This window comes from Barbatula barbatula (genome assembly GCF_947034865.1).
Source record: "Barbatula barbatula genome assembly, chromosome: 21".
Taxonomy (NCBI): domain Eukaryota; kingdom Metazoa; phylum Chordata; class Actinopteri; order Cypriniformes; family Nemacheilidae; genus Barbatula; species Barbatula barbatula.
Window position 1 is genome coordinate 895,652 of NC_136784.1, and position 142,107 is coordinate 1,037,758.

General features: G+C 40.6%; 12 protein-coding genes across 16 annotated transcripts in view; 6 read left to right on the forward strand and 6 right to left on the reverse strand.

Moving 5' to 3' along the window:
* The first annotated feature begins 17,647 nt into the window (after positions 1–17,647).
* Positions 17,648–23,491, forward strand: eomesa (eomesodermin homolog a). Its single transcript, XM_079484495.1, has 7 exons — positions 17,648–18,607; positions 19,223–20,056; positions 20,248–20,402; positions 21,115–21,236; positions 21,606–21,764; positions 21,853–21,914; positions 22,237–23,491. The coding sequence occupies exons 2-7, from the start codon at positions 19,359–19,361 to the stop codon at positions 23,012–23,014; spliced, it is 1,974 nt and encodes a 657-aa protein (XP_079340621.1). The 5' UTR covers positions 17,648–18,607; positions 19,223–19,358; the 3' UTR covers positions 23,015–23,491.
* Positions 23,492–33,174: 9,683 nt separating this feature from the next.
* rplp1 (ribosomal protein lateral stalk subunit P1) lies at positions 33,175–35,412 on the reverse strand. Its single transcript, XM_079485695.1, has 4 exons — positions 35,209–35,412; positions 34,587–34,661; positions 33,401–33,512; positions 33,175–33,291 (listed from the first exon to the last, which is right to left on the reverse strand). The coding sequence occupies exons 1-4, from the start codon at positions 35,278–35,280 to the stop codon at positions 33,209–33,211; spliced, it is 342 nt and encodes a 113-aa protein (XP_079341821.1). The 5' UTR covers positions 35,281–35,412; the 3' UTR covers positions 33,175–33,208.
* A 313-nt stretch (positions 35,413–35,725) lies between these two features.
* clptm1l (CLPTM1 like) lies at positions 35,726–41,297 on the reverse strand. Its single transcript, XM_079484322.1, has 16 exons — positions 40,767–41,297; positions 40,246–40,530; positions 40,017–40,165; positions 39,858–39,936; positions 39,604–39,721; positions 39,072–39,166; positions 38,893–38,977; positions 38,646–38,749; positions 38,206–38,271; positions 38,052–38,102; positions 37,877–37,959; positions 37,726–37,760; positions 37,582–37,637; positions 37,449–37,493; positions 36,755–36,870; positions 35,726–36,668 (listed from the first exon to the last, which is right to left on the reverse strand). The coding sequence occupies exons 1-16, from the start codon at positions 40,929–40,931 to the stop codon at positions 36,584–36,586; spliced, it is 1,617 nt and encodes a 538-aa protein (XP_079340448.1). The 5' UTR covers positions 40,932–41,297; the 3' UTR covers positions 35,726–36,583.
* A 348-nt stretch (positions 41,298–41,645) lies between these two features.
* snrpd1 (small nuclear ribonucleoprotein D1 polypeptide) lies at positions 41,646–44,483 on the forward strand. The gene is made up of 4 exons (XM_079484326.1): positions 41,646–41,916; positions 42,358–42,434; positions 43,691–43,882; positions 44,123–44,483. The coding sequence occupies exons 1-4, from the start codon at positions 41,903–41,905 to the stop codon at positions 44,200–44,202; spliced, it is 363 nt and encodes a 120-aa protein (XP_079340452.1). The 5' UTR covers positions 41,646–41,902; the 3' UTR covers positions 44,203–44,483.
* Positions 44,484–44,928: 445 nt separating this feature from the next.
* On the forward strand, positions 44,929–47,574 carry ggcta (gamma-glutamylcyclotransferase a). Its single transcript, XM_079484324.1, has 4 exons — positions 44,929–45,648; positions 46,069–46,214; positions 46,282–46,414; positions 46,575–47,574. The coding sequence occupies exons 1-4, from the start codon at positions 45,538–45,540 to the stop codon at positions 46,698–46,700; spliced, it is 516 nt and encodes a 171-aa protein (XP_079340450.1). The 5' UTR covers positions 44,929–45,537; the 3' UTR covers positions 46,701–47,574.
* A 1,224-nt stretch (positions 47,575–48,798) lies between these two features.
* Positions 48,799–54,690, reverse strand: znrf2a (zinc and ring finger 2a). Its single transcript, XM_079484323.1, has 5 exons — positions 54,246–54,690; positions 52,297–52,392; positions 51,007–51,112; positions 50,850–50,929; positions 48,799–50,650 (listed from the first exon to the last, which is right to left on the reverse strand). Exons 1-4 carry the CDS (start codon positions 54,505–54,507, stop codon positions 50,872–50,874), a joined length of 522 nt encoding a protein of 173 aa, XP_079340449.1. The 5' UTR covers positions 54,508–54,690; the 3' UTR covers positions 48,799–50,650; positions 50,850–50,871.
* Positions 54,691–54,816: 126 nt separating this feature from the next.
* mturn (maturin, neural progenitor differentiation regulator homolog (Xenopus)) lies at positions 54,817–59,427 on the reverse strand. Its single transcript, XM_079484325.1, has 3 exons — positions 58,927–59,427; positions 57,557–57,679; positions 54,817–56,831 (listed from the first exon to the last, which is right to left on the reverse strand). The coding sequence occupies exons 1-3, from the start codon at positions 59,095–59,097 to the stop codon at positions 56,724–56,726; spliced, it is 402 nt and encodes a 133-aa protein (XP_079340451.1). The 5' UTR covers positions 59,098–59,427; the 3' UTR covers positions 54,817–56,723.
* A 2,347-nt stretch (positions 59,428–61,774) lies between these two features.
* Positions 61,775–75,038, forward strand: sh3bp5a (SH3-domain binding protein 5a (BTK-associated)). The gene is made up of 9 exons (XM_079484174.1): positions 61,775–62,121; positions 63,285–63,347; positions 65,044–65,172; positions 71,411–71,575; positions 71,784–71,914; positions 72,655–72,697; positions 72,828–73,047; positions 73,134–73,430; positions 73,550–75,038. The coding sequence occupies exons 1-9, from the start codon at positions 62,041–62,043 to the stop codon at positions 73,693–73,695; spliced, it is 1,275 nt and encodes a 424-aa protein (XP_079340300.1). The 5' UTR covers positions 61,775–62,040; the 3' UTR covers positions 73,696–75,038.
* On the forward strand, positions 74,553–77,603 carry btd (biotinidase). The gene is made up of 3 exons (XM_079484173.1): positions 74,553–74,899; positions 75,337–75,486; positions 75,590–77,603. Exons 1-3 carry the CDS (start codon positions 74,687–74,689, stop codon positions 76,814–76,816), a joined length of 1,590 nt encoding a protein of 529 aa, XP_079340299.1. The 5' UTR covers positions 74,553–74,686; the 3' UTR covers positions 76,817–77,603.
* Positions 77,584–94,624, reverse strand: ankrd28a (ankyrin repeat domain 28a; the record flags this gene model as incomplete). The annotated part of the gene is given in 29 exon segments (XM_079484172.1): positions 77,584–78,189; positions 78,397–78,488; positions 78,565–78,647; positions 78,933–79,015; positions 79,137–79,282; positions 79,364–79,447; positions 80,054–80,141; positions 80,248–80,467; positions 80,588–80,705; positions 80,815–80,899; positions 82,521–82,722; positions 82,901–82,975; positions 83,739–83,765; positions 85,887–85,998; positions 86,130–86,270; positions 86,439–86,507; positions 86,817–86,880; positions 87,227–87,309; positions 88,119–88,233; positions 88,313–88,391; positions 88,478–88,690; positions 88,760–88,902; positions 89,133–89,220; positions 89,765–89,965; positions 90,052–90,122; positions 90,924–91,002; positions 92,644–92,727; positions 94,494–94,544; positions 94,547–94,624. Coding segments are annotated over 29 exon segments (3,258 nt in total). The 3' UTR covers positions 77,584–77,905.
* Positions 94,625–102,518: 7,894 nt separating this feature from the next.
* snx13 (sorting nexin 13) lies at positions 102,519–118,215 on the reverse strand. 2 transcript variants are annotated; one of them, XM_079484811.1, is made up of 26 exons: positions 118,021–118,215; positions 113,448–113,560; positions 112,866–112,968; positions 112,511–112,600; positions 111,778–111,899; positions 111,408–111,529; positions 111,211–111,315; positions 110,534–110,622; positions 110,335–110,418; positions 110,025–110,163; positions 109,778–109,866; positions 108,895–108,994; positions 108,629–108,825; positions 108,406–108,510; positions 108,195–108,327; positions 108,073–108,110; positions 107,926–107,995; positions 107,491–107,633; positions 107,302–107,409; positions 107,107–107,217; positions 106,085–106,246; positions 105,807–105,878; positions 105,547–105,692; positions 105,391–105,459; positions 105,200–105,312; positions 102,519–105,106 (listed from the first exon to the last, which is right to left on the reverse strand). In XM_079484811.1, exons 1-26 carry the CDS (start codon positions 118,030–118,032, stop codon positions 104,874–104,876), a joined length of 2,868 nt encoding a protein of 955 aa, XP_079340937.1. In that variant the 5' UTR covers positions 118,033–118,215; the 3' UTR covers positions 102,519–104,873. The 2 variants fall into 2 exon arrangements, with proteins under 2 accessions (XP_079340937.1, XP_079340938.1); XM_079484812.1 differs by lacking the exon at positions 106,085–106,246.
* Positions 118,216–124,670: 6,455 nt separating this feature from the next.
* LOC306910728 (histone deacetylase 9-B) overlaps positions 124,671–142,107 on the forward strand; it is a 19,591-nt gene continuing 2,154 nt past the window's right edge. The window contains exons 1-11 of one of the 4 annotated variants that reach the window (XM_079485511.1): positions 124,671–125,021; positions 128,116–128,327; positions 129,392–129,557; positions 130,436–130,556; positions 130,634–130,755; positions 136,209–136,340; positions 136,425–136,528; positions 137,592–137,714; positions 138,934–139,084; positions 139,828–140,048; positions 140,358–142,107. The exon at positions 140,358–142,107 is cut by the window's right edge and continues 281 nt beyond it. In XM_079485511.1, coding sequence (XP_079341637.1) covers positions 124,931–125,021; positions 128,116–128,327; positions 129,392–129,557; positions 130,436–130,556; positions 130,634–130,755; positions 136,209–136,340; positions 136,425–136,528; positions 137,592–137,714; positions 138,934–139,084; positions 139,828–140,048; positions 140,358–140,639 — 1,725 coding nt within the window. In that variant the 5' untranslated portion in view covers positions 124,671–124,930 and the 3' untranslated portion in view covers positions 140,640–142,107. Of the gene's footprint in view, positions 125,031–128,115; positions 128,328–129,391; positions 129,558–130,435; positions 130,557–130,633; positions 130,756–136,208; positions 136,341–136,424; positions 136,529–137,591; positions 137,715–138,933; positions 139,085–139,827; positions 140,049–140,357 lie in introns of all 4 variants that reach the window. The other 3 variants (XM_079485513.1, XM_079485512.1, XM_079485510.1) reach the window with 3 other exon arrangements.

Here is a 142,107-nt window from a genome sequence, read left to right on the forward strand (position 1 = left end):
GGCGATTTCATGCAAGTGCTTGTAAGTGATAACTGATGAATCTTTGATAATTATATATTTCATGAGTGATAAACTGTATAAACGTCCTTTCATTTTTTATATTATATAGTGTCAGTGCTGGTGTCACAAGTTTGAATGCGCACACAGTGATAAATGTATAACTAGAATGCATGAATGCAAACACAATATGACATGAGTCAAGAAACTTTAACTCAAAGTTTGTTTCCATCGTTCACACAAACTTAAGTCACTTTATAGATACAGTAGAAAAGAATCATTTGAGATCTGTTAAGCATATAATTGTGAATTTCTCTCTCTCAAGTGCACATAAAAAAATCGGCGCTCATTATGGACTCTGGAGATGTGTCTATTCATTAGCTTCAAAAGGGTGTCATGCACATGAATTATGCTAACAGGATCTAATTAGCAGATGCAAATGAGGTTAGTCAAAATTGTAGAGAAAAGACAGAAGAAAAGCTCCATGGGATAGTTGGAGCGCCATGGCTCACGACCGCCCCCACGCTGGGCACCAAATGTGATGGTTCGCCCCTGCTGCTCTCCCTTACAGGAGACAGGACCGAACCATAAACATGGACGGAGGGGAGCGAGCGCAAACTCTTGGAAAGTCCACACGGGGAAACTCTGCGCGAGGCCGGCGGTGGACGTTTTCCTGTCCCGAAGCCGCCGCGCCTCCTGGAACATTTCGCAGCGGCTGATGGAACTCCGGAATCCGGATGCGAGAGAACTCACCAATGGCAGCCGCCCACCAGCGCCTGCCATTATGACATCAGTGGGCCCGGCTCCAGGCTGCTGGCACCGGCCCGGAGAGCTGCTTGCCTTCTGGCCTGCCCAGGATGGGTGCGGGCTGGCGACGGGGCCAGGGTCAAAGCCCTCTCCGGCCGAGAGTGAAGTTACGCTGACATGGAGGTCGGGGGACCGGAGGGGGGGTTCATTTGACCCCCTGTTGGGAACGTTGCGGAACGGAACGAGCGCGGTGACCGTAGATAAACGCACGCGGCGAGGAGAGCGCGACCGTGGCTACCCTTCCTGTGACCGACAGGGCTGAGAAAGCATGCCAGGGTGTGTGCGCGCGCGTGTGTGGCCGTCATCGTTGAGTGAGCGCGGCGTGTGTGTGCTGTGCCAGGTTACCACATGAAGGTGAAATCAGTAAAGCAGCACTCACACACACACACACTGGACAAATAACCTCAGTGAGAGCTCAGGTCGGTTATGGATGATTAAAATCTGCAACTTTAGCACAATGACATCATTACGTCAACACAAAAAATAAACTCCATCGAATGACACCACAAACCACATGACATGACAATACAAATAAAACAAAACGCTATCCAGCCCTAATCCGTTCAAACCCCAACAAACATATTCGAACCTTTACATCAATATTTCCATCCCCACATCCAACTATTTCCAACATAAAAAGACTCATTGCATCATCATAATTCTTTCCACAATTGTTTATGTTTATATATATACATATTAAAAGTGAACCAACAGCTCTGATAAGTCCATAGCTTGTGCTTTTTATCACTTGTTTGGTCATGAAAAACTAAAATTACTGTTTTACATTTTATGCAATTTTATAATTCTTACATGTTCCATTGTTGAACTATTTTGTGGATTTGATGCAATGCACAACATTAATTTTAGTCTAATTCACCTATTTTTTTTCCACCTGTGTGTGTATGAGTTTCAATCTCCTTGCCCTTGAAGGTAACTGCAGGAAGGGTACAACACGAAAAGGGTTTTCTCAGATAAGGGAAAAACTGTGTTGTTTTTATTACTGTATTAATTATGTTTGATTTAAACGGCTAAATTGACAAAAAACTTATTTTTATGTCCCTCCAGATCTTACACTACAAAGTATATCTACCCTTCTTAGTGCTCGGGGCACATGACTTCGATTGATTTCACCCGAGGATGAGATAATGGCGTTCAGTTTTTTGCACAGATCAATTTTATTTTTGGGTAAACTTATGTATCAAGGAATATAAAATTAACTTTAAAAGACAATGTCCCTTTTAACTAAATATGCAATATCCGATTGCATGTTTTAATATGTGACCTATAACATTAGTTTATGTCTAAGGAATCACCAGCATAAACATCAGGCTTTAGTTTGATCTTGTTGTATAGTTTATAACAGCAGAGTTTTAAAACCACAAAAGATCATCAAAAAGTGAACATGTCACTCGTTGGGTGGTTATTTCTGGTCACCCACATTCCTCCAGATTAATTCATTTAACCAGAACTCACCACCACAGGTGAACACACCCACACATCACTTGACATAAATGTCATCTAACCATGGGCGCTTACCCTGCACCGCTATACCTGCTGAAGCAAACACACACACAACATGACACACGCATGCACCTTCATTGCCTTTTTCATTTCTCTATTCAAACTGAGATGCGGTGAATGTAAATACTAAAACAACACTTAAACAGAGTAATAATGTGTGCACCCTCTAGTGTACAAGCAGCACTATGCTCGTACACCATCACTTGTGGTGATGTTACATCATACCTCCATCATTTATAAATCACTCAATGCACGGCATGTTTTACTGTTCACAATGCCAGAGCGAGGCCATCAATCCCACAATCCACCACAAGAAAGAGCTCGATGCTCACAACATGTAAAAATAAAAAAAATTGTAGCTCTGTTGCGTGAAGCAGATAAATGTAAGATTTTCAATTTCCTCAAACCGCTGTTAGCACTTTCACTGCAGTCCCACGATCCAGCGTGAGAGCATATCACGGCCTCCATAGAAGTGGATTTTCACTCAAACACGTTAGAGGAAATGCGCTGGTATTGCATGCAGAAAATCGTCCCTTAATAACACTCAAACATTCTCAAACATAAACACAGGCCGCAAAGTCATTTTCATGTCATGTCAAACCTGTATGAGTTTCTTTCTTCTGCCGAACACAAAAGAAGATATTTTGAAAAACGTTGATAACCAAACCCCCATTGACCTTCATTGTATGAACACAACACCACTGAGACATTTCTCAAAATATCTTCTTTTGTGTTCCACTGAGGTACAGTCGCCTACACGTTTTGAACAAAATGAGGACGAATAAATGACGTTTTATCACTTTAAGAAGAGGGCTGTTTGCTGGACCTAAAAATCAGCAAAACATCATCACAGGGCTTTTATTTTTATAAGAGGTGTGTGGGTGTGTTTGGGTACTTGAGAGAAGCCTTTGTGATTCTGATGGTTGGCGTCTGGGACGGGCCCTCTTGGCAAAACATGGCACGCCTTGATGCATCTGTGATGAATAAGAATCAGTCCTGTGCAGCAGAAGCATCAATCAGCTCAGAATCACACCTTCAGGCCTCCGCCTGCGCGAGGGGGAGTCCTCCATGAGGTCAGCAAGCGTCTAAACCTGAGAGTGGGAGGTGTAAAGACAAACGGGCAACAAAAAGAAAGAGAAAGAGAGACGCAGAGAGAGAGAGATATGAGACATGGGGTGGGTGGGTTACTGTGGGCTGCACTGAACACCACAAATCTGTGCTTTCGTTTTGGCTGTCAGTGTTCACAAACACACAAACACACACACTTATAACTTCTGATGCACGTACACGAACATATAAACACACACATGCTACTTTTTACAGAATGGTATTTGCCCACTGCCGTTAATGCAAAGAAATGTTCCTTTCGGAAACGGGTAACACTTTACATTAAGGTACCGCATTTATAAATGTGTTCATTGATGATTAATAAGTCAATTACAAATGCATAATGAAGCAGTTATAACTGCATGAATAAAAAGGGGGATTCTAACAAAAAACCTGCAATATAGTGAGCACGGAAACGTTATGATGTCATCAGGTTCCTACATACTTTTGTACTGTAGAATACTTTTGTATGTAAACTTCCTAGATACTATAGTGTTTTTGAGTCTTACCTTAATAAAAATGAACAAGGAACATTGTAGCATACATTAACAACGTGTAGTATTGACTTCAATATTTACTGTAGTATATTAAAGTATACTAGGGTACAGTTTATCAACTTACTATAATAATACTACAGTAAACATTCACAAAGTGCAGTATTTACTTAGAATTTACCACAGCATAGTACAGTAAATATGAAAGTATACTACAGTATTTACTACAGTTTATGGACTTACTATAGTAATACTACAGAATGCTATAGTACACATTCACAAACTGTAGTATTTAATTCAATACACCACACCATACTGCAGTTTACTAAAGTAAATATTTAAAGATTTTTCTTTTCTAACTTTTTTTTTATTTACTATAGTACATTTTAAAGGGGTTATTAATGAACGAAATAAATAAATAGGAATAAAGTCAAAACATTGAACAGTCGTACTAGGTCTAGTTGTCTACTTATCATATTTACGATTTGTAAAGAAAGAAAAGAAAACCTACATTATAATGTTTTGGATAATCCCAGTGTCTCTCGAATACTCTTGGCTGTTGGTACATGTGTGTATAAATACCTGTTAGCCTCTCTCTCCCGATGTGCACGGGAGAACACACATGTTCAGTCTGTCTATTGCTGTGCGTTTAAAAACACGTGCGGTTTGTGGATAAAGGAGAATCTGGGGGTTGCTACACAACAGATTTGTATTGGAGGAAAAAAAGAATATTAACACCAGGTCTGAGTCCAAACTGGGCCGGCTGTTTCTAGACTGAGAGGTCCAAATTCCTCCAAGCCAAGACCTCTCTCTCTCTCTCTCTCTCAGGCAGAATGTTCAGGGGGATCTGGACTCCCGTCATGGCTAACCTAGAAGCACAGAAGGAAATACAAACACCCAACAGACGATCCACAGAAACACACTGCTGTCATGTGCTGATGGAATTTCCCCGCAGCAGCTGATCTGAGAACAGTTTGGAGGTTTCTTGTGCTTGTGGGGCGACGATGACTTAAGAGGCCTTTTTAAATTCTTCTGAAACAATCTGGGAAATCTGAAGCGGACTGTGTCAAGTTTTTATGAGGTTTCTATTTAAGATTACTCTAAAAGTGAGGTCTTATTTCAAGAGTTTAATGATCGTGATGTCGAATGACTTTAAACATTAAGCAGCATCACACACGGATGAGAATCTCAGGGATGCAGGTGATGCCTCCGTGTGCTGTGTGTGTTGTATTGTGTTGTTTTGAAGGGGGGGTCTGTTTATCAGGAGAGCCTGCTGTCATCAGGCCTGTTGGGTGTGTAAAACTGGCTGCTGGAGACCCATCTGATGAGCGTCTGATACTGATCTGAGTCCAGTCGACAGGCGGCCCGTCCAGACTGTTTTACACCATTTCCGATAAATACTCAGACCTCTTCTGGCCTGCACCTTCAATATTGAGACTCCTCATCAGAGATCAATACTCTGCCAAGTAAAACAGGCCTGCAACAAAGAGCTGGAGAAATGAACGTGATGCTGAAGCGATGCACAATGTAAACATTCACAAAGATAGATAATCCGTAACTACTTTTATTTTATGTCCATAGCAAATGTAGTACATGTTACATATTTTGCACGTAAAATCGCAGAATGCAGCAAGTGTCTTAAATTCAACTATTCAAATGACCATCTTTCAACGGTTTAATTATGAAATGGTGAGACGTTGATTTTGTATCTAGAGAATGAAAGTGGATGACAGAGAGACAGACAGACAGGGTCGTGAGATTTCTCTTGCTCTCTCTGTGGGGTCAGATTTAAAGCACTAAACATGTCAACATAAGCAGCGTATGCCTGAGTAAACTGAAAGTGTGTGTGTTGTGTGTCTTGCGTAGAGAAAGGTGTAAAAACCTCTGACTCACAGAGACGTCTGCACACGGCTGCTCCTGCGCTGAACTGCAGCGGAAAACTGCGTCTGCTCGCCGTCCTGAAGAAACAGAGAAACCAAATGCAGTTTGTGAGTCAGAGTAGAAGAAGTGATAAAAGCCCTGCTTGTTCCAGAGTAACACACTCGCCCCGCGCGCACGAGTCACCGCGTGAACCCTCTAAAGTGCACAGGTGACCCGTCCACCACACACACACACACACACACAGGGAAAACATTGAATACACTGCCAATTAGCACATTATTCTCAAAGAAACACACACATTTTAGTCTTGACAATATTTTAAGAATAAGCTTCCGTTACGGCTTGATTACCAACACCACTCACAGAAGCGTGAAGAATACCACCAGAGCACACTGCACGCTTTACTGTATCCCACAATGCAATGCACCAGACTTGACCTTTCATTTTCAGTGTGACACATGATATATTAAAGGTGTCGTTCGTTGTTATTTATTTATTCTGTTGTCTACTTTTGCTCGCTTGGTTTTTACATTCGAAAACATCTAAATCTAAAAGTAATAGGCCTATTTTCTACCCGGACTTTGAGGCGGGCTCGACAAACGCTCGCTTTTATGGGCGTGCCGCATTGAAGGCGTGGAAGTAAACGCCCACTGCTACGACTGAATAGCAGTTTGCATAGCAAACTTAGTTGGAGCCTTCTTTCAATCTGGTTAGACATGTAATGTTAGGTTACACATTATCAGGACAAAACAAGAGTGACGCATAGTGCAGATATGTTTTACTCAAATAAGATTGCTGTGCCATTCCTGTCGGATCAAATATTGAACATTTTATTTTATTCTCTCCGCAGATACAGAGCTGGAACGTAAAGTTTAAAAATAAACTTTAACCACACATTCCTAATGTCCTAATCTGCTTCCGGGCCACCTCTGTTACTTCAGTAGAGGGCCGGAGCGGAGGGGTGGCTTTTGGGGCTCAAGCCACGAATGCTTTTTCAAAACCCCCGAATCTATCTCAGGTTTCTAATATGAATTCAGCTCTAAACTCAGTCCAACACTCCAGTAAATTTGACCGAATTAAAAGAAAGTTAAATTACATGTGTGCAAATTTAAATGATAAACACGCTTTTCAAATGGGTCAGTATTACAGTGGCATCATTATTATTGTGAAAGTGTCTATGTGATGTGAAAACTGTTAGCTGATGCAGAGATTACCGGTTAATGGCTAATGTCAACACAAGGTCAGCTTGTGCTCATCAAATAAGAAAGACAGAGTTTACGCAATTCCAGCCAATGAAATTAAAGAGGCTAAGCAGAATGTCAGCTAATCAGACTGAAGAAGACCAAACTTCCGCCAATCGGCAGGCGGGCACGTAACAGAAACCGTGCATGAATTCCAGTGCGAAGATGACTGTAGTAAAACGTAAGAAAACAGACATAGAAAATGGTAAGAGAGATGAAAACTACTCAACATGATTCAAGATTCGATATTAGTGATGCTCCAAACTCCTAGTCAACCTTTCTGATGTCACTTCATAGTTACAGGCTTACAGCAGACTGTATTTTGTCTGTTAAGAGAAGAGAAAACGTCATTGTGAACGTTTGTATTGTTATGGTTTCAAGATGATGATACAAAGAACAATTACATGAAAAAATAGTAATAAAGCAGCCATAAATGGGGAGAAAATATTCTCCTTGGGGGACCGTGCCCCAAATTATTTGGGATAAGCCCCCAATGTCTACAACGTCAGGCTCATCCCCTGCTTCGGTACTGTCATTCGCAAACCAGTGGGCGGGGCTAGAGAAGATTCTTTTCCGTGGAAGAATCTATGTCATCGATAGGTGCATTCCAGGACCTGGTGTTCGCTGGGCCTGGTGTCAATAACAGTTTTCATTTCAGTAACAAGGGCGTTCTCAGTTCTGACACTTAAAGGATGTTCGCTTGAACACGACTACCTCTTATATGACAAAAGCTCGGGTTAAAATTGATGTCTTAATTCATCGCCCCTTTAATGTGGCTGAACAAAATGCAACATTTTAGTGTTTGCTACTCAAAAATGTGTAATAATGATGCTGAATAACCAATCATAAACAAGGCCCTTGAATCTCTCGTTTTGAGTCTCGAGGTTCTAATCTCACACGTGTCTCCTCTAGAGATCTCAAGCACTGTCAGTATGAACTTAAACAATTCTCAACACATTCATCAGAGTTGACAGCTCTGTCATTTTCTTTTATATCAGCCATTTAATTTCTCCCAAGGAATTAAACATCTGAGACAACGTTTATACTTAAAAAAGTAAGTGAAAATCTATTTTAACGTATGATTTTCAAGCAACAGCACTAGAAAAATATTGCGTAGACAACGTAATGTTCGTTACACCGTAAGCTTTCAATTTCATATTCACACACACATCTTCCCGGCTCTTCTTACCAAACATGTATCTCTGGTCCAGGCTGTCAAACTTTTAGCACCTGCCATTGTACAGCCCCGGTCGATGCTTTCGCCATTCTGCGAGGAGATATCGGAGGTGAGAAATGGGTCACCGGCAGGCCGTGATCAGACCCTGGCCGGGGTCAGTCAAAGGTCAGGAACTAACCAGAATCAGATAAAGATCAGTCAAGCATCTTCACAAAGCTAGAAACATCACACATACACTGCTCATGTTTGGGGTTATTTACGAGTATTATGCAGAAAGATTCACCCGTGTGTTTCGTCATGTTATTATATGTGGTGCGAGGGTCCGGTTCCCTTGACTGAGTACAGCACACACATCTGATTGAAGTCACTGCATCGACACGTTCAAACCCACAGAATGTTCAATCCGCAATCTGCATTTGTGCATACGGCTGCTGCCGCGCATGTCTAATCCACCCGCTTTATTGTTTTCCTTCAAAAACACAATCCGTATTAAATCAAATGTGGTTTGGATTGAACACTATACCTCTAATGCTGTTTTAGTTGAAATGAAAATTCAAAAGAATCTACCGTCATGTCGTCCGAAGCATGAGTGTCTTTGTTCGGTGGAAAACACACAAACAAAAACAGATTCCTTTCTGCTGAATGGGTCTTGAACATACAATAAAAACAGACATGTTTCAATAACCAACAACATCAAAGTTGTACAAATCTTGAACTGTTATTTATAAACATTCATTTGTTTTGAGTTAATGTAAGTGAGAAAACATTCAGGGGTCACTTGACATTAAAGATTATTTATAGAAAAGAACAGCCCCTCTGAAGGGCACTTGATACTCAATGACTGCAGAAGTGAAGTACACACATCCATCTCTTTAAAGAGCAACTGTGAGGAGGAAAAGAGAAAAGATGAGAGCGCACAAGACCAAGAGGAGCGCAGACAAAGTGCAGATAAGAGCAGTCGATGCAAGACAGAACAGACCGGAGTACAAACAGAGCAGACGAGAGTGCAGTCGAACATGCAGACAGAGCAGACGAACATGCAGACAGAGCAGACGAGAGTGTAATCGAACATGCAGACAGAGCAGACGAGAGTGCAGTCGAACATGCAGACAGAGCAGACGAACATGCAGACAGAGCAGACGAGAGTGTAATCGAACATGCAGACAGAGCAGACGAGAGTGCAGTCGAACATGCAGACAGAGCAGACGAACATGCAGACAGAGCAGACGAGAGTGTAATCGAACATGCAGACAGAGCAGACGAAACATGCAGACAGAGCAGACGAGAGTGTAGTCGAACATGCAGACAGAGCAGATGAGAGTGTAGTCGAACATGCACACAGAGCAGATGAACATGCAGACAGAGCAGACGAGAGTGTAGTCGAACATGCAGACAGAGCAGATGAGAGTGTAGTCGAACATGCAGACAGAGCAGAGGAACATGCAGACAGAGCAGACGAGAGTGTAGTCGAACATGCAGACAGAGCAGAGGAACATGCAGACAGAGCAGAGGAACATGCAGACAGAGCAGAGGAACATGCAGACAGAGCAGACGAGAGTGTAGTCGAACATGCAGACAGAGCAGATGAGAGTGCAGTCGAACATGCAGACAGAGCAGAGGAACATGCAGACAGAGCAGAGGAACATGCAGACAGAGCAGAGGAACATGCAGACAGAGCAGACGAGAGTGTAGTCGAACATGCAGACAGAGCAGACGAGAGTGTAGTCGAACATGCAGACAGAGCAGAGGAACATGCAGACAGAGCAGAAGAGAGTGTAGTCGAACATGCAGACAGAGCAGAGGAACATGCAGACAGAGCAGACGAGAGTGTAGTCGAACATGCAGACAGAGCAGACGAGAGTGCAGTCGAACATGCAGACAGAGCAGAGGAACATGCAGACAGAGCAGACGAGAGTGCAGTCGAACATGCAGACAGAGCAGAGGAACATGCAGACAGAGCAGACGAGAGTGTAGTCGAACATGCAGACAGAGCAGACGAGAGTGTAGTCGAACATGCAGACAGAGCAGACGAGAGTGTAGTCGAACATGCACACAGAGCAGACGAACATGCAGACAGAGCAGACGAGAGTGTAGTCGAACATGCAGACAGAGCAGACGAACATGCAGACAGAGCAGACGAGAGTGTAGTCGAACATGCAGACAGAGCAGACGAGAGTGTAGTCGAACATGCAGACAGAGCAGACGAGAGTGCAGTCGAACATGCAGACAGAGCAGACGAGAGTGTAGTCGAACATGCAGACAGAGCAGACGAGAGTGCAGTCGAACATGCAGACATAGCAGAGGAACATGCAGACAGAGCAGCTGAGAGTGTAGTCGAACATGCACACAGAGCAGACGAACATGCAGACAGAGCAGACGAGAGTGTAGTCGAACATGCAGACAGAGCAGACGAGAGTGCAGTCGAACATGCAGACAGAGCAGACGAGAGTGTAGTCGAACATGCAGACAGAGCAGAGGAACATGCAGACAGAGCAGACGAGAGTGCAGTCGAGAGAGAGTAGACGAGTGTGCAGACAAAAGTGCAGACAGGGCAAGAGAGAGCAGACAAGAGTACAGACTGAGCAGACGAGCACGCAGGCAGAGCTGACCAGAGTGCAGACAGGGGAAGAAAGAATAGGTGAGCTTGCAAAGAGAGCAGACGGAGGGAGAAAGAGAAGATGAGAGTGCAGACGAAATTGCAGAGAGTAGACGAGTGTGCAGAAGGCGTACAGACAAGAGCACAGACAACAGCGCAGACAGGGCAAGAGAGAGCAGACGAGCACGCAGGCAGAGCAGACAAGAGTGCAGACAAAGAAAGAAAGAGACGAGAGTGCAGACGAGAGTATAGTCAAAGCAGGAGAGAAAATTTGTTTATTTACACATATTTACCATATTTTATCCTGTACGTAACACCTTACTTTAATTTCACTTTAATGTTGGTACTTATTGTATATCTTTTGTTATATGTTCAATGCTTTGGCAATATTGTAAGAACACGCAATCATGCCAATAAAGTACCTCGAAAATGAACAGATGAGAGTGCAGACAAAGAATTAAAGGGAGCAGACAATAGTGCAGACAGAGCAGGTGAGAACGCAGACAGAGTCAGAGAGAGCAGACGAGAGTACAGACAGTAAAAGAGTGCAGGAGAGAGCAGGTGAGAACGCAGACAGAGTCAGAGAGAGCAGACGAGAGTACAGACAGTAAAAGAGTGCAGGAGAGAGCAGGTGAGAACGCAGACAGAGAAAGAGAGAGCAGACGAGAGTACAGACAGTAAAAGAGTGCAGGAGAGAGCAGGTGAGAACGCAGACAGAGTCAGAGAGAGCAGACGAGAGTACAGACAGTAAAAGAGTGCAGGAGAGAGCAGGTGAGAACGCAGACAGAGTCAGAGAGAGCAGACGAGAGTACAGACAGTAAAAGAGTGCAGGAGAGAGCAGGTGAGAACGCAGACAGAGTCAGAGAGAGCAGACGAGAGTACAGACAGTAAAAGAGTGCAGGAGAGAGCAGGTGAGAACGCAGACAGAGAAAGAGAGAGCAGACGAGAGTACAGACAGTAAAAGAGTGCAGGAGAGAGCAGGTGAGAACGCAGACAGAGTCAGAGAGAGCAGACGAGAGTACAGACAGTAAAAGAGTGCAGGAGAGAGCAGGTGAGAACGCAGACAGAGTCAGAGAGAGCAGACGAGAGTACAGACAGTAAAAGAGTGCAGGAGAGAGCAGGTGAGAACGCAGACAGAGTCAGAGAGAGCAGACGAGAGTACAGACAGTAAAAGAGTGCAGGAGAGAGCAGGTGAGAACGCAGACAGAGTCAGAGAGAGCAGACGAGAGTACAGACAGTAAAAGAGTGCAGGAGAGAGCAGGTGAGAACGCAGACAGAGTCAGAGAGAGCAGACGAGAGTACAGACAGTAAAAGAGTGCAGGAGAGAGCAGGTGAGAACGCAGACAGAGAAAGAGAGAGCAGACGAGAGTACAGACAGTAAAAGAGTGCAGGAGAGAGCAGGTGAGAACGCAGACAGAGTCAGAGAGAGCAGACGAGAGTACAGACAGTAAAAGAGTGCAGGAGAGAGCAGGTGAGAACGCAGACAGAGTCAGAGAGAGCAGACGAGAGTACAGACAGTAAAAGAGTGCAGGAGAGAGCAGGTGAGAACGCAGACAGAGTCAGAGAGAGCAGACGAGAGTACAGACAGTAAAAGAGTGCAGGAGAGAGCAGGTGAGAACGCAGACAGAGTCAGAGAGAGCAGACGAGAGTACAGACAGTAAAAGAGTGCAGGAGAGAGCAGGTGAGAACGCAGACAGAGTCAGAGAGAGCAGACGAGAGTACAGACAGTAAAAGAGTGCAGGAGAGAGCAGGTGAGAACGCAGACAGAGTCAGAGAGAGCAGACGAGAGTACAGACAGTAAAAGAGTGCAGGAGAGAGCAGGTGAGAACGCAGACAGAGTCAGAGAGAGCAGACGAGAGTACAGACAGTAAAAGAGTGCAGGAGAGAGCAGGTGAGAACGCAGACAGAGTCAGAGAGAGCAGACGAGAGTACAGACAGTAAAAGAGTGCAGGAGAGAGCAGGTGAGAACGCAGACAGAGTCAGAGAGAGCAGACGAGAGTACAGACAGTAAAAGAGTGCAGGAGAGAGCAGGTGAGAACGCAGACAGAGTCAGAGAGAGCAGACGAGAGTACAGACAGTAAAAGAGTGCAGGAGAGAGCAGGTGAGAACGCAGACAGAGTCAGAGAGAGCAGACGAGAGTACAGACAGTAAAAGAGTGCAGGAGAGAGCAGGTGAGAACGCAGACAGAGTCAGAGAGAGCAGACGAGAGTACAGACAGTAAAAGAGTGCAGGAGAGAGCAGGTGAGAACGCAGACAGAGTCAGAGAGAGCAGACGAGAGTACAGACAGTAAAAGAGTGCAGGAGAGAGCAGGTGAGAACGCAGACAGAGTCAGAGAGAGCAGACGAGAGTACAGACAGTAAAAGAGTGCAGGAGAGAGCAGGTGAGAACGCAGACAGAGTCAGAGAGAGCAGACGAGAGTACAGACAGTAAAAGAGTGCAGGAGAGAGCAGGTGAGAACGCAGACAGAGAAAGAGAGAGCAGACGAGAGTACAGACAGTAAAAGAGTGCAGGAGAGAGCAGGTGAGAACGCAGACAGAGTCAGAGAGAGCAGACGAGAGTACAGACAGTAAAAGAGTGCAGGAGAGAGCAGGTGAGAACGCAGACAGAGTCAGAGAGAGCAGACGAGAGTACAGACAGTAAAAGAGTGCAGGAGAGAGCAGGTGAGAACGCAGACAGAGTCAGAGAGAGCAGACGAGAGTACAGACAGTAAAAGAGTGCAGGAGAGAGCAGGTGAGAACGCAGACAGAGTCAGAGAGAGCAGACGAGAGTACAGACAGTAAAAGAGTGCAGGAGAGAGCAGGTGAGAACGCAGACAGAGTCAGAGAGAGCAGACGAGAGTACAGACAGTAAAAGAGTGCAGGAGAGAGCAGGTGAGAACGCAGACAGAGAAAGAGAGAGCAGACGAGAGTACAGACAGTAAAAGAGTGCAGGAGAGAGCAGGTGAGAACGCAGACAGAGTCAGAGAGAGCAGACGAGAGTACAGACAGTAAAAGAGTGCAGGAGAGAGCAGGTGAGAACGCAGACAGAGAAAGAGAGAGCAGACGAGAGTACAGACAGTAAAAGAGTGCAGGAGAGAGCAGGTGAGAACGCAGACAGAGTCAGAGAGAGCAGACGAGAGTACAGACAGTAAAAGAGTGCAGGAGAGAGCAGGTGAGAACGCAGACAGAGTCAGAGAGAGCAGACGAGAGTACAGACAGTAAAAGAGTGCAGGAGAGAGCAGGTGAGAACGCAGACAGAGTCAGAGAGAGCAGACGAGAGTACAGACAGTAAAAGAGTGCAGGAGAGAGCAGGTGAGAACGCAGACAGAGTCAGAGAGAGCAGACGAGAGTACAGACAGTAAAAGAGTGCAGGAGAGAGCAGGTGAGAACGCAGACAGAGTCAGAGAGAGCAGACGAGAGTACAGACAGTAAAAGAGTGCAGGAGAGAGCAGGTGAGAACGCAGACAGAGTCAGAGAGAGCAGACGAGAGTACAGACAGTAAAAGAGTGCAGGAGAGAGCAGGTGAGAACGCAGACAGAGTCAGAGAGAGCAGACGAGAGTACAGACAGTAAAAGAGTGCAGGAGAGAGCAGGTGAGAACGCAGACAGAGAAAGAGAGGAACAAAAAGAGAGCACAGACGAAGCAGACTACAGAGCCGACAAGTGCAGGAGATATCAGAGGAGCATGCAGATGAGCGCAGGAGCCTGTACTGCACGTCTTCTAATGGCTCGGTTTCTCAGCTCGCCTCCTGTGGCGGGTCCCAGCGCCGGTATTCTCTAATGAGACGTAGGCTATTAATCCTGTCAACGGCCTTCATGAATCTAGAACCCAGCAAAGTCTACAGCGGCCAGATCGCATCATAAAGCAGGAATGCATCTCTTTCATGTGTTTCTGCTGCTTATGGACTCTGACAACAATATGGTAAGACTTCCTCCCCCCCGTCGGGCAGCCCCTGACCTCTGGCCACCAGGGGTCACCCTGATCGTTCTCCAGCTTTTATGGGTGGTCACAGAACACGGCGGACGGGTCAGGACGGGAGCGGGTTTACGAGGAAACGTAAACTTCAGCCTCACTTGGAATTAATCTGTGCGTTGGTGCTGTAAATCAACTTTATTTCACCTTGAGGTTTTCTGAAGTCAAGAGAGATAAAGACACACCGGTGAAGACTTCAAATAATGCAAGAATATCTCTCGTGACCAAAAGCGCTGCGCTTTTACTGTTTGTTTTATGGAGTTTTTATGCAGTCATCTGTGAAAACAGCTGTAAAACATAATGGTGCGATGTGAAATTATTCAAATGATGTCGTTTTTATTTAATAAGCGATCATGTCTTATTAAAGCGTCAGCCAGAGATGTTTTCTTAGAAGAACACATTAGGAGTCATTTATCGATGTGTTTTGTTAGGTCAGCCTAACAAGGTGTTGACATCTGTTTGGGGGTAAAAATATTTCTGTGGCCTGACCTCTGGTATGATACACGCCTAGTACATTTAGCGTGTGTGACGGACAGTACCACCTCAAGGCACACGCTGAATTCTACTGTCGAGTCAGGTGAACTCGCAGCTTCGTGACGTGACAGGACAAAGTGCCTGGCCCTGGACGTCTACCCATCGTGAGTGACCAGGAAAACTGTTTTTAATATTAATAACAGGAGTTTTAATTTAAAAGACCTGATTAACTGTCCCAAAGCAAACATGCTCACCTCTAATCTTCTGCTCTCTAGATGTGGTTCGGGTCCCTTCTTCAGTGTTTTATCATACAGCAAACAAATCTTCTGGGAAAAACATGATCAAAAACACACGTTATGTTAAAAATGACATTTTTCAAGGTAGCACAAATTAAAAGTAATTTGTAAAGCGATTGGAGGTTTGTTCAATGTGAGCAATAACCACTTACACTTGATTTTAAACATTATAGTTTAGGGTGTTTGTATGAGCCCTGAAATGTGCAGTATTGCTGTCATGTGATGCATAAAATATGGCAGACATTTATTTGAAAGATAAGCATTAGGATCTTCAGACACTGTCTCTTTTTTGAGTTTCAGATTGTCTAATTAACAGATCGAAACCACTGTGTGTTAACTACATTTTCATTTCCATGAATCAAAACGAACGAAATGCTCACGCTTTGTAAATAAAAGACGTGCGAGAGCACGAGTCTGTGTGAGCATCACGAAGAATCTCAACTCATCCGTCATGTCTCTCAAAGCCTCTGAGAGTTACTAAAGAACATTTAAGACTTTAACTGTCCCCTATGTATCTGCCCCATCTAAAAGCACCGTATTGATTTTGAGTGACCCTCATCCACACGGTTCTCTCCAGAAGACGAGGGAGGGAAATATTTCGTTAAAAGACTGGGTGGTATTTTGAGTCAATAACACAATGAGATAGATGCTTCTAGAGCGGAGGAGAGTCGGGGAGATGCCGGCGGGCCCTCGGGGACGGCGCCTGACATCTTGCGCCTGGTCACAGAGGTCCCAGACCGGAGAGGACAGCAGATTCTTATTTCCTCCTCAGGCTGGCAGCCAATCAGTTTCCAGCTGAGTTCCAGCTCCCCCCTCCCTCTCTCTTCACAGATTTTTAGCCCCTTTTCCCCAAATTCTTCTCACATCTCTGGATTGCACACATGCAAACGCACACATTCGCTGTACATGACACACATTTGCCCACACGCTGTCTCTGGAAACACAGACACAGTAAACACACTCCATAAAACAGATTTAAAAGTATAAAAACTAAGATGCCTATACGTATGTAGCAATTAACTACCTGAATGACGTTCTTTAAGCTATCAAACGTCTATTCACTTAATTGGACGGCATCTTAAATTAACCATCTGAAAGTTTCTTTCAGCGGAGAATCACACGCAGAGACAGGCAAAACGACTGATTCTGTTTTCTGCACAGAGAAATCGCTCTCATCTCAATATTCCTCTTCGCTGGGAGCTAATCCTTGTGAATTTCACACCTTAAAAACTACAAGGCACTTGGGACCCGGGATCTGTCAGGTGAGAACGCATAATCAGTCCTGTGTGTGTGTCTGTGAGTGTGTGTGTGGGTTTCTCAGGTGCTTTGTGTGGATCATCTTTACCTCACAACCTCTCGTACTATCAGATAAGATCATTTCAGGATTTGATCTCAAAATGTAACAATGACTACGTTGCATTAAGAAAGAGATGACAACATGGGCCAAATCGTCATCTGAAGCAAATTTCAATATTTATATTTTTGAATAATAACACATTGTGTTAAATGTACATATTTGGGGTGAAGAAGAGTTTCCAGTTTTCCTCCAGAGCATCAGATTGCCGGGCGAAGAGGTCAAATCCTTTACTCGAGGTTAAACGGACAAGCTTTAAAAAATGGTCAATGAGAGAAATGTAATTTAATGTGAATAAATTAGTATTTTTTTATATTCAATATATCCAAGAAGTCACAATCTGTGCCTTAATACATGTATAAGTGACTCTTCTTAACATGTCCTCTGGCCCACGGCTGTCATCAAAGAATATTAATTACGATAAAGAGCTAAAGAGAATCAGCGGATGGGTTTGATGAAGCGGGAACACCCGGTGGGCTTTTTTCATTAAAGAGGTCTCAGGCTGAGCGGGTGACCCTTTCCGGGTAACCGACCATTATCACCACCCGGCCATCGTAACACCCGGTCAGTTTAGTTCAGTCTTCTACTCATCTTGAATATCAGAAAGAGTTTTTGTGGTCATTTTGCCCGTTTCTTTCTTTCTTGATGTATCTGTAGGCAACTGAGGGGTTTTTTTCTCAACCCGCCCGGCTGTCTCTTCCTTCACTATCACCGGTTCCTTCACACGGAAAAATAATTGGCCGGTTTCCCTGAGCTTGGAAAGGGGTTGATCCGGGTGGGATTCTCCCCCGCCCCTCTCTCGTTTTTATTACCACCGCCTGATGATCAAGACAATCACATATTACCTTATGGTGAACTGGGGCTCAATTGTTTTTCCATCTGTTGACCTGGTGTTTTTTCTCGTTTTGAAAACGTGTTCGTACATTATTTGCATCGTTAAGACTTTTTGACCTGCCTGTTTTAAATTGTACTTCACCTTTTTAATGTTATTGACCGTGATGCACGTTTCACAGCTACAAATTATTGTTAAACATATAATGAAACAAATTAAATAAATGTACGCTATTTAAAACAGAGTTAATTTAATATTTCTAAGTAAAGAATCGACTGGACCAGCCAACGTTTTACATTTCAAATAATGTGTGGATGAGATTTTAGGCGACGCCGATTTGCATTATTCTTAATTACGTTTTTAAATATGTTGTTAACATACATTTATGTAAAATAGTTCTGAACAGGCTATATTTGTTGTTATTATTGGCGCAGGTTTAGCAGGCACCTCGGGTGAGGCGCGCACCCGCCCCTCTCACCTCCTTGTTGTGCACGCGCTCAAAACAATCTCCTGCACTTTGTGTTTATCGCTGGACTCGAATAAACGCAAAAATAGACGCCGAGACACTTTAAATTAGAAGTACACATAGGGTGGCCACAAAAAACACATCATATGGAAAATGTCTTAGGCAACATCACGTACAAATCTCACTCATATATGAGCGTCTATGCGTTTGGTTGAGAAAAGCAAACGGGACTTACGATACTTGTGGCAAAACATCTCGGACGCGTCGGGAAGAAAAGAGGCAATTATCCGGTGAAGGAGGAAGAAATGCCCGGCGCACGTGCGGCGTGATTACCCCAAACACTCTGACCCGGGACTGAACTCTTCACCATTCACCTGAGAAACTCTCCGCATGCCAGAATCGAACTTTCTGTGGTAAGTATTCATTATTAATCGTTTGTTAATGTTTTGGGTCGCCAAGTTCAAGTGTATTGAAATGAAACCGTTCTCAGGTCGGTCGGTAATTGTTTTTCAGAGAATGTGTCAAGACACGTAAAGGTTCCTAAATGGGTTCGAGGTCAGCCTCGATTTAACGCTCATTATTTTCCTAGAAACGAATTTTTAATGCCACGAGAGGTTTTTAGTCTGAACACATTTTTTTCTAGATGGTCGAGAACAATTAATAGTCATGTTTGGTTGTACATTTTAAATGTAAAGTTATGGATGTTTCACCTACGAATAATGTATTTACTGCTTAGATGTTTTTCTCTCTCACAAAATTCGATAATTCAGGACGATACAGTTATTTGCGACATATAGAAAAATGACATCAATCTACAAAACCACTGTTGGCTCTTGGAAGAGCTTTTCTTTTAAAAATACGCGGACGTCTTTCATTCAAATAAAATGGACGCTCTCCATTTAAGAATATGCAAATGTTTGTAGGGTACATGTAATTAAAAACGAAGGGGCAGAGCGGAAGAATGGCCGATGCTCCTCCCCCTCGTGAGATCGTATATAAACTCTCTCGAACCCCTCTGTCACTCACAGATTAGAGTCGAAAATTCGGAGGTGTCGCATCAGAGGTCAAGCTGAGGGGCACACGGTGCCGCGTCCTGGTGTGATCTGCTTATTGATCTGGGCCTGCTTTCGATTGATCCTCATCTCAATATCCCTTCACTGAAGCATGCAGTTAGAAAGCCTCCTCCCTGGCGCATCTGTCAACTTACCCAAAACCTTCTATAACCTGTCCACGTCTTCAGAGAGCACCAATAACAGCCCGGGGTCAACGCACATCGACTTCCAGGAGATGGACCGCACGGAACCCGAGCAGAAGAAGTTCTTGAGCGGTGGGACCACGCTGCTGGATGAGGCTGAGAGTGAGACCTTCGTCGGGAATAAAGCATCGGCGCCGGAAGGGAGAAAAAGTTCTCCGGTGATCTCCAGTGGGGACGATGACCTCTCCAGCGCGCGCCGGTACAACATCGACGAATTGGGCACTGATCGCTATTTCATCTCGTCAAGCCAACCGAGCTCCGACGTCACCAATCCGTGCTCTCTCTTCCCGTACGGGGGTCAGACCGGGTCGGTGTACAGCGGCTCGAACGGCTCCAGGTATTCTTCGTCTCTGCATTACGGGTCGGTTCTACCGCCCGCCGGCTTCTCGTCCGCCGTGTGCGCCAGTCGGAGTCAGTTTGCAAGCGGCTATCAGTTCGGACAGGGTCCCGGGTGCCTCTACCCGTCTTATCCCGGACCGGGATCCAGTTTGAGCTCGATGCCCATTCCGGGTTCGGCGGTGAGGGCGCAGGTTTATCTGTGTAACAGACCCCTGTGGCTGAAATTTCACCGGCATCAGACGGAGATGATCATCACCAAACAGGGCAGGTACGTGAGTTCAGCTAAATGGAGTTAAACAATGTGGCTTTATAGTGAAATATCCCTGATCGTATTCAGTTGAACACCGGACAGTAATTAAGAGCATAAATGTATAATATTTTAGAAAGATAAATAAAGAAAAATATATTACCGTGCTGAGTTTCTGTTCATTTTCGTTTCTTTCTCAATGTTGTTTGCAGGAGAATGTTTCCCTTCCTGAGTTTTAATATTACCGGACTGAGCCTGACGGCGCATTATAATGTGTTTGTGGAGGTTATTCTGGCCGACCCGAACCACTGGAGGTTTCAGGGAGGAAAATGGGTCACCTGTGGGAAAGCGGACAATAACATGCAAGGTGAGAAAAATGTGGAAATAATTTCAGATTTATGGTTGTGCCATGAAATGTGTGTTTCCCCGCAACATTTATTTTAACAATTGTAATACGTAGGCAATATTACTAGAGACTGTGTAATCGCATAATGTTTGTGAATTAAATCATACAATTATAGTATTGATTTTCTTTACTAAAAACAACATTCGTTCGATAATGTTTTGTACTAATTTGTAAAATATTGAATAGTTAGTTTTGTACAATTAATGTAAAAATAATTTAAATGAAACGCGCAAGAACGAAAACGAACGAATTTATACGAATTTTAATTTATAGATAACTGAAATAAAATGTGCAGAAAACCTTTACTTGTCGCTATGATTATTATTATGCGATAATTCTCGTTTTTTGAGGAAGCGTGCAACATTTCACACTAGCTCGTGTCATTTAGTTTGAAAATGAATGTTGTGCAGAAATAAGTTTCGTGAGCGATTTGCATCTTTCGTACACAGAATGACGCTCCAAAACACGCGGGGGTGGATGTGTTATTCTTCTACAGCTATTAAAATTATTCCAAATAAATAGTTCTTAGTCATTAGCTATGTGCTTTTCATGCAGCATATTTCCAGCACAAAATATTCTTGTTTAATTGAGTGACGTGAATGATTATTCCTGTAACGTTCAAGCATACATACATTAAATATGACCCAAAACATTGTTTATATTTTATCTATAGGAAACAAAGTTTATGTTCACCCAGAATCCCCAAACACAGGCGCACACTGGATGAGACAAGAAATATCATTTGGCAAACTGAAACTGACCAACAACAAGGGTGCAAACAACAACAATACCCAGGTAAACAAATTTACTTATATTTGCATTAACAGCTATAAGCTGCAAATTATTTTAATGCTCTGTAGCATCCTACAGAATGTGAGATGCTTCCCAGCTTTAAAAAAATTAAAGTAAACCCAAATGTAAAGTCCGTTGCATGAAATAATACTTGTGAACTCTGAAGCAGAGAACTGATGCTTCTGGTGCATCTTAAGTGTAGATATAAGTGTTTATGTCAGGGGTTTTGTGTGCGTGTGCGTGTAGACTTCCAGTCAGTTCAGAGGTCTTCAGTGTGGCTTTGACACCTCTGTGCATCTATCTGTCTAACTGCAAATGCTGGCCATAACCTCTGCACGTACACTCATGCTTTGTGTGTGTGTGATAAAACAGATGATCGTCCTGCAGTCCCTGCATAAGTACCAGCCGCGACTGCACATCGTGGAGGTGACAGAGGATGGTGTGGAGGACATGAGCAGCGAAGCCAAAACACAAACCTTCACTTTCCCTGAGAACCAGTTTATTGCTGTAACCGCTTACCAGAACACAGACGTAAGTAGAACCTGCAGTCACAGTCCCATACAGCCACTTCTGCTTTTTTTGTGCTGCTCTGAGCTCCTGGTGTTTTGTTTGTTTGCAGATCACACAGCTCAAGATCGACCACAACCCCTTCGCTAAAGGCTTCAGAGATAATTATGATTCGTAAGTGTCTTCTAGACAACTGCCACTTTTCTGCACGGCTGCAGCCAAAAATAAAAAAGACAGCTATTATACATCAATATAATAAATAATTAAATTGTTAAATTCATGAGGGGGGTCACAAACGTATCCTCCAGGCATTTCACTTTTTGTGTCTTTCAAAATCCGGCCTAAAAATAAACATCACAGACATTATGTTTTTCAGTTCTACGATGATAATTATGTCTCTCATAAACACTGCCTCATTTTCTGTTATATTCTGTACCAGTTTGTATGAATCTTTTTAATTTATTGTCTTTCTCTCATCCTGTGGTTTTCCTCTCAGGATGTACACGGCTCCAGAAAGCGACAGACTGACCCCCTCTCCTACTGATTCTCCACGGTCGCACCAGATTGTACCCGGCGCCCGCTATGCCATGCAGCCCTTCTTCCAAGACCAGTTTGTGAACAACCTGCCGCAAAACCACCGTTTCTACGGCAGCGAGCGCGCTGTGCCGCAGACAAACGGCCTGCTGTCCCCTCAGAGCGAAGAATCGGCCGCGAGCTCGGCCGGCGCCCAGCGCTGGTTCGTGGGCCCGGTCCAGCAAACCGGAGCGTCCACCAAACTTGACCTGTCCTATGACGGCGAGTACCCGGCCTCCAGCCTACTGCCCTACGGCATTAAGCCCTTGCCCCTGCAGAGCCCCCACGCGCTGGGCTATTACCCCGACTCTGCTTTCGCCTCCATGGCGGCCGGATGGAGCAGCAGAAGTTCGTATCCGAGGAAGATGACCACCGGCCTGCCCTGGTCGCCCCGGCCGAGTCCTCCAGCGTACTCCGACGACCTGCTCTCCTCTAAAGACAAGCTACAGGACGAGAGCTCCGCGGTGGCCCCAGCGGTCGCATCTTCGGGCTCCTGGATGGAGACCCCGCCAGCCCTCAAGGCGGTGGAGTCTGGGGAGAGCGGCGGATATGCGATGTTGTGCAAGAGGCGGCGCGTTTCACCTGGAGGTTCGAGTACAGACGCTTCGCCAACTATAAAGTGCGAGGACTTGAGCTCTGAGGAGTACAACAAAGAGAGTCATAAAGCAATGGGTTATTACGCTTTCTATACGAGCCCTTAAAGACTGCTGGTGATTCAGATCGTTTATCAATTCTCTCGCTCTCTCTCTATCATATTTTGTTTGAAGTGATCTTCCCATGTTGTGTTTTGAACCTTTAAACCTGCAGGTGCCCCCGTGCTTGTTCAGTTTTTGCTTATTTGTGAAACATTTCAGGGTTTTAATTTTTCTTCATTTTAAAGCATGCCCTTGAATTCAGCTTTTAATCTTATTTTTCTATTAAACCTGATGTGTTTTTTCCTTTTATTTAAGACTCTGTTGTACAGTATTTGTGCACTTTAGATTGTGATGTATCTTGTACAAATGTTCTCATGGCACTGTTATGAAAGGTGGAATAAAATGTGCTTTTCATACTTTCTGCGTTAAATCTTTGTACACATGCAGCTCTTTTATCAAGGTCTAATTTGTGAATGGACATGTTTAAAAAAAATTATTAGAAAACAGTTATTTGATAGCAATAAATTAATATTTCAACATGGCAATATTTGCATCTATCTCGGGACATGATATTTTTGTAAATGTTTGCATCCTTGCCAAATAGTCTTCGTTAGTCAAATTTAAACCAAATTTAAATGTTAAACCATCGATTAATTACAATTCATTTACATTCACGTGATATAATAAAATGATAAATAGTTTTGGTTTTAATATTAATAAATGATATATATTAATAGCCTATATTTTTAACGAACAATATTCTCATCACATTTTAATCGAAATGTTACTCTGAAAATGAATCGGCTCATTGTTACTGTTGTGTTTTCTTAAACACGAATCTTATTTTACCATCAAACCGCAATTACTTAATTTAATTTACTGCATTTCGTTGTTCTTTATCTGAATGTTTTTATGTTGAGCAGGAGTTTTTCTCCGGCGTTAAACGGTCTTTTCTCCGGAGTTATTTTGGATGATGGAGAGATTTTAACGCGCTGTGACTTCAGTTCCTCATTTGCTCTCTTCACTTCTGTTTATGGCCAAATATTTTCTCCGTGTTCAATAAAAGCGACACGTTTTTTCCTTAACTGCTCCACACATTTAGCTCCGTTTGAAGAGAAATATAACTTTATCTCGTAAAAGCGCACCAGAAAAATACGTCCAAGAAGAATACAAAATATTAACAGCATCAAATGATGGTGTTTACTTGAACAGGAACAGTACTTTTGTGCTAAATAAATCCCTGAAGTTAATGTTTCTTCACTCTAAAAATCGAACGCATATCTTCAATAATAATTTACGGATTGAAACATCAGATTAATTTAGACAGATTTGATTGAATTTAGTTTCTTGATAAAACCAATGCATCGTCGTTGTCGGGATATTGAACACCAAAAACGGGTTATAAAGGGACGTTAAACTGGATCACACAAAATCTATTTTAATATCACCTTCTTTATGAATACAGTTAAGGGATCATAATGACACGCTCCGTTTTAAAAGCATAGTCCAAAATGTTGACACGTGAAATTTTCTTAATAAGGTGGCAAATGATTTCCTTCCTGCTGTCTTGTTCGGAGAAGCGCAATGCAAGTGTGAAATTACAAATAAAATATGATAAACTTCCTGAGCAAGACGCACGAGAGATGGGCCACGGATTTGGCATCTGTAATGAGAACCGGCCCCTCTCCGAGCTCGGCTCTGTCTGTCAGCTCACAATCCCTCTTGAATTCATTTCGATGCCGCGGTATTTTTAAGTCTAATGAATTCTGTTGTCAGACTTCTTGACAGAAAGCGAAGACTCCGACTAACTCCAATTAACACCTTCTAATGATGCTGCGCTCCTGATGGCGCGGAGATCATCTGCCCCGGGCGGGGGTACTGATGGGGGTAGCGGGGCTAAAAATGTTCCGTGCTCCTTCACCACCCGTGTCAGCGAATCCCAGACCGGATCACCGCGACCCGCCCCGCGCAGCGTGTACGAACTCCTGCCGGTGACGAGCATCTGCGCCGTGGAGAGCGCGGACGCGCGCGGCGGGCGGCTGCTGATGGCAGACGGGAAAGAAGCTGCGCGTTCACGAGCAGTTTTAGATATATTAATGTTGATGTCAGGCCTTTTCAAAGGAACTAGAACTGATCTGTCACAACGGAACAAGGCCTCACAGAAGAAACACACAGATCTCAGATCAGATTGAAAGTATTCAGTGTTATTTTTTAAGGCTGAGAGCTGCTGGTATAATTATATTCAATTTAGTGATGGCAAGTGCCTGGGACAATACATGAAGTTAATACTTGCTTTGTGTGCATATCTATTAAAATGAATCTGTAAATACGATTGTAAATAAGACCAATAGAATGTCTCAGAATGGCTAAACACGATTCATTTAATCAAATAACTAAATAATCATGACGTTTAGCCCTCTGATAGATCTGTAAAAATCATGTTTATCATTTAGGATGTCACGTTTAACAACATTGAAAATGGCTGATGCAAGCTGGTATCACAGTGATCGCTTCCTCAACTTCCTCAAAATCGGACGAAATACTCTTTTATATAGTTTTACATCCTGAATTAATAATTCATGCCTTTCCCAAAATGTTTTCTAAAACATTGGTCAGATTGATACATTACTACATGATGCAATCTCCTGACATACAGTGCCAGACGTGTTTTTCATTAGATTTTTTCACCTCTGAAAGAAAGTCGAATCCCTGTTATGCGAGGGAATTCCTCATGAGTCCTCCTGGAGGATGTCTGATGGTTGGTTTAGCTAATGGATCACACACACACATGAGCTTTGGGAGGACAGGACCTGTTCTTTTACAACAAGTCAATGTAACAGGCATTAATGTAGGAACAACAGTAATCAATAGACGCTTTACCTCCGCTCTGCATGTGAACGAGCAGACAGAGACATGACGCTCTCATCCTGAGCTATCACACACCTGAAGGGATTTCCAAACATTCACTCCAGTCTTCTCTGACATGCACTGGGGCTGTTTGAAGCCGATGGATCCCAGCATCATGAAATTGAAGGATTCTGTAGGGAAAATATGCAAATAAGCTGTATCTAAAAATATATATATTTTGTCTCAAATCCACTGTATGCACGGAATCATTAAGCAGATACGATTTAAAATCATCTCTATGAGTCAACATGAAATGGCACGTATAACACATTTTTCTTTCTTAGTCATATTCAAACTCTATTCAGTGGAACGTGGAACACAAAAGAAGATATTTTGAGAAACGTCTCAGTGGTTTTGTATTCATACAATGGAAGTCATTGGGGTTGAATGTTGCTTGGTTATCAATGCTCTTTAAAATATATATTTTTGTGTTCTGCAGACGAAACAAAGTTTTGACAAGATACAATGATATAATTTTTATTTTTATTCTGCGTCAGAATGAAGGAAGGGCTTAATACAAGTTTTTGTGGGATGTATTGTGGGACATTTCCTCTCATCTTAAAACACCAGCACATGTTTTTGAGGAGAGAATTTGATAGGGATGTAAAGGCCAAAGGTCAATTTAACTAGGACCATTCATCGCAAAAGGGATATTTCTTGTATTAAACCACATCAAAACCTTCATTACATCAGCTTTAACTGACTCATTACCGGTTTTAGAAGTACGATTTTAGAACATTAATACATATTACTGATGAACATTTTATAACAAGCAAACTATCTACAATAAATCCAAGAACGTATTGAATTTTATAGACATGCCGTCTATGTGAATTCAGACAGAAGGAGATCAGACTGCAAGATCAGTCTATTCTGGATGATGAGATTAAGGCGCTCTGATTTAGTCAGATCTGAGGTCAGGTGTATTGTGTTGGGTCGTGATCACACAGATTGTCCAGCTGTATTTGTGTGTGTGTGGGTGTAGGATCTGAGTCAGTGGTGCATGAATAACAGTGTGGGGGCCTGAATCTGTCCCCCGCTCAGACCTGCACTTAACACTGAATTGATTTTAGACACCCCTCACCGTCAAGGGAGGGTCCGGGGTCCACCGTTGGAGACCAACCTGAACACAAAAACCAAACACTAACGCACATACATTTTGCATGACACACATACTGGACACCAAATGAGACCGAACACGTAAGATATAAAAGCATCTTTAAAATCAAACATTGAAGTGTTTAAATATGATCATAAAGTGGATTTGATGATTTGGGATGTGTTCAGGCCTCAAAAACTCAACAAGTTTGTTTTACTAATATCTTTACAGTTTTTCTCCTTAGTTTTCTTTAAATCTCTATGTAAAAAAAAGTAAAAACATAGTAACCATGTTTTTTTTGTGAGACCACAGTAAATTTGTGGTTACTATGGTTTTGCTACTGATGAATACAAAAACCTACGGCTACTAAAGTAAAACTTTATTAAACCAATGGTTTAAATGGTTTTCATGGTTCAAAATGTTCTAAGGGGATGTAAAAAAACATGACGTCTGTTAAATTGAACATTCTACCAAGTGACTGATGAATTGTTTGATGTAACACATTGATACAACTTATGAGTATAGCTTTGGCTCGCAAGATGACATGCTTAGTTTTATTTTTTTCAGTTGTTTCCCCTGCTGACCACGACCCCATTTTTGTGTCACGACCCACAAATTGAGACCCACTGCTATACAGTAGATACTATAAACTATTTCATCATTCTGGATCAGAACGGTGGGTCGAAGGGCGTCGTTCAGTACCAGCGCCCCCCTGTGGCGTCCCATGAGACACACTGCAGCACTAAAGCTTCTGACATGACCACAAACATGTTCCAGTGAAATGTGTGAAGACATTCATATGTGTGTGTGCATACAGGGAGTGTGTTGTCCATAGCTGGCGAGCTGGAAAGTCGCCTTGGCTGAAATCAATGCACTGGCACTTTGAGGAGCGCTCGACAGATTTAGACGTCCCAATAGGGTCCAAACCGCTGGAAAATAAGAAAAACAACATCCCTCCATCCCTCCAGGAGTTTGGGGAACCAGGGATGCTACTTCTCCGTCACCCAGGGAATGAACGCTACACACTCGATAACCTCCAAACTGGATAACACGACTCCGCTCAACACACACAATTGTAGACAGAAGTTATAGAGGTATTATAGTGCAAAATAAACCCCAAACGGGTGATCAGACGGTCCGGATTCACCAATGACAAAACTCCAGAACTTTTTTATTTCAATAAATCACTAGCGAGCACTTATAAAATGTTTGGGTGTGAAATATTCATAAACATCATGAGCACAGTGGGATAAACGGTCTAACTGAATGAGAGCAGATGGTGGCCCCTCTGGGCTGAACTGTTGACCCTGATGGCCCCGGTTATGACAGACCTACAGCATTCTGGAGAGCCAGAGGTTGAAATCAGTCAAAAACTCAAGAGTGTTTTAAAGAACAAATGATGTAAGCATAAAATATGCAAAATAGAATTCAATTGGGTAGAAAATACACACACAAACTTAAACCAGTAAACCATTTTTAAAGATATCAATTCTTTGGAAGTTTCCCAAAAATATTGACATGACATTTGTTTGTTTCCCAATTAAAATTGGGAATTTTTGCCCTTTTGTTTAAAATGCAACTGGGTACATAAAAACACACAGAAACGGAAGAGAACTACAACAAGAACTGAAACTGTAAAGCACATTAAAGCACCAACCACTCATGATCACTAGGGAGCGTTTGACCCTATTAAAATTCAACGATACAGTATGTCACTTTGGATGAGACCTTCTGTTAAACTGCTTCCCAGTCTAAGACTCAGTCCTACCGTTATAACAGAAATAGTGGAAATGCTCAAATGATAGCATGTATTTCACACACTGAGTCACTGTGTGCGGTGGCTATGCGGCTGTTGGATTCCTTATGAACTTTCTGCAATGGTGAAGATACTGTACTAACCTGTCGATGAAGTAACTCTGGTCTTGAATCTGAGCCAAAACTCAAATCTAAACCAAGAGTTTCAGTAATGAGACCAAAACCAGAGCTACATCTATATGGTTTAAAGTTTCAAGACCAGATTATGAAATCTCAGATAATTTTTATGTGCACCCTGCACACCAGCCAGGTTCACAGACATTCAGAGTTGAATAAAATCATTTTTATTGCTATTGAAACTTATTTATTATCATTTCACGGCGTGATATCTTACGAAACTTGATTTTGTATTGATTTGAAGTACTGTAATAAATCTTTTAAATAAAATATATTGATGTATTTTTATGTTATAACCAGTAAAATGGAAGCTTGAGGACATTTTAACTTTCAAAAACTGACCACACAACTGCCGCAGGAAATTTTGGACATCTAAATTAGACCCCGTTTATAACAAATTTTAGTCAAATCTACAAGTATTCAGCATAACACTACTGACTCAAGTGCGACACATTAAACTTTAAGAAATTTTGCAAAAGTTCAAACGAAAAACTCACCACGATAACTCAGATTAACCATCACCTGCAACAAGCATTACACACAGGAAGTAGTCCAGATAAAAGTCCCCCTTACAGGACATTCTTTATTACACCACATATCAGAAGATTAGGGACAACTTTTCTTTCAGTATGGGTTTTTTTAAACAATTGATACGTAAATAGTTAGAGTGCATAGTATTGTACTGTAAAATATATCTGTATATGAACAAAAAAAACACTCAGACATTCCTCAAAACATCTTCCACTGAAGAGAGAGTCGTATACAGATTTTTAACCACATAACAGGGAATAATGACAGAATTTTTGGGGGTGAACTATTTCTTTAATACTTTAATATAAACAGTAATATAACAGTAAAAACTGTTTTAAAAGCAGTAATTCACTTTCTGTCATTATTTATTCATCCTCATCATATAATCCAAAACTGCATTATTGCCATTGATCCCCTCTTTGTATGGAGTTGTTTGTAATTTATTATTTATTTAATAAGAATTAAGCACAGTGGAAAGAAAAGTAAGAATGTCATTATACCGAGAACTGTGCATATGACAATAAAGACTTTGTACTTGAACTAATATAACTTCAAAAGACAAATAATAAGACGCAGATTTACATTTATATCATGTCATTGTTGATATTAATTTACTGGTAAACGTACCCTTCTCCTGCAGCAGGCTGATGGTGTCTGTAGCTAACAGTTAGACACGTGAATCCAAGGTTTTATACATTCTGTCTGTTTCTCTGTTCCTGAAGTCTTTGGCACTGTGCGAAGAGTTCTAGACTCGATTGCGTCATTGTGTTGACTAGCAAGTAGCATCCAGACAAATTTCTGATGGCACATAACAAATAGTCATTAAACTCTTTGAAAAAAACGCAACAACGCAAACGTCGCTCACCAAAAGGAAGATGATTTTATCAAAATGGATTATTTGCTGTAAGCTAAACCGTTTTTAGAGCATAAAATTTAAACATTAAGTTTTAGACTATTAGTAGAATGTTTTTAAAACAATGACTGGTAATAAACGTTTAAGACCATAGATATTATATATTGCAAGACTATAAAACTAAAAATATTATATATTGCAAGACTATAAAACCAAAAATATGATATATTGCAAGACTAAAAAACCATAAATATTATATATTGAGATAAAAGTTTTGAATTTGTCTCACTGCTTCAGTTAATGCATTTAAAACACACACATGGTGTGTTTTCAGGTTTTATAAGGACAAAAACCCAAAGACATTCTGAAACAGAGCATGATTTGGCATGTTTTTTGGGGTACTTTGTCATTGTAAAAAGTATTGTCGAACTTGTACACACACACCACTGGTAGTCCTTTAGTGTGTGTTAAAGGATTGGAACAGAAGTATGATGTAGGTGTAATAGACTGGTGAGAGAAACTGTGCTATCTGTGTTCTGGGGTGTGACTTATCCTTTGGGAAAATAACTATTCTGAGACTGAACCCCTGCACAGTGAGAAAGCCACATCTGACATCTACTTGACTATCAGAGAACAGAAAGATTTACTTACGTCTTCATAAGAGCAGATCTCTGGGTACGGTGAGGTCTTCTTTACATCTGTTAAACACAATGACAAACATAAAACTTCTGAAATGACAAAGCCTTCAGAACAGAATAGATTAATGACAATGTGCTAACTCCTGAAGCCTTGATCTGGATCAAAAATTCATTAATGCTTCGGTTCATAACAGATGTTTCGTAGCAAAGTGTCAAATAATACAGCAGAAGTTAAGTTTAAAGAAAAGACAGACAGCAGAGAATACAAAACACATGGTAAAATATTTAGCCTCCAGTTACATTTGTGTCTATATATATATATATATATATAACTAAATACAATTATCATACCAAAATAATTTAATCCTAACCCAAATGGGATCATTATTGATAAAGAATCATAATGTCACTGTTCATAACTTGTTCAGAGTGACAGTGTAGAGCTAATAATATTAATAATAATAATTCATTACATTTATATAGTGCTTTTCTGGGTACTCAAAGCACTCCTGGGGATGCGCGATAAACTATCGGCTATTTCATATTGGCCGATAAATGGTCATTTTATAAGTTTGAATATAAGATTTAGGCAGGTATATGATAGCCGATAAATTATGAATAATTTCCTCTGGTTAAACCACTTTAGCTTCATACTGCTCACAGTTAAAATACAGTACAGTACGTTCTTGTCGCTCAGTCATGATCATTACAGCTATTAGCGAAACATTGTTGATGTTACCGACATCTACAATGTTCAAGAATTATTGGTTCTCTTTATCTGCCAAAATATACACGTCTGCGCATCCATACTCTACATGAAAGAGGGAATCTCCTCAAACTCCACCAATGTGCCACATGCAGCCATACGGCAGCCATATTGCGACAGAATGCCCACCACACACCAGCTTATTGATGGAGAGGAGATTGCGAAGCCAACTAGTACCTATGGGGATGACTAGGAGGCCATAATGTATAGAGACAAATGGGCGAATTTGGCCAGATGCCTGGGTTACACCGGTACTCTTATTCGTAGGACATCCTGTGATTTCTATTGACCACAGAGAGTCAGGACCTCCATTTAACGTCTCATCCGAAGGACGGTGCTTTTTTACAGTATAGTGCCGGCAGAATGGATGAGAATGGATCATCTAAATCTGACTTCTTTACAGTGTTTTAAGGCCCACGTGTCATGTGTTTGGCATGTTTATGGACATATGATCAGTTGTAAATCTGAAGTGTAGGCCTATTAGATGTCAAGAATATTGGAATCTGTCGCAGTAAAGACTGTGTTCTGCTGCCATCCGCTGGAAATGAGGAGGAACTGATTTAGAAAGAGACATGATGATAAAGTAGTGGATTGTTTTCATTGCTCTTCAGTCTGGAAGTCAAAGCCATTACAGTTTTCATAATATAAAGCTAAATAGGCTTTACAGTAGCTACGTCCTATGCATTGGAGTAACGTTACGTTTTTTCCCGCTCGTAAAAATTTTGAACTGAGGACAATTTTCTTGATTTAAAAGTGTATTGACCTATCTTTATAATAAAATATATTGGTATGTAATTTTATACTATAACCAGTCAAATGAAAGCCTAAGGACATTTATATTTTCGAAAAATTACGACACGAGTGAAATTTTGTAAATGTAAATTAGCGCCTAAATGAGTCAAACCTACAAGTATTGAGCGTAACACGACACACACAAGCGCGACACATTACATTTAAACTTAATTAAGATAAAATAAAGCAAAACTGACCATCCCTCAGATTAATCCCGACCTCATCGGATACTGCAAGGACCTTTACCGACAGGAAGTACTTCCAGATAAAAGTCCTCCTTACAGGGCTATAGGATGGGGAAATTAGTGTTTATTTATTGATTTTTTACAATTTAAGTGTACCGGGAATAATAGATATAACTGCTAAAATAACCAAATATGGGAAATGCATCTAATAGATTATAATAGTTTAAAATCTGGAACAATACCTATAATAAGCCAAATTGAACACAATGGTTTGTGAAGGGTCCCTGCAGTTCCTTAAACAATCTAAATAGCTTTTGTTTGTAAGAATCACCCAACTTTCGTAAAATAAACACAATATGACATGCTGAATAAAGGTTGTTGTTCACTTGACATTGATATGAATGTAAAACCACCCAGTGACCGTTTATAAGATGCAGAGAGATTTCAACGAAGACATCATGTGGTCAGTCTCTTCTACATCTCACAAAGCCCTCCACCCAAGCAATGACACATACGCACAGCATTGACAGTTTCCATTTTTTATTAAAAGAACTGCTTTAATCAAAAAGACCGAAGCCCATGTCGTCATCAGACTCCTCGGACTCATCTTTCTTCTCTTCTTTCTTCTCCTCCACTTTGGCTGCAAGACAAACGAGTAGGTTAGAAACTCAAAGCTGGAAGACATCACCGAAACCTTCTGACTCAATGATCCGATTCATACACATGTGAATATAAACAGGAGCAGTTACCTGGTGCGTCTCCTGCAGGAGCTGCTGCGGCAGCGGTGGCGGCCGCAGGAGCAGCTCCGCCTCCAGCACCAACGTTACAGATCAGACTGCCGATGTCAACGCTTGCCAGAGCCTGAACACAGGAGAAATGTCATCACTCAAACACAAAGCCAACACTGGCATTCGCACATACTTAGAGTAGGGGTGCACGATAAATTATCGGCCAAATCGTATCGGTCGATAAATGTGTATTTTTAATGTTATCCGCCGATAATTACATTTAGGCTGATACATAACGATAAATCTGATCAATTCCTCAGTTTAAACATCAGCTGCGCAGTTAAAACCCAGTACAGTTCTGTCGTGATCATTCGCTTAATGCTATAAGCAAAACATTGTTGATTTAGGAACAGTATTTATGAATGATATTTGAACTTATTGGAACAAAAGCATATTGTTTTAATCAGACTGCTGTCTGAATGCTTTGTCTTGAGACCTTGTCTTGACTAGACTTGTGGCCATCCACCTTTTTCTTAACGTCTCCATGGAGGGCACAATTACCGCGACTGTCTTCCTGTTTGATGCTCAGCACTTCCTTTTAAAAGTATTTTGTATGTAATGTATGTATTTAAGTGCATGTTTGGCCAAGTCAGCATTGTAGCTCTATAAATAAAGGCTTTTCAAATCCTTTTCAGAAAGTCCTTCAAATACACAGCAGCTGTATCGCTACAAAACACACCAGAGCCAGTCACACTGAAGCATCCAGATGTCTCCAATACTGCGTTATTTTATAAAAGATCCAACGCGATGTGATCAGGTTTATTTATATCTGGTGTGGGTATCACTAGTAACTGTGTATTAGCACCTATTGTACTATTGCTCTTGTATGACATGTCGCTTATTGCTCAAACTCATTGTAAGTCGCTTTGGATAAAAGCATCTGCTTAATGACTAAATGTAAATGTATCAATCTTTCTGTAAATGTATAGATACAGTATATCGGCCAATATATCTGTTATCGGCTTCCAAAATGTTAAAGAAACCTCGTTTTCAGCCACCATTTACTTCTTAGTGCATCCCTACTTAAGAGCATCTGAGCTTTAACGTTTAATTGAGAAACAATACACTTGGTTAACTGAATGCACATTTAACGTTAATTGACCTTTTTTGACACTAATTGAGTGTTAGAAAGAAACAGGTGACGCACCTTAGAGAAAAGACCAGGCCAGAAAGGCTCAATGTTCACACCAGCAGCCTTGATGAGAGCGTTGAGCTTGTCCTCCTGTAAAACAACCAAAAACCCATCAAACACACAGAACAGCACAATATAAATCTAAGCAAGATATCTTATTAACTCATAACCACGATTAAAGATGAGAGAACAGAATATGAAACACCTGGGGTCACTTCATGGTACCTTGCACGAGTTCTTAGTGACCAAAGATGCGCTATATCACTCTATCGTGGTCACTCATGAGTACTAACTTTAAAGTATTAAAAGAGATTTATTTCTGAAGTCTTAAATGCGTCAAATTTAAGTGTAAAACAATCTGTGAACCGCACACGTGCGTCTGTGTATGACCGCGCCGCCAACCACACATCAATCTCAACTCATTTAAAAACTGAAGTTTAGAAAACAGCGGATAAATCACATATACAAGCCTAACGCGGTCGAGTTAGATATACTATACACACACACATATATATAATCGATATATAAACGCACTTTACGAAGAACAATCATTTAAATACATGCGGGTGTCGAAGCGTCAGTCTCCCGGATGTCAATGGCGCTCGAGACCGGAGAGAGACTCCCGCCTCATACTCACCGTGACGGTAACTTCATCATCGTGGAGGATGAGAGCGGAGTAAATACAAGCCAGCTCGGAAACAGACGCCATTTTTCTTTCAATAGGTTAATGTTTCAGACGTGGATGCCTAATTTAAACGGTGCTAGTCGCCGGATTCACAGGCCTTAGCTTCGTGAGAAGAACCGAGCACCTTAGGCACAGATACGCGAGAGAACGGAAAGGGCCGGCTTGGGCGGGGCGATGTCTTAAATACCAGCGTACGTCACTTCGGAAGGCGGGATCAAACGCCTTGATTGGCCTGTCAGCGATGAGGGCAAAACTATAATACAAATAAAAGACTTTTAATATAAAACAATTACAATAAAGTTAATAAACGAGAGTCATATAATAAGTATTATATATACACATGTTTTAGATTTTTTTTAAATACATATTGTGTATGTGCATATGTATGTAACTATATGTAAACAATAATACTATTATAATATAGAATTATATTGTTTATATACATATATGAAGAGTTTGGTTCCAAAATGAGATAACAAATATTTTTATTGTGCTTTCCAGTTAATATCAATCAAACTGCAGATGGTTTGTTTTGATTCGAGCCATAATAACAAAAAATACAGCTAGCTGACACAACAAAAACATGTTAACTTAAAAAAAAGCATGATTTTTGAAAATTATCTCATTTTGGAACAAAACTCTTCATATGTACATATAGATTTGGCCTGACGTAGCTGCCACAGACTCAGTACTATAAGTACTATAACATTTGAGATACACGGTTTCAGAAGGACAGCAGTGATATATCTATATACATACACTATAAGAGAAGCAACCCAAAATAAAAGAGACAGACATATATCATAAACTGTTTAATAAAGTGTCTGTAATTATGCTGTTAAATCACAGAAACACTTTTGATGGAATAAGGAACACAAAAACAAACATAATGCATCAGTCTCTCTGAACACACAAACATCAGTCATGTTATTAAAATTAAGATCATGAATCTGAAACTGTGGTCTTTTGGCACCCTTGCGATATGGTCTTAAATTCCAAATACTATGAGACTGAATTCACAGTCCCATCAAAATACATTCTGTAAAATTTAACTAAACGTCTCATAAATGTCCTTCTTATCCTATAACACATCAAATTATACAGTAAGCGCTTAAACAGCGCTGGACGGACGGTATGTGTCTCAGGCACGTTGACCGTAAAACATTGGTCATTTCAGAGCACACATGCATCATTAACGTGGATCACTAGAGAGGTCGATTTAAATAAAACTGTTCCCTTGACAAACATAGTATTGTCCATCTCTGCAGAGTTTGTGAACGCGGCAGGTGGATCCATGATAACGTTATGCCGTTCTGTTGTGATGATGTTAATCTCTATGAGCTTTTTCTTTTTCTTTTTCATCGTAAGACAATCCGTATTCATTTATTCGGGTTTTGTCCACCGGATACAGCCTGGAAAATATCAACATCTCATGTCTCTTTCGTATCCATTTGAAGATTTCTTCTATTATAACATGATGTAAAGGGAGATTCCTCACCATTTTTGATAGAGGTAAACCAGAAAGACCACATCATCCCTGAAACAGGCCAATCGATGTGACGTTGGCATGGTGATGATGAAAGCAAAAACGTCATCGATGAACGTATTAAAAGCCTGTTGAGAAACACGAAAGCTTTCAAATATACAGACTAATCATACACATACACCAACATTTTGGCCAACAGCAGAAATCAAAAATGATTTTTGAAGACAGACATTGTGCATTAACGCTTTTTACATTTATTAAAACAAAATCCACACTAAGCAATAAATCAATGTAGATGCATTAAGTAAAATCAAATCAAGATTCAAAATCCTTCTTTATACACAAGAATAACTACAACTTAAGCATTTAAAATAACTGAATTGTTTAATTGAAAAACAGTTTCTTTCTCAATTAAAAAAGGCTTCTATGATCCTACAGAGGACAAGCAGATTTAAAGAACGTATTAAAAATAACATTTGCTTCCTATCTGCTATTTCAGACCATTAATAAAAAGAGCCCATACAGATGTCATTGCAGATTTATTGTGCTCTTACATTTACATTTATGCATTTGGCAAACGCTTTTATCTTACATTGCATTATACTATACATTGTATCTGAGTATGTGCAATCCCCTGGGATCGAACCCATGACCTTGGCATTGCTAGCGCCACGCTTTACCACTGAGCAACAGGAAACGCTCTTACCTTGTACATAAAAGCTTTCCAGGGTAGATGAGCCACAGACTTCAGCTGTAAAAACACATCAACACATTAAAAACTATTGGAGGCCAGGTTTTGATCTACGTTTTCTGTTTAAGCTGCATAAATCTGAACAAACCTTGTAATTTACAAAGAGTTGTGGCAACATGAAGAGGAATCCAAAGGCGTAAACTCCTGTTCAAATAAAAATGAGGATAAACAATACAAGGTTTTGTTCATCATTAGAGACTCTTCAAGAGATACAGTTCTTAATGGGACTCACCGTTGACTAAACTGTTAATAAGCCAAGAGTACCAACTATTCAAAGAGAAAAAGAGATTCACATGTTAACATTCAATCCAACACAGACCTCTCAATATAGACTTTGATTATGTTCAGTAGTGCGTGATGTCAGTTTTAAAGTGACAGCGTACCTTTTATATTTCACAAACACCAGGGCGTATCCGGCCCCACCAATACATAGGGGATACAGCACATATGAAAGATACTTCATCGCCTGGTTGATGGTGAAAAGCACAGTCATTCATCAATGCAAAGTAATGGTGATATACATCAAAAGACTGGATTGGGAATGAAAGCGAAACTCACTAGTGTGTCATATTCCTCCGTTCTCTTCTCAGACTCATCAGATTTCCCAAACTGAAGAATACAATAAATAATAGGCGTCGAATCACAGTTAAAGAACAATCATCATAAACCACTGGTAAGTAAATTCACAGCACTGAAGAAAGAAACAGTTTACCAGGATTGTGGGAGTAAAGCCCCTCCAAATGATGTGTACTTTAAAAGCCTTTTTCACCTTCCACACCTAAATCAACAAGAGCAAAGAAATGATGTTTATGTATACAGTGGTGATCAGAGGATGAATACGTCGACATGTCCTTTAGCTATTCGTTTTGGATTTTCAATTGACAACATAACTCCCATAATTATAATAGTTATTTACGTTATATCAATTACTCTCTGATGTTTATAGGAAGAATATGGCATGCAGCTGCATCACAAAAAGTTATAAAACATTTCAAATCTTCAAAGTAAAATCTATTAATGGACAGTAATATAGCAATTACAATATCGAGGTGAAAAATCGACATTTATGATTTTGGTCATAATCGTGCAGCCCTAGTCCATCATAATCATTGAAGCAAAAGGACATGTAAAGGTGTGTCATGTGAGCTGTACCTCAATCAAAGAACCAATTCCAGCCGGGACCAGAACAAGCAGACTGGTTTGCTCGTCCAGCAGATAGAGGAAGATGACAATAGTGCTGAAACATCTCCACAACACTGATACACACAGAAAAACACATCACCTGTTTTCAATTCTAAGTTCAAGAGATGCATATCAGCACAAACTCTGTCATCAGAATATTTTGCATTTCTGCCAGGCATGTAAATGATCTTCTGTCCTGTCTGTTCATCACACTCACCTGCTTTACTGGACATCCCAACCATACTCTTCTTGTGTTTCCAGAAACTGATGTCGTTCTTGAAGGCCAGAAAGTCAAACAGAAGCTGGAAAGAAAACGTTTTCAGTGCCGTGAATACAGAAACCCTCGTTCACCGCACAATATCACACTTACTGGTTTAAACACACACACACACTTACATGGAAAGCTGCCACAAAAAAGGTGAGAGCAAGAAAGTATAGATTTGTGTCCACAAATATTCCCTTGATTTCATCAGCGTCTTTCTCAGTGAAGCCTAAAGGTGCAGAGAAGAACATTCCCGTAACTTTAAAACAATGCCTGTGGTCATCTCATTAGGAGGGGTTTTTGTGTGCATTTTAACATTATTTTCAATTAAGCACAATTTTTCTTCCCAGTTATTTTGAAATTCTCATTATTCTCAATGGTCATTCTTATAAATTACATTACGTTTTCATTTAAATCAGCAGATATGAAAATAAACACATTGTATAAATACTATCATAAATCCTTTTTTACACTAAAGTAAAAATTGGGGAAAATGTGCTCAATTTTTAAATAATATCAAATAGCAAAAAGGCGTTGGTCCTCATCTTATACCTCGTTTCGGGAAGGTGACCCAGACATATGTTTGAGTAATGTTCATAAGATTCACCAAAAATGAAACCAAAGCATTTATTAAAATCTCCCTGTGAGTCAAAAGTTGATTCTTACCGAACTGTTGCAGTGAATAAACGGCATCCTGCATGTGAATCCAGAAACGCAGTTTCCCCAGAGCGATGGAATCATATGAGATGATCAGAGGCAGTTCGGACGTACTGCTGTTGATCTCCTGTTTCAAATGAAACACATTTTCAACATCAAGATTTAGATTTTTTTTGGGTGAACTTGCCCTTTAAATATCAGTTAATATGAGCAGATGTAGAACTAACCAGTTGCAGTTTTGAAACTACACACAGATGTCTTACCGTTAAATCCTTCACTCTGTTGCTGAGTTCATCCACGAACAGCAGCGGCAGGTAAATCATCTTTTTTCCGCTCTGGTATCTGAAAGACACAAATACTGAATTAACGCTCTGAACACATCCACAAAAGTCAAAGCAGGTGGTTTGAATCACTAAACTCACACTCTCATGTAGCGATGAACGTCTCCAGGCAGAGCCTCTCGGTCAAACAGAAAGTTCTCAGACACAACGTTCAGGGTCAGACGAGAACGCCAGTGAGAAACGGGGCGGTCCGGCTCTGAGTAGGCACCTGGTTTTTGCTGCTCTGCTTTCTGGATAACAATCGGATTAAAAGCAGACCATCACTAGACCGTCACACATAGAATACCATGCAGGGTGTGCGTGTCCTCACCTGCGGTTGGTCCTGACCCGTGATCAGACTGATCTCTGGAGGTTTGGGCAGCATGTATGTGGTCAGCTGTGTGACTAAATGCACCTGGTGCGGATCCTGCCATGGGTTCACCCCGGCCTGGTGCAGGAACACCATGGCGTACAGCGTTCCGTTCTTCCGTGCCTTCTTGGGCAAAGACACATTTACTAACCTCTCAAACCTGATATTTACGTCAAAATCTTCTTCTCTGTGGATCAGACTGTGTCCACCGTCAGCGTTCGGTTTCAACGCTGTGTAGATGCTCAGCTGATAAAAGAAAATACTCGTTATAAAATGACTACATTTGTATATTCTGTGGTATTAACTAGTGAACTGAACATTCTTATTCACTAAAGTAAGGTTCACAAACACTAATTATTTAATAGTGTACTATAGTAAATACTAAAGCATAGATCAAACATGAATATATTCAACAATGACCACATTATATATAAACACACACCACCGTCTGATCCATCTAAAGCTAAACGTGACGGTTTTACCTGCAGTCGAGGTTTTCCAGCCAAGTAGGGTGAAATACAGCTGTCACTCTTCGGATTGTCGCAGGGTTTCGTGTAAACTATCCCATACATCACCCAACATGTGTGCAGTACATACAGGAGGAAGACCCCCACTATCAGACTCGTAAACGAGGTCTTAGGAAACATGTTTGAACAACATTAATGACAGCTCACGGCTTCAGTGAAAACACGAGACAATGCTGCACGCGAACATGCTGAAACAGAGATCAGAGCCGAACCCCACGATATGTGATGAGCTGTCAATCACTTCTGATACACACACGTCACGTTAAATCCACGCAGCGGCATCATTGATAAGATATCCGGTGTGTTGCTTTCACATTTCACGCGCCGTTCACTCCGTCGTCTTCAGATGTTTAGTTTACAGTCACAAATGAATCCTCACAATGAAGCGCGTGAGGTAAATTTCATTAATTTGTCATCGATTCACTTGAAGCGTGATGATGTTTCAATGAGCGCAGTCTTCCGCATTTCACTTCCTCCTGTCGGGATGCCAGATTGAGAACAATATAACTCCCCCTATTAAATAATGTTTTCTTAGTATACATTGAATTAAACTTTAAACTGTGGATTTGAAAGCATCATTTATTGTATAAATAAATGTGTATAAATGTGTGTTTTATATAATTATCTGGACCTTTATGTTTGTTTTTGTCATAGATTGCGCTCGACCACCTCGGCTTCTGCTTTGATTGTGATGTTTTTATATTTTACAACACAATTGTTGTCATCTCCATCTGTATTACTTCCGAACATAGGAGTTTACCTTCACCATTTCATAAACTCGTAGAAATGGATATTAATGTTTAACACCAAAAAATACGATTTTAATATATAAAATATAAAGACAATACAATTTGAGTATGGTAGCTCTTGAATATAATGCTTTTTCATGTTACAAAAAAAAACCACAATTTGTATTCGTGTTTTTATTGTGTAGCAGAGACCCCCGCGTAGTGAAGGACGGTTGTGCTTCCGGTTACGCGCCGGAAGTGAATCCCTGCACCGATCCAGTAGCATCCGACGCTTTTCTGTCGTTTCGCGCTACAATTTTTTCTCTTTTTGGTGGAGGATTTAAGTGAAGATCCGCCGCCAGCATGAAACTCGTCAGGTGAGACATTTGAAATATATCATTCAGTTCATATGATCACATTACACGATACGATATGTTGTCGATTTCGACGGATGAGGTTAGATTGTATGTAGCTGTTTGTTAGCTGTTAGCTGCTGCAGCAGGCGGGAACAAATGAATGAGAAAGTAGATTATATACGTTTGACCCCCCTTACTAGTTTCTACTCGGTTCTTTTATATTAGTTATGCATTTAATAAGCAGCTAATGAGTAAGTTTATCAAACTATGCAATTACGACATAAGTTTGTACGCCACAGGCCTGAAAACGAACTATTGCAACAACAGACTTTAATCGTCCAAACAAACACTTTCAGTTAACTTGCTACAGATGCGATTGAAATCGAAGCTTTTAGTTTAGTTTGATTTAACTTGATGCACGATGTGATATTTACGTGAATTGTTTTCATTGTGATTTTGCAGGTTTTTGATGAAACTGAGCCACGAAACGGTGACTATTGAACTGAAGAATGGCACACAGGTTCACGGCACGATTACAGGTGATTCATTTCTCACCATTTGTCTTTTCCAATGCGTTTAGACAACCGTGACTTGGTAAAAATCCCTCTTGTGTAAATAAACTTACATTTAGCCATTTTGCAGACGCTTTTATCCAAAGCGACTTGCATTACATTGCAACTTAAAGGGCCAGTTCTCCCAAAAATCAACGTTGTGATTTCTTTCCTCTCCCACATGACGTTAAAAAAACACTTATCCTCTTCTCTCAACAGGTAGTTGTCTGGCATTTTACATTTACGCATTTGGCAGACGGTTTTATCCAAAGCGACTTGCATTGCACTATCATATACATTTATAGCTTTTGGTGAAACTAGTAACTTTGTATTAGCACCTATTGTATTATTGCTCTTTTATGACATATCACTTATTGCTTCCTGAACTCTTTGTAAGTCGCTTTGGAAAAATAACGTCTGCAAAATGTAAACGTTAAAGATGTTTAGAGAACTTCGGACGCCTTCGGAGCACAAATGAAGATATTTAGGAGACATACGAGAGATTTCCAGGCCTCCTCGTAGACATGGTGTCAGTTTTTGCCAATGTCCAGAAAAGTACTAAAGACGTGGTTAAATTGGTCCATCCGCACATAGTGGCCCAGTTGAATTTTTTTGAAGCGACGAGAATGCTTTGTGCGAAAAACAAACCAAAATACCGACTTTAATGGATATATTGTCCTCTGTCTTGTCGGTGTATGGCACACATTCAGGAGAGCCCTTTCTTGGACAGGAGTACTTTTCTTCCGCGTTAGAGTGCCAGCATCCAATAGGGGCAAGCACCACGCAGTGTTCGGCGCACAAACCGAAAACACATCCGTCAAAGTGCTCTTGTCCAAGAAGACGACGAAGTAATAGTGCTCTCGTGAACGCATGCCATACACTGACAAGACAGAGGAGAATATATCCTTTAATATCAGTATTTTGGTTGCTTTTTGCACACAAAGGATTCTCGTCGAAATATTAAAAATATTCAACTGAGCCACTGGACCAATTTAATGATGTCTTTAGTACTTTTCTGGTCCCTGGTAAAAACTTACACCATGATGTCTATGAAGCCGCCTGGAAATCTCTCGGATGTCACCTAAATATCTTCATTTGTGAACGTCCGAAGTTCTCCGAACACGTTTAACGTCAAAATCACACAACGTTGATTTTTGGGTTAACTTCCCCTTTAAGGACTTTAATATGTACTGATTACGTTTGGCTGACTTTTTATGTATTTCTTTAAATTATATAATCAACAGGTGTGGATGTCAGTATGAATACTCACCTCAAAGCTGTGAAGATGACCCTAAAAAACAGAGAACCCACCCAGCTGGAGTCGCTCAGTATCCGTGGCAACAACATCCGCTATTTTATCCTGCCCGACAGTCTTCCACTGGACACGCTGCTGGTTGATATCGAACCCAAAGTCAAGTCAAAGAAGAGAGAGGCTGGTGAGTGTTGTTGTGACATGACTAACTTTGATCCAAGATGTCTTCTCTGGCGCTCAATAGATGTTGCCACTCTTTTGAGAAATGTATCTTAATTCTCAATGGCTCCAAATGTATTAGGACTTTTGTAGTTTGAAACTGTTATTTATGCTTTGGATTTTTTTTTTTAAAGTTTATTTTTTATCAGTATAAGCGCTACGATGAAATTTCAAGAACTGATGAATGTTTTGGTCTTTCTTGCAGTGGCTGCACGTGGAAGGGGAAGAGGAGGACGGGGACGAGGCAGAGGAAGAGGTCGCGGCCGGGGTGGGCCGAGGAGATGAATCTCAAGCCACTGTACACTTTTGCTTTTTGTACAGCATTTTTTTTGTTCAGTTCATCCTTTAAGAATATTTTGTGATTCTGATTTGCATTCATTTTGTACATTAAAAATGTTCTTTTGAAAACCGTTTTGTCTGTTATGTTTGGGAATGCTGAACTTTTTGTACCAGTCATAAAAGGCAGAGCTGTTTCTGCAGATGTATCTGGTAATTTTCTAGATTCCTAACAATAAATTGCCAATTCAGATGTCCTGTTGTGTGCTTAAGGGTATTTCTTGTTTTGCTAATTAGTTTTAATTAATATTCTTACAACAACAAAGCCAGACGAGATTACAAATATAAAACATGCCAAGATGAAATTCAAAAGCGGCACAAAAATCAGAACGCTAACGAAATATATCAGATTTGGAACAATACTCAAGTTCTGGTGTTGTGCAAATTTTGGAGGAAGGGACACCAGACCCAGAAATTAGGAGACTTCGTTTCCTTGAGCCGTACTTTTGAAAAGATTTAGAACTGAGACCAAGGCTATTTCTTGTTTGGCGATAGTAGCCATTGGTGAGAATTCAAAACACTGCACTCACAAAAGGCTATTTACAACCCTTAATCTATAAAGGTTTGGGAAAATTGTTAATACATTTATTGGCTTCATTAATCAATAAACCTTTTGTGATTGGTTAAATAATCGTATCAAAGCATTGAAAGTAGCTGCTAAGGAAATAGTGTTTCGATAAAGACCAATGACCTTACTTGATGTTAGCGAATGCAAACGTTTTAATTAATGGCATTACTTTACATATGCCAGCTGTTTATAGCGCTTTACAGATTGTGGGGCTTTTGTTTTGAAATTTGAGACGCAAACAGGAAGTAGTCGCGGGTTGTCGGGTGGCCAGGGCCGTTGAAGGGATAAAGCTTCGGCCGGAAGTGACGCGAAACCCTCCATAAAATTACTATAAATTAGCTACAGCTTACACCTATCCTAAACCTAACAATAATACAACATAAAAATTAACTGTTAAAGTAATTCAAAGTATGCGGTATTGGAGTGCGCATACCCGGTGCAGGTAGCTGTATCCCTTTAATCCCAACCGGCTTGTCATCTCTCCTTTTGTGACTGAACAAGTGTTCTCGGTTCATTCGAGTTTATTGTTTATTTTAATCAGATTATAATGTTTGCACCAAATGCTCTGTTACTGCTGCAGCGTCATTTCTGAATGGTCATTCGTTGGCCGACGTGACGTCACTGGATGTCAGTCAGTACTGGAGCTCTCGGTCTATATTAAAGACATGTGGGGTTGTTTGTTAACGCTTCTTAACATTATTTGAGAGTCATTACAAATGTCGTCCACGGGCTTTTTCATGTATTTAGCCTATGGCAGTAATTTACTGAAAGAGAGACTCCATCTAAACAACCCGTCCGCTGTGTTTCACTGCATCGGCAAAATCAAGGTAAATAAAGCCATTGTTTTACTTTCACAATAACTGCAAAACATACCCATTACAACTACTTTTAGTTTCCACTTATATAAACCTGGTTACTCTTGACTTTTATTATTATACATTTGAGGTAAATATTGGTGAGAAAAACAATGACGGGATATTTACTTTTGATTTCAGAGCAGTAGCAACAACTAAAGTCATTTAAATGTCATTTGTTTGGGTCTCAACGTCAGTTTATTTCTTAATGATAAAACAAAAGCTTTTAAATGATAAATGACTGTAAGCAACGGCGTGGCACACTGGTAATACGTTTTGTCTTTGGATATTTACCATGGTATTCAATTAAATTGCAGTACAATGTAAATGCAATGGTAAATGAATTGTACTGTATGTACAGCACATGTCCATCATTGTCAAGTATGTCTGCAGGACTACAGACTGAATTTCGGGCGTTGGGGGGACACCACAGACTGGACCTGGCACGGTGGAGTGGCCACAATAGAGGAGAGGGACGGAGAGGAGGTGTGGGGGGTCGTGTGGCGCTTAGACAATGAAAACCTGTCCACTTTAGACAAGTGAGATCATCATGACTTTATGGATTTGTTCAAATTTCAGGCATGTATTATAAATCATGCGTTTCAGACAGGAGCAGGTGCATGAGGGCATGTACAGCCCTCTCCAGGTGATGGTGGAAACAGACGAGGGGCCGATGCTCTGCCGGACGTACAAGATGAACAATTTTAGGCCATGTCTACCTTCACCACAGTACAAAAAGGTTCAATTTAACATTCCACCTTTAGACCAAAACATAAACTGGTACATTAACGTGTCACCTATTTGGTCACACCGTGTTCTGGTGCTCGCTTACAACCGTTTGGTTTGGCAACAGTGCTGAAGGTCCAGAGTTCATCTTTCTCATCTGGTTTTGTGCGTAGGTTGTGTGTTTGGGGGCTCAACAGAACAGCCTGCCTCAAAACTACATACAGAAGCTGCTGGCTCAGAAGACAAACGACTACAGCGGCACTTCAGTACTGGATCAGATCACCAGCATGGAGAAATGAGCCGCAACTGATCTTAACCAACTGTACTATGAATTCACACACATCAGAATCAGTGGAGCTTAAAGAAGGTTTATGGGCCGTCTGTACAATTCAAATCTGACACTTATTGTTGTGAATGCCTTTGCAACCACAAAATTTCAACCTCAAGACATTTGAACTTTCAGTCAGTTCTTCATCAAAAACAGTCAACATTAATTAGTTTGAGAATACCACCGTCTGTTTCTTTTCTACAGCTGTTAAGAAACTAAAAGCTACAAACTGAGCACTGTCTTTGGGTAAAAGCAATCATCCTAGGTTTAATTCTACTTTAAGTTCATATTTATTGATTTTATAGCACTTTTCACAATTTACATTTTGGCGAAGCAAGAACCCACTTGAGTCGGTCGTTAAATATAAAAAACATGAATTTGTAATGTTTTGAGATCTGGATTAAACAGAAACACACTCCTTGTTCTTCATTATTATTAGTCTGATAAATCCTGGACCCACTACACTTGAATGTGAATTATGCCACTAAAACACTGCCATTCAGTTTTCATTGTTATATATCAGTTTACTTTATATTTTACCTTAATATTTAAATATTCTGATAAAGGTTCAGATTTAAACTTTTCAAGTACAAAACACAACCATGAAAAAGCATTTTCAAGTTGGGGAAATGAACCAAAATTTCCAAAATAAATCGTTTACCTGGTCAGCAGTCACAGTTCACTGGCTCTGCCAATCTGAGATAGCACACTGTGTTTTAATATAAAACCTTTCAAATATTTAAAGAAGAGGTTGAATGGTTCCATCGTTGCCTTTAGCAGGTGTGTTGAATTTTAACGCGATGTGTGTTCAGTGAATCTGTTGACGTCATCCATTAGCTGAACACAACAGCATCCAAATATACCATCAGGTGTAGGATGATCTCTTGAAAATCTAAATCCTGCTAGCACTAGAAACACAAACATTTAAACAATTTCAAAACAAACACAAAAAGTAATATATAAAGTAATAATAAAAAAACCATTAAAATTATCAAATGCACATAATTTTAAATGATCACTACTCACAACAGCCTCTCTAGTTTATAATGTGGATCCATTTTTATATCAGCGAGCAGTTTTTCTCCCACATCTCCTAGTTTATTCCCAGACAGATCCAGTTTCTTCAGGTGTGATGGGTTTGATTTCAGCGATGCTGCCAGTGCAGAACAACCTTCATCTGTGATCCCTCAACCTTCCGAGATCAAGACACATGTTCACTTATTTAGATTTTTTGTACATCCAGATCACCCAATACTCTCAAAGAGAAATGATTTTACAGTACCACAGTCTCTCCAGTTAACAGTTGGGATTCTCCAGTCCAGCTAAGAGCAGTTCCACAATCTCCAATTTTATTCTTGGCCAGATTCAATTCTGTCAGGTGTGAGGGGTCAGAGATCAAAGGTGAGGCCAGGGCACCACAACCTTTAGCTGTAACACCACAATCCATCAACCTGTAGAGAGATTACAGAGCCGTGCTGATCTACAAACCCACTGAAAACCAAAAAACAACTCGGACGAGTTGGGTGTTATATGAAGATTTCAGTAAAAGCAGCATAAAAGTCATCTGTGACCCTGGACACATTTTTACATCTGAAAGCTGAATAAATAAGCTTTCTTTTGATATATGGTTTGTTAGGACAGGACAATATTTGGCCGAGATCTGGAATCTGAGGGTGCAAAAAATATTAATTGAAATATTAAGAAAATGGCCTTTGAAGTTGTTAATCATTTTGTTTTTTTGGCTTTTACTATAAATGTTCTCGTGCTTCTTAAGACTGGTTTTGTACTCCAGGGTCACATATGTTAAATAAAAACTGCTTATAACTTATTTACAATGTAAGCGACTGTGTTTGAAAATAAACTATTTTTATGTATATTTATCTTTTTATACAATCTTGGAAGAAATTATGTTATTTAATATTTATACAAAAAATATTCTTATCAGAATTTGATGACGCAAAATAATCTGTCAATCGTTCTTATTTGATTAAATTAATTTACTTAAATAACTTTGACTTCTCAATGCCATCACGGTAGTTTGTAATAATATCCTCTTTACTGCGTTGGTAAGAAGACATGATGATGTTTTATTCATGTGACTGAATGAGTGTTTCTTACTGAGCGGATCTGGATTCTTCCACCACAGGCATCAGGTTCTGAAGAACTTCATCTCCTGTGTTCTGTGCTCCAGTAAACTTTTTAAGATTAAAGACATCTCACTTCTTCACTGAGGTCAACAACACAAAAACTAACGCCGACCACTGCGATGAAGTGACTTGCTGTTCTTTATTTCTCCATTTTGCAGAAAATGTTCGACCCCCTTCTCTAGCGAATCATCACCCAGTTCTTTCAGACAGTAAAACAGATTGATGGATTTCTCTGGAGATGGATTCTCTCTGATCGTCTGTTGAATGTACTTCACTGTCGTAAGAACCGCTTCCCGTCTGTGTCAGTAGATTTAGTAAGAGAGTCTGATTAGACTCCAGTGACAAACCCAGAAGAAAACGCAGGAAAAGATCCAGATGTCCATTCTTGCTCTGTAAAGCCTTGTTCACTGCTGCCTGATGCAGGTAAGACAGTGAACGCAGTAACGCACACTTCAATACCTCCCAAAAACCAGAAGACAAACTAATATACAAGCTTTTCGTATTGAAGGAGAGATGAGCGTATAAAGCTACGAGATGTTCCTGGATGCTCAGATGAACAAAGCAGAAAACTTTCCCCTTATACAAGCCAAATTCCTCTCTGCACAATCCTGAGTACACTGATGCTTCTGCTACATCAATGCCACAATCTCTCTGGTCCTCATCATAGAAGATCACAAAGTGACTGTTGATGTTTTATAAACATATTAAATACAAATAAATAGCATTTTGTTAGAAGCAAACACATTTTAAGAAAAAAACCAAACACTATTAAAATTTTCAATACCTAGCATGGTGTTCCTTTATTTTATTCCTGTCCATAACCTTTTATGTATGTTTTACTTATAGTCATTTTTTCTTGTACAGCTGCTTTGTAACAATGAAAATTGTAAAAAGCGCTATATAAATAAAGCTGACATGCAATGTTTTGTGTTTATCTTTTATGGTAATAAAATAATATATTTACCCGGCCTAAATAGAATTGTGCTAATAATAAATGAGTAATTTCTGTATTCAGGGAGTACATAGAGCCACAGACGGATGTAATGTCATCATTTACACCTCTCATCCAGAAATAAAGCAGATGCAACATTATCATTTAGAGACCAGGACTTAAAGGTAAAGGTGTGTATGTACAGGCCAGTCAATGAGCTATTGCAGTTGTTTTTTGCAGACCAAAATAATCATTATTTTCTTTACATGTACATGTTCTGTAGCAGCACATTTGAAGGAAAAGCACTTCTGAGATTGGCAAAAATATATTATAAACACAAATACTCATATCTTTCAACTGTCGCGTACAGGCCTCAATCCTGAGTAGTTTTTCTGAAGCAATTTTAAAAATCTTAGATAACAGAAAACAATCTCATATTCTTTCCGTGGTCGAGATCATTATCCACTGTATTCACTTACATGCAAACAAAATGTCATCCATGGTTTGAGCAAATACTCTGCAGGGAAAATGTTTGGCATCTTGTGTATGTCAAAACAAAACCTATATGTTTCTAAGCATGAAGCAGTTATACTGTCGAGCACCTGATCTCCAGAGAGAATTATGGAAACATTATGTTATCTGGATTTGCATTCGACAGCGTTCAGGTCTGCACAACTGCGTACAGTATGATGCTGCTTTCTTTAGATTTGACACAGCAGGAATATAAATCCACGCAGATCTCAGATGATGGAGTCAACAATTATTCTCAAAGCTTGTCAGATCCTGATGCAGGGATTAGCAGATCACCTTTCTGCCGAAGCGTCTCTTCACTGAAAATATAACCTGCAGGAAAATAAATACATAACATTGCGTATACTTACAATTAAAAAAATGAAGACACTTGAATAGACGTTCAGTTAACTTGATGCACACTCCACACTATATATTCACTTTTGTTTAAAGCATTTAGTCACAACTCAACGATATCTTGTTCTGGACAGACAGATTTATTTTTGCTATTTGGTAATGCGTAGCTCCTGACCTTTCCCATCACAGGTTGTGTGTTAATCTGTGGGATGTTCTGGACACGACCGGTTGACCTCAAACCATTCATCAATACACCTGTGATTGAAGAAGAAGACATGAGTTTCACATCCATGTTTGTGTTTGTTGAATGTGTTATTTAAAGTTTCTCGTACCCTTTATGATAGACGCAGAGACAGGGCAGACGTGCGATCGTGTCCCCCTGAAGCATGTCATCCAGGCATATGGAGCACTCACCACAATCCCGGGACGAAACATCCTCTACAGAAAGATGAAAAAACTTTATATAAAGACAACCCCTATCTTCTGTTGTTCGTTGTTTCATATGTTCAACTCTAGTCCTACTTGTAAACATAGATTTGCATGTATTGGTAGCTTCATAGACATATTATTGAATGCTCTCACTTTAGATAAAAGCGTCCTAGCAGTAAGAGTAGGAAGTCACGTGGGGGCGCTGGAACACAACACGAGCAGGTTTGACCTTCTGTGAACATTGACCAGACATCCCAGTTTATGTGGGACTGTCTCGTTTTCATGAGGTCTTAAAAAACGAATGATCTGTTTGGTGAATTAAGTGCTTTTCACTTTCTGTACGTTCAATGATTTTATGTGGAATGTCAATTTATAGTTTCAGGTTCAAACAGTTTTTGTGTGTTATTAGTATACTTCTTTTGACCCATTTAATCCCCAATTTTTCCCAGACATGAAAATCCAATCCAAATAAATTGTCATTAGTAAGCCTTTGAAATAATCAATAATATTTTGAAAAGTGTGTGAAAAATTGGGTTTTATGGTCGGTCATGATTGTGACTGGTGGGATAAGGCGTATATTAAAATAACATAATTCTGCAGTCATCAAAATAGTTTTATATTGTTATACTCTTTTATATTCTATGGTTATTATTATGCAATATAAAAACTGTTCGGACTATCGAGATTAAATAATACAAAATACAATCAATATATTGTAAGATCATTTCTTTATTCAAACTTCTTTTAACATAAAATGTGTATTTTATTGCTACCAGTATTAAAAGGACTATGCCTTAGTTTAATTATATTGTTATCTTTAGACAAACATTGATAACGACATATTTTAACATATGTCAGGGGCAATTTATTTTCAGTTAAGATACCTCAAACTTTATTTTAGTCTTTAAGCATGGTCTATGAAACCGGGCAAAAAAAGTCTGCAATGATACTAAACTTACTACATAAACTATTTACAATATACTTCAACCCTTTACTGTAAGATTACTCATTTTTTTTAAGGGAAGTCACATGCACTTTGTGTGATATTTATTTTATGGTAGTTGTGTTCTGAATACAGAAGAGACTACAGATGACAGTAATGTAATATTCATCAGCTACACTGACACTTTCCCTCATTTTAAAGAAGTTTACTGTTGAATCATTCGACATCATTACATGAAATGTCTTCTTACCGTTATAATTGAGTCTGGGTTTAGAGAAACACATCAGGAAATGAGCATCTATTTCATCAGAGCACACAAACTTTGTGCACACAGGACAGTGAAATCCTGCAGAAGCAAACAAAATCACATTCATGTTCATGTTTCTTTTTCATAGTTCTGTTGGTCAATACACATCAGACACGAGCACCGTCTCATAAAGTCATTTCATCTGTGAGTTTATCTTACCATGAAGTGTGTTATTCCCGCTTATCTGAAACACATTAGGATGAATAACACCTGATACTGCAATCCTGATTTCCCTGCACGTTTATATGAACATAAAGCTCGACCTTTGACAACATGTGCGTTCATTTGGAATAAAGTCAGATCTTATCTCTATCCTTCTAGATTGGGCAGATTATTCAAAAGGTGATCTGCTTCTTAGTCTTTCTAATTCATCTTGTGTGTTTTCTTTATAATGGATCTTGCAGATTTATAGTACAAAGGAAGTCATCTTTAATCTACCAATGCATTCATCAGTCAATCACTTTCTAGATAAACAGCACACGCCTGATAAATGTTGTGAGTCACCTGTGTGAGTCTGTACTGACAAAACATTAACAGGAAGTGAAAAACAGGTCAGCAGTGAGTAAATGCGGTGGTAACGTCCAGTATCTGCAGACCAACTATAGTTAGTCATTCTGTATAACAGATCCTTGATGAGTGTGTGGGTTAAAGGTCAAAGATCGCGGTCACCCCCTCCAAAAAAAAAACACTGTGCAGAGTGTGTTTACATATACACAAAGAAGAAAAATGTCATTGGAACTGAACTGACTATTGATAAACAAAAACAGCCAAATAGGTCAAAACTCAATAAGGAATCTTATTGATGGAGAGCCTCTTGAACTTTGACCTAAATCATGTATATTATCTCTAATGTCCTTTTGATCTTTTCCGTTGTTTTTAAATTTAATGTGTAGTTTGAATGGTAAAACAATGAAAGTGATGTGTAAATAAGCCACTCATAGATTCATTTCCCTACACCGGCTGTCAAATATCTGTTTGTTGAACAATGGAAGACAGAGGAAGTGTTTTGGCCGTTCTGTTTGGTGATGATTGACAGTGACACAAAACAGACAGATAATACTGTGAGTTACTGAATCTCTCACGGATAGTTCAGACTGTTTCTTATAAAACAAATATAATACATGCCAACGCATTTCTTATTTCTGACGCGACCAGTTAAAATCTCAGCAGCAGCAGGAACTACCGGAACTGTGATCATTAATACAAACAATATAGTGGAAACTCCCAAATGTTGGGAAAAGGTTTTCCTGGTGTATTCTGACTTCCTGATCAAACAGATTTCTTATCAATTTCTTAAGGAAACTTGAATACAATCAATATCGTCTGTTATATGTGTTTGACCCTGAATGTCCTCCAGCCAAACATACGTATTGTTTGATTGTTATTGCCAATCAAAGGTCACAAAAACACTGCAAAAATTGTGACCTTGAAGAACACACAGTCAGACTGCAGACAGTGTCTGGCAGACACGACCTAATGTTTCATTCAGCGCCATGAATATATCAGCTTTACTTCCTCTTCTTTTATTCCTACATCGGGACATCTGTGTGTCAAGTTTCTATAGCAAAACCGCAACAACAACAATCACCACAGAGATCTGCACACAAACACACTTTGTTTGATGCTTTGATCATTCGCAAATTTTGAATAAAGTTGTAACTTCATAACCTGATATGACATTTATTGTACGTACATGCAAACATGAGTTTGTAAACAGTTGAGATGAGATTAGGAAATGTCACATGACATAACAGGTCAATAATTCTTACCTTGATATTAAGGTCAGATCAAATGACCTCACTCGACCTAAATATGATCTTGTTGTGTTTGAGTTTTTCATATTCCATGAGTATTGTTAAATCAGTGTGGTATGTCGGGTCCCGGGATCTTACCGGACAGCAGGTGAGGTGACAGGTGCGCAGGTAAAGATCCGATCAGCAGGGCTCTCTGTCCGTCTGTCTCAGTTCTCCGGCCGCTGCTCGGGATGAATGAATGGGGCGTATCTGATGGATACTGGATGCGTTCACCGATCTGTGCCGCCGGGCTGCCCGCGTAATAGCGCAGAACCGCAGCCCGACCGGATCCGCCGCCGACCGCATCAGAGTAAGACCGGAGCCGGACACCCGCGGCTGGACTGCTCTGTTTGAGTCCCATATGACTTCAGATCAGTCTGGACAAACAGCAATTCAATTCACTCGAAATATTAGGCTATATAATTATAGTTCGAGGTGCCCAAAGTACCGTATCTCAGATTTACCCTCACTTGTCCTACATGCTTCCAGTAGTATGTGTGTAACTAGCTATGACACACACAAGTTAAAGCTTATTGGTGTGTGTGGGGAAAACTGGGATTTACCCTGGTGACGTCACGAGCGCCGACGCGCACAGGTGAGTTTACCTGGAGTCGTTTTTATGTCATTTCGTCCTTTACATTAATACACGATAATAAACGATATTTTTGTTGAAGTCAATGTTATATGCTTTTGTTCTATAAGTAAATCTGATTATGTCACTTTTTATGTTTATAAGCAGCATATGCAATTGTTTTATTATAATGTACGCAACAACAAGTAAAATAAGCATAAAAACATGAAATACACAATACACAATGCAGTTATATGGTTCAAATTTAATCGCTGAATTTGAGGTTTACAGTACATGCTGACTTCGGATTGAATCTTTAATGTTTCTAGACAACAGGCTGTTTAATATTCATCTAAACCCCAGAACAATATTTTCAATGACCACATATTAAAAGATTTTAACATTCTTTTTAATTCTTGGATAAAAGGGTGACTAAGGTATCGTCCACAAATAGCTTTACATACACAAGGGACGAATAAATAAATGAATAAATATTTTAGCTACATAAAACTTACATGGCTGAGCAAAAGTAGAATATTCACAAAGATTGCGTGTTGAACTATCATCACTGAAGACCAAGAAAACAAATGAAATCAAAATAATCCACAACTCCAGCACAGGGTTTACATAACCGAGTTATATAAGTACTTTGAGACAGTCAGGAGGTTTCATCTCAATAACACACGGACGTAACGTCGTCTCTACGCTTCACTTCCCACTGAGCGTGTGCAGAAAGACACTACCGAAGCGCAACATTCACATACTGTAAATCCATCTGTTATCATGTCATGATCAGGATATGTTTTACACTCATCAGGTCACATGACCATAACTAGATCATTCACACATACCATAGACCACCAACAGGGCTGCACAATGATTCAACAACATCCACTGACCCTTCAGAATCTGGCAATGCGCAAAGTTACGGTTAGAACTGAAAAGGGTTTTACAGCCTGATGTCGAAAACAATCTTATTCATTTTCCACAAAGAACGTCTTACAATTGTTTAGAAAACCATCCATGTGCTAGAAACATTGAGCCGAAGAATGTCGTTTTTGGAGTCTCCACAAAGAAGCACGAAGCAATTCAAGAAGCGAATGCTGTGAAAAGGGTTCTTGATCAAGTTGAACGTTTATTTTTTGTAAGAGCATTTGTCTCTTTAAACAGATGATTATTGTGATGATGTTCTACAGTTAACCTCTCAGCTACCAGAACTCAGAACTGACCTCACAACTTGAATTAGTGTAGATTAATACAATCAATAAGAATAAATGAGGACAAAAGATCGATCAAGAGCGCTTTCACTCAACGCAAAACACAACGACGCAATCAGCTTTATCTTCTCATCTGCTTGATTTAATCTACAAAAACGTTGTATGCACTTTGATTTTTGGTTGTTTTTGATTGAACATTCATAATACGAACAACATACAAACACTTTTCTCAAATAAAATGCTTCGTATATGACTTTGCCCCATCAGATCAAGTCAACAAGTCTTGTTTTCTATAATTCCTTTCGCCCCACATTTCTTCTCAATTGAACGGTGGTAAATGGCCAGCGATGCAGACGCAGCTTTAGGAATCGATCACAATTTTTGCTTCATTATATCAGAGTGCCAATCGTTCAGACATTCTAGCACATAACGGGATTAAACATGACGTTACATTGACTTCTGGGAGTCCAGACGCCTTCCGCTAAATTAAACGTGCAACACGATGATGTGATATGACAACGATGTTAAATCACACTTCACTGCATATTAATGCACACTATGTCGTTTCACACACTTTTAATAGAAGTATGCAGTATGCTCCGGATATCACATCAGATGTTGGAATAATGTTAAATGTAATACAGATCAAAGTAACGCGATGCTTTGGGTGAACTCATGAGCAGGTGTACAGATATTAAAGGGGGATCTGATACAGATGTGTGTGTGTGTTTAGGAAGAGAACTGATACAGAGACTGTGAATGCCCAGCGTGTTGTCTCTCTGGTGGACATTATTGCTGGCTCACACCCATCTGCTGGTGGTCCGGCTCTGGTTCTTCCTCCACGTCTGCATGGTACTGATCGAATGCGTCATCATCGATATCTGGAAGACCCAGGAGCTGCGCAAGAGTTTCTCCATCATTTTAAACAGAAAACATCATTTCATTTACAATAAAGTATTGTGATGGTGTCCCGAGATTCCGATATGAATGTACTATGGTACCCCAAGAAATATATATATATCAAATTCACTATAATTATATTGAGTATGAACCAATTATATTTGTTTAAGGTGATAGATTTTGTCATTACAAACGTGTTTGATTTTCTTTCTTCCGCAGGACACAAAAAATATATTTTGAAGAATGATGTCAACTGGACCCCATTCACTTGCATTGGTATTGTGTCCATACAATAGAAGTGACTGGGGTCCAGAGCTCTTCGGCAACCTCTTCTTTTGTGTTCTTCGGAAGAACGAAAATCATAAAGGTGTGAGTAAACAATGACAGAAATTTCATTTTCACTTTAAATCAAGTGTCCTTTCTTACCAGCGCATAAAAACACACTACTTGAATAAAGTTCATTTTTAAAAGGGTACTTCAAATAAAACATGGCGCATGTCTAAATAATCATGGTAAATGTAAGAAATATCACAGTAATAATATGGTACTCTTTGTAAGTGTTTGCTTTTGCTGATTATTTATATTTATTTTTACTGCTGTGTAAAGTGATGTTACAGATCCATCGACTCATTCACAACCTCACATCTGCTGCTTCATAAACACTTGTGTGTGTGTGTGAGCGTGAGAGAGAGAGAGAGAGAGAGAGAGAGAGAGGAACATACAGGTCTGAAGGATCTGAAGACTTTGTCGAGCACCTCCAGCAGTGTTTTTTTCCCACAGGAGGAGATGTAGTCCTGCGCCAGCTGCAGAAACGGCAGACAGTCTTCACTCTCACTCCACACGTGCTGAACACACAAACATAGGATTTGTATACACACCTCATACCTACAGCCGCTTCACTGTTCACAAGTTTCATCTAAAGATTCAACATCAAAGTGTTTGTAAAATTGCCATCAGCACAAACCCTGTGAGACAACAACAGTCAGATATTAAGACCAACGATATAAAAAGAAAGACGCTGATATTTTCTGAGTTGATTTGATCTGTAGTAAAACTCAAAGTTTCTAAAGTGAAAGTTGAGCTTGCAGCAGAGAATCTGGGACAGAGAGACTCTTTGTCCTGTTATATTTATCCCAGCGAGAGGGACCGTCGTTCAGCAGATGCTCCAAATAATCCTCTCCTCCAACACCTATTCGAGACACATGTGTCATGAGAGGATCGAACTCAATAAACTACATGTTATTAACAGTTGGTGCGTGTAAATGTTGTTTGGTTATTGGGTGCCATTTTAGTGTATAAAAACACAGAACATAAAATACATTAAACATATACACACTTTATAGCAATAAGGTCTCCATTTTATATTACAACACACCAAAGGTTTAAATCAAATCATTCCTTTATGTCACAGCGTTCTTCTCAGACCTTTTGGATTCCCCTGTTCTTATCTCATAAATAAAATCTCTCTCGGTTTGCTGTGAACCCGGTATTGAGCAGTCGGAACATCTGAATCTGTGAATATTTTCACGAGTGTTTCTTTGGGGGTCTGGTGTGCGGGGTGATGTGGTGGATACTTGGATCAGGGTTAAATGGGCGGAGCGACACTTGTGTGGTTCATTCACATCTGTAAAACAGAAGGCCAAACAGACATGCGCAAATCTGCTCTCCTTCATAATAAACAGCCGTTTCCACATCAGTCTCCGAACAGACACTGTGTCCGTGTTTTCTGTGATATAATAATTCACATAACATGGGATACATACAACAGTATACTGACCCATACGTCTCCAAACAGGCGGCCATATGCATCTGCTTATGAACTAGATACAGAAAAAAAACTGGACACCACAACATCCATCTGAGCATGTGTTGCAGAAATGCTGCAGTCAGACATCGAGAATAAGTGACATCATCTGCTTTAAGATACAAAACAACAGCCCTAGCATAAAAGTGCTACTACAGTACAATGACAGTGTACTATAGTGTGTGCGTGTGTGTGTATATATATATAATTTAAAATATAAATTACACACACACACACAAACAGTTCCCCCTCCCCCAAGCACATCTTTCTCGATTATGTCATACTTACAAAATTCTCGGTTCCCCCGGTAAGATTGTCCGGGCAGAGCACGTAGAAGGATATACCGGGCTCGGCGTAGAAGTCCAGGCGTCTCTCGTCCACATCCTCGGCGAAGATCAGGTCGAACGGGTTTCCCGAGCACCATTTCTCCGCGGTGTCCACGAGCTGCTTAAACTCCATCCTTCCCGACGGATGCAGCGCACCTGCGCGCGCTGATGATGCTGCTGCTGCTGCTGCTGCTGCTGTTCCTTATGCTGAGCACTAGCGCTGCGTCGTCATGGTGATACCTGATGAATATCGTTCTGATGCGATATCACTGTCTCATGCTTTGAGCCTCTGTGTACTGGACCTGAAGGACAGCACTCGGTTCGACGCTCTTGTGCGGAGAACAACGCCTGTCCTCTAGCAGGATGACGTCACATGACAACACACGCGCGCCCAGCGTCGTCAATGGGGACCGTCTCTAAAGTGACGCGCGCGTTTCCGTAGGTACAAAGACAAATCTAACGTGATATTTTGATAGAGCAATATGAGGATAACAGTGTGGATCGGAGTTGAAAACTTTGGAGCTGAATATGAAAGAAACCTTTAAAGATGGTTGTCTATTATGTAGTGTGTTTTACTCCGCTAGATGGCGCCGTCAGACTTTAAGACATCAGTTTTTAATTGTGTATCCGGTGTAAATGATAAAGATGCTTGACTGACGTGCATTGACACAGACAAAATGTGGTTATAAGGATACACTGTCATTCAAAGTTTAGTATCACTTCTTTTTTTTATAATATACTTTTAGAATAATATCAATCTCATCATAACTGCTTTAACACATATTTGGAAATGATCTATGCAGCCATCCATCCATATCGCTGGTTGTAGTGTTGCCCGTAGACTTCTCTGGCTGTCGTCTCGCCCTTTCATGGATATGGATCCGATCCAGCTCGTCTGACAGATCTCAAACACAGAGAGAATATTAGAGTTGTATTCAGTTATGCTATCATTGCAAAATATAAAGGATCGTATTTAATATAGACATCAGGCCGTCAGACAAACACGAGGGAAGAAATGTTCGATGGAACGGAGTCCTTCATTGATACATTTATAAATAATAGTACTGTATAGTCTGTAGACGTCACTGTGTGTTTTGTTCTAATCGTTGTTTTCTTTACCGTGAAGAAACTTCAACACTTTCCCACGTGGAAAGAGTCCTCCATTTCTCCAAAAGTCGCAAATCTATTGATATGAATTGAAGTGAAATATGAATTAAAAAATGTTAAAAAAGAAGATCATGTTATCTAAAATGGTTTTGTGCCCAAATTAATTAAGATGTGGGTCCTTCTTTCACGGTAACATTATTTGTCAAGGCTAAATGGACAAATATTAGTCACTGTTACTAAGCTATACTCCCAAAACTCTGAGACCGGTGAATTGCTGTAGAAATGAGTCATGTCACGAACCTTCTTTCAGTGACTTGGGGATCAACCTGAAACATGATGGAGCATTAAGGATTTCCTGACATAAAATACGTTTTTGTGGGATAAGAGTTGCATAAATCCTATTTGACGTCCGCATTTACATCTGCAAGACATCTACAATACATCGTTTTCTCATCTGCAATAGGTCTCGGAGATGTCTGCTGTCAGACCTCATATAGACATCTATATGATGTGTATGATTTAGAATGGATGTAAAGCTGCTCCTTCTAAGATGTTTTTACGTAGCAGATGTATGACACACTTTCATAGATATGTATTGCAGATGAGCAAACTGTCTTGCAGCTGTAAATGCGTCGAATAGACGTTAACCAGATGGATTGTGCAATCTGGGAAATATCTAACGACAAGGTTGTGAATTACAACCAACTGCTCACTCCGTCCCGAAACACTACGACGGCTGACAGAACATGGCGAATTACATGCAGGGTGACCCGCGGTGTATGTAGATAGAAATAGCTCATTCTAATGTAATAAAAACATAACGCTTTATTGTGTGAGCTCTTTATACACATCTGAAGACATACCTATGTATATTATATTTCATTTCTATAAATAGAACATCCCAAAAATTACACAGTGGACCTTTAAGTTTGCCAGCAGCAAGATGACGTCACCTGACAACACCGTCATTAGGGACCGTCTCTAAAGAGACACTCGAGTCTCCAATCTCATTTCATATTTCAATAACCATGATAGTAGGCATAAACAGATCTTAATGATATAAGTACGTGTAGACTCGTTTCACATGAAAGAAACGCTCAGCGCTATGCGTCTTTATCGTCCATGTGTCTTATTTCACTAGATCAGACTTCTGTTTGCCCTTTTAAAGCGTATATTTAAAAGATCTTTATTTTTGCTTCTGGACAACGCGCGGATGTGAACGTTTCAATAAAACTTAATTCTGTGCGTTAATACAGACAAAATGGGGGTATGTGCTTTAAAGGGATAGTTCAACCAAAAATGAAATTCTGTCACAATTTTACTCATAGCTGCTGTTGTGCTGTTTCCGATGAACACAAAGATGTCCTGGAGCATCATTAAATACCATAGTAGGAAAAACATAAATGAGGGAATACGTTGTTAAATGGTTGATTTTTCCAAATATCTTTCTTTGTGCTCATCAGAACAAAGACATTCAAACAGGTTGGGAACCATTTTCGGGAGAACTGTCCCTTTAAGGAGGATAGGCTAGGCTAGGCTATCTTTCAAAAGTTTCGGGAAACTTACTTTATTAACATTGTTCCCAAATTGTACAACAATGATAAACTCATTAAAACTATGAGATAACACAAATGCAACCATGGGAATGGAGTCCTAATACTGTGTGTGTGTGTGTGTGAACTGCAGTGACCCTGTTTCATGATGAGGAGGGGGCGGGGCGTGCAGCAGCTGCAGACTCCAACAGCTCGAGCGGCTTCACATTCTCGTCTGCGCTGCTGTGTTGTGTCGGATCTGAGTCTCTATCGGATCAAATGTTTTCGGACTGTGACATTTCGCGTTGTAATGGAGGTTTTATGGTGAAGTGACCCGCGCATCTGTATTTGGACGGATCGTCGGAGCTCCGTTATCCCGGAGAAACGCGCTTTGTTCGGTCCATAATAAACCCCGAAAACCTTTTGGGAAAATCACGATGAACAACACAGAGAAAGAGAACAAATCTGACGAAGAGTCTATAGAAGAAGAAGAAGAAGAGGTTGACCCGAGGATTCAGGTAAAACACATTTAAAGTCATATTTATATACAGATGATCTTTCTTGTTATTTACTTTACACTGATGTGTGCAGCTTGAATATTGTAACTGTAAGATACTTTAACATTCCCGAGTACAGGTCTGAAGTGGAACTAATATTGAACTTTGAATTGAATAACATATTACTGTATCATTCATATTGTTGTGATTGATCAGACTGAAGGTTGTTCAGAAGACACACAGTGACATCTGTTGTTTAGAGTTTTGTTACATTCTGTTACATTGAGGAAACGCGTTTACATTCAGATGACGTAACGTGCTTACTGACATAATTATGTTATAAATAGTTTCCTCTTTTTTAAGTTTATACACAAAAGAGGGCAAAGACAGGGAAGTTGGCTTTTATATGATACACCAGGTTCCATTAAGAACGAGACACATGAGAACTCTATAAAGTTCAATGGCTTTTTAAGGACAGTGTTTACACACTTAATGCAGAATCTGCATTACATCAAATTGAAAGAAAGCTAACACATATCACCATTTTCCCATAAAAATATACTATTTAAATAAGTATCCAGACACTTTCCAAATTACCGGACCATGTTCAGAGATGAATGAACTGCACCTGTAGGCTTTCCGTGAAATGGTCAAGAAATCATTTTGACACCAGCCGTTTTGTTAAACTCTTTCGATCAGGGACGGCTCGTGGGGTTGTGGGGCCCTATGCGTGACCGTGAAAATCGGCCCCACTGGTATTAAAGTAAAAAAGACAAAATATATATTTAAGTGTAGAAATGTTTATTAAGTGCAACATATTCAACACTATTTACATTTAGTCATTTAGCAGATGCTTTTATCCAAAGCGACTTACAGATGAGGAAAACAATGGAAGCAATTGGGACAACACAAGGACAACAAAAAGAATACGTGCAATCAAAAACGGGTCTCATACAGCACAGTATACAGAGCTAAGTTGGCTCTTTCTCTAACCACTGAGCTACAGGAAAGCTACAAAACAACAGCTTGAAACATCTGTCAGCATGTAGTTAACATGGGAAGAAAAAACAAACACAAGCTTAATTTCAGTGTTGGGTAACTTGAATAACATGATCCAGATGTTCAAATGCTGAAGATCTAACAGGATTCTTGGCTTAATGTGTCTCACTTTATCTCATCAACAGGGTGAACTGGAGAAACTGAATCAGTCCACTGATAACATCAACCGCTGGGAGACCGAACTAGAGGTACTCGCATGCTTTCTTCATGATGTCAGAGATTTAGCAGGAATTCCTAAGTGGGAAAACTCAGATAGCCCCTCCACCCGCTCTTCCCCGACCAATAGGAAGTGTCTTCCACGGGACTGAAATCCTTCACGTCTGTTGAGTAGGCAGAGGAAATCACTCCTGTCGGATTTCCTGTTCTGATAAGCACGAGTTCACCGAGATAAAAGTCTCAGGACGCAACATTTGTGTAATATATATTGTGTCATATTTATTTTATACAAATATTGAAAACAGGTCTTCCGATTATTGTGAAACATTTTACAAACCAACTTAACAAATGTTGTGTAAACACGATGTCATATTTTTGAGCGAGTATTACATAACGCTCACCAGCTCTTCTCAGTATTTTGACTCTATTTTGCCTGTGATTCACCGCCGTGAAGCCGGATGTGTCCTGATGGAGGAAGTTTGAATCCTTCTGACGTCTCTTTTGTCATTGAGCTCCAGTGTGGAAGGATGTAAATGTCAATGTTTGTGACCAAACCCATCAAATGACAGATTCGTCACTCACGGCCCTCGCGCTCATTTTATACAACAAACGTGCTTCTGATTCTTTCTTAATTGTGTTAAAGTTAAATTGAGTTTATTCACAGACTGAGACAGAAGGCATTGAGATACACACCGCCTGGACATCAAGAGACTTTCTCACTATTCCCAGAACAAAAGAGAGCAGACAGATTTGATTAAAGGCCTGTACTGTAATTCACTCCTAAAGCACCTGAGTCGACACAAAATACAAAAACATTCAAAGGTCATTGACTTCTATTCAGTAGTTCATGCAACTTACCCACAATTCATCTGCTCACTATAATGCTCAACTATGTTGCCAAGTTTCCAAGATTTTCTTTAGCTCACTTCACCCTTAAATTCAGATTTATTCTTTGAGTTTAATACAGTTTTATATTTTACCATCTTTAAAGGGATAGATCACCCAAAAATGAAAATTTCATGTCATTTCATACCTGTATTATTTGATGAACACAAAGAAAGATATTTGGAAGAAAGTTGGACATTTTCAGTGCTGGGACATCATAGTTTCCTACTATGGTAGTGGATGATGACCTGGAAATTGCTAACATTCTTACAAATATCATTTTACAGGTGAAGGGTGAGTGAATTATGACAGATTTTTCATTTTTGGATTAAATGTCCCTTTAATCTTTACAGTAAAATTAAACAATATTTGTTCACTTTTTAATCACTAGTAAGGACTGTGTCTTAACAACTAGTCTCACTGACTAGCAGTTAGTTATGACTAATAATTCTTACTTTTTAGATTTAATCAGACCAATCTACCTTAAGACTAGTCTTAACACCATGTCTACACCGGACACGACAGGCGCAATGCGACATGACAACCTTCTTGTTCTTAATGGGTTTGTCATGCCGCGCCGCATCCAGTGTGGACAAAAGTTTGAATTATAATGGGTTCTAATGTGTTTCTAAAGGGTTTTGTCGTGTCGCATCGTGCCGGTCGTGTCCAGTGTAGAACCGGTGTAAGCAGTTTATGCAACCGGCCCTTGGTCTCCGTTGTCTAATCTGACCATCTCTTACGAAGATGAAGCTGGGTGTTTATTACAGTACAGTACTAGCGTAGTAATTGGAGAGAAAAATACCTCAAATGTGACTGTACTTTTTTTCTCTTCCTTCAATTCAGGACTCAAGGCAGAAGTTCCGGGCGGTTCTGGTGGAGGCGACCGTCAAGCTCGACGAGCAGGTGAAGAAGATCGGTAAAGCTGTCGAAGACTCAAAACCGTACTGGGAGGCCAGACGGGCGGCCCGACAGGTGGGTAACTCTTCATACCCAGAGTTCTGCAAAGATAACGTCTTCAAAACATTCACAAATTACAGCTTTAAGACTCAACAGACTCTGGTTTAGTCTTGAGATTCACTGTCAAATAGTTTGGAATTTAAGAAAAACCTTTAGGAAACAGAGATACAGACAGAGTTATGTGATGATGGTTCGGCTGTTGCTATGGAGGCTGTTGCCATGCTGAACACCAGGAAACAGGTGATGATACAGGGGTTCAGTGGTTATACAGAAAACAATTTAACAGGTTCCCCAAGCGATGCCATAGAAGAACCATTTCTGATTTCCCAAAGAACCTTTAAGGTAAAAGTTCTTTAAAAAATCACACAGTCTTTGTGTGGATGTTCAAGGTTTTTTGTGAAAACACAGAGCTTGACAATGAACCTTTATTTTTAGAAGTGTGTTGCGGTGTCGGGCTGTTCCAGTCGACACAAATAGAACGATGTCTGAAAGCAGCCCAGTAATTCAGATGAGCGTAGGGATGGCTTTAAATAAAGTTGTCTCTGCAAATGAAGGTGTGATAAAAGAGAGAACTTTACCATTCTATTCATTTACAGAACAGAACTAAACATTTCTTTCAGAGGAAACTTGACTTCATGTTTGTGTGCCAAGAGAAACCCTTGAAACTACATACTCTAAAGATACCCTAACAACCACCTACCAGCAGCCAAACACCCTAGCAACGTGCTAAAATCACTCTTAATTACATGGCAACCACACACGACTACACCTTTCCTTAGTTATTTTAGCGTTCTATGAATGTCAATTATTAATGTTTTTTTTAACCTTCAGCTGTGTATAAATAGGAATGTGTGTGCTGTTCCTTTCAAATTTCAAACCTATTGTCATCTTGTGACAGCGGTAAATTCACACAGTCATTAAAGAGCCGTTTATATATCGTTTTGAAAAGTGTGTCACCATTAATGTTTCTCAAGGTGTTGGAGCTTTTGGGCTTGTATGTGAATCAGTGTCAGGAAAACACAGTTTAACAAGATTCAAGTGGGTTATGATTTAATGTAGCTACACTACACGCTAGGAACAGAACAGACGTGCGGCTGTTGAAGGTGAGCAAAGAGCAACGTGACAGATGACTAGATCAAATCTAGTCAGTGTTAAACAAATCTGTTGTTAGGAGTTAGCAGTGTGTTACTGTGCAAGATGACTATTCTGTCATATAGACAGGCACACGGACACACACACACACACAGATAAATACAGACCAACATACACACACAGAGACACAGATAGAGGCACGCGCTGTACACTGTACAAACGGTATATTTTATCCCAAACCCCTAAACCTAAAGATCGTAGAAAACTTTTTGCATTTTGCGTTCTGTACAATTTATAAGCTTTTGTGCCTGTGCCTCAATTTTGGTCCTCACAGTTACACGGGTCCCCATGAGTTGGTGTGCATTCAGTTTAGGTCCCCACTAACATATAAAAACCAAGTCCACACACACACAGACAGAGACACACACAGACACACACACACACACACACACACACACACACACACACACACACACAGACAGAGACACACACACACACACACACACACACATACACACAGACAGAGACAAACACACACACAGACAGAGACACACACACACACACACACACACACACACACACACACACACACACACACACACACACACACACACACACACACACACACAGACAGAGACACACACACACACACAGACAGACACACACACACACACACACACGCAGACAGAGACAAACACACACACACGCAGACAGAGACACACACACACACACACACACAGACACACACACACACGCAGACAGAGACACACACACACACAGACAGAGACACACACACACACACACACACACACAGACAGAGACACACACACACACACACACACACACACACACACACACACACACACACAGACAGAGACACACACACACACACACACACACACACACACACACACACACACACAGACAGAGACAAACACACACACACACACACACACGCACACACACACACACACACACACACACACACACACACACAGACAGAGACACACACACACACACACACACACACACACACAGACAGACAGACAGAGACAAACACAAACACACACAGACAGAGACACACACACACACACACACACACAGACAGAGACAAACACACACACACACACACACAGACAGAGAGACACACACACACACACACACACACACACAGACAGAGACACACACACACACACACACACACACACACAGAAAGAGACACAAACACACAGAAAGAAACACAGACAAAGACATACACATGCACACACAAATACAAACAGACACAGATAAACACACACACACTTATGTGATTAAATGAACATTAATTAAACTTACTGTGGATTATATCACTCTCTCTTTGTGTGTGTGTGTGTGTGTGTGTGTGTTTAAAATCGTACTGTGTAGATTGTCTCTCTGTTGTGCTAGTTGGTCCATAATTGTGTGTGTGTGTGTAATCAAATGCTGGTGGTCTCATGTGACTGTCCCGTCTTCCCTCCTGAAGATCGTCACGAGCTGTCTGTCTGTCTGTCAGCGTTGTAGGTGATACAGCTGGGCAGACTGGACGGTACCAGCTGTCTTACAAAGCGAGAGCGCCAACACCCTCTTTTCATCCAATCACAGCACGTCGCACAGTGACACCACTCCAGTTAATATCATTGCTGTCTATGAGAAACAAATGAGATGTTTGAGCTGGATAGAGAGTCAGACAGGGAAAATCTGTCTGTCTTTGTCCTCAGCATGTTTGTGTTAGCGTGCGTCTCTCACCTCACTCAGGGTCTCGTGCTGTGACATCTGTTCTGTCCTTCACGTGAGTCATTAAATGACAACCTCGACACGTGACAGCTGATCTCACCTCAGCGTGTGTGTTCCTGTTAACACAACACACAACACCATATCACTCAGAGGTCCCACCAACTGTAGTTGAAACAAAAGTATATATGACATCAATTATACAATGAAACAGAGAGAGAGAGAGAGAGAGCTGTAAAGAAAGCCCCGACCGGTTTACTCTCCGCTCAGACTGTTAAGGCCGTTGCACATTGAGTCAGAAATTTGCAAATAGGACCTCACGTCTCAATCACACTTCCACACTGAAAACATCCGGACTGGGTTCGATTTTCTGCGTTTTTCGCATCCGTAGCAATTTTGACAATTCAGAGACACCGTACGAACACGCGACAAATACGCATATTAAAACTTCACATGTACTGTGAAAACCTTTAGACTGAAGTTAATCTGTGTCTCTCAAATCAGAAAATAGATAAAAACACCAGAAAGTAGTCTACAAACACATTTCTCTCTGAAGCTACGACTACTACACATTTCAGTCCTTGAAGAATTTCTGTTTCTGTGTCAGCCACAAAAGCATAGAGTTCCAGGACATGAGGGATGAAAAGTTTATTTTGGTTGATCTAAACACAATCCTCCCAGGACAGGAAAGTTTCCACTGAAGGGAGTTCAGTTGAGTTATTGTGCTGTTCGAGACGCCCGCAGGTTTCCTGAACTTCTGAACAGTTGAAAAAGTGATTCAGTATTTTCAGAGGGTCACAGAGAGTTTAAGATGCTGTGCGTTTAGGTGATTCTGAGGTCATTAAATGTTTATTAACCAGGATTCTTCCGTTCTCAGCTAAGGCTTCTTATGAAAAATCCATACGCATGACATCTGCATCACGTCTGCGCAGCTGCAGGAGAGAAATAGGTCAGAAAATCAGAGATGCCTGGGCTGTGTGTATAGACCGTTTCGGGCCTCAGTTAACTTCCGGTCTGTGTTTGGCTAGTGTCTTATAATGTAACTATTTATATTTGATATAATTTCTATTAATATCAATTTAAATTATTATTGTATTGTATTGAATAAAATTTTGTTGTAGGTATATTTGATTAAATTAACAATTTGTTGAATGGGATCGCATTTAAAGAATGCACTGACATCTAGCGGTTGAGATTGGTATCGCAGTCTAAATTAAAAATATTGGAGAGACAAGTTTAGCCAAGTAACACTTCTTCTCGGTTTCTTTTGCTTGTTATCATAAATAATCTACATAGCGCTCTATTGTTTGTGAATGTGTACTGGAAGTAAAGGGCAGTCCACGAACGCGAATGTTTGCTTTTGTTGTGGAAAAACATTGAAAAATGTATGACCAAAAGTGAACAGTTCTCAGGATGAAAAACAAACTAAATCCTAAATGCATGCTGAATGCTTATTTAAAATAAAACAATGCTGAAAAGTTTGGTTTAGCTGTGCTGGTTAAAGATAGAGAAGATAAATACAATAGTATAAAACAATAGAAGTCTGTGGCAAGTCCTCACCAAGATACATAAAGCAACAAAATGTACAAACAATAAAACGAAACATATTAACATGTAAAAAATTCACCCGTTTTATTTTTGCCAGTCAAAATACAGCGATGGGTCTGTGTTAGTAACTTTACTACTTTCAGTTTATACAGGAAATAATCTCTCTAGTGTAAGTGTGCACTACAGCACCCTCATTGTGAATTGGTCTGTGAGTGGGTTGTACTGGGTCTGGATGAGTTATGTTAGTACAGGGACGGCTTTGTGTTCATCATTTCAAGACTCTCCACAGTACTGACACTGTGGCTCTTTCCTGAAATGTGAACAGGTCATTGTACAACAGTGCCGTCATACATCAGTATTTCTAGTGTAGGTAGCTGCACTTCTGGGCTTGTGGTGCGTATGATGAACACTTATCATTTTCTAAAGCTTAGTAAGCACACCGACATGACATCACAGAACTGAGACGGCAGCGGGATAAACGCAGCTAGTGTTTGATACATGTATTGTTTGAATAGACAGGAAGGCCGGTAGTTTTGGGCAGGACATGACCTTAAGATTGATGCTTTAAAACTCTGGAAAGCAAAACCAAAATAAACTGCTGTTCATGTTACATTGACCAAATCACAGGCGCCTGCGACGACTTTAAACAAACCACAGACTGCACAGATACATACATGCTGAGAAAGAGAGAACCTCCTGAATAAATCTAATATCATTAATAGAAATTGTTATGAAATGTACATTGGATTGACAAGGTGTGATGAATCTAGATAAGATGTCAGAAGTTCTTCACGTATGTTCCTGTTGTTTTGGTTGAACATGCACATACCTGCATACGCTGTTGTGAAGAATGTGTGACGCTCGCTCACGGCTGTTTCTGCATCGTCTCGAGCAGCGGTGAGAAAAATGATTTACACCGAGGTGCAGAAATACATTTGCCATTTAAGAAAATATAATGTATCTGTATATGTGTTGCTTTTCTCATAGACACCAGCCAAAAACAAATTAAGAAAATATTCATGACGCAGAAAAATGCAAGATATATTTACTTTGAACAAGTTATTATAAAAAACAAGAGTTATTATAGTTTATAAAATTTGCTTCTATTTTTAGATTTCTATTTTTTTGGGGAGTTTTGACAAGTGTTTGCTTTGGTCATTTGATAATTTATTAGTTTATTTTGCTATATAATATAAATATTATATTGTTTTTTATTATAATTTTAGGGCTTTAAACTTATTTCCGTTGATTATTTTTCCATTAGTCGAGTTTTCCCAATCATTTTTAGGAAACTAAAATAACCTTGAAAACAAGTATTTTCATAATAACAAGATATACTTTTCATAAGGGGTTTAGATACAAAAGTGCTGATTAAAGGGATAGTTAATCCCCCCAAATATTAGAGAATTAGTTGATCACTTTCACCCCCTCATGTCATATCAAACCCGGTTCAGTTTTCGTCTACTGCAGAACACAAAGGAAGATATTTTAAAGGCGGGGTGTCTGATTTCTCGTAGCCGGTGTTGATGTTAAAATCACCAAAACAAACACACCCCACCACATCTTTCTGCTTACTGCTGATTGGCTACAAGGTTGTTTTGGGTCTTGGCTCGCTTTGTCTAAAGAAGCGTCATTTGGAAATCGGACACCCCGCCTTTAAGGTACGTTGATAACCAAACAACATTGAACCCCATTGACTTCTAACATATGAACACAAAACCACACATTTATCAAGATCTCTTCCTTTAAATGACAGAATGTTTATTTTAGGCTGAACTGTCCATTTAAGAAAATGACTCGTAGCTTCAAGTTCACACTAAACAAATTCAACTCTGATATCAAATGGACTCCAAATGTTTTGTAGGCTCAGTTAGAGGCACAGAGAGCGACGCAGGACTACCAGCGGGCGATCGAGATCCTGCGGGCAGCGAAGGAAACCATCGCGCTGGCGGAAGAACGTTTACTGGAGGAGGACAGCAGACAGTTCGATTCGGCCTGGCAAGAGATGCTCAACCACGCCACACAGAGGGTCAGTTAAATGCTCTCTGGATATACATACTGTATGTTTGACCTTACCTAGTGTAAGACTAATGAATCATTTTACAGACTTCAGCACAGTTAAGAGGATTTTGCTTTGTGTCACAAATAACTTTGGCTAAATGGTAAATGGTGCGTTTCACAAGAGTCGTCATGTGTGTCACGCATTTTTGCTTAACCTCTCTGATTGGCTCTCGCAGGTGATGGAGGCGGAGCACAGTAGGACACGCAGCGAGATCGAGCACCGAGAAACTGCGGCCAAATACAACGCCGCCATCAACCACATGAGACAGCAGGAGAAGAAACTCAAACGCTCCATCAACAAGTCCAGGTCAGAGGACATCAAACCACACCAGACATCACCTAACAGACTGAGAAAATAACTTTTCAGAGGGTTCTCATGAACATCAACAAGCCATAGGAAAGATGTCAACGAGAGACATTATATGAAAAGTCTCATCTGTGTCTCAGATATTTCTCTTGAGAACAAGAGTCAGAAATGACACAAATGTGTCTGTCATTAGAGTTTGACAAGAGATGTCAACAATGTGTCAGACTGAGCTCAGATTTCTGCAATCAAGTCAATATTATAGAAGATCTCAATATGAACTCAAACATTTACTCAAATCCAGATTATTTGACCTCTACAATCTACATTAATGTACACCTCTATGCTCTTCATGGGTTTCATTCTCTCATTTTTATTTCTCCTGTAAGCACATTTAGGAGAAACATCTGAGACTGAGACTATTCTTAAACGAAACACAAGTGAGAACTCTGTAGTATTTCAAACATGAACGGTGTCCGGGAATGAGAAAACCCAGAAGTGTTTTAGTTTAGAGTCGAGTTGTTTCTGCCCCACCCCGGGCCTCAGCTCTGCACCGCTGGAGCTCATTTCAGCATCTGTAATGTGTTCCAGATGTGCTTCTGCTGCTGGAATGTGCCCGTCCTCTAACTGACCAATGTTATTTCACAAGAGCTCTGCTGTTGCCATGGAGACGCTGAGCCACTGTTTCAACATCTCTCTCTCTCTCTCTCTCTCTCTCTCTCTCTCCCCCTCTCCCTCTGCAGGCCATACTTTGAATTGAAGGCCAAGTATTACCTACAGCTCGAGGTACACCAGTTTTATTTTGTACTCCGGTCAATTAATAAAACCAATAAATACATTTTTATTTATATTTCATCAAAAGGTAACGAAAGGAAAAAACTTGCATTTTCTTTGCTGTTCTTCACTTCTCCTTCAGACACTGAAACGGCGAGTTGATGAACATCAGGCAAAACTGACCCAAGCTAAAGCCGCGTACCGGACCGCCCTTAACAATCTGGAGACCATCTCGAACGAGATCCACGCACGCAGACGACACTCCGGTATGGGACCCAGAGGCCGAGGCGTCGGGGCAGAAGATGACGGAGCCAATACTGATGACATCAGCAACTTTAAAATGGAGTCTGATGGCTTGTCTAGTGAGTGGTTTCTTTATTATTCAGTTTCTCAGGCTTCACACGTGCCTGTTTGGATCAGAGAGGTTGAGGTGTGTTTTGTGCTGCAGTGATCTCCGTGAACATGGAGGAGGAGAGCTGTACTGATAACACATCAGAGGACGACCCAGAAACACAATCCACCTGCAGTCTGACCTCCACATCTGCACCTGTAGACCTGCGCTGCTCGTACTCCTCATCATCTGCTCCCTATCTCCACTCCTCGCCTCCATCTCGATCGGTCTGTCTGGATCAGCTCCAGCTGCCAGGCTCGGGGTCTCTGGAGGGTCTTGAGCAGGTGTTACCGGTGCTGGGACCTCGCAGTGAGTGCAGTGGGGCGTCATCGCCGGACTGTGAACAAGAGAGAGGTGAGAGATCATCTTTAAATGACACACCTACAAAAATAAGCATATCTCAGGTTAGATTCTGAAAATCACTACATTACAAAAATGAAAAAAGAAGAAACTCCAGTATTCTGTTTTGACAGGTGAGAGGGCGGATGGCGCTGAAGGTAAACCTGAAAAGACAAACAGCATCATCATTCAGAAGAGTTCACAGCTGGAGAGTCTGAGCAGATTATCACTTCAAACCACAGAGGATGAGACGGACGGACCCTCGTTCACTTGCTCCTAAACAGTGTTTAAATCTGATATGTTCAGCAAGACGTTACGTGTCAAAGCTCACCTGATGTATGTGAAAGTATTATCATCTCAGTATTACAAACACCGTCTCATCTCACATCAGACCGAACCCATGAAACATTGCTATGACATGCAGACTATTTTTAAGGCAAGTTTAAGTCGGTAGGTCATTTGTTAAAGGGGTCATACGACACAAAAAAATGACACTGAATATTATCGTTTGTTTTAGATGTAATGCATCTAAAAAAATTTGTATACACCATTTAAGGAATGTAAACGCTTAAATTTGAGCCAATGTACGTGTCTTATACATGCATGGGCAACTTATAGCACCAAAGACACAGAAAACGCGTCATGTGACCCCTTTAACACCCAACTGATGAGAGAGAAATGATCCTGGCAGAAATCTGCATTTGTATTTCACTCATTTTGTTGTGTTCAGCCAGTGTTTCTCTACCGTCTCAGATTTATCTTATAGTTTCACACTCCACAGATAAAGAGGGACTTGTGTAAAGTTATATATTTATACACATTGTTCGTCCTGTTATAATGATGTTAGATGTGTTTTTACAGCACAACGTTCTTATTTGTGTAATAAACAGATGTTCGAGGTGCTTAAAAAATGCGTTTAATTCCAAAATAAAATTTTGATCACGTATAAGCGCGCAAATAATCATCGAAGACGAGAGAATAGGGAGCGGTCTGATCTCGCGGGACTTCGATGTCATACGTCGGTGGGTGTGCGCAGCGCCGCGTGAAGTTTAACCAGCGCTTTTTATCTTTGTTAAACATGTAATGTAAACACGTTAATCTTGTTTAATATATAAAATCTTTCCGTGAACACACTGTCCGACAAAGCGCCACTATTGACAAATACAGTAGCAGCGCAGGATGATCACACTTCAACCAATAACATTGCGTGTTTACTGGTGACGCAAAGTCCAGGCGCAACAAAGAGATCACGTGTGTGAACTTTAGGACTCATGTCGCTGCGGGTTCTGCGGTTCGTGTTATGTTTGACCGGACTGCGGCTCACCCGGGCCGGGGATCACCCGTCTTATGTGGCCGCTGTGTACGAGCACCGTGTGCTGCTGAACGCGGAGCCCGGTGTCCCGCTGGAGCGCAGGTCAGCGCTGGATCACATGGAGCAAAACCTGCGTGTGTTTGAGGAACAGACCGCAGAAGCGTCTCGACAGGTGAAACACACCTGACACATGAAGAGTATTGACAAGGGTTCAGATAAAGACTTTAACTTGACAACTACCATCATATATTGCTGTATATAAGTACAGTTCTATATTTATGTGTAAATGAGATTAAACCTTTTACCCACTTTTCTTGTTGTCTTAAATGCCACGTGTCCTATGAGAGTGCTCGTGACGCTCAGGTCTGTTTATATAATCATCCATACAATAAAGAAGCAACATCTACCATAGTATCATAAAACATCTATAAACGTGTCTGGTGTGTCAATACGTTTATGAGATGCTGGTGTTTGCTGTAGCAGAATTTGTGCCCGTTCTGAATCCTATTAAACTTTCTGTAGGTTAGCAAGATGTCCTTCCAGTACAGAGTTTAGATCAAGTTAAGAACTTAACTTTAAACATTCTTTAAAATAAAACAAAATGAACAGGGTGCCCAGATCATAGTATTTCCAGAAGATGCCATCCATGGGTTGAACTACACCAGATCTTCAATCGCTGGTTACCTGGAAACCGTTCCTGACCCTAAAGAGATCACGTGGAGTCCATGTGCTGAACCGGACAGATTTCCAGACACCGAGGTACAAAACTGATGCCATGATATTGTATTTGTGTCGGCACATAAACACACGTAAATAACCTTTAGGTGTAAATCTCTTTATTTACATGCCTGTTATTTCTCAGGTCCTCCGGAGACTCAGCTGTATGGCCCATAAGAACCGAATCTTCGTGGTGGCTAACATGCCGTCCCGTCAGAGCTGTGACAGACACACTGACCCTCTGTGTCCCCTGGACGGTCAGTATCAGTTTAACACTAACGTGGTGTTCAGCGACCGTGGCACCATCGTGGCTCGATATCACAAACACAACTTGTACTTTGAGGCAGCGTTCGACGCGCCTCCCGAGCCCGAGTACATCACCTTCACCACGCCCTTTGCTGGTCGTTTCGGGGTGTTTACGTGCTTTGACATTCTGTTCCGTGACCCGGCGGTGACCTTGGTGACAGACATGGGCGTCAGGCAGATGGTCTCTCCGACCGCGTGGATGAACCAGCTCCCCCTGCTGGCGGCTGTGCAGTTCCAGCGTGCGTTCTCCCACGCTGCCGGTGTCACGCTGCTGGCTGCCAACATCCGAGCCGGTGAGTACGGCATGACGGGCAGTGGGATCTTTACGCCGTGGGACTCTGTCGTTCATCATGAAACCAAGGGGAATTCTGGGAAACTTCTGGTACGCAGTGTACGGGTGCTGGATCCAGCTTTCGTCGGGGAGAGTAACAGGCCAACGCTGGTGCCATTTTCTGGGTATTCAAAAACCAATCTTGGATCAGAACTAGAAAAAGCACAAGTGTGGGATGTTAACCTCCTCAGTCCAGAACAGGGTGATCCCGATGCTCAATTCTGCCACTCAGACTCTGATTGTGTCCAAACGGATGCAGCAGACAGTCCGCGAACCTTCACCTCCGTGATGATGTATGATCATTTCACTCTGATACCTCTTAAGGGAAATAAAGGGAACCTCACGGTGTGTAGCGGCTCGCTGTGCTGCCACCTGCTCTTCCAGAGATCACACACACTGGAGTTTTACGCTCTCGGGGTTTTTAACGGCCTGCATGTGGTGCACGGGACGTATTACCTGGAGGTTTGTGCTCTGGTGAGATGCACGACTCTACGTCACAGCAGCTGCGGAGGAGAGACCGAACACGCTCAGACGCTGATGGACTTCAGGCTGGACGGGACCTTTAGTACCAGTCACGTTTTCCCGGGCATTCTGGGCAGCGGGATGACTCTGGAGGTCCCGGATCATTCCGGCTGGGAGAGTGGAAGTGGGTTTTACATGAGCCGGAGGGGAATGTCTACAGGGCTTGTGACGGCGATGCTGTACGGAAGACATTATGAGAAGGACAATATCTAAAACAAAGTCCTTTTCAAATCCGACGAACGATAAGCAAACGTCATTAACACTACAAATAACATCACGTTTCTCATAAAGAAGGGAATTCTGTCTTCTGTGAAAATAAGGAAATAGTTAATCAAAAAAAAAAAAATTTTCTAATGTGAAACACTTTGTTTAGCTGTTTTATGGACTTCTTTCAAACCCGCTCAGTTTTTCATTAGAAAGAGTTTTTTCGTGTGTTCCAGAAAATTAATTAAAACTTTTTGTTTTAAATGATGTTTGAAAATACAACAACTCTTTAAGCTTAAAGGAAATTTTTATTAATAATGTACCAAAATGTACATTGTGCCACACACAGACTCTATTGTTTAAATTCTTATAAAAGAATCGCACACACACGTCACTCAAACACACATCTACTGTACGTAGTCACGCAGTGATTCCTCATGACCGCAGAGAAATAAACTCAGTTTGAACCCTAGATGAGTCCGTCTTGTGTTGCTCTTCATACCTTTATAATAAATAACCCACGTCGATATCAACTTAAATTCAGGCTTCATGCACAAACAGGGCAGAAATCTGCGCTTTTTGGTCCCTGAAGTTTTCTTGTCCTGTCTTTCTGTTTCCTTCTTCTTTCATGATCCAATAACAATAATGAACTTTTGCAGTTGTTCCACAAAAGTTTGACTCAATATGTTTCTTCAAACCTGTATGACTTTTCTTCTGTACAGCACGAAACTATGACTCTGTATGTCTTGTGAAAAATGCTAAACAAATAAACTTTGAGTATGTATCATGAAATTCAATGAATCGTAAAATTATTGCACTAAATTCCATTTCCTCTGAATTCATATGACCAACATTCATGTTAATTTGATATATATTTTGTTATTCGGAGCTTCAGTCAATATTTACTTTCATTATATAGAAAAGTATTTTTCCTTTGTCATCCATAGAATGAGAGTAAATGATTTTTGGGTGAACTATTTCTTTAAGCAAATAGGCCACAGGCGTGTTTTCTCTCTCTCTCCTGAGACTGTGGCCACACGGCCCATTTGACTGTAGTGAGCATGTGCAGATGGTTCAGTAAGACACTGGGACGGGTCATCAGTACGTCTCTGAATCTGAATCATTGAGTTCATCATCAGGACAGATAAGGCCATCCTCACGGCACAGGCTGTTGAAGTTACGATAAGAGACGTGTTCGGATCTCAGCTTGGGTAAAGAGTCAAAGGTCACCGTCTTGGACGGGCTTGAGAAGTGGTTGAAGCTGGCAAACGTGAGTCCGGACAGGGTGCTGCTGGGGGAGACGGGCATCATGGTGGCGAGTATCAGCGCCAAACAATCTGCCACGTCTCTGTTTGGGGCACAAGCCAAAGCTGGAGTGTAACCTGGAGACGGGACACAGTGTTTAAAAGCCTTTTCGCTAAATGATAAACTGATAGATTTGATGTCCGTGATGGAAAGATGCCATGTATTAAAACACAGTATGACGCCAGTTTTAGGTTATTATTGTGGCTTTGTTCAAAGTCGCATTAATGCAAAATAAAACTTCTTTAATACAAAATAAAAGTCTATCAGTAGATTTAAAGTCTCACCGTTTTCATCCACAGCGAGAACACTCGCTCCTTTAGCCAGAAGCTCTTGTACGACCACAGTCAGACCGTTACGAGCAGCAATGTGTAAGGGACTGAGAGACAAAGGAGACCATCTTCAGATGATGATGAGAACAGAAGCAAACGCAGGAATAAAGAGGTTTCACTTACGTCTGCAGCGCAGCGTTTGTGATGTTGATGAGATTTCTATCGCCGGTCTTCTCCAGGATTAACAAGGCACTGGTTTCAAGACCCTACGACACACAAACAAACAAATTAAACTAGATTTGGACCGTTGCTGCAAGACTAAATGACATTGTTTTAGGTAAAACGAGAGCTTAGCCCAAAATAATACTCTTAATCAAGTGTTTACATGCTTGATTTCCCGTGTTTATCAGATCATTTCAGGTCTGTCAGATTGAGCCATCAATCCAATTACTAACAGATTGAGTCGCATGTAAACGTAGCGAGTGGTATGTACTCATATTTAAATCTTAGGATGTAACGCCATGCGTATGGTCGGAGGGTGTGTGTGGTACCTTACTGCAGGCCAGATGAAGAGCTGTGTTTTTGTTTGAGTCATGTAGGGTGAGATCAGCTCTCGCACCGTTCACCAGAAGATCTGCACACCCAGAAAAATCTTCAGAATAAACACGATCACTCCAAAAATATCACGCGCATGTATGGAAATACAAGATAAACAAGCAGGATTTCAAAGCAAAACACCTCATGCAGGGGCTCACCTATGGCGTTGGGGTGTCCGGTTTCAGCCGCCATCATGAGAGGAGTTTTGCCCAGCGTGTCCACGGGGTTCACCTGAGCGCCGTGACCTAACAGAAGCTGCAAACACGCCACATGATCTGTGAACGCTGCAGCGTGCAGCGGAGTCCTGCGACGGACGTGACACGCATTAACAAGCTGCTGACACACCGGAACATACAAAGAGAGAGAGAGAGAGACTCCATCTTACCTGCACTGAGAGTCTGAGGCGTTTACAATCCCTGGACCAAACAACTCGATCAACATCTCTGCTGCTGACTCATGATCATTTATACTGAAAAAACAAATAGAGAGAGAGAGAGAGAGAGAGATCAGTTGTAGGTACGTATTTGAACAGATGACAGTCATTCTTTATAAATGGGAAGCTGAAATTTAAAAAAACTTTCATGTTGAAACATTCATCACATGTGATCTGCTAACGGTCTTGAGTGATGGATTAACTGTAAATGTTCTGTGCTACAAAAATGCAAGCAGACTTTTTTATAAACAGAATTATTGTAGTTAATTAAAACAATTGAAACCAAAAAAAAAACAAGCTCAGAAATATCAGAAAAACTAAATGACAATTAAATTATTTGAAAAGAATTTGAGGCACTAGAGTTAAATTAACATTAATTTGTATCGCAATAATATATAAATATATATATATATGACAAAAGTACATAACATTTTTTTTATCTGAAGCTAACATGAAAACTAACAGCATCAATTAAAGAAAAAGCTACAATAAAATAAATAAATCAAATAAAAATTATCGACTTGGTGAGAAATGCAATATTTCGGCACTTGATAAATTATTGATAATAAATGAAACGGACATATCACTATTATAGTTTATCCTTTCATGTAAGGAATCTCTCATGAACAGAAGTGTTCTTACACAGCGCAGTGAAGTGGACTGAAGGAGTTTCCTTCCATATGATAAAACTCTTGATGTTTTAGAATGAGCTCTATACACGCATCATGACCTGTAACACACATGTACACACACACGATAAACTACAGGTACAGTATATAGAATCACTCAGAAATCAAATCTGTCGCCCTGTTGTATAAAAGATTATAAAGTTGTACCGTTGTAACAGGCCCAGTGTAACGGTGTGTAACCACAGTTGTCTTTAGTGACAGGGATGATGTTCTGAGACTGTGCTGCTTTCAGGAGAGCCCTTAAGACCCTGACATGCCCGCTAGCTGCTGCCAGGTGCAGAGAAGAGCGCCCCCTACTGTCCTGAACCAGAAGACCGGATCTGTGCTGCAAGAGCGCCTCCACACACGCCTCATGGCCCATTACTGCCTGCAACACACACGCATCCCATCTCAATACGGATCTGTTTCTGGTTAAGACTGCTGACAACCTGTGATCAGATTAACTGTGTATATCAGACATGTGTGTGTGTGTTTGTGTGTGTCTGACCCCACGGTGGAGAGCCGTCCGGCCCCATTTATCTCTGGCCTCCACACTGACCCCTTTCCTCAGCAGCAGATACACACAATCTGTGTGTCCAGCCAGAACCGCCAACATCAGAGGAGTCCTGACAACATACACGCACACACACTTTAAATTAACACAACAAACTATTTCTATACATAATATATATATATGTGTGTGTGTGTGTGTGTGTGTGCTTGTTTGTAACTCACTGTCCTCTGTTATCGAGTATATTGACGTCTGTGTGTTGATCTGCGTTGATGAGCAGACGCAGACATTCAGTGTGACCGTTCATAGCTGCAAACACACAAACACTTTATCAAATAACATGTACATGTGTGTGTGTGTGTGTTCACCTGCGGTGTGTAGGGGGCTTCTCTTGTGTGTGTGTGTGTGTGTGTGTTCACCTGCGGTGTGTAAAGGGCTTCTCTTGTGTGTGTGTGTGTGTGTGTGTGTGTTCACCTGCGGTGTGTAATGGGCTTCTCTTGTGTGTGTGTGTGTGTGTGTGTGTGTGTGTTCACCTGCGGTGTGTAATGGGCTTCTCTTGTGTGTGTGTGTGTGTGTGTTCACCTGCGGTGTGTGAAGGGCTTCTCTTGTGTGTGTGTGTGTGTGTGTGTGTGTGTGTGTTCACCTGCGGTGTGTGAAGGGCTTCTCTTGTGTGTGTGTGTGTGTGTGTGTGTGTGTTCACCTGCGGTGTGTAAGGGGCTTCTATTGTGTGTGTGTGTGTGTGTGTGTGTGTTCACCTGCAGTGTGTAAAGGGCTTCTCTTGTGTGTGTGTGTGTGTGTTCACCTGCGGTGTGTAAAGGGCTTCTCTTGTGTGTGTGTGTGTGTGTGTGTGTGTTCACCTGCGGTGTGTAAAGGGCTTCTCTTGTGTGTGTGTGTGTGTGTGTGTGTGTGTGTGTTCACCTGCAGTGTGTAAAGGGCTTCTCTTGTGTGTGTGTGTGTGTGTTCACCTGCAGTGTGTAAAGGGCTTCTCTTGTGTGTGTGTGTGTGTGTGTGTGTGTGTTCACCTGCGGTGTGTAAAGGGCTTCTCTTGTGTGTGTGTGTGTGTGTGTGTGTGTTCACCTGCAGTGTGTAAAGGGCTTCTCTTGTGTGTGTGTGTGTGTGTGTGTGTGTGTTCACCTGCAGTGTGTAAAGGGCTTCTCTTGTGTGTGTGTGTGTGTGTGTGTGTGTGTGTGTTCACCTGCGGTGTGTAAAGGGCTTCTCTTGTGTGTGTGTGTGTGTGTGTGTGTGTGTGTTCACCTCCAGTGTGTAAAGGGCTTCTCTTGTGTGTGTGTGTGTGTGTGTGTGTGTGTGTTCACCTGCAGTGTGTAAAGGGCTTCTCTTGTGTGTGTGTGTGTGTGTGTGTGTGTGTGTGTGTGTGTTCACCTGCGGTGTGTAAAGGGCTTCTCTTGTGTGTGTGTGTGTGTGTGTGTGTGTGTGTTCACCTCCAGTGTGTAAAGGGCTTCTCTTGTGTGTGTGTGTGTGTGTGTGTGTGTGTGTGTTCACCTGCGGTGTGTAAAGGGCTTCTCTTGTGTGTGTGTGTGTGTGTTCACCTGCAGTGTGTAAAGGGCTTCTCTTGTGTGTGTGTGTGTGTGTGTGTGTGTGTTCACCTGCGGTGTGTAAAGGGCTTCTCTTGTGTGTGTGTGTGTGTGTGTGTGTTCACCTGCGGTGTGTAAAGGGCTTCTCTTGTGTGTGTGTGTGTGTGTGTGTGTGTGTGTGTGTTCACCTCCAGTGTGTAAAGGGCTTCTCTTGTGTGTGTGTGTGTGTGTGTGTGTGTGTTCACCTGCGGTGTGTAAAGGGCTTCTCTTGTGTGTGTGTGTGTGTGTTCACCTGCAGTGTGTAAAGGGCTTCTCTTGTGTGTGTGTGTGTGTGTGTTCACCTGCGGTGTGTAAAGGGCTTCTCTTGTGTGTGTGTGTGTGTGTGTGTGTGTGTTCACCTGCAGTGTGTAAAGGGCTTCTCTTGTGTGTGTAGTCTTTCAGCAGTGTAGATGAACCCTGGTTTACGAGAATATTCACACACTCCACGTGGCCTTTCAGGGCAGCCAGAGCCAGAGGTGTGTGACCTTGAGGAGTCCTGACATCCAGATCTAACAGAGACTGAACCAGAACCTCAAGAGCCTGATGGTGACCGTGATATGCCTGTTAAAACAAAATCACAACTTACTGTGTCACAATATCATCTTACGGTGTGATGTTTTTATTTTAAAGAGTCACAAAGCTGCTGTAAACACTCAATTAAATTACACATGACCACACAGTGAACATCCTTCAGTAAACACACACACAAGCTCCGCCCACAGGAGGAGATTAAACTCACCGCTAAGTGTAAAGGGCTGACGGGGGGATGGATGTCGGAGTCATTTATGATGTCAGATACAGACCTGTCCATTAGCTGAAGACGCACAAACACACGTTTAGTTTTATTAATTATTTGCCCAGTTTCACAGACAAAGCTGAAGACTAGTCCCCGACAAAAATGAAAGTTTGAGCTGTCTTTAAGGGGTCATACGGTGCAAATACGTCTTTTTCTGTGTCTTTAGTGTGTCATAAGTTGCCCATGAATGTATCAGACACGTTACGTAAAATAGCAAAAATCTAAGTCAGATCAAAAGATGCATTCTATCTAAAAGCGAATGCTCACCCAGACCTGCCTGAAACACCTCGTGTAACCACACCCCCACAAATCTACGTCAGTTTGACTACGACCGCCCAAATGTAAACGCAGGTAAGGTGGGCGTACGTCAGTACAATTGCTTTTGAAACTGATGTTCCAAATATGGGTGCATTTCCGTCACATGCTTGCAGTATTCGACCAATCACTGCGCACTGGTTAACTGGCCAATCATAGCAAACCTTGTGGTATATGACCCCTTTAACTAAAAAAAGATATGTAGCTTCCCTTGTTTTGTCTCAAGATGCACTCCAGTAATGTTTTCATCTAAACATTTCTATAAAAGCCACTGAAATATCCTTTTTTATCTAAGACGTAGTCCTGCCATAAACTAAGCCTTGTCTGTGAAACCATACCATGAACAATTTAAAGCATGACATCATCAGAATGTGACCTGAATATGAAATAAACCAATAAAACCAAGAACATATATGACACATGGCCAGATGAGGGCAGCAGATTCTCTGAATGTGTGTGAACTCACCACTTCTAATGGCGTTTCATTAGCAATCTGCAAAACATAAAACACAACAATAAGAATCAAACGGGCACTATAATAGCTCAATGTGTGTGTGTGTGTGTGTATGAGGGTCTTTTTTCTTTTTGTGCTTAAGTGTGTCTGTGTGTGTATGAGGGTCTTTTTTCTGTTTGTGTGTGAGTGTGTGTGTATGAGGGTCTTTTTTCTGTTTGTGCTTGAGTGTGTGTGTGTGTGTGTATGAGGGTCTTTTTTCTGTTTGTGCATGAGTGTGTGTCTGTGTGTTTTTTTTCTGTTTGTGCGTAAGTGTGTGTATGTGTGTTTTTTTTCTGTTTGTGCGTAAGTGTGTCTGTGTGTGTATGAGGGTCTTTTTTCTGTTTGTGCATGAGTGTGTGTATGTGTGTTTTTTTTCTGTTTGTGCGTAAGTGTGTGTATGTGTGTTTTTTTTCTGTTTGTGCGTAAGTGTGTCTGTGTGTGTATGAGGGTCTTTTTTCTGTTTGTGCATGAGTGTGTGTATGTGTGTTTTTTTCTGTTTGTGCGTAAGTGTGTGTATGTGTGTTTTTTTTCTGTTTGTGCGTAAGTGTGTCTGTGTGTGTATGAGGGTCTTTTTTCTGTTTGTGTGTGAGTGTGTGTGTGTGTATGAGGGTCTTTTTTCTGTTTGTGCTTGAGTGTGTGTGTGTGTGTGTGTGTGTATGAGGGTCTTTTTTCTGTTTGTGCATGAGTGTGTGTCTGTGTGTTTTTTTTCTGTTTGTGCGTAAGTGTGTGTATGTGTGTTTTTTTTCTGTTTGTGCGTAAGTGTGTGTATGTGTGTTTTTTTTCTGTTTGTGCGTAAGTGTGTGTATGAGGGTCTTTTTTCTGTTTGTGCTTGAGTGTGTGTGTGTGTGTGTATGAGGGTCTTTTTTCTGTTTGTGCTTGAGTGTGTGTGTGTGTGTGTATGAGGGTCTTTTTTCTGTTTGTGCATGAGTGTGTGTCTGTGTGTTTTTTTTCTGTTTGTGCGTAAGTGTGTGTATGTGTGTTTTTTTTCTGTTTGTGCGTAAGTGTGTGTATGTGTGTTTTTTTTCTGTTTGTGCGTAAGTGTGTGTATGTGTGTTTTTTTTCTGTTTGTGCGTAAGTGTGTGTATGAGGGTCTTTTTCTGTTTGTGTGTGAGTGAGTGTGTGAGGGTCTTTTTTCTGTTTGTGCGTAAGTGTGTGTATGAGGGTCTTTTTCTGTTTGTGTGTGAGTGAGTGTGTGAGGGTCTTTTTTCTGTTTGTGCGTAAGTGTGTGTATGAGGGTCTTTTTCTGTTTGTGTGTGAGTGAGTGTGTGAGGGTCTTTTTTCTGTTTGTGCGTAAGTGTGTGTATGTGTGTTTTTTTTCTGTTTGTGCGTAAGTGTGTGTATGTGTGTTTTTTTTCTGTTTGTGCGTAAGTGTGTGTATGAGGGTCTTTTTTCTGTTTGTGCTTGAGTGTGTGTGTGTGTGTGTATGAGGGTCTTTTTTCTGTTTGTGCATGAGTGTGTGTCTGTGTGTTTTTTTTCTGTTTGTGCGTAAGTGTGTGTATGTGTGTTTTTTTTCTGTTTGTGCGTAAGTGTGTGTATGTGTGTTTTTTTTCTGTTTGTGCGTAAGTGTGTGTATGAGGGTCTTTTTTCTGTTTGTGCTTGAGTGTGTGTGTGTGTGTGTATGAGGGTCTTTTTTCTGTTTGTGCTTGAGTGTGTGTGTGTGTGTGTATGAGGGTCTTTTTTCTGTTTGTGCATGAGTGTGTGTCTGTGTGTTTTTTTTCTGTTTGTGCGTAAGTGTGTGTATGTGTGTTTTTTTTCTGTTTGTGCGTAAGTGTGTGTATGTGTGTTTTTTTTCTGTTTGTGCGTAAGTGTGTGTATGTGTGTTTTTTTTCTGTTTGTGCGTAAGTGTGTGTATGAGGGTCTTTTTCTGTTTGTGTGTGAGTGAGTGTGTGAGGGTCTTTTTTCTGTTTGTGCGTAAGTGTGTGTATGAGGGTCTTTTTCTGTTTGTGTGTGAGTGAGTGTGTGAGGGTCTTTTTTCTGTTTGTGCGTAAGTGTGTGTATGAGGGTCTTTTTCTGTTTGTGTGTGAGTGTGTGTATGAGGGTCTTTTTCTGTTTGTGTGTGAGTGTGTGTATGAGGGTCTTTTTTCTGTTTGTGCGTGAGTGTGTGTGTGTGTGTTGACTGACCAGCTCAAGACAGGTTCTGTGGCCGTAAGCTGAAGCGTAGTGAACAGCGTTGTATCCGTCTTTATCCCTGAGGGCTGGATTAGCATCATTCCTCAACAAATACTCCACACACCTGACACAGCGTAGTGAACAGCGGAGACACATCAGCTTGACATGTCAAAGACACTGTGTGTGATCTAGAGTATTTTAATAAAACAGTAGAGTATATAGTAGGTTAGCCTTGCGTTCATCTGTCTGACATACTTGCCATGTGAGTCCACAGCAGTGGTGTAATGCAGCGGTCCACAGCCTCTGATGTCACGCTCATTCACACTCGCCCCCGAACCAACAAGAGCAAACACACACTGATACATACAGTTAACAGCAGCGTAATGCAGAGGAGTCCTGAGAGAGAGAGAGAGAGAGAGAGACTGAATGACAATCTCATTTCAGCATCCTCAAACCAGTCACTCTTGACTAGATTCACGAGGTGCATGCTGGGATACTTACATACAGGATTGAAGCAGTTTGTATGTATAGTGGACAGTTGCTGTCTTTTTTACATAAACTCACCTCCCAAAGCTGTCCTTCCTATTAAAGTCTGCACCGGTGTTCAGTAACAGATTTAAGCATTCTAGATTCCTGAAGGGGGAGAGAGAGAGACTTACATTTCAGTTTTCTATACATCCCCGTTTTTATATATTTTTTAATCTTGCTATTTCCCTTCAATTTACGTTTGCGCTACATAGAAGTGGTCAAAAACTATTTGCAGCAAAAGCTTCGCCGGTAAAGCACACTTACGTTGAAACTAAGAGAGAGATTTAGAGCTTTGTGGATTGGACTTCAGGTCACATACTCTTAAACGTTAACAAAATTCATAAGACAATTCACAGGATCTTTAGATGATCAAGAGCTCATAAATGTGTCTGGATGGCATGTGTGATGACTCACCCTCCTGCGGCCGCCGCATGCAAACACGTCCTGCCAAAATCATCAGGAGTGTCCACGTCAAAACCTGAACACACACACACGTCTGGTTTATTATCTCCGTGAGGACAGTCCATAGGCGTGATGATTTTATACTGTACAAACTGTATATTTTATCCCCTGAACCTAAAGATCATAGAAAACTTTTGGCATTTTTTACATTTTCAAAAAATATTATTCTGTACGATTTATAAGCTTTTCTGCCTCAGTCCCCATGAGTTGGTGTGTATTCAGGTTTAGGTCCCCACCGGGATATAAAACAAGGCCACATTCACACACACTAATTTTGAAAAAGAGAAAATGAGCAGACGTCTGTTCAAACATTAGGTACAGAAAATGTCACCTACATAATTGTCTGAAATAAACCGAGGTACCTGAGGAGAACAGTTTGCGACAGCAGTCTGAAAATCCGCTCAGCGCCGCCAGATGCAACGGAAACATGCCGTGGATGCCCCGCCTACAGGGAGGAGTCACATGATCAGCGTTTGCGTTTACAAATTGTAGCAGCGTAAACACTGGCGTCACCCGCAAGTTTTTGGTGCAATATCTAGTTGAATGTGTATGCCATTTAAGCAACAAAACAGAATAGAATATCAGCAACTCCAACCATTCTCGCTTGACCTTAACAGGTCAAATTAGTTTATTCTCTCATGCCAACAACACATCTATAAGAGCTCTCTTTCAGGAAAATATTGTTTCGAAAACAAATGCAACCAAATGCTTTGGATACTGGAATCGTTTTGTAAATGATGTGGACTGGAAAGAAGTTCGGCTTCTACCTAATCGCTATCTTTTAACAAATAAAATTAAAAAAAGTGACATATAGACTTTTACCCAGAATCTATTCTGTTAAACATCATTTAACTAAATATAAAAAAGATATATCAAGAAAAAGAAATAATGATGGAGATTTTGTTCTACAGTGGAAAGATGTCCTCTCAGGTACTAGTGTGACTTGTAAAGATAAACAAACACACATTTACTTTATACATTTTATTATTCTAATGGCCAAATTTCACATTCATAAATGTAAATATTTAGGATATATTTGAAAATGAAGTAAAACATTATTGTGAATACACAAAGCCCTCAAAGAATCCAAAGGCAATAGGAATTGTACAAGCTTGTGCACGTTTTGAAGTATTGCAATAATGTTGTTTGGATCTTCCCCCAGCATGATAAGTAATCAGATTTTTCTTGTTTCTATTGCTCTGTGGATTTTATCTCAAATAAAAAATAAAAAAAAACACCACTGGTGTCACTCACCGGGCCGCATCCGCTCTGTTCGCCAGCAGCGTGTTTATGATCAGCTCGTGACCGTAACGCGCCGCTATGTGCAGAGGAGAACTGCCGTTCACATCCTGAGAGTTGACATCAGCTCCTGCGGTCAAGAGCAGAAGATGAGCGGCAGAGAAACAAGAGAGCGTGTTCAACTGAAGACAGACGGATAACACACGCACCGTTCTGAATGACAGCCTGAGATCGAGAGTATCGCCCGTGAACGGCCGCCATGTGGAGAGGAGTTTTCCCATCTTTACTCTGAGGACACAAAAACACTCACTTATGAAGAGTGACGTATTTGAAACATTGTCAATCGTGGTTTGTTGATGTCAAAGGTCGCAGACCTTACTGTTGACATTGGCCCCGCTGGCCACGAGCAGTTCCAGGCACAGCGCCCCCTGTCGGGACGCGGCGGTGAAGTGCAGCGGTGTAAAGCCCTTCTCGTTCACCCGATTGACATCAGCACCCGCATCGATGAGCTCATTCACAACAACATCCTGACCGTTAGAACACGCCAGATGCAGGGCCGTGTTTCCATACGCGTTCGGCTCGTTGATCTGAAGAGAGAAACTCGTTTATTATTGCTGACCACGCTTATGGATCACATGTGGGCGGAGATTACTTACATCCACGCCCACATGCAGCAGATATTTCACCACGTTGATCATTCCGCTGGAGGCGGCAGCGTGAAGAGGAGTGTACGACTTCTTATCCTTACAGCAAACCTCAGCACCGTGATACACCAGAAACTTCATCACCTCTAGATGACCTGACAGACAGACAATCAAAGGACAAAGAGGAGAGAGTGAGACAGGCATGAGAGAAAAACATGTGGAACACGAGAGTCAGACAGGCAGAGAAAAGGAGGAATATAATGTAGGCAGACGGATAAAGTGAGACAAGAAAAAGATAACGTGGAAGGTGATTAAAGACACGAGACAGGCAGACGAATAACCATGTGTGTGTGTTTGTGTTGAGGATGTTGTCGTACAGTCTCACCCATGTATGCGGCCCAATGAACAGCTCGTCTGTCTCTCTTATCAAAGGCATTGATGTTTGAACCTTTAGACACCAGCAGCTGAACCATCTGAAATAACACCAGGAGCACAACTATCAAACTATCTGTTTTGTGCAACATATATTATTATTCAAAACAGTAATTTATTTACAAACGTAATGTTGTTGTAATGTGGAGGTGGGCTTTAAAGTTTTCTTCTGTACTCTTATCTACTTTATTATTATTAGTATTTTCTTCTTTAATGTATGAGATTCTGATTTGTGTCAAGTTGTATGTTGTTCTTGTTAAAGACCAAAAATCATACAGTCAAATTTTGCCATAATACATGTCAGATAAAACTGAATTTGAATAATTTTAAATATTAAAATATAAGTGGAGAATAAAAGGCTTGACAATAAATGAAGTTTGGAGTTTGGTTCCAAAATGAAAGTTTTGTTATTGTGAATTTCAATTAATATCAATCAAAGTGCAGTTGGTTTGTTGTGATTTAGGCCATAATAACTCCAAAAACACAGCGAAGTAACATAATAAAAACACAATAAAATACTGAGTTATCTCATTTTGGAACCAAACTCTTCAAATATAGATCAGCATGTCATTTCCTGGTAGTGACCTCTAGATGGCCGCTGAAGGCAGCGTGGTGCAGAGGCGTCCGCCCGGCGCAGTCTGACACGTTCACGTTGCTTAGCAACGGGATCAACGCCTCAGCGCAGCGCACCGCCTTGTTGGCCGCGGCCACGTGCAGCGGCGTCTGCCAGTGTTTGTCCCGTGCGTTGACATCAGCAGAATGCTTCAGTAACACTCGCACGGCCTCCTACACACACAGGAATAGAAGAAGGAACATGAACGACACAGAGATTGGCGATTTGACATTGAGGGAAGAGTCTGCTGCTGTCGTACCTCACTGCAGGACGCTACGGCCCGATGAAGAGGAGTCAGCCATTTATTATCTTTAGCATTTACTCTCGCCCCTGAGAAAGAGAGAGAGTTTAGTAATAATGTTTCTGCAAGCACAGTTTACAGAACAGTAAGCTCCCACAATCCTTTGAGGCCACAGCTTTTGCTTAAAATAGAGCAAAGCACCTGTTGATTTACTGTCACTCACAGGCCATTTCAGGAAGTCACGTGACTGTGCGTGTGTGTCATTTTGGGTATGTGTAGCACTTAAAAGAATTATTCACTTTCAACATACATTTTCATGATAATTTACTCACCCCTGTTGTCTTCCAAGATGTTTATGTTTTTATTTTCTTTAGTCGAAAAGAAATTAAGGTTTTTGATGAAAATATTCCAGGATTTTTCTCCATATATATAGTGGACTTCAATGGACTCCAAACGGCTCCAAGCGTGACCTTTTCAACGTAATCATGTATTACGTGAAGTCGTGAGCGCGGTTCGTTTTGACCTTCAACCGTTTGGAGTCCATTGAAGTCCACTATATGGAGAGCAACCTGGAATCATCAAAAACCCTACGAAATACATAAATATCTTGGATGACAACAGGGGTGAGTAAATTATCATGAAAATATATGTTGAAAGTGAACAATTCCTTTAAGTCCAGCAGACAACCAATACGAGTTTATCCATGGACACACTATAATGTATTAACATGAAGCAGACAGTTAATCGTCACAATTGCAATTCATTTTTATACAATTAATCATCGGCCAAATGTCCCAATTGTGACCGGTCTGTGTATAACCTCACGAAAGTCAATCATGTGTGGATTTATTGTTCTCTCAGAGGGTTGGAGTATTAATGAGCGCTCATACCTGACACGATGAGCAGTTCTATAATCTTAGCATCACCCAGGTAAGCAGCGGCGTGGAGCGGCGTTCTCGTCTCACTGTCCTGAACATTCACAAACACACAGATGAAAACTCACACGGGACAGACATCATCCTTGTGCACTGTGAGTCACAATATCAGATAATTGTGTCCAAAAGAATCCACAATAACAATATTTATTAGAAAAACCTTCTTGTTTATTTTAAGTTTGCTATTTTTTTGGCCAATGATACGAAGGCAGAGAGAGAGTTTGAAACACAATTTCAATAATCCTACTTATTAATATCAATAATACCAGCAGTTTTAAAAAAAAATTAAATTAAAAAGACAAAATAATGCCAAATCGTCTGAGGCTTATTTTTTAAATACAGGTTATGCTACATTAAAGGTTTTATCATTTCCCTTGAGTATAAATGAGTTGGTAGGATGTGTGTATGACGAGTGTGCACACGCACGATTCCTGTGCACAAAGCAATGCATTATACTGTGTGTGTTTGTGTGTTTGACACAGACACACACAGATCAATGTGGCCACAGATCTCTTGAGACTGCAAGTGGAAATACAAAACACACACAACATTCTGTAGCTTTAAATTCTCGGCAGGCGTGTGTGTTCATTCTTTATTTTCATCAATAAAAGCAAGTACCACTAATAGCATCAGTTACTCATTCTACGCCACCCTAACCCTTCTTTTCCATCCGATCTGAATTAAAGAACAAAAGGCCTAACCACACAAAGGCCTTCCGTAGTCACATGACCCATCGGACCATCAGTGATTGGTTGAACCCGTATGGGCGTATCTCCAGATCAGACCATGCCAGGACATGGTGATGTAAACAGATTGCCCACGAAACATGACACAGAAGAAAACACTGCTTTAGACCAAACACAAGCTGTTACAGAGCATCATAACAAGCGCTCGGTGAGGACACGGTTTTAAAATCCATTAAGATGCAGAGTGGCAATGATTTCTGAGTGTCAGTGCATTCACTTCTGCAAAGTGTTCAATCTCAGTCCAAATTATTTCTGCACCGAGTAGAGATCAACCGATATGCGTTTTTCATCGCGATGGCAATATCGGTGATAACAGGTCAAGTAGATCAATAACCGGTATTTTGAACCAAAAAATATGTCTGGTGTAACAGACTCAAAAGTGATGACGGATTATTGTTGCATATTATAACTTTGTTGTTTTAAATGGCATACTTTCGGACGAAACCAGTTTAAAGGAATAGATATATTTGAAGCAAAACATGTTTGTGAGAGAAAAAGATTTACATACAAGCAACTGATATCATGATCATGACGGATAATTCAAATATGGCGAGATATTGAATCTCACATGTCTCATGACAAGTTGTCATGCCAGTTTCATCACAATGACCTATGAAATTGGACTTTATAGACGTGCCGCCATGTTCAAATTGACTGAGGAAAAATAGCAAATAAAGGTATTGCTTCATTGGACATATGTGCTTGTTGGAGCTTTAACATAGAAGAGAACATGACGGCACATTAATATAAAACTATTTGTTTGTTATCAGCTGAACAAAGAAAGACAGATATGTTCTGGGAATCTTTAGAAACAATAATAACGTGATATATCATAAGATGACATTGCTTGCATCGGTCAGCCATGTGTCAATAAACTAATGAAGACCTCTACAATCTCCTTCACAAAACTGAAAATCAAATAAAGTTACCTGTGTGTTGACATCTTCTTTCTTGAATATGAGTGACCGAACTTCATCCGAGTCCACATTAAATATGGCTTTGATCAGAGAGGGCTGTGGAGGGCAGTGAGAGAGAAAACTAGTAAACACTGAAGAGATCATTTACTGAGACGAATTGAGAAGGATGAAAATGATTCAAGAGGTAAAGAGATCCAGTGTTTATCACATCACAAGAAGAGCTTGTGATAGACAGAATGTCTTTGGTTCACAGCACCATGAAGAAACAATCATCCGTTCAGTATTATGATGACTGTATTACAGTGTATTAAAAAAAGAGCGAGAGATAAAACACGCTTGAATCAGTGGTATACAACAAACACACACAAGATCCAAAAGAAGGCCAGAGGAATATATCAAAGATGCAGAGATGTAGTATTGTGGACAAAAACTGCACTGTTAAGAAAAATCTAACTTGCTAAATGTTCCCACCAACAAAGGTTATAAAGTAACTTGAACTTTTTTTGTAGTTAATCTGTTGTTTTGTCTGTACTTTTTGTGACCAAGTCTTTGAAAATGTAGCTAAAGTCTTAACACACATCAAACTTCACTTTGTTTCACAAATAGGAGTATGTGTTGACGTCATAGACTGTTTTATCAGATGCAGCCGCAATTGTTTGCGTTTGGTTTGAAGTAAACCCAGAATTCGATTGTTCCAAACCTGTACAAATGTCTGCTAAACACAAAGGAAGATATTTGGAAGAATGTCAGTAAACAAACATCTTTCATCTCCCATTGACTCCCATAGTATTTATTTTCCCTACTATGGCAGTAAATGTGGGGCAAGATCGGTTTGGTCACTGACATTCTTCCAAATATCAGCCATTGTGTTCAATAAAACAAAGAAATGTATACAGGTTTGGAATAACCCAAGGGTGAGTAAATGATGACAGAATTTGTCATTTAGGGGGAAATATCCCTTCCAATTTGGCCAACGTAATGTTTATGTTGCTGCCGCTCAAACCATCTACAATGGAAATATGGATTCTCGCCAAAGTATGGCACACACCCTCCGTCATGTGTCAAAAATAGAAGTGCACTGTACTAAAACAGGAAGTGGCTACAAGCTCTCTCAGACGCGCATGCACACACACCTGCTGCAGCCATCCTACTGACCACACACACATGCACGCACGAGTGATCCAACAGCTGACGGAGGCCGGTGGCTGTTTATATCTCCGTCAATGAAAGCAGGGAGAGGACAGAGGTCTCAATGAAGGAATGCAGGCAAGATTCTGCTGTTCAATGAAAGACGGCGTGTTTCAACAGCAAAGCTTCAGCCTGAAGGCACCAGAGACTCTAAAACTAGTCAGGAGCGTCAATCCAGATGTTTGAAGAGAAAACACGAGATCTGTTCACACAACTGCTGTTGTGACTTCATGTCTGTACACACCGACACTTATTATTATTTTCTCTTTCTGGATAATGTTTATAAGTGAAGCTTCCTCAATAATGACAGACCTGGTTTACAAGCACAGACGTCTGCTAGTGAAATGACATGTCAAGCACATTATTAAAACATATTTGAACATGTTGTATGTGTAAGTTAGTGTGAAGATGGATTTGGTGTGTAAATTGCGGATCGGCTTTAAAGAGAATTTTAGGAGGTTTGGAAAAATAACACATATATGTTAAAACACTTCAACCAAATTTATATTTTGTCCATATTTTGATGGATACCTCAACCTGAGCGTGCATCAAAAGAGTACTGTACAAATATTCACTTTAGAAAACACTTTAGTGTCCCTGTTCACATCTCATTTACACACGAAACAAAGACACGATTATCACCTGCCTTCTAATAGTCAAATCATCCACCTCACCTTCTCATCCTGAGAGGAATTCTGGGTAATGTGGTCCTGGCCGCTTTTGGAATGCAGAGAGGGGCGGGCTCATCATCATCCACTTCTTCAAGCACCACGATACACACACGACTCATGCGCTCCGACCGCATGGCTGCCTCGCAAAAAGGCCCTCTCCACGGGTGAGCTATTCCCACATACGGCAAGAGCGTCCCGATACGGAAGTGATGATCACATCCATGTGTCCGTTATAGAGCTGCGTTACATCCCTGATCCAAACGCTCACGTTCCCGCACGAAAGAGGAGCAGGAACATCGGCACTACTGCAGGCAAACACAACACACACACACACACATACACACATACACCGAGATCAGAGCGGACAATAGTGTGTGTGAGCTCCTGCCGAAACCTGCACTTTACACACACACACAGATCCAACCCCCACCGCAATAAAACACCAATCCTACTGCAGCGCGCAGAGAGAGAGAGAGAGAGAGAGAGAGAGAGTGAGAGAGAGAGAGAGAGAGACAGAGAGAGAGAGAGAGAGAGAGAGACAGAGAGAGAGAGAGAGAGAGAGAGAGAGAGAGAGAGAGAGAGAGAGAGACAGAGAGACAGAGAGACAGAGAGACAGAGAGACAGTGAGTGAGTGAGTGAGTGAGTGAGTGAGTGAGTGAGTGAGTGAGTGAGTGAGTGAGTGAGTGAGTGAGAGACAGAGAGAGAGACAGAGAGAGAGACAGAGAGAGAGACAGAGAGAGAGACAGAGAGAGTGAGAGAGAGAAAGAGAGAGTGAGTGAGAGAGAGACAGAGAGAGAGAGAGAGAGAGAGAGAGAGAGAGAGAGAGAGAGAGAGAGAGAGAGAGAGACAGAGAGAGACAGAGAGAGACAGAGAGAGACAGAGAGAGAGAGTGAGAGAGAGAGAGAGAGAGAGAGAGAGAGAGATCTGCAGCTTCTAGTGTTTTGTAACGAGAGAGCTTTTGACTCTTTTACAAGCAGTGAAATATGATGCATGTTCATGTGTGTGAGAGAGAGATAATTTTTTTTGAGAAGAGCAAGAGAGAGAAAGAGAGAGACAGAGAGCGAGCGAGAGAAAGAGACAGAGAGAGAGCGAGCGAGAGAAAGAGAGACAGAGAGAGAGAGAGAGAGACAGAAAGAGAGAAAGAGAGAAAGAGAGAGAGAGAGAGAGAGAGAGACAGAGAGCGAGTGAGAGAAAGAGACAGAGAGCGAGCGAGAGAAAGAGAGACAGAGAGAGAGAGACAGAGAGAGAGAGAGAGAGAGAGAGACAGAGAGAGAAAGAGAGAGAGACAGAGAGAGAGCAAGCGAGAGAAAGAAAGAGAGAGAGAGAGAGAGAGACAGACAGAGAGATGTTCAAAGGCGGTGAGGCACATATCAAATTATTCTTTGTCAGGACAGAGAACAAGGTCACTGTATGTTTGTGTTTACTAAGCTTCACTTTGTCACCAGAGACGAGCGCAACCGTTCATATAATAATAAGCGAGTCATGTGATGTATTTAATGCTTTATGTCGGAGCAGACTTAAAATTTGTATGGCTTGACCAAGATGAACCGTCACTTGCCACAGTGCTTTAGATTGTTTTGATTTGGTTTGATATATTTCAGATGTCGAGCTTTCTAAAAAGAATTCAAGGAGCAATGTGGAGCATTTAGCGACATCTACTGGTGACGTTAAGAACTGCAACCAACGGCTCACTCCCACCTCTCCCCTTTGAAGCACTACGGTGGCCCACACAGCACTAAGATGTCATCGCATTTCTGCTTCTTTGCCAAAGGAGATGATGTATTTACCAAACGCGCTCTGTCAATCCCATGAAAGGAGACCCAATGTGTATTTAAATAGAAATAGCTCATTCTAAGATAATAAAGACATACCGCTTCATTACGGAAGGTCTTTACACACCTCTGAACACATAGTTATGTACATTATATTGCATTTCCATCAATAGATCCTCAAATAAAATGACACACTTGACCTGTAAAATAAACTCAGTTCAACTTGAATCAAGCCAAATTCTTACAATGCCACTACATTAAACTTCAACATGTGCTGGAGACATGAACAATATCCAGAATACACAGACAGATAAAAAAAGAGCAAAACAAGTCATAAGACGACAAATAAACAAGCAGAAATAAAAAAGAAGCCGGTGTCATTTAGTACAAATTCCACAAAATGATTTTTCTGCGATTTAATTATGAGATTTACAGTGTAGTGGTTCTACGACCGACAGAATAAGAAAACAATACAAAATGACATCTCTGAATGTGTAAGAGCAAGATTGAATGACTCTAATGTTCTTGGCAGACGCTCTCATACCTAAAAGACTTCCCGGTCGTTACACATGCTGTTGAGAAGCACGAACATCTGATCTGACCTTAACCAGAAAAACCCTGTGACCTCACACACCTGCTCTCCTGAATCTATTACCGACACACGAGAGCTGTGACATCTTAACCAGAACTCACAAACACCTTTCAACATACTGTACACATTTATTTCAAACCGCTCTCACCGAGAAGACTAAACTAGATTTCAAGGTCCAAGATATTTTGTGAGGTTTATGAAATGATGAAATTATCCAGAAAATGTTAAATATTACTTTGATCTGTAAATCTCAGTTGGATATCAGTGTTGTATGTTTTTTGACAGGTTGATGCAATGCTTTTACACATATAACTACTGTACTGTGGTCCGCTGGTATGTTCTTCTTCAGTAGTGGATACAAACTAGATATAATAATAAAACTCTGAATAATAAAAAATAATTGTATCATTTTTGGTGGAGGACGCATCTTTGATCACAGACAATAATCAACCAGCGTCACTGATCTTAAAAACACACAAAATAATTGTCAATCGATGACTGCTTGCACCCAAGGGCCTCTGAAGTAAACACAAAGGATTTATTGAAGTCCTATCTGATCCCCCGATACAGTCTTTTTGTAAAGCTTCTCAGAGATAAAAGTTAGTATTATTTTTTTCTTACTATATGATTAGATGAATCATATATAAAACAATTTAAGCTGACGTGTAAATGCAAATGTATACAAAATTGCTTAAAAGAACATAATTTTAATTCTGGCCTTAAAAAAAGAATAAATCAATTGCTTTGCTCACATAACCCTAATGTTATCAACCCTTCAACCCTTTGCAAAATATGCAAAATAAACCACCAGGAGATGCTGACATTAGATATTATTTACTAGAATAATTTAACTTGTTCTAAAGACACCTTTTTTGTGTTTTCGTTATTTTCCCCCTGTAAAGCTGCTTTGGAACAATGCAAATTGTGAAAAGCGCTATATAAATAAAATTCAATTGTCATCTTAGTGATCTTTAGATTCTTTAATGGGGCATATTAAAAATGATATATATATATTTATTCTGTGTAATGTTATTTGTATGCATCATGGATCTGAGAGCAATGCAATTTGAATCCTCCATATGTATGTACTGTACATGTGGCAGAATTGAGAATAAAGCAGACTTTGACTTTGATTTACTCAAATGAAACAGTAAGGCCCGGTTTCACAGACAAGGCTTAAGGCTAGTCCCAGACTAAAATGAATTTGTGGGCTGTTTTAACGAAATCTTAATTCGACCAAGGCAAAGTCCTGGCTTAAAACAAACCAGGCCTAGAGATTGTGAATGCGTCCCATATTGCATGTTGGAGTGGCGCCGCCATCTTGGGAGGATCCTTCCCCACTGCTGTTATTGTTTTGATATGTACCGTTACTTGTTTTGTTTTGTTTGATATATGAAGATCTCAAAAGTGAAAGAACCAGGGGATTTTCCAGAACGACTCTGCGTAAAGCTATTGCAGTTTTTAACACAACAAGACTGACCTACCAGTTATATTTCCCAATCAAACAAGAAAACAAAACACTGCATTGAATGCATTAGCAGCGATCCTCCCAAAAAGGCGGAACATTCAACATGACGTGACGTAGCTTCACATTCTCTATATTTCATTGATTTCATAGCTTGTATATAAATTGTTTCACGGAAAAACACAGTTAATTGTTTTAAAGTGTGTACAGTAAACAGTTCAGGTAAAGATGATATAAGTGTGTTCTGTGTGATCAGTAATGACAGATGCATCTCAACACCCTGCAGCGGTGAAAGTTCTCTAAGCTCCGCCCTCTGTGCATGTGATGGGCGGGCTTCAAGCAGTAACAAGACAGACCGCATATGAGAGAATGCCGTCACAAGCTGCTGTCAAACGTCTAACAACTGATTTAGACAATTCAAATACTGACATTATACTGCACATACATACTGCTTGACCTAAATAAAAAGTATATGAAATATAATTATCTACAGTATGTACTACACCAGCTTTGCGTAAATACCAGCATTCGGCAACAAAAAACATTCAAAAACAATGGATTTCAACTGATTTAATTGAATCCTCTAGTAACTGTGTGGATGGTGAAGCCTCATTGTACAGAACACAAGCAGGAGCACGTTTAAAGGTCTGATGGGATTGGATGATGTCATATGCCCTCTAGAGGACACGCAACACAATTACATGAGAGATGCTGCTGATGCACAGGTGAACTCTCCTGAAAGGTGGTCTGCTGGTTTTGATGGTTGGCTGTGGACAGGCCGGTCCGGTTTGTTGGTTGTGGTCATATGTCAGCTGATCAGATTGAGAGACCTGCAAACCAACTGAACCAGCTGAAACGTACTGGCTAGACTGGAATTTCAGATAAACCATCTTAAACCAGTCAAAACCTGCAAACCACCTTAGACTGGTTAAAAGAGTTGTTTGTTTAAGCGCTCATTGTCTTTGTTTACTTTGCATCCATCATCGAAACAAAGACTGTGTCTGCGTTATGACAATAGCAGATTCAACAAATGACTTTTGATGGTTTCAATTAATTGTTCAACTCCATCTCCTCACCGCCAAAACAAACACATCGACCCAGAAGAGTAATTTCAGAGGAAACACAAGAGTGACGAATAAATGACAACCTGCTTATAAAAAAGCTTTTTTAAAGACAACTGCATCCAGCACGTCAATCAAAGGCCAAGAGAAACCTCAATAAACTCTAATGTAACGCACTTGTTCAATGGAGGGAGAATGTTGTCAATGCTTGACAAAGATGCTTAACACAAATCAGATGAAAGCAAACAACTTTTAATGTTGTAATGTTAACTGAGCACAAACCTGCTCTTTAATCTTGAGAAGCATCTTTCCTCCCCATTGCTTGCATTCATGACGAAACAGCGCTATAGCATCCTAAAACAAACTGAAGTTTTGGAGTCGCATGTCCCGTGCTGTCGGCTTGAGTTTTGTCAAACAAACAAACATGTAAACAAACAAACAAACACACAAACAAACACAAACACTTTTGTAGCTGCATTTCAGTGGTAAGAGTATTGTGTTAACAACGCAAGGTTGTGTGTTGGATTCCAGGGGATTGCAGATACCTGTGTATAAATGTATAGGATGCAATATAAGTCACTTTGGATAAAAGCGTCTGCCAAATGCATAAATGTAAATGTTAAACTTTGTATTAGCACCTATCGTACTATTGCTATTTTATGACATATCGCTTATTGGATAAATAAGAGTCTGCTAAATGACTAAATGTAAACGAACAAACACACACACTCTAACACGCACACAAACATATAAACACACACAAAGACAAACACAGACACGCAAACACACACAGACACACACAAACATATAAACACACACGCAGACAAACACACACACGCAAACACACACAGACACACACAAACATATAAACACACACGCAGACAAACACAAACACACACACACAGACAATAACACGCACACACACAAACACTAACACGCACACACAAACACTAACACGCACTCACATGCACACGCACACTCACACACACACACACGCACACACACACACACACACACACACACACACACACACACACACACACACACACACACACACACACACACACACACACAAACACTAACACTAACACCCACACACAAACACTAACACGCACACACACACACACACACACACAAACACTAACACACACACACACACACAAACACACACGCAGACAAACACAGACACGCAAACACACACAACCATATAAACACACACGCAGACAAACACAAACACACACACACAGACAATAACACACACACACCCACACAAACACTAACACGCACACACAAACATGCACACACACACACACACACACACACACTAACACGCACACACACTAACACGCACGCACACACACACACAAACACTAACACGCACACACACAAACACTAACACGCACACACACAAACACTAACACGCACACAAAAACATGCACACACACACACACACACTAACACGCACACACACAAACACTAACACGCACGCACACACACACACAAACACTAACACGCACGCACACACACACACAAACACTAACACGCACACACACACACACACACACACACACACACACACACACACACACACACACACACACACACACACACACACACACACTAACACACAAACACTAACACGCACACACACACACACACACACACACACACACACACAAACACACACGCAGACAAACACAGACACGCAAACACACACAACCATATAAACACACACGCAGACAAACACAAACACACACACACAGACAATAACACACACACACCCACACAAACACTAACACGCACACACAAACATGCACACACACACACACACTAACACGCACACACACTAACACGCACGCACACACACACACAAACACTAACACGCACACACACAAACACTAACACGCACACACACAAACACTAACACGCACACAAAAACATGCACACACACACACACACACACACTAACACGCACACACACAAACACTAACACGCACGCACACACACACACAAACACTAACACGCACACACACAAACACTAACACGCACACACACAAACACTAACACGCACACACACAAACACTAACACGCACACACACACACACACAAACACGCACACAGACACGTTTTGTTGTAGTTTCTACTCTACGTGCAGTAACACTTCAGTGAGCGCGAGGGGACGCTAACACGGTTCAACATCATTCCAGTCACTCGAATCGAATTGAACTCAATTGTAGTGAGACAAAACTTGTTCACAGGTTTACAGAATAACAAGTGTGCTAACTTACATGTACAGAGTTATTGTTCAACAACATTTAAAGACTTTCAGCATCACGTCAGAGTTGATGCTTGAGAAAACATCTTTGACCACATCAGTCAGTGACGCCGCGAGGACGCACATGATTGGCTAAAACCGAGTGCGCGCTTCAACGGTAAATTGTTATTGGCTAATGAAACATTGTGTGTCTTACTGTTACTGTTACTGCTGCTTTTGCTGTTTGCACATAAGTTAATACTGTACATAGTTTTTATTGTTATGTTTCAGCATAGTTCTTATATTATGTTTCTCACATTGAACGTATATATGTATGTGTGTGTATAGTGTGTGTATGTGTGTGTATAGTGTGTGTATGGGTGTGTATAGTCTTGGCATTCATTCATAAGAATTTCATTGCTCAGGGAAACCTGTTTCCTCACTGGGCAAATGACAATAAACACTTTGAATCCTTGAGTCCTATTGTTGTTTTATATGCGTGCAATGGATGCTTTTAAACCTAAGAAAACATTTCAGGTAAAATCAATCTCTTTGTGCTTCAGCTTGTGTTTCGAGTGCTGTCTGACTTTTGTCTATAAATAAATGTCTATAAATGCACTTTACAGTTCTGTACAGTGTTTGTGATAAGACAATCAGTCCATCAGTAATAGTCTGCTTAAATCATCATTGCACATTTCAGTTCAAACTTTCCTTTGGCAGGTTTAAAATGTAGTAAAATAGCGACCAAAGAAATAAAGATTTTTGGTTTGAATTCTTATAATCATCTACTCCGTGCCGTGAAATGTGTTCTTACACAGAAAACGTGTGTGTGTATCAGACAACAGAATGATGCATAAGACAGATTCAATGACAACACTCTGAATAGGGCAGTGAGTTGGAGTTAATTTTATTAGTGTTATATTGAGATAAGCTGCTCAAAATGAATGTTTTAGAAGCGTAATGCAAACACTCTACTCCATCATAGAGTCCATTTTCAGTCAATTAAAATGACTGTGACGTTCAAACTGACTTTCTTTGTTGAAGAAAAATAAGAAAATATATAATTGACAGTACAATTAGGCACACGGCTGACACGTACTATACATCAATATGCACAATTCATTTTCATAGATTCATATGTACGGGGATTTCAAAATCAAAACATTCATATCAACCTTTTGTGACGATAACATGTGCGCCACAACTGTGCTGTCATGGATAAAAATTAGCAATGTCTCTTAAAAAGAGGCCTTGTGTGATCAGAAATGAGTAAAACAGCCAATCACAGCAAACAACTGCTATGAAATTAAGAGCGAACAGAAAAGATCTTAAAACACATCTGAATGAAGAATGTAAGTGCTAAATATCAGCTCAAGTCTGAACTGACGTCAATCTTTGATCTGATAAGAGTTCTCAGTGCTAACCAGGTGTGTGAAACCAGTCAAAAACACATTTCAAAACAGACAAAACAACATATTTATGCACAAGAAAATAAAGCCTATAACACTCCGATTCTGTTTTGTGCAACAATGTTATTCCTTTTAGCAAAATTGAGGTGAAAATGTTTCCAGCTTAAAGAAATACACCATGGTATAATGAAATAAAATGTATTTATGCCCATAATGGCAATTTAGAGGAAAATGTTAAATAATATTCAAAATGCAATAAATCCAATTGACTTGAAGCAGGCTTCATTTTCTTGATGCAAAATATTGTTCGGGGTAAAACAGGCCAAGACGAAATTTAAGGGGCAAACAGATCCAGTGAGCTATAAAAGTGTACAAGCATCACATCAAGTGTGATTGAAGGGAGAGTTGTGGATCTGTGTGCCCTAAAACCTCTCAAACGTTGACCTCGGCACATCCAACATAACAGAGTGTTCCGTATCTTTGTATGTTTGATCTTAAATGTGCTTTCGCTCTTACCTAAAACACATATTGGAGTGACGAAACGTTAAAACAAACATCCCCGACGTACAGATAAAAGCCAGACTTATAAAACAAGTCCTTCACATAAAGCCATTTACACAACGGAATGTTACATGGTTTTAGGAGCAGTAGAGTTTCGTGTGGTTTCAGATTCGGTTTTAGAAGTGTTTTACGATTAGTTAACATGTATTAAACAAAACTAAACAAAATATTGCACAGAAACAGATTACATATTCCCCGATTGAAGGTCATATAAGATTTGGACAACTATGAATATCTTTAGTGTGTTTGAAGGGAAAGCTACGTCTAAAACACACCTGATGATGTTCAATTTAAGGCTGAATCTATATCTCACACTGAAACAGTCTTAGGCATCACACATTTGCAGTTTAGTGCTACACTCGCTATTCTAAAATAAGTTTCTTTTTTTTAAAATAAACACAAGAACACGACCCTCCGTTCATTCGAGTTATAAAAACAGAACACGCACAAACTCACGAGACAGGTACATTCTTTAAAGCATATCTCCATATGCTACGAATTCCAGGCGGGACCTGAATGTCCTAGACAGCCATGCAAATTATTGGTTTTGTGCATTCATTTAATAACTGATATGTCTGGTGGGGCTTTTTGATGACATTTACGTCAGTTTAGATTACGTTTTACCTATGTATGAGCAGAAGGCTGACACATGAGATGCGTGACCCCACCCACAATGTGCCACTGATTGGTTGGTTGGCAGGAGAACATCTGTTGCCTCTTAAATGAGAAGTGTGTCTTTGTAAATAGACATGAATCATAATACATTTCACACGGCCTCTGATTCTCAGACGGCTTGTGATAAGTGTTTTAAGGTGCATAGATCAGTTTGGTCGGATCTGCTTTATCATACAGTATTCACGATGAGGTGTGTTTGACAAAATACATTAGAAACCCAAAGGAAGCCAAAAATAAAGAACATCTGTTCCCAGAAATGGTATCTACACAGTGTCATCCAAACATCTGACGGAAAAAACAAGACAACCCAACAGCAAACGAAAACCACTCCGTCTTTCGTAGCGGTACAGGGGCGCCGTGTTTGACCGAGCAGTTTGTGATGATAAAATTAATCCTCTAATGCTACGGCCGTGTGGCTACAGTGCTTTTTATCCCGAATGTACAGGACAGGGGGCACTAAGAGAGGGCATGTGTTTAAGCAGCAACCGCAAAACCCAGTGTGGTGCGGCGCACCGCACATGCCCTCCCCTCACCCTGCTCATGGCCCGACTCATGACCCAATGCAGCGCTGAGGTGGAAAGAAACGGCTGTCTGTCACCTCTTCTGCAAGCTGCGGATTTTCTTTGAGTACTTGAGCACGCGCGGCGAGCGGGAGTGCAGCTTCACGAACAGCTCGGGAAACTTGTGCTGCGGGAACAGCGTCTCCAGGATGCCCTCGATAAAGACGTAGACCAGCCGGCGATTCAGCGGCTGGTGCTGGAACATGTCGAAGACACGCAAGATGCCCTTTCGACTGGTGTCTGCCCCGATAATGTGTTTTAACTCATCTGATGGCCAAAGAGAAAGAAAGGAGAGGTTTGAGTGCGAATCAGTATTTTGAAACCGAAACGTTTCGTGTGCAGGTTCTGAGGTCGGTCTACCTGGCATGATACCCAACAGTGTGGTCTTAGCTGCGACTCTGGTCCTCATGCAGGTGTTTTTTTCTCTGCGGGGCGGAGTCTCCGCCAGAATCCCATTAGGCCAGTAGGAGTCTCTGTAGGGTCACAAAACCAGGGTCAGAAGCACGACCACATATGAGAGCATCAGCGGAGAGCATAAAAAGAAAAATCACCTGAATCTCTTCACGTAATCGGAAACCTGCTCTGGTGAAGTCATGTTGTCAACGTGGTCCACGATTTTCCTGAGACAAAGATACAAACCAAGATTATGATGATTACATTCAGGGGTGGAGAACAGGAAGGAGGTGGTGTGCACACGAGCTCCACACCTGTTGATAGTGTCTCCATATGTGGCTTTGATGAGCTGCTGAAGCAGGTTTTTGATGTTCCTCCTCAGCCACTGGTTTCTCTCTTTCAGGTCAAACACCTCGTCCATCAGCAACAGCATCACCCTCAGAGGAATATTATCATCCACCTGCACATCCAGGACACTAGATCATATATGTCTCTAGACATAGACTTTTACACTTAGCGCTAAAGTACATTCAAAATAAAAAAGCGAGCGCAGTAAATAACGGAGATGACTTACATTGTCGTCCAGCTGGGCGGAGACGCGGCAGTGTTCAGGATCAATGTTTGATTTTGGGATTAAAGGAGGCACCTGTAAAACACGTCAAGTGACATGAAATACATGATAAAACATTAAAAAGTGCAAAACAACCTCATGCATCACACCTGCCTTTCAAGGACACAAAACTCAAATAAAATGCAAACATGTGAAACTTCACATTTTCCCCACTGCGCTCGTCTCTGTTAAGGTGGACAAACGTAACAACAGATCGGTCCGAAGCGCTAGACGTGCTCTACCTTAAATATGGATTGTTTAATGTCCTGGCCAAGTTTCTCAGACATGCGGCCCATATCAGCCGAGACTTTGGACGCTCCCTCGGCCAGGCTGTCCGGCAGGGACTTCACGGCATTAGACACGTTCCGCATGGAGCTCCGGAGGGGATTCACAAACGTGTCCATCTGTCCGATTTCAGAGAACACGACACATTTAAAAAAAAAATCCAACCGGTGTCTGTCTGTTCGGCTATCTATCGAGAGGGTGACAGGGACCTCAAGAAGACTAGTTCATTATAGAAGCGGTGTATGCGGTTGCTAAAGGTTCACACATCTGGGGATTAGGACCGCACAGCCCTCTGGGAAAGAGATTTGCAGATTTAAAAGGGACTAAAATCTGAGGAATAAGGCTGGGCAATAAATCAAACGTATACAAAACATGTTAGAATACAATATGTGATGAAAAAATATTATACATTTGATTAAAAAAATTAGTTTGAAGTGATGACTTGGACTGAATAATGAAGAAAACTCATCCAACGCTAAGAGCGTTCTAATTATTAATACATTTCGTTGCACTGTACTTGTATGTGTGTAATGACAATAAATTGAATCCAATCCAATCCAATTATTAGAAAACATTCCCACAACTTCTACACAAATAGTCTGACTACACTGAAGATGTTCACATTTTTATTTATTTTGTATTTTTTACAATACATACTTCCCATTTATGTTATTACACAGTTTTGGTGATTTCACTTTTCAAAATGTTTATTAACAAGACAAGTGACTTTTTATTGGTAGTGTATGTAAACACTGCTGGTAAATACTGTTGTTTATTTTTTGGTTGTTTATTATGGCTGTTTGGTTGAAAAAACGATTACAGATCAAATACATTTTAAAATATTTATTTAATTACATCAAAAAGCTGAAAAATAAATACGTAAATCATATCGTGCAGGTCTACTGGCCATGACATTAGAAATGAACCATGATGAGACAGATTCTCTAGAGCACACAAGACTGTATGTGTTGTTTCTCACCTTGCGTGCAAAGTCTCCTTTGCCCTTGCTGTATGCTTTATTTTCCAGGAAGTCATAGACGAATGGCATCAGGAAGGGACAAGCCTTCAGAATCTCTGGATTCAGTAGAAGCTAGAAGACAAACTGAACTCTCAGCACATCTGGACCGTCACAACACCTGAGCTTTCAAAATAAACACAGCTCATTCTGACCCACCTGTAGATACGCGTTCAGATCTTTCTTTCTCTTCTCTAAGAACTCTCTGTCCATGTTGTTGAAGGTCTTTTTGCCTGGAAGCTTGAGAATCGGTGCAAGGCTCTCGAACTGAAGACAGTCAGTGAAGTTTAGCAAATTCTGAAAAATGTAAAACCTTAAAATTGAAACATTCGTCCTCGGTTCTCTCACCTGCTCTGTGATGCGCATGTGGAAGTCGTGAAAATCACTGTAGCGCCGGTACGTCTTCCAGGTGTCCTGGCTGCCGTCGGAGTTCTTGCGCACGACGGTAACGGTGTAGAGCGCGTAAGTCTTCCCGTGATCGTTGCACACGCCTGCCATGGGAAGGTGGTTTAGAAAAGTATCAGCTATAGAGCACCGCCCGAGGAAATGACACAAGCCATGGACATGACGGCGTCAGCAGGTGGAACAGAACACGGGAGCGAGAGGGTGACAGTCCACGGAGGGACGTAAGAAAACAGAAATAAATGTGATGGAACGATAGTGTCACAGAAAAGAAAACAAACAAACATGCTTCTAAGTACAGAGCTTGAGATGTGATGACCAAAGCAGAGAGGAGCAGCACGCACACAGAACACACATTTACCACGGTTCAGTATGACATACCCGTGTCAGAGATGAAGGCGTGAAGCTGAACAGATTCATCCATGCTTCCACTGCTGAGATCATCTAATGACTGCGAAACAGACACATGCGTCACAAACAATACAGCTCAACATCACTGAAGTATATGAACGGCATCGATTGACTCACTAAATTAATGCTGCCTGTTGGAGAACCGTTGAATGATTCTGGAAGGACAGAGAAGCACACATAAATGACAACACTAGAACAGACTCATTGCTGTTGTTCATGAAAGAGCGGTGTCCTCTCACCTCCGTCTCCATCATCAGAACCTCTGAAGCTGGGTTCCTTAAGCATGTCCAGATCGGCAAGCATATGCACATACATAGGATGGTGCTTGAACTTTGGGTAGTATCTGTCATCTTTCAACATCAGATCATACACCTGAAAAACAGACAGACGTGAGTTGTTTTCGATTAACTTAGCAAATACACAAATCCCGGCACAGCATTGTGTCTTTACTTTTCTCTGGATCTCATCGAATATCTCAGGTGTGGGATCCTCTGTGTTGAGTTTTTGAGCTAGTCGTGCTACAGCTGCTTCGTCCACCTGCACCCTGGGAGAGGCCTGTTTGGAGAGACCAACTGTCAACCAATGACAACACGAATTTGCCACACCCATCATAATCATGACATTAGGGGGCAGGTGATTCTCAAATCGATGACAGTAACAGACCATCTCTTACCTTCTCAGAGAGGTACTGATCAAATACACCCAGCGCAGCGGCTCTCAGCAGTCCTTTGGTGGTCTGGCTGCTTTGCTTCTTTCCGTCTCTCTGACTGCTCTGTAAGACCTCCAGCTGTTGCTGGGCCGTGACCCGATACCCCTCCACCGTCAGCCAGAAGAACAGAATGGCCTGACCGCCCATAAGCTGCATGTAGTCTAGAGACGGAGAGAGAGAGATGAGCTGATGTTGTATTTAAGAGGGAATTTGGACAGGTCCTGACTCACCCATGAAGAACTGAAGTGCGATATTATGAACTAAGATGTGCTCCAGCGGGATCACGCATAACTTCGCAAAATTTGCTGCAAGTTTTAAATCATCGACCTCCTGTTTGGCAAAAACAAATGACAATGAAATGCAAGTCTTAGCATTCAAAATTGAAGGCGGGGTTAGTATTTCTTCTAAAACGCTTTAGAAAACCGAGTCAGGCCGAATACCAAAACAAACTTGTAGCCAGTCAGCAGCAAGGGGCGTGTCTACGAGCACTTAGTGCACAGGACGGACATTAGCCGAGCCGAGTGACGATCGAAAGAAAAAGGTGGCAGGTAAAAAACAAGAGAGGAAAACGTCTGCGGAACAAAATAACTTACTATCAGGCAAGAAGTAGCACCAGTGTAAATATCAGATCAGCTTTCCAGCGCTGGAGAGAATTCAAGGAGCAGAAAGGTCTGTGATCGGATACCGAGGTTGCTTTGTTTCTTCTCGACAGGTGGGTAACATTGGTTTTGCTTTGTTTCACAGAACTGATATATGCTGGCTTTCGCTTGATTATGCTTGTGTGTCATGTTCATCTGCAGTCAAGGAGCTATTCAAATTAGGGGCGAGACCCTTTTGGGGTAGGGGCGTGTTTGATTTATTTGTTTTGAAACATCAACATTGGATATCAGACGTCGCTTAGCCTGTCTTTAAGCATTAAACAGTTTTCTTTTTATTTAATTTCAAAGTCAAAAGCAATGCATTTAACACCATTACACAGTCATTATTATTAATAATATAAAACTAACATAATCAATTATTATATTTGTTAATTGTAAAGATTCTGAAATGTATATCCCTTGTAAGAATGAGCATTTTGTAATGAATTTTTAGTAGTTTTTAGTATTTGTTTACCTTGCCCGATTTTAGCCGTTGTATTCGTGTTTCACAGATTTTCTTCACAAAGTTCAAACTGTTGATTTGATTTTTTATAACGTTAATATCTGTGAGAATAGATAGAGAGACAAAGAGAAAAGAAGAGTAAACTGTTATGCTGAAACCCTGAACTTACTTATCTTTTCCAAAATAAACCCCATAATTCAATGCAGTGTGTTTATTTCCCGACCCAACATTTGTCTCTGGTAGGAATGTGTGTGTGTACCGTCCCCAGCAGTGTCCAGAGATCGCAGGTACTGAAGCTCCTCCAGGACTTTGTCTTTGACGGCCTCCAGCTCAAAGACATTGTCTGTCAGCTTTAAAATGTTCAAGAAGGCCTCGTAGTCACAGCTGGAGTCATAGATCTGCTCAAACATAAACAATCATGGGAACCAGGGTATCATGGACAATATCAAGCGAAACAGCAAGACTGTTTTAGCTCTTTTCAAATAAGAGTTTAAGTTGACAACTCTTCATATTAAAATATAGACTCCATTTAAAAAGTTTGTTTAAGGACAGAAAGGAGTCTGTCTCACCATCCAGACGATGAACTGGTTGATGTAATCGGGGTCACTCAGCTGGTTTATTAAGGGCAGCAGAACTCCTCGGGCCAGAACTTCCTACAGGACATCAAGAGATTATCAATTCATTTACATTCAGTTTACAAGACCTGAGGTGAAGATCTAATCGTGTATATCAGACCCTACTGGGTCTGAGTAGATTTGGTGTTTTTACCCTGAGGAAGTATCTCATATTCTTGTTGTGGAAATCTCCAGAAGGTAGTAACAGATAGAGCAGCACTTCACAGAGGTCTCTCAGGTAACCTGAAGCAAGCACAGACGCACACAAGTTACAGGGGAAATAAAAAAATTACAAATCTTATTTTTTTCATGAAATATTGCAGCGTTTATTGTAAATAGCTTATTAATAAGGGTCGATTTTTCATGTGCCCTTCAGTTAAAATCTGAAAATGCAAGCCACGTCCACTAATTTTCTCCTTTTAAATTTCTTTTTCACTCAGATATGGGTCAGAATACGGAAGTAAAAACGATGGCAACTCCCAGTTCATGGGGACTTTAAATTAAAGACGTTAAAACGTATGACATGTTGTCTTCAGTGGCGTATGGGTGTCTGCAGTAATCTGTCAATTATGCTGGAATGCAAACAATCAGCTTTTAGGAATATTGTGAGTGTTGACGTGTGAAAAGATCTTTCTAATCTTTCTTATTCATGTAAAAGTGATGTCTTTGTTTTCTTATTTTATGTGTCAATCCGTGTTTTCAGACGGGGTGAGTCTGTGTGTTTTGTTACTGACCCAAGACACAAAAAGATCAGCCCTGAAAAGGCATAGAAGTACAAACATGCTCCAAATGACTTTCAACACAATGTTCCTCTCATCTCTTTTGTCTTACCTTCCTCGTCTTTGCGGGACGTGCACACCACATCTCTACAAATGCTCCTCTCCATTTCCACCTCTGCTTCAAAAAACGAGTCTATCAACTCGTCTGATGCATCACCTTCAAACACACACGTCAGAGGTCTCATTGAAAACTAAAGCAATCTACTGATCAACACAAAGCATGCATCTAAAAGAGAAGAGGATAGTTACGTTGTTTCTGATCTTCCCTCTCGTTCAGTTTCTCCTGAGCTTTTCTGAAAACACGCAGGTGAGTCGCGAAATCATCCACCAGTCTGGTAGTGAAATACGGCTGCCAGTCCACGTCTTTAGATCTGAGGAATGATAGAGCACACAATGAATCTTGGGAAATGTCCTCATGAAAACATCGTATTTCTCGGATTCAGCATCCATATCTTGTTTATAAAACGTGTAAAGCAAAACAAAGTAAGAGGCAAGATTTCCATAAACGTTACTGTTCCAGACAAGTAAATGAATCAGTCAAGAAACAGTGACAACTACGAATCTACTTACACGCTCTTTTAATTAATGGTCAAATAAAAGCTCTTTACAGATGTCTCACCTAGTGGAGAACTCGACGAGAGCGTTCTGAAATGTCTGTCTGATCTCCAGGAGAAAAGTCTCATCCTCACTCAGTGTGTAATACCAGTACTGAATGTAGTCTCTCAAAGCAAACTGGATCACCTGATAAACCACATAAAACACATCGATTGAGAGAGACAGAGAAGAGAGGGGAGTAAGAGACATAAAGACAGAGACATAGTCAGAGAAAAGTGTCAAACATGTGTTTCTTGGCACATATACAACAACACGACTTGAACCCCAAAGAACTCTGGGTAGACATAAACTAATAATAACAGAACTCAATGCTAATTGTGAAAAGCGCTATATAAATAAAAAATAACTGAACTTGAAACTTGCTGACTGTGGTTAACTTAAACAATCACGCAAGAAAGTCTGGTAAAGGACTCTGTATTACAGTACAAAGTGTGAGATCCTGTTCAACCAGACCATTAACTGAGGAAAACTTTTATGACATCATCATTAACATGTGTGTTATGTAGAATGTCTGTCAGACTCAAGTGTGACTCAATGAGCATGTGAAAGCAGTTATGGCAATAAAGCTGAAGTGAGTGTCATGTGCTCTTCAGTTTTATGAAACAAACACTTCAGCTGAAACTCTCAAACTAGCTGATGTAGCGTCCTGCAAAGATTGACATTCAGCAGAGCCACAGTATAGTTTCGTCTGTGCGTTCAGCTGCTCATCTGTCTATTGTTTCCTTTAGCTGATGTACCTGCTGCAGTGGTTCGTCTATAATATTAGATCCAGTTAAACGCCGGTCAATCTTAATGGGTTTGGACTCAGATTTCATCTCTTCTGAAACCTAAAGAGCAAAAACAAACGGTTCTTTTAAAACGAATACATGAAAACAAAACGACTGCTTTTAATCTGAATACTTCACAACAATATAATAACTTGCTGTAGAACTCTTTGGCAGATGCAAACCAATGAAATCACGGAATGATCTAAAATGAATTCCTGCTTAATATTCACTTTCACTCTGACATTTGTCATATTACATCACTTACACACACAGTGAATATTCAGAAGACAGACAGAAGATCTGTCTGGAGGGAGTGTTTGCACACCTTGAGTATGGCCGTCTGTGTGGACGGCAGGGAGGAGTGTTCACACCGTTCCAGGTGCTTCTCGGAGTGTGTCTTTCCAAATAAAAGAAGTACTACAAAACCCCTAAAGAGAGGGAGATTTTATCATTAAACTACAGCATCAACAGGCGTCACAGTGAGGAAAGTTTACAGAGGGCATCTGGTTCATGAAACACGAGCAGAACACGTTTCTGTGTAATTTGTTTGTAAAGTCATTCTAACGTTAATTTAGGGATTCATTAAAATAGTTGTATTTTCAAAATGTAAGTTGGTATGAAAGAAATGTACATCTGCTCCATACCCCGTGTAAATGGTGTGTAAAACCGGACGTTAAGTTCTGTATTCTTTTAGACAAACTGTTGAGACTTCCTCTTTCATGCACAGTGTATCATAAAGATATTTCACAAGTTCTTGCCTTATCTTTTACATTTGAACTTTCTGTAAAGCTCATCACTGTCCTTTTTTTACACAGCCGTCTAATCACAGTGGCGAGGAGGAGGGACAAAAACTACATTGACCAACCATCATACATAACAATGGAGAAGTTCATATTTTTCCACTTACCCGCCAATAAAGCAGAGGACGTAGAAGGCCAGATAAAAGATGGCAAAGGGTCCGAATGAGATGAGGAAGAGCACGACACCCAAACTCCCCCATCCCCAGACAGACAGACTGGCCTGAAACACACACGAGAGGGGTGTTAAAACACAGTATAGTACTGTCTTTCTGTCGTGATCATTCACTTACTGCTATTAGTAAAACATTTTTGATGTAGTATGTAGATAACGTATGTATGTGTAAATTAAGGCATATTTTTTTAATCAAACTGCAGTCTGTCATGAGACTTGTTAGACATGTGACTATAAAGACATTTTTTCTGCCAAAAATGTACATAACGGTGTATCCCTATAAAAAACATCATTACATATCCATGTCATTATTTAGTATTGAGTTATTACACTAACAAAACTGTCTTGATGACAAATTTACCACAAACATAATAAACAACAACAACTTTACTCTTAATGTACAGGAAATGTTATTTTCATTACCTTCGTATTAAATATAGGCCTGTGTAATGCATAATACAAGGTCTCATGTTTACCGCCAAACTGGCAAATGTATTTTCTCACCAAAGGCACTGTCTTCTCTGTGAGTGTTAATTTAACACCTTATCTTCATCATCATCATCATCATCATCAGAGCCCACACAGTTGTTCCACGTTCTATTTTGCAGTGGCATTCAAGCTGTATATTAATTCATAAATATATGGGAATAAAACCAATGACCACCGTTGCAAGCACAGTGAGGTACCAGTCGTGCTACAGACACAACACGACAAATGAAAAATGAAGATAGAGATGGTGAACAAGAATGTGTCCAGTGGACAGCTTTCCTGTTTTTGCCGGGAGAGGAAACACATGACCCGGTCTGCGGCCTCCCTTCCTTACAAGGTCTGAGGTATACGTTTCTATGCAAACATGTGTCAAATAAACATGTCATCAACACACAAAAACACGCTTACACGTGGTGAAAGAAAAGATTTTGACAGTTTTGTTGTTTTTAAATCCCGTGACAGTCGAGTGTTCGACCTCCAACTTTGCATCGAGGCCGTTAGTATGCGTGGCTTTAAGATTTCACGTCAATGTCACAAACGGGCCCTTTTAAGATGACCTCATGTTATCTGGCTCGGTCTGTGACTTCAACACCACAATGTTCCTAACCTTGACCCCGCTGACCTGACCCTTGCTAAATCACTCTGCTCGTGGTGTATTTTTCATGACATCTGTGGAAACTCAAGGTTTTAGTTGATCAGAAGAATGAACGGTCTTTTCTGTAACGTTCTAGAGCCCTACAATGCATGTATGTGTATTATAATGAGAGGGAAAGACAAACACGTATCTATTTGGCTGCTGTGTCACAGGACTGCTGATGGCAAAGTAATCCATCTATAACATCAACGTACCACACAACACAACTCACTGAACCCTCTAGTATATCTCAACATGATACTGTTAAATGTCTCTGTTTGTGAAGATATGAATTACTGTCCTATTGTGTATTACTCAAAACACCTAATAAATGATCTGCAACTTTATAATCTCAATACTTGCCACACACTAACATTTTCATTTTATACTAAAAACCTCTTTAGATTGGTTGTGCTCTTGTGACTGACATTTCATTTCTTGACAGCGTACGGACATGCTTTAGGAATACAGTCTGCCTACCAACACAGATGACACCTTCAAGCTAAACCAAATTCACATTGTTTTCTACTCGATTACATGTGGTATAAACACATTCAAAGTGTGATTGAAGCGCCTGCGTGAGATTAAACGTCACAGCATGTAACAGGAGAAAATGCAAACACATATTGGCACAAAACCATACATACAAAAATTTGTTTTTGTAACTGCGTTTGTATGTAACTGCTACAAGATTTTGTGTTTTAGTCTGTCATCATCACCAAACAAACCGCAGGAAGTCTTGGATCACCAATTACGATCCAAGACTATGAATATTTTGACACTGAATATTTTGACAAGCGTTTTACCGTTAACATGCTTACGTTTCCGAGCATGTAAACTCAGCAATCACCAGGAAGACATGCCTGCAAGATTATAGAGATTATGAACTAAAAAAAAAAACAAATTCATAATTTCTCAAGAGAAAGAGACAGTTTCTGTTGGCTAAAGTTGTAGCTGAGTATTCTTTCTGTAAGAACAAGCCTATAGCACATAACCTCCTCAAGAGCAAAATGTATTCTCATAACACTGCAGTGCCTGTTATACTTCATCTGTACATGTGCATGTAATCAAACATGGTTTACATCAGCCAAAACAGGTCATGTTTCCAGAAAATGATCCTCATGTAAGCCAAGGCTGATAAAGTCGGACAGTAACTGTGAACTGAGGTGAGTTCCAAAGATTTCCCAAAGGTTTCCAGCGTCATTTCACACAGAACTCATCAGCGTTTCATTCAGGCTGGTCACACAAATCTATTTTAAGCTTGGATACAACATTCAGGACTCACTCAACGCTGTATATAATCCTGATCTTCAGTGAAAACTTCATGCAGATTTAACAGTGAAAATAAACACAGTATGACGGCCACTTTGTAAAAAAAGTTGTTTAAACGTTTTGCACGTGCTGTTTACTAAAGCATGCACCGATTTACTATTGTTCTTATGTAGGCTTAACAATTCAAACAAACCCCAAACACATAAGGTTATACCTTTGACAGTAGTAAGTGTACAATAAAACCTCAAAACAAAAACCTTTCTTCATTTAACCTGTAAACCATTACAAATGTGAAATAAGCCTGTCAACACTTATTTAAGATATACACAGCCAATTAACACCCCATAACCTGAAGCTCTATTCTCACCATTATCATATAATCAGATTGACATCAGCTCATATCAGACATCTCTAACAGGCCTAAACAGGGCAGACGCAGTGAGCATGTGCAGCACGCAGGGATGGTCTGAGCACACGCAGGTGAACCGAGCTTCAGGTGTCGTGTCGCAACATGATAACCACCAGTAGTCAAACGCTGACCATTTACAGCAGGAAACTGTTTTGCATTCCTCTGCTGACAGTGTATAATACAAGAAGTATGCACACTTCAATGAATTCACGCCTACTTCTGCAAGGTGGAGTGCCGGAAAAACAAAAGAAACAAATAGCCAAACAAAAGGTCAGCCTGTTTTGCATGCCATTTTTAAACCGTCCCTGCGTGATGCAATAATCAGCGCAGGAGTGGCTTTTATTTACCACAAATACACTTCAATATCACATGAAAATGTTTCATAACACACCAGGACAAATCAGGATTAACACTCAATTGAGTTAACACATTTGATTTTAAATGCGAGAATGTGTTTTGATATGGCAGCTTAGACATGTAACCATCCTTTAAGAGGATTCACATCATCCACCTGTTACCAGATAACAACATACAGCCTCAGAGTTAACCAATACAATTAAACTTCTAACAAATACAAGAAATATAAGTTTCAGCCATGACACATGCACGTATGAATCGATTCGGAATCTTTCCAAGGGTTTAATTGTCCGTTACAGCCAAGCAGGTGTTGTGCCTTTAAACATTTGATCTTTAATGTAAATATATGATCAGAGGCTGAAAAAAACACACAACAAACTACAGCCAAACAGTGTAAATGTGTGTGAAACTAAATAAAACCAGATGATGTCATAAATAACACTGCACACGTTTTTAATAAATCCATACAGCCAAATCAGATTGTTCTTATTCTTTAGATCATATAGATCAATCAAAAGAGATATACCGGGAGACTGCTGACATTACATCTTATTTACTAGGTGCTTATATAACAAGTTAAACTATTCATGTACTGTGTTTGACCTTTTTGTGTTTTTCTTATTTTCCCCTGTAAAGCTGCTTTGGAACAATGCAAACTGTGAAAAGCGCTATATAAATAAAATTGAATTGAATATAATGAACTAACTAATCTACATTTTAAAGTCATACAGTTGTAGCATCAGACATGAACCAACCAGTTTAACCCCGTTCACACACTGGTTTCATGTCAAAATCGGGTAAAACCAGATGTGATCATGTGAATCCTCACTGGTCAACAATCCACTTTATGATCTTATAAAGAGTTTTCATCAAACTAAACGACGTTTCTAATGGCTTTAAATAAAAGTGACACACAAAGAGTGTTTATCTGACAACAGGTTTCAAACACACATGACACGTCGCGTGTGTCATTTCCCAGCAGTTCACAACCATGACATGCTGAAACACGCAGACAACACACAGAAACACACGACCTCCGCTTACACACAGCTGTCACACACACGCACGTAAACACTATATGATGTAAATTGACACACAGCTGATGTTAGCTGGGCTAGCTGTAGACTTGCTGTCACGGCTCAGAATCGTCTAATCTCTTCGTATCAGCGACTGTAATCCCACACCGAACACGAGCAGTGTGTGTTTGTGCGAGCGTGTTTTGCCGCGTGTGTTTATTAGTTACCTGCTCAGGTGATTTACGGCTAAGCTAACAGCAGCTCAACACAAACGGGAAATACATTTACGCACAAGAGTGTCAAACCCCTGAAGGAAAAAATGGCGCCTTACCTCTGCAAACATTATTTAAAATGTAAAAACGAAGGCCGTTTGGTTTATCCCCGCCACATTTTTAACGGTTTTGTTTCTTCTCTCGCGTTTACAAACTGAGGCGCATCAGGACTGCGCGCGCCCTCCGTGCAGCCGCCATGAGCGCGAGCTCGTCAAAGAATCTCCGGACGAAACTAGAGAACACACCCCCGGCGCGCTTCTGAAAGAGCGGTCAGGTGATAAAATAGCCTCGTCTGATTGGCCCGCGTTGTTAGATTGCCCGGATAATTCATATATCACATTGTTAAAATGCTGTAAACGTGGCATGTTTTATTGATTTGAATAGCTCGCGCCTGAGCATTTGATACATTTGACCCGGAAAGAGATCCCTCATGTTTACGTTATTCTATAGTATTTGATGCGAGCCCTGAGACGCGCTTTGAGCTGTTGCTCAGCTATATCATGGGTGACGGTGTGGAGTGGGCATACTAGTTGAAACGTGTGCTCGGCGTTACCTGTAGCGCATCCCGTGATTGGTCAAGCGTGTGTTGACGCACCTTTCTCACGCAGGGCTATTGTGTGCGGTTGTGTTCATTTAGGAGAGCATGGGCCGCGTTAGTAGTAGCAAAGATCAATGCATATTAACGTGTGCCGGTTTTGAGGTCAAGAAAATGCAAACCATCAGCAAGTTTGTGCAGAAAGGGTGCGTCATCGGAACGCTTCGTTTTGCTGAGACAGCACTGAGACGTTGTTCGACCACGTGACAATAGTGCATGATCAAAATGCATCTATGTAACGTATGCAGAATTTAAACGCAAGTAGTTTAGTTTGCAAAGAAGCAGCGTCATATACGTAATTAATACGCCAGTCAACAAACAACGGGTTTGTGTTATGCTGGAACGATGAATGTTGCGTTGTACGTAGTAGTAGGGCTGCTCGATTATGTCACAAATCATAATCGCGATTATTTAACACGATTACTCATTAACCTTTAAAACAACATAGAAAAAACCTTGGCTTTTAAACTCTTGAGTTTAACTGACAAAAAAATGTAAAGAAATAGCACAGCACTGTAAAGGAAAGGTGTGCGCTGTGGATTTACTACAAGAAAATAGAGGATCCTTGCTAAATTGAATGCGTTGAATAATCGTTTACCTCGATTAGTTGGTTTCTGTAATTGACGAAGGACAAAATTGACGATTACGATTAATTGCACAGCCCTAGTATGTAGTGCTTATATATATATATTCCAAAATGAGAACTCTGTCTTTTACTGTGCAGTCCAATTAAAATCCATCAAACTGCAGTTGGTTTGTTTTGATTTGAGCCATAATAACTAACTAAAACCATGTTAATACAATAAAAACCATGATTCTTGAAAATAAAAAAACAAATGGAGTTATCTCATTTTGAAACCAAACTCTTGGCATATGTGAAAATATATATTGACAGTTATCTAAATATTTCCTTCACATAAATATATATTCTTCACATATTACGGCATTTTCATGTACCTAGTTTCCAGTTAAGCAAAACCCCAGCAGGGTCACACTGCAGGCCAGGGTGAGGAAGACCCTCCCCGCCCGAGAGAACCATGTCACCCTAATCATGTATCAGTTACATTGGCTTATTCTAAATGATAAATTCCTCACATTTTTAATCAGCTTGCAATGTTTAGTTTCAAGATTAGAAATACCATATTTTATAACAATGTCAGTCCCAGAGAAAAACAATAATACACCGTCTAGCACCTGACATAGACCTCCTTCTGACATGAATGATAAAACTTTGAACCATATTTTGGTGTATGACCATAAGTAGGACTAGTAAAATTTACATAATGGTATAATACAATTATGATTTTTGTGTATACAGTTGTACTGAACAACAAATAAAAAATACATATACAGTGCACGCAAATAATATTTAATGTCATGGTGTCTTTACGTGTTTGTATTGTTGATCTCTAGAGAATATATATATATTCTCCAAAATCAGTATTTATCTGATGTGAGAAATCCGCAAATGTATACACTCTAGCATACAAATGTAGAGTATAATGCAATGTAAGTCGGTTTGGATAAATGCCAAATGCATAATGTAAACGTAGTGTGTTGTGTCTATTGTGGTGACGCGCTATATATAAACCGCGTGATGCGCGCCTGCGTCCAGGCAAGAGCAGAAGATGCGCGCTGGGTTTATATTTATGAATGAGTGTATCGCATTTAAACAAGAAATAGATAAACAACAGACAGCATTTCTCGGGTTAGTTCCGAACATAGATTATGTGTAATTATGGTTTTTTCACAGCCTCAGTGTATAACCTATTATTATAATATTGCAATAATTGTTTAATAATTGCAATAACCACATTTCTTTCGGATGACGGTGTGTGTGTGTGTTATCTAAAGTGTAATTCAGAGCCCTAAGCGGTAAGGAATATATTCTGCGTGTTCACTTCATAGGGTGCATGAGGGAAACATCACCGCGCTATAAATAGAACCGTACAGCATCTACATTTGCGCGCCCGCGCACACGCGCACGCACAACCTCTGCTAGTACATTGAGCACACTTAACAGAGCCTGTTCTGTTCCGCAGATGCATTGCATGTTACAAAAGGATGAGCCAGTGCAATGATTCATATTTAGGGAAGAAATCTGAGGTTCCTTTAAGAGGTAGGGTTGATCTGATCATTTGTATTTATCTCTGCATACTTAAAATATTAAAAGCATGAAAGCTATTGATCTGTTTGGCATTAAGATGTCTCTTTATCTTGTTAAAGACTCATGCAGGTGCATTTAAAGGCGCAGTAGATTCAGATCGTTGGTGTTTTGAGGATGAATTCACTGCAGGATGCAGGTAACTCTCCATCACTGATCATGATGTTTTCTTTGACCTCTCACTAAAACACCTGCCCTGCGTCTTTATATGTGTTCCTGGTTGGTGTGGACACATGGATGTCCATCTGACAGGTGGCTCAGATTCTCTCTGAAATGATAACATCTCATCATGAAAGATAGATTTGCTATTATAGATTAGCATTGTTTGTAATACAGAGAAACAGTAATTGTATTAAACGGTTTAGCATGGGTGCAAAGCTGTAATCTAAGTAGCTCAAATATAGTTGTGAACATTTTACTACCTAATTTCCCCACAGTCTCCCTCTTAGTACTAGAGTTTGTGTTTCGTGTTGTGTGGTTGTAGGGAGATTTACCGTCTCGTTTGTTAAAGTGACTCAGATGAAGAGGTGTTGTCTGAGTGATGTCAGCACTGAAAATCTTCAGACTCAACATTGAGGGTGGAGATCAGTAACATTTATTGCGCACTTATACATGCTTGTAGTTTGACTCACAAATAAATACACACAAACTTGCACTCTCACATTCAGAAAACACACAAGTAGGGTACATACACACCCAAACACACATCTGAAAAGTGTTAGACAGTGTTTGAATGGTTTTGTGTCTTTTATCCTCAAGGTGGAGCTGTTGCAAAGCAAGCCTGGACTCTACGTGTTTGTACGTGCATTAAAAGCACATAATGTGTGTACAGTGTGACCTCACTCGAAGAACATCAAACATCAATACAACTTAAAATGAACATATTTATAAGTGGATGTCTAATGTTAAAAGATGATGACATCAATGTAACATGTCAAATGTTTATTGTTACGTTTGCTCTTTTAAAGAATAGACAGCGGGATTCTAGAACGCCATTCTCAACAGCCACAAAAAATAGAGTTTATGTCCTGAATAGATAGCAGGCTTTGTTTTGCCGTCGTGGTTATTTTTGTCTGCCCTCTTTTTCCTTGAGAGTATCTCAGACCTGTGGAGATGTGACCCATTTTTATTATACTGGCTTTGTTTTGTCTGGAGAGGAAGACGGGGGAAAGCTATAGGTTTGTGCGTGTGTATGTGGTTTGTCAACATTTACAGCACTTAACAAGATGATTTAATATTTACAAAGTTTCAGAGTTAGTGTTAGGGCCTATAGTTCAAATCACTGACTTTTAATATGAGCAAAGTTCAGTAAACACAGCTTAGGAAAATTCAGTCGTGATGGCATTTGCACTGAGGAACTTCATCTCTGTCATGGCTGGGAATTGTGTTTCTGGATTACAAAAAGATCTCCTCTGATTCCTCAGTCATCCCGCAGGCCTTTGGGTTCATAAACCGGTGGTTTTTTTTCAAACTGGCCGATCGTCAGGTGTTTTCCCTACAGGGTAATTTGGCCGTGTTGTCCTCATAAAATTAAAATAGTTTTGGGCTTTTTAATTTAGTCTGTTTCGCTCGGAGGTCTTCTATATTTACATGTATGCATTTGGCAGATGCTTTTATCCAAAGCGACTTTCATTCCAGACTCTTAAAAAAGGCACCTAAAAACGTATTTGATGCCCCAGAAGAACCCTTGAGTTCCATAAAGAACCTTTAACATGGCAAAAAAAGGTTCTTCAGATTATAAAAAGGTAAGAAAGAGACGGTTCTTTAAAGAGCCTTTGACTGAACCAGAAATGATTCTTCTATGGCAGCGCTGTAAAGAACCTTTATTTTTAAGAGACAATGTATACATTTTATGATGTTTTACTCTCCAATCTATACATCTATTCTTCTTAACTGTTGAATTACTCAGTCCCCCACACTAATGCCTATGGAAAATTGCTGTTGAGGTTGGCGTGTTGTATAATGTGCAGAACTCTGTAATATATGATATTGGAATGTAACCTACCGAGATAGACGGCTTAAGGTAGTATCAGATTGTTCTATTGAACTCTATCAAAGGATGTTTTATGCTCCCTGTGATTGAATCAAGGTGATTTCTTTAAGCAGTTTCAGGAACGCCCTGTTCTGAGTTATAGAAACTGTTCGCTTTGGGGAAATATATGAGCTTGAGACACTTTGGTGTTCATGTGTCTTTTTCCCAGAGCTCCGCTGAAGACATCTCTCACAACATTCAACTGTAATTGACTACTGGAAGGAGGATCCAAGCACAGAAAGATCACTTTTACAAGAGATATCCATTTAAAATAGTTTTAGTGCTTCGATTGGCTGTTTATCAGATGTTGGCGTGTTCAGTTAATGACATGAGGCTATCACCTTAATCTTACATGCGCCGATGACACCCAAGAAGAACCTTTTATTGCAGAAGTGGCTCTTAAATTGCTCAGGAGATTTGATAGAGTTCTCAGAACTACATTCATGGAATAAACATTGCTCTCGCTGTCATTGTCCTTTAGATTAAAGTTTGGGGTCACTTTACCGAAATGTTTCTGAAGAACTTAATTTTGACGAGTTATTTTAGAATAATATAATATATTATGATATACACGTATGAAGTGACGTTATTTTTTTAAACAGTAATAATGATGTTAAAATTCGAGTTAATGACATGAATTCAGAGCATATATGGATTAATTACAAAGAAAACAACTAAACTGTTCTAAAGCAACAGATCTTTTCATCTGATTGTAAAGTCAAATCCAGTCTGTGCGTTATTTCAGTTTGAGTCGTGATCTGCAGATATGGAATCAAAGACCGGTCGTGTTTGTGTAATGTGGTGTGTTTAATGTCACCAGCATGCGTCTCTTTGAACTGATTCTGTGTGCTGTTAATGGATGTGCTGAGAGAGACAGGTGAAGAGATGAATGCAGGAGTGCTGTCGAGTGAAAACAGATGAGAACATCAAACAGACAGTGATGGACAGAGAAAGTGTGTGAGAGAGATAAAAGTGATGAAAGAGAGAGAGAGAGAGAGAGAGAGAGAGAGAGAGAGAGAGAGAGAGAGAGAGAGAGAGAGAGAGAGAGAGAGGGGAGAAAAGACAATGGAACTGTAAAGAGGATAAAATCCAAAGAAAGTATTGTTGTTTTCATTAAGAAAATAAACCTGTTTGTTGTTTTTGCACATTTTTTAGGGAATTAATCACCTACAAGTGTGAAAAATAACGATCTACTGTTTTAATTATAAAGTAGACTAAACTTTAAAATAATTCTCTAGAAATAACAGTACTGCAGCAGTTTGCCAGTAACTTTCTGTAGATTTACAATTATGTAATTTTCTGGCAACAGTTTGTTTAAAGATAAATGATCATTAAACACTAACAAGTCTTTATCCTTACAGAAAAATACTATAAAATAACAGCGTCATGCAAAGCATTCTGGGAACCAAAATTTGAAAAGATAAAGACTTGTTAATGTTTAATATTAATTTATCTTTGAACAAACTGTTTGCAAATAAATTAGATAAATATAGATCTACAGTAAGTTACTGGCTGCATAACTACAGAAAAAACGTTTACGGTGTACATTTTTAAGGATACATCTCAGCAATATTTGTTTAAGGGAATTCTTTTTAAAGAGAGAGTGATATACAATGAAAATAGTTTTTTGCCTTGGACTAAGATTTGTGTTACTGTAATTGAATCTCCTAAAATCTAAAGTGGACTTCAGTTACTCTATGAAAGAAAATGTCTTTTTTATTCGGTCCGATGCATTTCTGTGCGATTCCCTCGGGGGGAGAGAGCGAGAGAGAGAAATGAAAGAGACAGTGAGCACTCAGGGGAAAGATGAAGGCAGACAGCTGTGTTTTGGTGTTGCTATTTTCAGCATCTGGCCGCTGCTCTGCTCCCCTGGTCTGGCCCGGCCTATTTCTGTCCTGGGCTGGTCCTGCTGCTATTCCTGGCACCTGAGAGAGAGAGAGAGAGAGAGAGAGAGAGAGCGCGCGGTTATGAAGAGTAACAGAGAGACAGAGCGAGTGAGCTGTACAGAGATGGAAAGCCAGTAGGAGAGCTGATGTCGTCACCTGTAACGCTTCCTGCGTTTTATCCTTTATCCGTCTGATGAGAATCGAGGGACAGCTGAAGAAAAGCCAGAGGAAAACAAAAGGAAAAGTATTGTGACGCGGAGAAGCGTCTCTGTTGTGAGGTCAAGTACAAGTTATGCTGCAGACCATTTACGAGGTGGACTCGAGCATCACTGCTGAGTGGAGGAGGAGAATATCAGACACACACGGCACTGCCAGCGAATCAGGTACCACACGTGAGGAGACATTTCTGTGTCATAGAGTTCTCAGATATGTTTGATAATTTGTTGTAGATATTTCTGCAAAACTCAACCTAAAAGATAACTACTGTATTAAAGCAGAACCAGAGCTATTCAATGTGTGGATAGCACAGATCATCTCATTTTATATTACCATTTTTGGTGAACAGTTTGAGATTTAGGTGATATAGAAGTCAAGGAAATGTGAGATGATGTGGTTTAAAAAATGTAATCTCAAATTGATCTCTGTTAATTTAGGTTCAGTTGTATTTGCGTGTGTTTGCGTGTGTGCATGTAGGGTTCAACAGCTATTAACCAGGTCAAACTTATTGAGATTTCCCAGATGTTGTAATGTTTTGTTACATCTCATTCATGTAAAACAAGTGACTCCAATGAAATGAATTGTTGCTTCTTTCATCTGTTTTGTCTGAACATCAGATGGATGTCCAGCCACGAAGAGCTGATCTTAAATCAGTGTTTGCTCATAAGATCCTTCTGTCGTTTTAGAAATGTTGAAGAGGTCGGAGCGGATAGACTTGTGGTTAGTTCTCCGACATATAGTGCTGTAGTGCTTTCCCGATCCCACCCCCTCTCTCACCCACTTCGCTTCCTGTCCTCTCTCTGTTACTGTACAAAATAAAGGCAAAAATAACAAATAAATCATCCCAAAATAATCTTTTGAAGAGCAGTCGACCGGTTTGCACTTCTGTCAGACGTTCTCATGTCTGGCGTAGTACTACTGCATACTTGAAGGGCTAGAATAAGGAAAATACATTCTAGTCTACATAGTGTGTAGAGTTGTGTACTTCAGTATGGAATCACACCATAAAGCATTGATACTATTGTCACGTGTTGTTTGTCTGTTGCAGTAGAAATGAAAAGAAACCCGTTCTCTTTTGCGCTGCACAGATGCACACTTTAAGAGAGTGCATGGGAAAGTTCACTTGAAATGTCGCCACACTGGGTCATGGTCTGTAAATGTAAGCTGAAGAATAACCACAGAAATGAAAGCTTTCTGTGTACATTAACCCACACGCATTTAGTCATCAAAATGTATTTTTGAGTTTACTGGGAAATTCCGTGAAAATGTCAACCTTACCATGAAAAAATTAAGTATGAATTAAATTAACGTATTTCTTTGTAAAGCATTTGTAATGCGCAGGATTTTTCATAGACAGGTAAGAACCATTTTCAGGATTGTCACATCCATAACTCAACATATTCCTCATAAATGGACACATGAAAATGAAAATGAAGTCAGTATTTGATGTTCTATAGAGGCATCCCTTCTCCGTATTATTGCTTCAGGATCGTGCATTTTATTTCCCAGAAATCCTACAAAGGTTTGTCGTCTCCCAAAAACCATGTTATTTTTTCGTCACATCCACAACAGCAAAATATGTAAACAGATGCTACAATATATTCGTATCAAATTGATTCCATTATTATGTCCATAACGCAACATGTCACGTCTATAACGGTGGAATTGCCCTAACATCATTCATGTTAACGTCATTCTTGATTTGACATTTCTAAGAAAAAGCTTTGGCTCAGGTGCTCTGGCGAGTGGCGTGAGGGGCAGTTATTTACCCCTCGTGTGCCTCTGCGCTCCGTCGCTGCCCGTGGCTTTGGCCTCTTGACTTCAAGCCTGACTATTCTTAGACTCTTAATGCCTTAAAACCAAAATACAGCGGCTAAGATTAGCCCCGGTTATCATTCCGTCTGAGTTAACTCCTCACATTACTGCACACCGGAAGACTTTATAATGCCCACTAGTTTTGCTCCGTCTCTTGAATACTAACACCAAACAAGAGCAGCGTGACGTTTACGAGCCGTAGTTGAAGTAACGGGACGATTGTGTGTTTTGTAAGTTCGTGAGTCACATGCCGTGGTATTTTTGTGGACGATTGACACTTGTGTCACTTGGCCCGTGTAGTGGTTCTGTTTTGGGGGTCTGTGTATTCTGGGCCGGGGGCCTGATGGAGTCGTGGTGGCGAGAGATGATTTCACAACGGCCCAGCTTTTATTTCAGCACCTGCAAACGACGTGATGCTGATGTTCTGAGTCAGATGCAACTCTGGTCTGTTTCATAGTAACCCCAGTGAAACTGAGATAACATCAGAGGAAGGTTCTCATGCTAAGAGGTTGTTCACGAGATTGAATGGAGTTCTCAATTTCACACTTTTGTTTATGATGTTTGACTAAAGTTACAGAGGAGAAATAAAAATAATTGACGTGGGAAGGATTGGAGGAGAAATGTTTGACTTTGTAATGACCATCGTGTATTCATTTATTTATTCACTCTTATATCAAACCTGTATGACTTTCTTCTGCAGGACGCAAAAGAAGGTATTGTGAAACATTGACTTTCATTGTATGAACACCAAACCACCGAGACATTTCTTAAAATATCTTCTTTTGTGTTCCACCGAAGAAGTGCTCACATGCAGATTTAAAACCGCATGAGAGAGAAAAAAATGACAGAATCTTTAAACTATCCCTTTAAAAGTCCAGTTTTGCTCTCAGCTTGATCTCAATGCTGTTTTGAGAAACATCATTTGTGAACTCATGTGTGTGTTTGTGTGTTGAAGCTTTGTGTACTCACAACTGTGTTTATTAGTAAGGGTTTGTTTTTGGGTAACAGATTAAGGCCATGTTTTAAAGGGGTTTAAAGAGGTCAGATTTTTTTAGGGCATGAGGCCAGACCATTATCTGTACACACACACACACACACACACACACGCACACACACACTTTCCTCTCTGTTTTGTTCATGTGTAAAAATACTTCAACTGCAGCTCTAATGCGCCGGTCACATGCGGTCTCGCTTTAGATGCTGTTTAAAGAAGATTTCCTTCTTAAACACCGGCCTCTTGACCTAACTCTGTGTTTACGCTCAAAGCTGTTGAAATAGCCCCCATAAAAAGACCCTCGATGCAGAATGAGCCCTTGGGTTTATTAAAAGACTTAAAGCAGGATTTGAATGTGATGTTTTCATTCTCTGCGCTCCATCACACACACGTGAACTCATTGTGAAATGTAATTCTATCATCAATAACTATGATCTCTCTCTGTGCGTCAGTTTCAGAGGTGTTGCCCGTGGTGGGCAGGTCCGGGGTCAGTATGTTAGACTGGGACCGTGATTCGGACGAATGGGAGAAGCAGTTGCAGCGCGAGCTGCTGCTGATCCAGAGACAGCAACAGATCCAGAAACAGCTCCTCATCTCCGAGTTCCAGAAACAGCACCAGATTCTGTTGAGACAGCATCAGGCCCAGCTTGAGGAACACATCAAGGTGTGTGACATGTCAGAGTCTGTTGTCCCGCTTAACACAAAAACGAAAACCGATTCATGTAAAATGTTAAGCAAGCTTCTGGACTGATCCTGAACGTTGATTCATTAGTGTGGATGAAGACTTAATGAAGGCTTGTTGTTTGTTATTGTTGTGTAAGATATTTCTGGATGAGATAAAGTCAATCTTTGTTTTGAAAAGCAGGTCAGTGTGGATTAAGATCTCTTGGCTGAACCAGAGGAAATGATTTAACTAGATCTGCGCTGTCTACCATTAGTGTTAAAGTGCTTAATCTCATTACATCTGTGTGTGTGTGTGAGTGTGTAAGGGTAAACACTATTAGTAAATAATAATCCCGTCATTTTAACCTTGTGGGAACATTATTTTGGTTTCATGAGGAACTAAATGATGTTTTTTATAATATACAGTTTGTACAGTATTCGAGTCATTGTGTCTATGGAAAGTCTCCTTTAAACGTAACACCACATGTTGTATGTGTAAAATGTTGATCCATACAGTGTTTTGCATTGCTGCGAATCAAGTTTAAATACCTGTATATTCCCATCACAACCACGGAAGTTTTATTTCATTGTTTCAGTTCTGCAATGTGCACAGCAGTTCATTATACAAAACAGGTGTTTATACAACCACGGAATAAATGAAGAGACATTTCAATTTTTTTTCTCATTTTCTGAAGTTACTCTTTATTGTTAACGTGTTACCAATTATTAAAGAATTGCTACTATTAAAGTATTGCTTCTATTTGCATTCATTTGCTGAAAATGGAAAATGGAGAAACAGCTGAAAATAACTCAGTATTTGAATTTTTTCAGACCTCATGTGTCCCCGTAGTTTTTCAGTTTTCATGTGTCTTGTCATGCTGTCAGTCTTTCACATTGCTGTTGGTTGACGTCGTCACTTCTGAGGTTTGATTTTGTTGAAATTCAAACAATGGCCCCAATACACTTAGAAATGCAATAACAATATTTTCAATGCTCTCTCAATTTTTTCCGCGGGTGTACGTTTATGAAATGGAGTGAGTTACATTGTATTTCTCTCTCTCTCAGCTCCAGCAGGCTCTGTTAACCCTTCGGCAGCAGCAGGAGGTGTTCGCCGAGGAGCATCGGCTCGTGGCTGAGGAGGAGAGAGAGGAGGTGCGAGATGAGGAGAAGGAGGTTCACAGGAGAGAAACTCAGAAACAGCATCAAAGGAGGAAGGAGAGATCTAAAGAGAGTCAGTCAATAAACACTGAACACACCGCCCATCACATCTCTCTAGTTTCAATCACGACTTAACCCTGTAAAGTACCCGACTCACCACAAGGTGGCGCTGTGTCTTCACACGAGAGGGAATTTATAATTGCGGTGCATTGAAGTCATTGTAGGAACAATCTTGTGCCATTCAATTTGCTAAGCAGCATTTTATATATTTTTAAGCAGGCTGAAGAATAAATTTTCAGCTATTTAAAATTAAATACAATACATAATATATAACCAAATAATATTAGGCTTTTTTATTATTTGGATATATATTACGTATTGTATCACTCTTAAAAACAAAGGTGCTTCAGGATGCCATAAAATAACCTTTTTGTACATTTTTGGTTCGATAAATAACCTTTAACATCCGAAGAACCTTTTGTTTCACTGGCGAAAAAGATTATGAAAAGGTAAGAAATAGATGGATCCTTAAAGAACCTTGGACTGAATTTTTCTTTGCGGAACCACAAATGGTTCATATGGCATCGCTGTGAAGAACCTTTTAAAGAACCTTTTATTTGTAAGATCCATAAAGAGTCTGATAGTGTTCTCATGAATTAACACTAAGTATAATTAACTCAAATTAATTCAAGTCAAGTTTCACATTTATTTGTCATATGCACAGGGCGTCAGTGACAATCTGTACATCAAAAGGCTTATTGTGAAGTACAGAGATTCTACATCAATACAATATAAGGAGTAAAGATTAGCATTAATGTAAGAGTTGAAGATTTCTGTGAAATATCTCTTTTTTTGAGAAAATCAACATCAGTGGTTTTTATAGACAGACCATCTGTCACCTGACCAAAATGTATTGTTTACAGATATGCATGATACGTATTTGTGCTGCAGGTTCAATGGCGAGCACTGAAGTACGACAGAAACTGCACGACTTTCTGATGAGTAAATCAGCTAAAGATCCGTCAGTGTCCAGCGCTGGTTACCCCCTCAGCCGCTCGAAACTCTGGTACAGGTGCGTCTCATCATGAGCGATCTGAATTCTCATCGGTCAGAACTGAGGGGTCATTTTATCATGTTTCTGTTCTCCAGCTCTGCCCACCCGGGTCCTGCAGAACAGAGTTCTCCACCGCAAGGAGAAACCCCTCCCACCTTCAAATACCCCCTGACCTCCGGCCTGGACTACAGAGACGACTTCCCTCTCAGGAAAACTGGTAGGTCAAAGTTCAGAGGTCACAGTGAAGAATTCTGTTCTGTGATCCTTATAAAATCAGTTTAATCTGAGACATGCATGCACTGAAACTTAAAGGTATAGTGCACCAAAAAGTAAACATCATTTCGTCAGGGGAACACAAAGGAAGATATTTCAAGAAATGTCTCTGTGGTTTTGTGTTCATGCAACGGACGTCAATGGGGTTCAGTTTGGTTTGGTTACCAACATTCGTCAAAATATCTTCTTTTATGTTCTGCAGAAAGAAAGTCATACAGGTTTAGAGAGACATGAGAATGAGCAAATAATTAAAGAATCGTCTTCAGGTTTAAATGTATGCTGTGTATTCTTTGTCCCGTTGCTTATGGCACAATTTGACCGGAGATCCGTCCGGGAGATATGAATCGATGTGTTTTCTTGCGGTGTCACAGGGGCCCGGCGGAGGTGACACTGCCTAAATGTTTGCAGATTCATCTAGCCCAGATTTAATCACCGGGGTCAACGGTCAACCGCGCGTGTCACCGTGGCCCATGGGCAGATCTAAATGGGGCTGATGGGTGACCCTGTTTAGCTTTAGGGTCAGCCCGGTGAGAATGACCACGCTTGTGCCCGCACAGTGCCCCGGGGCGCACGGTCCAGAGGTTTGCAAACAATTATCCAGCGGAGGGGTTGTAGAGACTGAACCCGGGCCAGGCAGAGGGGTTCGCTTCTCTGCCCCCTAATCACATCTGAGAGGTTAACTCCTCCTGGGCACGAGGAAGTAGGTGACATCGGATTGTCCGCTTGGCGGATCGGCCTGGAAGAGCGACAGACACTAGGGTGCTCTTTGTGAGCATTTGACCTTTCACCCCTCGCTTTTAGGCACTGGGTGATAGATAAGACTAAACGAGATTTTGAAGTTTAAAAAAATTATAAAAAGAGTTGTTGGTGGTGTGTAACTCACTTACTGGATACCATTAGAACTCCACTAAAATCTTGGGAGCCATTAAAGAGCTTTCTTTTCCCAGGAACTCTCGATCTTTGATATCTTCTGAACGTCTCGTCCTGAGGTTGATTTCATGATGAGTTTGTAGAGGAAGGTGATACTGTAGTCCGTACAGAGCGATAACACTGAATCTTGTTTTAAAAGGGAAGGTAAAAATAGACCTGGTCTTCATCCAAGCACTGTTTTCACGGAATTTCCAGCACGGCTAAACACCAGGAAGGGTCCAGAATACCGCAAACCTCTGGGGGAATTGTTCTGAAGCGCAGGGGTCTGCACAACCTCGGGCCTATCAGAGATCAGCGTGGAGCTCTGGGGCGTCTTTTCATGCGCTCTCAATAACTCAGGTAACAGCTTTTAAAAAGAGGCCCGTCCGGCGCATGAGGGGGGATACAAAAACAACAGGAACGAAACGGGGAGAGAGAAAAGCGACAAGAAAAACAGGCCGCATTTTTGTCAGTGGAATAATTTGTCTACGCTGACAAGACAGTCTGCAGGGCCGCTTCCTGAAGCTCCGGTTTCTGCCCGTACATCAGAACCAACAGAGGGCCAATTAAAACACAGAACGAGCAGAAAGAAAAGTCCATTCTATCGTGCATGAGTGTAAAACGAAGAGTTTTGTCAAAGATGAAACTGTCCCGTCTGGATTTGAAATGAGTTTTGGAGAAGCCGTCCCCCACTTCCCGTCTGTCCCGCTTGATTCTGCCAGGCGGGGGGTGTGGGGGGATGATCATGAAGGTAGTGCTTGTTCTTTGCCCTGGTCAGGACCCTTCACGGCCGAATGATTGACAGGTGGGGGTTGTCGTGATGTGCAAGCGACAGGTCTGTTTGTGTTAGGAAAGAGAGACTCAAAGGCAAGTGTCACTATTACAAGTGTGCTATTAGTATACTCCTCAGTATACGTTCAGTCTACTTAGATACTTAAAAAGTACAGTTTTATAAATGATGAGGTAGACTTAAAATAGTACACTTCCAAGTGTACTACTTGTAGTACATACTGCTAAAGTATAGTATAAAGTATGTCTAGGCGTACTTGCTTTGCTTAAATATGCACTTGAAGTGTACTTATTTTTAGGGCTGTCAAAGGATTGATGGCGATTAATCGCCTCCAAAATAAACGTTTGTGTTTACATACTGTATTATATGTCAGTGTACCGTGCATCTTAATTTTGTATTGATAGAAGCATACACTTACATACATATATTAAAAGATATATGAGAAATAAAAAATGAATAAACATTTATATATTGTTTAAGTAATCTGTAAATATAAATGTAAATATTTCCTAAATATGTCAACATATATATATATATATATATATATGTGTGTTTATAAATACAAAATGAATACGCATGGTACAAAGACATATATTATTTAAATACAAACTTTCATTCCGGATGTGATAAATCGTTTGACAGCCCTACTTATTTTTTTTAGCCCTACAAATGTAAATGGTAAAGGTGTGATCCTAAAAGATATGTAATATTGTAAGCAGAATATTACGTCGACCAAAGTGTGTACCCTGGTAACCCCATTTAGCATCTGCATGGCAACGCTCTTGGAACATGTGTGTTCCTCACTGTAAAGCAGTGGCGCTGGATGAACATATGGAGCTGGTCAGCCGTGCAGGTGCTGATGGGGTCTCTGTGACCCCCCTCAGCAGTCACCTTCTCATCCATGTTACTCCGCCGAACAAGTGTTTGTTTAAGGAAGTTTGAGTCGGGCAGCGTTGGAAATGCCGTGTAATGACGCGGCCCAACGTAAACACATGCGTATTTACCCTGCGAATTATAAACGTGTAAATCCTTCCAGCTAATTGCTGGGCAAATATTTGTGCGGTATTTTTCTAATAGCATTTATTCATCATGTGTCACAGAGGCTGAATTACAATATTAGCTCATTACTGTAATCTGACTGTAATCTCGCGGCATCCGTTTCATTACAGTCATGTTTTTTTTGGTTTACTTGTCAAAGAGTTCAAACAGGAAATCAATGAAATTGCTGAAGAATATGAATGATTTTCTAATTATAAACATATTGATTCGGGAGCATTGTGAGGCGTTGTGAGTGTGTTTTACGTTCTCAAAATGTGCAATTATTCATAAATCAGTGTTTCTGTCTGTTGGTTAACGCGATTTAGAAACATTCCTACGGTGGAGCAAATGATATGTTGTTGAATAATTTCAGAACAAAGTATTGTGTTTTCTTAAGATTGAAATATTCTGATGACTCGTGCACAGTAGGAATATTTAAAGAAAGACTCCAGCGGTGTCATCAGTCAGTCTTTGGCTGTGTGTTAATATTTTCCTCATCTGCCCTCATCTCCATCCAGAGACACACAGTCAGACCACGACTCGTGTGTGTGTGTTGTAGTCGTGTTGTTGTGTGTTTGTTGCTCATTCAGCAGTCAGAGCGTGGCGTCTGTGCGGCGGCTGGATTTCCAGAGTAGATCTGGTGGATTTTTTTTCAAATTCAGCAGTCAAAGTAGGACAGAAAAGAGGATTTCCCCGTCCTCAGGCCCAAATCTCTCTCTCACTGTCAGTGTCTGTGTGTTAGTTTAAAAACGAATACTATTGAGGTTTGTGGTTGGCAGGTACTGGTTTCTCAGGCAGTTAAGAGTTGTTACTCTGTTTTAATGTCATCCAGATGAAGGATGGAATTGATCATGCAGTTCTTACCTCATTACAACTGGGAGATATCCCAGAATTCCTCAGTAGACCTGAACACAGACCACACATTAACTTCTGTGAGCTACTTCATAACGTGTGTGTGTGTCTACTGTACGTGTGTGTATTATCTGTGTGTGTGTGTGTGTGTCTACTGTACGTGTGTATTATCTGTGTGTGTGTGTGTGTCTACTATACGTGTGTGTATTATCTCTGTGTGTGTGTGTGTGTGTGTGTCTACTGTACGTGTGTGTATTATCTGTGTGTGTGTGTGTGTGTGTGTCTACTATACGTGTGTGTATTATCTCTGTGTGTGTGTGTGTGTGTGTCTACTGTACGTGTGTGTATTATCTCTGTGTGTGTGTGTGTGTGTGTGTGTCTACTGTACGTGTGTGTATTCTCTGTGTGTGTGTGTGTCTACTGTAAGTGTGTGTATTATCTGTGTGTCTACTGTACGTGTGTGTATTATCTTTGTGTTTGTGTGTGTGTGTGTCTACTGTACGTGTGTATTATCTGTGTGTGTGTGTGTGTGTGTGTGTGTGTGTGTGTGTCTACTGTACGTGTGTGTATGTTATCTGTGTGTTTGTGTGTCTACTGTACGTGTGTGTATTATCTCTGTGTGTGTGTGTGTGTGTGTGTGTGTGTCTACTGTACGTGTGTGTATTATCTCTGTGTGTGTGTGTGTGTGTGTGTGTGTGTCTACTGTACGTGTGTGTATTATCTGTGTGTTTGTGTGTCTACTGTACGTGTGTTTATTATCTGTGTGTGTGTGTGTGTGTGTGTGTGTCTACTGTACGTGTGTGTATTATCTGTGTGTGTGTGTGTGTCTACTGTACGTGTGTGTATTATCTGTGTGTGTGTGTGTGTGTGTGTGTGTGTGTGTGTGTCTACTGTACGTGTGTGTATTATCTGTGTGTGTGTGTGTGTGTGTGTGTGTCTACTGTACGTGTGTGTATTATCTGTGTGTGTGTGTGTGTGTGTGTGTGTGTCTACTGTACGTGTGTGTATTATCTGTGTGTGTGTGTGTGTGTGTGTGTGTATTATCTGTGTGTGTGTGCGTTTGTGTGTGTGTGTCTACTGTACGTGTGTATGTTATCTGTGTGTTTGTGTGTGGATCATAAAACTTTTACACAATCACATATGATGGGCTGGTGAGGGATTGAAGGGATTGGAAACAGCAGGGCTCTGGCAATATCCCAATGAAAATATTCTAGAGGCTAGAAAGAGGATAAAAATATAAATGCTATTCAAAGGTGCAGTTTAGTCATGTGCAAGTGTTCCTACTGTATATTACAATTGTGTACTGTGCATTTTTATAACCACAAAAAATATAATCATATGTATTTACATAAATTGTAAGGGTGAAGATATTGCACTGAACAACTAGGAGGTTATGGGGGATGTACTAGCTGTTTAGGAATGAGATGGCCTGCGAGAAGAAGCTGTTCTTAGATGCTCTATTGCGCAGTGTTCTGTATCGTGTGCCTGATGGCAGATTGTGTCCAGGGTGGGAGGGGTCTTAGATGATGTCACCGACCTGTTTCTTCACCCTGGTCCTGGAGGATGGGCCGGGGCACACCAACAAGCCTCTCGGCTGCTTTAACAGTCCGTTGCAGTCTACTTGTGTCAGATTTTGTGGCTGAATCATCTAATTCTGATATCTGAGTTACATCATGTTTAGTTTATAGTTATGTACATTTTTACATGATCCATTTTGCCAAATTGATGTCATTAATTCAAGCTATAAAAATATTTATCAGTGTATATATCAGTTTGTCACCATAAATCTGATTTCTGTCATCGTTCAGCGTCCGAGCCCAATCTGAAGGTGAGGTCCAGACTCAAGCAGAAGGTTTCTGAGAGGAGAAGCGCTCCCATGCGCCGGAGAGACGGCAGCGTGCTTGTCACGCCGCTGAAGAAACGAACTCTAGAACTGACGGGTAACAACAACCTGAGACATGAAACACTGAACTCATTGGTGTAATATAAGCGCAGAACTCACTTTCGTTTGTCTTTAACTTTAGATTCCTCAGCCAATGACAGCTCTGCAGGTTCTGGACCCAGCTCACCGATTGGCTCGCGCAACAATGAGAACGGAGCCTCGTATCGATCCACGGCTCAAATCCAGGTACCAACCATTTCAATAGCTCACCTTCTTTAAGATGAACATCACTTGACTCTTGATTTACCTGAAACTTACTTTCACCACTTTGGTTTTAACTTTTTGTAACATGTTTTTAAAAATTTAACATAACACTTTATTCAAAATCCCTGGACTGTAAAAAACATGTTTCTGTGTTCATCAAAACATTATCACCAGGAAGTGAGCTTGACAAATAGTTTTTTTTCTCACTTTTACGCCTTGTAAATGTTTTAAAAGTAACTAAAAGACATACATTTATCATATTTACTATAGTAAGTTATGGTAAATGATGCCGTATTTGAATTCATTGACATGTATACTACAGTATCTGTAGTATTAACTATAGCGATTTGTTAAACTGTACTAAATACTGTAGTATACTTTAATATTTACTATGGCAAGGTTCAAAAAGTGTGCTACTGCTGTATTTTTTCACATGGGCTTGCGTGCATCGGTTGCATTCTTGGGTACTGCACTCCTCCCTGAAAAACGGAAACCAAATAAAATCCCTGGTTAGATGTCAGTGTGTCATTACTCTTATCAGACGAGGAGGTGAAGGGAACGATCTGTTGTGTGCTGAGGGAACGCAGATACGCCCCCCGGGGGTCGGCCTGCCTGCCTGCCGAACGAACAGTCGTCATGAAACATTTCTAACAGCACGTTACATGTGATTATGAGTGTTAGTTTAATCATGTTTAAGTTCTATGGAGTTTGTAGGTGTGTGTCTATCGCTGAACTAACTGTGATGGCTCTTTTCCGCTGTGGTTTCTGGCCGCGTTGGCGTTTGGGGGAGCGAGGTTTAGTTCCCCTGTGAAGTTCTGCCCAAGCATTTCCTCACGGGCAGTGAGCCTCGCTCTCCTCCTGCACACAGACTATTATAGTCAAGTGTAACGAGTGTGTGTGTGTGTGTGTGAGACGGAGAGAGAGAGAGTTTTATTGCTACCCCAAGTGTTGATTATTAAAAAAACCAAGAGCTGAAATCACACACACCTGTATTTGTGTCTTATGTAAGAGGTGATGTAATGGTTTTTCTGTCTCTGTCCTCCAGCGATGTCTGTCTCAGGGAGCGGTCCTGCAGACGGATGGATCTGTGTCCCTGCTGAATTTATACACATCTCCCTCGCTACCAAACCTCACGCTGGGTCTACATCCGGCCCACGTGCACATCTGTGTAAGTGCAAAACACACACAAACACAATGACATCACTCAAATTGTCCAAACAAATATAACAACTGAGAACGTTTGTGCCAAACCATCATTCACACATGAGATCTCATTTGTTGCTCTAAGACGGCAATGAAAGTTTTGCGCTTCTCATATTTGTCCCCTGAGAAAGTTTCAGTCGAGATCAGTGTCTCAAACTTTGCTCAGATTCACCAGACACTAACGTCTCCAAACCGTCAGAGATCTCAATATGAATTCAATCTTTTCTCATACAATTCTCCAGAGTCCATTTTGAAAGCTTCTTCAAAGTTGTGACAAATCTTGTGTGTTTCAGACGAAACGTCTGCCGTCCCAGACCTTCTTCCGAGCTATAAAGAAGAAATCTCTGAGCGATAAAAATGTGTTGATCTGCTGAGCAACAGATATGAATAGATCCTACAGAAAAAGCCGGGCGGCTGTACAGTATTTTTAGGAGACACAGAGACGCGTCTATTTGTGGAGAATGTAGAAAATACTTCGTAAGGAATTTGCCGAGCGCATTAGGAGCCGAGATGAGAAAGAGGAGAAAAGATCTTAAATTTTGATTGTGTAATTTGTTGTGTTGGAGTTCGTCTGGATGAATGTACAGCCCCGGGGGCCCGTGACCTCTGACCTGTGGGATCTTTAGCCCTTAGGTAAATAAGAAGCCTGGGTTTAGGGTTTCAGCGGGCCAGTTTAGCCCCTCGTTCATCACGGCCTGTTAAAAAGTTCAAGTAATGGTGTTTGGAAACCGTGTAACACGCCAACAACGGCTCACTTTTACCGTTAGGACGAGAATACTTTCAACACGTTAACACTGAAGCAGTTAAATGACACGCCGGGGACTTCTAAAAGCAGCGCCATCGTTTCGTGCAACTTCTGGATGCGAATGCTGACGGGACGGGTTTTAAAAAGGTTGAGGTTATTAATGTTTCAGGCGCCATTATGTGAGCGAGTCTGTTTGAAAACTTGGTGTCGGTGATGATGTAAAAATAGGAGAATGTTTTTGTGTTTTTGAGCGGATGGAGTTTGATAAGACATAACTTATAATTATTATTGCATCCAGAAGAAAATGTCGCTTAGATGTTGCTCTTTCAACAAATGAGACCACATGAAGAGTATATGGAGGTGTAAATGAATGTAGATTGTGAATGTAAAATAATCAGAAGTTGATGAGAAATGTCTGATCTTCGGTCTCCTCTGTCAGACGGGTACGGCGCTGAAGGATTGGACCATAGAGGGACTCGCGGCACCCGCGTTACCTGCCCCGCTGGAGTCTAAAGTGAGCCACGGCCAGCAGGCGCTTCTACAACACCTGCTGCTGAAAGAGCAGAGACAGCAGAGGATGATGTCACCCGGTGAGCAACCGTTGAGACGAAAGCGAGATCAGACCCTTTACACACATTTTACAGATTACATTTGCCAATAATAAAAAAACAAACTTGAGTTGCAATGGTTTGTGTGTGTGTGCACAATACCGGTCAAAAGTTCAACTCACTTATGCGTTCTCTACATTTTAGAATAATAACAAACTCATCGAACTATGAAATAAAACAAAGGGAACTATGGGAATTATTTTTAACTAACTGATATATATATATATATATATATATATATAACATGTTATATTTGATCATCTTTGCCGTTTGACTAGAGTTTATCTTGAACATTTTCTCAAGCAGCTTCTTGAGATCTCACCCTGAGATGCCTTTTAAACAATATTAGAGGAGTTGTGATTTATTCTGTCGGCAATATATAACTTTGCAAATTTTTATTTTTGTCAACTAAACTAATGTCAAATATGTAAGCATACGCCTTCAGATCAAACGTTTAGTGTCTAAAACACTTTTGATCGGTAGTGTAAGGTTGAAATACTTTTAAGAAGTTTGATCTGCTCTGCATGTAATGCACTTAAAACTATTTCTTTTGAATATACATTTGTGACTATGCAGAACCGGTTAAAATGGACTAGGCACAAAAGGGTTAAAAGGATGACTAGTTGATGACAGTTTTCCTGAATACATACATTTTTAGCCATTGATTAAAAATGCTGAAGGATGGTTTTTGATTCTGCTGCACGTGTTTAATGTCTCTCTCTCAGTCACAGGCAGTGTTCCTGCTCTCTCTCCATCTCCTCTGGTGATGAAAGATCGTTCTGTGGCCGCGAGCTCTCGCTCCAGGTTACCGCGTCACCGTCCGCTGAACAGAACGCAGTCGGCACCGCTCCCTCAGAGTGCACTGGCACAGCTGGTCCTCCAACAACAGCATCACAACTTTGTGGAGAAGCAGAAACAACTCCACCAGCAGGTCCATATAAGTCAGGTAACATCATCTGACATGAAAACATCTCTGCAAATTCTATTCAAAAGGTGAAGATGATTAAACATAACGTTAACGTATATTTTATAGAAAATATAGAAAAAAGTAGAAAAAATTTGAACCGGTTGTGTATGTACAGGTGTCGCCTCCTTTGTGGGTACCAAATGTCCCCATAAGGATAAAAAGCGTTCTTTAGACTATTAAAAGGAAATAAATGTTTTTTTAAGAACCTTTGGCCGACTGGTTCTAATAAAAACCTAAAATAGTTTCTTCTCTTCATTCATCGAACTCGCACGTGCTCCCTTTGTGTAGGTTCTGTCTCAGTCTATAGAGCATTTGAGGAACCCCAGCACTCTTCTGGAGGAGGAAGATGAGGAGGGCTCTTCATCAGAGCAGAGAGAGCCGGAGGTGACGTCGCCTCCTGCTGGAGTGATCCGGAGTAACACTTCACACAACACCAAAGTGATGAGACTGAAACAAGAGCCACAGGAGACAGAGAGAGACGAGGAGCGAGAGAGAGAGACAGGTGAAGAACAGGAGATGCAGAGCGATGCTGAACGCCGGCTGCAAAATATGACGGAAACTGATGTTTGAGAAAGAAAGAGAGAGGATGTTATGAAAGATGTAGAAAATCAGGACACATTTCACCTCAATAAATTACTAGGATTAGAATGATAACATTAATATTTCCCTCAATGTTCCTTCATTCACAGAAATCTCGTTCTCATTCGAATATGAAACAAATTATACAATTATATTTTTAAAAGTATTTCTTCACCATGTGAGTGTTTGGTTTCCTAATGAAAAAGATTTTTTACTTTTTTAGTGGTGTTCAAAAATATGAAAATGTCAACAAATGACTTTGACTTTACTTTCATAATATAGGGCCTTGATCAGTACAACAAATAGAAACAGGTTTTTTTTCTGTTATTTCTATAGTTTTGATGTGAAATGTGACCCTGACATTTACACAAAGAGAAAGAGAAGGAATATGAAAAGTTGAAAACGTGTTAATGAAAGGTTACTGCGGGTATGTGGGGTTTAAATGCACCTGTGCTGAACTCATCATCCTCCGCACTGAAACTCCATCTTCAATCACTCGCTCAGACCCTGTTAGTGTGACACTGTACGTGACCTCTGACCTCTGCCGGCCTCTGATCTTCCTTCTACGGTTGTTGTTGTTGTTGTTGTTGTGTGTGAAGCTAAATAAAGAGCAGCGATGACCGCTGAGCTTCATTTACCCCACATTATAACCAAACCGTAGCAGGATCTCACCACACGGCTCTCAAAACCACTGCGCTGTTGAACTGATGTCTATGGGATTTTTAATGTTTGATACGAGAAACATTTCTGTTAATCGTGTCAACGTGAGGTGAGGCAAAAATTGTCCAAACATCGACCTGACTGATACGAGTTTCTAACCGGAATACAATATTTCAACTTTGTAGAGCAACATTTTGGACCAATGAGATTTAACTATGAAGCAAGAAATTGACAGAATGTCACTTATTTCTTGTCACAGTCTGGTTATGCATTTGTGATATTTGCGTTCGTTTGAAGCATACGAAATATTCACAGAAATGTATAAATCAATTGCTTCGCCCCTACTATTTTTTCATGTTGGTTTATATGAAGAGTCTGTTCTGGGACAGCTTTTTGTGTCTTGTTTTCTTAATAATACTGAAGTATTCTTTAGGGTTTACTATAGTCAATTCTAGTGTACTGTAGTATATTATTGTATATACTTACTACACTTTGTTAATGTATACTTCAGTATTCTGCTGTAAATATAGTGAATTGATACTGTAGTATAGCCTACTTTAAGATTTCCTACAGTAAGGTTTTAGAAACGCTACAGTATCTAGGATTGTTTACCAAAGTTTACTATAGTAAAAACTGAAGTATACTACAGTGTTTAGGTTATTGGGTTTTGACATTTCTTTTACCAAATTGAAATAAAGGGTGTAAAGAGGCCACGACCACACAACCTTGTGTCCTTTAACATCATTTTTTTGTAATTCTCGAAAGGAAAAGATGCAAAAGATTCTGTGAATGTGAATCT

Excerpts from the sequence above, each read along its gene's own strand:
- eomesa (XM_079484495.1), top strand. The coding sequence starts at position 19,359 with ATGCAGTTAGAAAGCCTCCTCCCTGGCGCATCTGTCAACTTACCCAAA. Across the intron at positions 20,403-21,114 it reads AGCGGACAATAACATGCAAG|GAAACAAAGTTTATGTTCAC; the intron begins GTGAGAAAAATG and ends TTTTATCTATAG. Across the intron at positions 21,237-21,605 it reads CAAACAACAACAATACCCAG|ATGATCGTCCTGCAGTCCCT; the intron begins GTAAACAAATTT and ends GTGATAAAACAG.
- rplp1 (XM_079485695.1), bottom strand. The coding sequence starts at position 35,280 with ATGGCGTCTGTTTCCGAGCTGGCTTGTATTTACTCCGCTCTCATCCTC. Across the intron at positions 33,513-34,586 it reads GGCCTGGTCTTTTCTCTAAG|GCTCTGGCAAGCGTTGACAT; the intron begins GTGCGTCACCTG and ends TCCTGTGTTCAG. Across the intron at positions 33,292-33,400 it reads TCCTGCAGGAGACGCACCAG|CCAAAGTGGAGGAGAAGAAA; the intron begins GTAACTGCTCCT and ends TTTGTCTTGCAG.
- clptm1l (XM_079484322.1), bottom strand. The coding sequence starts at position 40,931 with ATGTTTCCTAAGACCTCGTTTACGAGTCTGATAGTGGGGGTCTTCCTC. Across the intron at positions 39,937-40,016 it reads GTTCATCGCTACATGAGAGT|ATACCAGAGCGGAAAAAAGA; the intron begins GTGAGTTTAGTG and ends TGTGTCTTTCAG. Across the intron at positions 37,494-37,581 it reads AACTCTTTGTAAATTACAAG|CTGAAGTCTGTGGCTCATCT; the intron begins GTTTGTTCAGAT and ends GTGTTTTTACAG.
- snrpd1 (XM_079484326.1), top strand. Across the intron at positions 42,435-43,690 it reads GGTTCACGGCACGATTACAG|GTGTGGATGTCAGTATGAAT; the intron begins GTGATTCATTTC and ends TATAATCAACAG. Across the intron at positions 43,883-44,122 it reads GTCAAAGAAGAGAGAGGCTG|TGGCTGCACGTGGAAGGGGA; the intron begins GTGAGTGTTGTT and ends TCTTTCTTGCAG.
- ggcta (XM_079484324.1), top strand. The coding sequence starts at position 45,538 with ATGTCGTCCACGGGCTTTTTCATGTATTTAGCCTATGGCAGTAATTTA. Across the intron at positions 45,649-46,068 it reads ACTGCATCGGCAAAATCAAG|GACTACAGACTGAATTTCGG; the intron begins GTAAATAAAGCC and ends GTATGTCTGCAG. Across the intron at positions 46,415-46,574 it reads CTTCACCACAGTACAAAAAG|GTTGTGTGTTTGGGGGCTCA; the intron begins GTTCAATTTAAC and ends TTTTGTGCGTAG.
- znrf2a (XM_079484323.1), bottom strand. The coding sequence starts at position 54,507 with ATGGGACTCAAACAGAGCAGTCCAGCCGCGGGTGTCCGGCTCCGGTCT. Across the intron at positions 51,113-52,296 it reads ACCCAGACTCAATTATAACG|AGGATGTTTCGTCCCGGGAT; the intron begins GTAAGAAGACAT and ends ATCTTTCTGTAG. Across the intron at positions 50,930-51,006 it reads CTCTGCGTCTATCATAAAGG|GTGTATTGATGAATGGTTTG; the intron begins GTACGAGAAACT and ends CTTCAATCACAG.
- mturn (XM_079484325.1), bottom strand. The coding sequence starts at position 59,097 with ATGGAGTTTAAGCAGCTCGTGGACACCGCGGAGAAATGGTGCTCGGGA. Across the intron at positions 57,680-58,926 it reads CCGGGGGAACCGAGAATTTT|CACGTGTGGAGTGAGAGTGA; the intron begins GTAAGTATGACA and ends TTGTGTGTTCAG. Across the intron at positions 56,832-57,556 it reads TCTTCAGATCCTTCAGACCT|CTCCTGGGTCTTCCAGATAT; the intron begins GTATGTTCCTCT and ends ACTCTTGCGCAG.
- sh3bp5a (XM_079484174.1), top strand. The coding sequence starts at position 62,041 with ATGAACAACACAGAGAAAGAGAACAAATCTGACGAAGAGTCTATAGAA. Across the intron at positions 63,348-65,043 it reads GCTGGGAGACCGAACTAGAG|GACTCAAGGCAGAAGTTCCG; the intron begins GTACTCGCATGC and ends CCTTCAATTCAG. Across the intron at positions 72,698-72,827 it reads AGTATTACCTACAGCTCGAG|ACACTGAAACGGCGAGTTGA; the intron begins GTACACCAGTTT and ends CTTCTCCTTCAG.
- btd (XM_079484173.1), top strand. The coding sequence starts at position 74,687 with ATGTCGCTGCGGGTTCTGCGGTTCGTGTTATGTTTGACCGGACTGCGG. Across the intron at positions 74,900-75,336 it reads CCGCAGAAGCGTCTCGACAG|GGTGCCCAGATCATAGTATT; the intron begins GTGAAACACACC and ends CAAAATGAACAG. Across the intron at positions 75,487-75,589 it reads ACAGATTTCCAGACACCGAG|GTCCTCCGGAGACTCAGCTG; the intron begins GTACAAAACTGA and ends GTTATTTCTCAG.
- snx13 (XM_079484811.1), bottom strand. Across the intron at positions 110,623-111,210 it reads GTCCCGCAAAGACGAGGAAG|GTTACCTGAGAGACCTCTGT; the intron begins GTAAGACAAAAG and ends TGCTTGCTTCAG. Across the intron at positions 110,419-110,533 it reads ATATGAGATACTTCCTCAGG|GAAGTTCTGGCCCGAGGAGT; the intron begins GTAAAAACACCA and ends GATGTCCTGTAG.